The 103,835-nt window shown below is 39.8% G+C and overlaps 1 protein-coding gene across 1 annotated transcript; it reads right to left on the bottom strand.

Annotated features, from left to right (window-relative positions):
• Positions 1 to 35,642: 35,642 nt before the first annotated feature.
• Positions 35,643 to 95,854, bottom strand: CDYL2 (chromodomain Y like 2). The gene is made up of 7 exons (XM_059857404.1): positions 95,547 to 95,854; positions 62,943 to 63,537; positions 54,649 to 54,866; positions 47,707 to 47,879; positions 43,118 to 43,328; positions 42,274 to 42,417; positions 35,643 to 40,162 (listed from the first exon to the last, which is right to left on the bottom strand). The coding sequence occupies exons 1-7, from the start codon at positions 95,568 to 95,570 to the stop codon at positions 40,004 to 40,006; spliced, it is 1,524 nt and encodes a 507-aa protein (XP_059713387.1). The 5' UTR covers positions 95,571 to 95,854; the 3' UTR covers positions 35,643 to 40,003.
• Between the last annotated feature and the right edge of the window lie 7,981 nt (positions 95,855 to 103,835).

Below are 103,835 nucleotides of genomic sequence, written 5' to 3'. Positions count from 1 at the left end.
AATTTAATTTAAACTTAATCCCACTAGTGCTCCAAAAAAACCTCAGAGGAAAACAAATCAAAAATCAAATCCCCAAATGAGTAACTCCGAATGGAATAACAGATCTTTCATAATTGGTCCACAGTGGCTTAATTTAGATGGATGTACATGTGTGTGGTGTGTGGCAGCAAACATTCCAAAACCTGATGGCTGTTCACTGCAAGAGAGGGAACAACTGTGAAGAATGGGTGTCAAAATGCTTTTTTTTTGTTGTTTTCTTTTGTGATAAGATAGTTTATTTTAACTAGGAAAATAGAAAAGTCTAATTCGAGTTACGGTATTTCATGTGAGGAGAAAATATAATGACTAGAAGTTTCTTCAGAAAGCCACTTTGTCCTCATTGTGATGCAGCTGTGCTGCTGTTGGTTCTGTTTGCTGAATGGCCCAGAATAGATGGTGAGGGCTGAAGAGGGGCAGCAACAAGGAAACCTGACACTTTCCTCTGGAGCTGCTTGGTGTTCAAAATGGAGACACTCAAATCATCTGGTTATAACAAGAGCTAGACATTCTCCCTTGGATTTTTTTTTTGTGCTGGGCTTGTGTTCGTGGGCTTCTGTTTCTGTTCTTGGGGCTGTGTTCATAGTGAGGGCAAAAATGATTTAGTTGATCTAAATCTCATGGTTGGGAAATTGTAAATTATTGCAGGGAGTGGTGCATTGAGTGTAAGCCAGTTCCAGTGTCCAGTACCCAGTGGAGATGTTGTAATTTTATCTCTTGCTGTTAATTAGGTCTTAAAATGTTTTAGAAGAGACTGCATACAGAAGTTGTGTACTATATGTATTACAGGAGAACAGAAAGTGAAAATACCTGCAAGGGAAGTGAGAATTCTCCCTTTGAACAGAACAGCAGGAGGGGAACCTGGTTGTATGAAAATATGTCTTTTAGTAGATTGAATATCTGAGGAAGAACTTGGGACATTAATCATCGGGACTTTTATTTGTGGCTTGATGTAGTTACAGATCATCAGGCCAGTTTTAGTGAATTGTGGTGCTGCTAAGATGAAGTTTCCTTGTGTCATTACACCAAAAATGATGCTTAAGAGATGTAGGGCATGCCTGGCCAGGATGGGTCAGGTGAGCCTGGGTGTCTGCTGTGTCTGTTCCTTGGTTGTGTTCCTTCCATTTGCTGCTCCTCCAGAGGGTGCCCAACAACTCATGTCTGTTTTATGCAAGAGAGGTATTAAGGAATGGGAAGAGGAAGAGGAAAAGGCAGAGATGTTGGGTTGTCAAAATTATTAGTAGCATCTAAAACTAGATTTGGAGTAGTGCTCTGTGTGTGTATGTGCACCTATATCTGTGTGTGTAGATATCTATAAATGTATTAAAATTGGTACAGTGGTGAAAGAAAGGAGATGACCCATTTAGCCAACATTTCCAGTTTGGAGGGGTAATGCTCCTTGTTCTCTCAAGCTGTCTGGTGGATCAAAACTCAGCAGTAACACAACAGTACAGCCTTAGTTAGAGTGCTTCTTGAGGATTTTGATTCATCTTATGAAAAGTGAAAAAAAAAATTACCAAAAATCAAGAGTGGAAACAAAATACATTTGTCTTTCTGTTGTCTTTTGAGACACTGCAAATAGGCATTTTAATTTAGGTGTGTTTGACTTGGCTTTGACAGTGAGAGAAGCTAAAATAGCTTAGCAGCAGCAAGAAGTTTTGAATTATCATCTGCCTCTGTGCTAACCTGCATTTTAGAATTATTTCAGCTAAGTGCAGAATTATGTTCTGAGTCTCAGCATTCCCAAACAAATCGGATCACTGATGTAATGACAGATGTGAATAGTGTACAAATACAGCAAATAAGAATTTTGCCATTTTTCAGCCCATGGGAAAGGATGACTGACTAGTAGATTTGCATCTAGACTACACAGACGCTAAGTTTTTTTCCTTAAATAATTACAATAATTTCTTATAACAAATACCTGTATTTCAGTTTGATCAGCAGTGAGAAGTAATGCAAGTTATTTTTGTTGATGCTATAAAATCTTTTAAGTTATTATGGCTTTCTCTTCAAAATTAAATCACCATGTTTCATCTTCATTTGAGCTTTCTACAGAAGTGGGGATGGATAAATACTTGAGCACAGCCCTTTGGGGTCTGTGGTACATTACAAATATCCAGTTTTTAGCAGATAAAGCCAAAATCAGCACAGGGAAGCCTCAAGTCTATTGAGACCTTTAGATTTGAGCTAGTGGAAGGCTCCTCCAAAAGCCAAAGTCTTAAACAGCTGTGAACCTAAATTCAGATTCAGATCTGGTTTTGTTTTACAACTTCCTCTTATCTTTGTAAGCAGAACCGAAACCATGGTTTCAAGTCTCTTTTGTCCTGAGGATTAGATACATGGGCTTGAAGCTTAAATCCAGATTTGGTGGTTTAGGCTTGTGCTAATTTTTTTTCTTTTTAAAATGAAACAAAGTATGAACAACCACCTCAGCAGCTGGCCAGACAAGCAGCCATTTTACCATACCTAAATTTGGATTCTCAGTTTAAGTGTAAAATTGGCCTTTAGGAAAGGGAAGAACACAAGATGCTGCCCTGAGACAGTTGGCAGGTGGCAAGTTGACAGAGCATTTTCCTCCAGACCTGTGCTGGGTCACTCAGTCTTGAAACCGAGTACTGGAATGATTGTGTGTTATTGCTGCTGAGCAGAGAGTGCTTCCAGCATAGAGAGCAGTTGTACACATACAGAGTGGTGAAGGAATCAGAGTACATAAACCAGCCATTTTCTCTTACAAGTGAGTATGTAGACAGGGAATTTGTAATTGCTGTTGGTTTTCTGCAGAAATTGTCCTCTGCTGTTGCCTTCTTTTCACAGCAGTATTAGGGAGTTCTTTCAGTTAAGCATCTTTTGAAATTGGTTTCAAAAATTGTATTCTTCTTAGTTTACAAATAGGCACTGCCACAAGACTAGTGGTTTTGTTTTTTTGCATGGCTGTGGGGAATTGTTTAATTCTCCTTTCTCAGTCCTTTTTCTCTAGGTCAGCAGCCAGCAGTGAGGAACATCAAGTAAAAATAAAACTCCTATTTTTAGTTCAGCTACATAATGTCCTATTTATAATACTGAAATTTCAGCTACTACCTGGCCCCTTTCAATTCAATGAACCATCTCTTCTCTGTTAGCTCACATCTGCCCCTTTTGATTCTGCTGCAATTATTTTTGGAGGTTTGGGGATGCTTTTCCAATGGGGCTTTTAATTCTGCAATTCTGCACAGTGCTGACAGTGATCAGTTCAAGTAATTTAACTAGAAATAAGGGCAAGTAGCAGCTAGCAGGGGATACTCAAAACTTGACAATAGTTCATCCTCAAAATTTTAACAGCATGAAACTCTTGGGGGGGGTGGGGAAAGCTGCTGCAATCATAATGGTATATCAGTTGATCCAGATAAATGTTTTCTTCTGCTTTTAATCTCTCATGACTATGAAAACATGATACTTTAACTTCATTTTTCCTTAGGGTGATTCATGACAGTAATTTTCTTTCCCCCCCCCAATCCCCCCCTTTTGTTTTGTATAAATTTTAACACAGGCTAGTGAGAGAGAAACAAAGAGCACATACACAAACATCTCCTGGCTAGCCAATAAACTGCCTAGGATCTGGAAGTGAAATGGTTAAAAGTGTGTTGAAAACCTCAGAGTGTAGCTGAAGTCTGGGGTTTTGGCAAGTAGAGGATGGCTCTCAACACAGGACCTTAGGAAAAATGCGTTTGTCCGAAGGCAGATTTTACCCTGCCCGCAGTCTTGGAGATAAGGGGGGAATTGTAACAGGAATAGTTCCAAAACATGTTTGTCAGCTCAAAGAGCAAGAAGGAAATGCTGATGTGCCACTAGGCGAGGTTCTGCTGCTATCAGAGAGTGGGCTTCAAAATGGGGATTTCACTCTGGTTAAACCAAAACTAATGTAGAAAAATTTCCAGTTAGAAGCAGCTTATGAAATCAGATAGACCCTATTATCCACTGGGGACCAGGCACTGAAAACATTTTATTTATTTCCTCCATATGATGTATCTCACTTGAAAGAAATGAAATGACTTGTAAACCTACAGCTTTTCAACGGGGTTGAGTCATGCTGGAGACTGATGAGAAGTTGGATGGGGGCGGAGGAGGAGGGAAAGTAATTCTGGTAATGTGGAGACCTTGTCATTGTGTGGCAAAGTTTGAGTTTTAAGAACCATGATTATGCTTGAGCAAAATTTTTGCACGATGTGTATGATACATGGTGCTGAGCTGTGTTGGAAACTGAATAAATAGATTGAGCAAGTACTTAGCCAGGCACGGTCACGTTGTTGTAGCAGAGGTAGCAAAGTCTGATGGCTGGAAACAGCCATTCTTCAGGAAAATGGGGAGCTGCTTTAAAAGAGCCAAAATAATATAAAAGCACAATTTAAAACCCCTGAGCAACAAACCCTGTAACCCACAGCATTCAGTGACAGAGGTACAGAACACTTTATGTAATTAGATTCCAGGTACAAAGAGCTCTGCATTTCACAAAATTTCAGTTATCTTCTGAACAACAACAAAAAGCTATTGTTTCTTCTTGTCCTGTTTCATCTTCTTGTTTGAATATAAATCCAAAGAGAGTTCCTCCTTCTCAGACAGCTCTTTTTTTTCTCCTTCTTTAATATGCAGAATAAACAATATAAAGTAGAAATAAGTGAGGTATAAATAAAGGAAAAATATCTATCTTACGACTGCTCTGTCTCAAAACATTCATCTGTAGTTGGGTAAAAGATTCTTTCTGGAGAGAAAGGTGATGGTTGGAATGAGGTTAGGTGGGATAAACGTGTAATTCTATTGTTATATTTAGTAGTGCAGTATCTGTGAGCCAAGAGAAAGGTAGCAGGGTACAGATGTGCAAAAGAGGAATATTTGAGGGTTGTCGGTCCCTGCTTGAGGAGAGACCATATGAGTGAATGAGGTCAACAGAAGGGTAAAAATAGACAATGTGAAAAAGGGATGGAGTCAGAAGAGCCCCTTGGAGAATGTCCACAGGGTGTGAAGGCCGGGGGAGGAAGAATAGACCACTGAATGGAGCTCTAAAAAGAAGGGCAAGGAGGAAGCCCAGGGTATAAACTGTACCAAACTGAAGTTTTAGAGAGGGATGGGTAATTTGTGATGTCAAAGATATCAGTGGGGGTGTGTAAGAGATTTGGAGAAGGCAGTGTTGGGTCTTGAATTTACAAAGGTCAGCAGTGATGCCTGGGACAGCTGTTCTAGCAGAAGCTTGAAACTACATTTCTGTAGACGTTGGGTGGAGACTCAAAGCAGCTTCCTGAGTGAAGAGATTCCCATTTTTAACCTTCTTTACCTTTAACAAGTTATGATCATTTCATGTCTTGTAACAGACATCCTCCAGCTTTTCATTAAGTGACTAATTCTTGCACTTTATACAGTCATAAATAATGTGTGTTAGATGTGACCATTCCTGGCAGAGCTCCTAGTTCTTTTTCCACAAAGTAACATTTGTTTGCCTTCTACCTAATAACAATCAGAGCAATGAAGACACTGCTAGAGTATTTTTGAGGTATTTGGAGTGTTTACTGCAACGTAATGCATTCACTGCTCATTGCATTCTCCAGATAATTTATTTTAAAGACAAACACCCACCTCTTTCCTGAACTCCCTTCCTCCATTCACCTTTCACTTTGAGAAGAATCCTTTCCAAAGCAATCAGCTGGATCTGACCCAAGTACAAATATGCTAAGTTATGCCATTGTTCTGTTTTCCTGAAGTATTTTTTCCACTCCCTGCCCCCTTGTTTAATGCAAACCCATTTGATCCTGTCCCCTTGGCTTTGTAGTACACAGCACATATATTTAGTGTAGCCTTGCAATTATTTCTGTGTATTTAATTTCAGTATCACTTTTTATAATTTCTTTTCATAAACTTTTAAGCAGTTTCAAACTGGTAAACTTTTCAAAGCTTGTGCTCTCCATGTTTCTGGAGCCTGAAGTGCCACCTTAGTACATCTACATCCACATATGCAATTCAACATCTTCACTTAGAGACTGGTTTAGGACAGGAGAAAAGTAGTTTGGAAAACTTGCTGTTCATAGATCCCGTGGTAATTCTCTCCATTTATGTTAGGGATGAACAGTTCATGAAGGCAGTTATGGCTTTAAATATTTTCTCTTAATTAAATGAAAAGCTACTATTGCTCTAGAACATAGAATGGGACCGCTGGTTGCTTTTGCACACCTGTGCTCTGTCTGCTCTGAATGAAAGAGCCTGAAAAGTAATGAAAAAAGTGTGTGAGAACAGTTTACATCTCTGGATCTTTAATTCTTTAAGGTCACCAGTGCACTGAATGGGATTGAAAATACTCTCCATAAGCAGAGAGTATTTAGGAATGTAGCTGATGAATGATTTCTTATGGTGATGCAACTGTTCAAGCCTGTCTCTTTCTTGGACAGTAATGGAACAGACTGGGTTTGTTCCCTGGGAAAAGGGACCACTGCCTGTCTGTTGGGCTGTATCAACCAGAATTATGAAATACAACTCAAGGTGAAATTCCTCCAGGAAGGCAGCTGATCCTCTTTTTCTGGTATGTGTGAGAATTATGACTGGAACAGTGTTTCATTTTTTGCCTTAAACATCTTGGTTTTTTTTTTTTTATTAATATGCAAAAAATTACTAAGATACATGACAAATACAGATTCTATTTGATATTTGAATATGTATGAGAAAGAGAAGGCTATTGTAGGGGACATCTTCATATAAGAGAGTCTTATTCACAGGAAATTGGGAGCACAGTTCAAAGAATATATTTAAGAATGCAGCATTGAAGCATCCTGAAGAGGGTATGTGATGAGAGAGTACTGCACTCATAATAAATAGAAATACAATGCTACTGTACCCAGTAATGACATGGAAAACAGTATGGAACTATCTTTCACTGAGATGGAGATGATGAAGCAGAGATAAAGTAGGATTTAAGCTTGAGATACAAACTCTGCCTTCAGAATCCAGAGGTTGTTCATTAAGTTTCTTGGATACTGAGAGCCTTCTAGATACTGCCTCTTCCTTGAATGGTTGAGTAAAAATTACTATCAAATTATTGCAGAGAAAACTATTCTTCTTATTTTATCTTTAAATGAGGAATTTCAAAAATTATTTCCTGTCCTAGATGGAAAGCTTCTAATTTATTTTCAATGCTATTCTATAAAGAATAAATAAAGAAGAATGTTGATAGGATTTTATGGTTTGCTAGCACCTAATTTAAAGTACTGTTTTACTGTGCATCCTCCAGGTTTTCAATTCTAAATCTGGTATTCCTGAATAGACCTGTTTTTCTGGAAATTTGAATGATTGCTGGAATTTGGCAAGAGCAATTGTGTAATCACATTTTGCAAACTAGGTGGTAAAATTTCATTTTGTGGAAGACAAAGCAGAGTATGAGTTTGTTTCAGAAAGGCTTTCTTTCTGCCACAGAATATCATGATATTTGTATAAAAATAGCAAAACATCCTGAAGAGAGATGTGCATAAACCTTTGAGCACATATGAGGACCTGGTTTTCATCTGGGGGTCCATATAGAGGACTGGGAATCTCAAGGTCATTAAAATACCATGAGAGCTCTGGCTTTGAGTACCATTTTGGCTCCTCTAGAGCCAGAAGAAGAAGAAAGATGAGCAGGCAGGACTTGCAAAAGTTCCATCCCCAAATCTGTGTGCGATGATTTAAACACCAAGCTCTTCATTGGCCCATTCTTGCCCTTTCAGCTGAAATGAAGCTTGCAAGAGCTGAAAACTGGTCTGGGATTCTTGAGTGCTTTGCTCTCCAGGACCCTTTATCATGTTCCTTTGTTTCCTGGGTTTTTTCTCCCTTTCAGGAGGAAAAAAATCCCCTTAATTCGTATTGTGGATTTCTGCTTCCACATGGAGATTTTGTGTGCTTGAACTCATGTTTCTAAGGGAGTAAACTTGAACAAGAAGGAGGCAAAGACTTATGTACCCCTCTTGTGTCAAAGGCTTAGTCATTAAAATGCACTTAGAACATTTTCTGTGTGAGAATATTGTGATATTGTGAAGCAAGAATATTTCTTACGTGGCTGAAGTGAACTATGGACTTAAAGGGTAGAAACCCAATTAACTTGAAAAACTTCCAGTTGGTTAAAATAGAATATTTTCCCCCTTAAGAGTAGTTCTGAATCTGGTCTGTTCAGCAGATCCTTTTTTTTGGCAATAATTCATGTTTTGCATATGTGTAAGTAGGACTTGTCTGTTCTGGTGTTGGATGTCCCAGGCTCTGAAGGTTCTCACTTCATTGGAGAAACAGAGAAAAGCAATAAAATTATCAGGTATGTCTCTCCTTTAATTCAGCTCTGGAAAAACTGACATGTTCCATCAGTCTGAGTGACAGCTTTGGACAAGAAATTATCATGTTTATTTTACTCACAGTCATCTTCCTCATTGTTAAAGGACAGGCAAGGAGATATTGTTTCGCTGATGGTAATGTTCATGGCAGCATAGAAAATTAGCTTTAAGTAGGTGTATTTCTGAGTTGTATGTTTTTCAGTCCCTGACAGGGATTGGAATGTATTTGCTGTTATGGGCTTAGTTGCTAGTTAACATATTTTTGTGTTTTATTCCTGGGACCTGTTTCACAGATGTCTGTGGCTCATCAACAAGTCCTCTGTGCATGTTTTGCATGGTAAAATTTGGTGCAAAAATTAGGCTTCTATATAAACTCCCATTTGTTGTGGGGTTTTTTTGGTTTGAAATGAGAATGGAGTCATGGTTCTAATAGTTGTTTTCCTATTTGCAAATGGTTAAAATTAATTTATTCTACACAGAAATAGAATTAAAACAGATAGAAATCCTCTTCACTTACTCCTCCTGTTGAGTTGTCTATTAATGATGGCACATTAAGAAAAGGAGGAATGTGCTATTCATTGTTTCTTTCCTGTTAACATAAGGCAGTTATTCTTGACTGGAATTTTGAAAAAGCAGTGACATTTCTAGGGAATTATTCCTGACTTGATTCTTAGTGCCCCTGAAAATCTAATTTTCATGCAATCTCCTGAATTTTCTAAACTCACTTATAGTTTTGGCCTTTTCTGCTGGTTTGTTTTTTTTTTCCTTCCATTACTGTGTATAAACAAAATAAACACAAATTAGGGTAGTAAGTAGTGTTTGGTATGAATATGTACAATAGAAAACTTCCTCTATTGCCTGACCCTTTAAGGATTATATCCCACTCCTGATGTTGTCACTAAAGATTTGTAGAGTAATGTGATCCATTTTGGTTTTCAAGGTGAAAGCAGTGAGCGGTGAGGTTCCCCTCACTGCTTTTCTTCTGACTAGGAACCATTTTTAGACAACCACAATTCCTTGTGAGAGTTTTTACATTCCCCTCCAGTGTGTGCACATTTTACAGTTTATGAACCTTTCAGAACTTCTCCTGAGCAATGGAGTGCACGGTGTAACAGTAGAGCCCAGCCTGTGTAACCTCCCTTTTCTAGGAATGAAACTCTAACGAGTGTTGGGTCTTTTGTCCTGGCTCTTTGTCTTGGTGCTGTTGCCTCTGTCAGTGATCTGGTATTGATTGGAGCAGCCATGGAGGCACATGGAAGTGGTCAGTGTAAGCTGCTGCCACTGCTGAGGGCACAGTGTGTGTGGCTGTGGTTTGCCTCGGTGCCAGGCTCTCCTCTAACACTTCCAGACTCGTGGGACACCAAGCTGGGGAAGCTGTTTTCCTTGGGTAGTTGTGCATCGTACCTAATTTTCTCCCTACTTTTCCCTGAGCTGGCAGTGATTTCAGAGGCAACAAAGCAGCTCATTGGCAATCATCCAGGAAGTATTGCTTTGTTTTCTTTATTAAACTGTGAGTTTAGAAGACAGAGACTGGAGTGGGCTTAGTTGTAGTAAGTTAGAACAGCCTAGAGGGCTTTCTGTGCTACCCCAGCAGTCTCCTGTGTACCACTGGTAATGTCCCTACTGCAGTGTAAATCACTGGGTAACTCAGCACACCTTTTATTTAGCTGAATATAAATAAACAGCAGGATACTTGAAAGAAATAACCCTCCAGAGAAAACACAATCCTAGTGCAATTAGAGCATTTCTATTTAGATAATTGCTCACAGAAATTATATGCTTGGATCTAATCCTCAAAGGATACAGAAAATTGGCAGTTCCAGGATGATCTGCTTCTTTCACTCTTTTGCCCCCCTTAATGCATTAATATCTTTGTTTCTCAAACCCTAAATGCTGAATTTTTTGGCCTTTTTTCCTACTATACTGAGAGTGATACTGCAAATGACAAAATAGCAAGGGATGCCCTAGAGATAATCTAATTTTTGAGAGAATCTGTGTAGTGAGAGGAGTGATAACAAGCATGGTAATTTACTGCTGCTCTAAAGAAAAACATGACCTCATGCAGTTACAGAGGGGCTTGCCCTAATTATGGGTGCAGACAAGTTGGTCCCTGAGGTATTGGTGAGACCAGCAGTAATCTCCACAAACAAGTATTTACCTCAGTGAGACTGCTCTCTCCTATGCTTCCTTTATAGGAGTAGGCTTTTTGTGAATATATTTTTCCATTTCTAAGAGCTGTAGCTTGCTGCTCAGGTGAGGAGGGAGAATTAGGTTTCTGTTCCTGACTGTCCTGTTGACTTGGGCTGTGAGTTTAGGCAGGTTAACTCCATCCCTTTGCTTTACACATGTCTATGGAGTCCAGATTACCAGCTATGGGTAGAGTGCTTGGAGTTACTTCCCAGACTTTAATTTGCTTTCTTTCTTCTCTTCTCTGTTGGTATTTTTTTAATCCTAAATTTTCTGAGACTGAGACCCTTAAAAGCTGGAAAATTTGGAGTACAAAGAGAATTCCCTGTTACACTACTGAGCAGAGTGCTCCAAAAGAATAGATCTTTGGCCAGAAACAAATACTAGCATATATATAAAAATACTGGTGTATAAAAAAAATTACCCCTGTAATCCAGGTCACCCCTTTGTTCAGTTGTGTTTTCTTAAATGTCTCCTCAGTCTTCTGTTTTCAATGCATTCTGTGAGACATATTTGCACTTGCAGTTTATAGAAACGCTTGCTGCTTTGAACACCTGCCAAAAAGTAGAATTCTAAAGGATGAAGCTAGAATAAAGATCTTAGTTTATGTTGCAGTTCATCAGATTAAAATCAGAAATTTTTAGAACTAAAACTTCAACAGATTAATTGCTGAAAAATGATTGAATTCATTGATAAAGCAAAATGTGAAGTTAGTTAAGATGTGATGAAATACTCTTACTGGTATTGAAAACTGGCTCAGTATTTATACGAGAAGGTTCCAGATCAGCAAAATAATATCTTGCCACGTGTATGAGTTGCAAATACTTATTGGCTGGAGAGGTAAAATATGCCTTGAAGTAATTAGTTCTGTATGCCATTTTTTTCCTGCTGATTCCAGAGTTCAGATTTTTTTCACAAATATATGAAAAAAACGGGTAGGTATCCATATGCAGTTTCTGTGCATGAGGCCTCTTCCTCAGCTCTTTAACATTTCAGGGAAGGGAAAAAGGGTGGGTGTGAAAGTACGGGGGCAGTTTGAGAAGGCACTCTCTAAATGGTATGGGATTGTGTCATTCTCCCTCATAATTTACATCCTCAAACCACCATTTACTTCTTAATCCTACTTTGAATAATGAATATTCATCTAATCTGTTCTTGGTTCTCCATGTAACTCCCATTGCTGAAGAACATCTTCCCACAGGCACAGAAAGTCACTCTGGATTTCCCTTCTCAGGACTGCTGTGACTTGGGCTCGCAGGGGCTGCTCTGCTGCGTTTGAGCAGCCTGGCAGGGCTCAGTGCAGGAGGAGGAGATGGAGCTGCTGGAGTGTGCTGGTGTAGATCTGTTCCAGTCCCCAGACTAAATTAAACCCGATACAGGCTGAGCCTCTGCCTCAGTGACTGGGTTTATTGATTCAGAATTGGTAAAATAGAGGGACAGTCTGCTCCCAGTCCTCCCCATTCACTGTTTGTGTGACACTCCCAAATGGGTGCAGAGGAAAAGCCACAACAATTGAGGATTCTTCTGAGCTGAGGAAATGCTTGTTGACAAATTTCCTTGATTTTAATTTTGAATCATGCTGTTAGATCAGGGCAAAACAGACTTAATGGCTGATGAAGTCATCCACATTCTCCTTTGTTTCTTGTGGTCAGCTGAATGTTCACTTGTGTTGCTGCAGGACACAAGTTTATGAAGTTGATGTGTTGTTATCAAAGCCTTTTAGTGTGGCCATTATACACCTCTTTTTCCCCCCTCCTCTTTAGCAGTCAGCCATCTGCAAGAGCTTTTTGTTGTATCCAAATGATTCTGAGAGGATTCAGTGAGGGTATAAACAATGACAGAGCTGGTTTCATTAGCAAAGGCCATGCAGAATCAGTGTCCAGGTCTGATTTCTTCCTTCTTAAACTTGTATCACTGTTATTCTCATTGAAGTGGTTAACTTCTGATTTACTTGAGCTCACATAAAAATAGATAGAGGTCCACACACTGATACTATTCATGTTGATGGGAAACCATTTATATTGCTGCCAAATTGTTGGGGTGTTTTATTACAGTGGCAGTGAATAAAAACCAGGGTAAATTTTGAGTTTCAGTACCTATTATATGAGAGAAACTGAGCTGTCTTGTAGGAGCAGCCCTAAACTAATTCACAGCAATAATTTATCTTCTTTGTTTTCTGCAGAGATTGGCCAAGCTTTTTAATACACATAGTTTTATATGGGCACTGATTATAAAATATTGTTACATTTCTCACTGTTGGAACACTTCTCAATTATTATACAGTGTTTGTCCCAGAGAGGAAAACAGAAGGAGGGCTCCCATGTAAAATTTTTTTCCCTGTCGTTGCTCAAAGAATACTGAAAAAATTCTCCTGTATCTGAGCCTTGGCTGTGAAATTTCCACATTTCTGTGGGGAGTATATCGCAAATGAAGCGGGCATTCTGAGGGGGAATTAGACCTCATTACTTGGGAAAGTTAATTGGTACTGCAGACCTCACAGAAGCATCTACAAGATACCTGAGCTGTCCACAATAACCTCATTTTCTAGCCTTAAAAAGGAAAAAACAGAAAGCCCTGTGCACTTAAATGTTATAAATTTAACTAGGATGAATCTATCAGCTGCTGAAGTGAGTGATCCCACTTGGTGCAGTACTGAATGCTGGCAGGAATCACATTTCTGGTCTCCCCTCATGCTCCATGGATGCTCTGCCATGCACCTTTCAGATGCAGTCTCCTTGGGGCAGGGTCACTGTGCACAGTATTGAGGAGCACGTGCATGGAGCATTGCATGTGGATGTTCAGGGAGGGAGTTTACCACCAAAACCAGCTGCAGGCTTCTTTGTGTCATCAGATTCCTGTGAATTCATGTCCAAGACAGTGGGACTGGAAGACAATGACTTGCCTCTATGGAGCATATTACAGAAGATGTGAGTCAGAGGAGCTCAGACACACCAGCATCCTCTGCCATATCACATAAGAGGCTGCCTAATACTTAAAACAATGTACCTGATTTTCCATTTGCTTAGGCTTTTCTGAAATACTTTTGCTTTGAATCTCCTTTAATGCATATACTGATCTTGTTACAGGAACAAACTGAGGCCTTTTATTTCTGTACGTCTGTGAGGAAGCTCCCCGTGTCTGTTCAGTGTCCCAGCTCAATGGATATTAAAACTGGTGCCGACAATATCATGTCATCACCAGTTCTCTGGAACTCACCACAATGTTGAGTGTTTCTTGCAGTACTGCATTCTAGAGGGCATAAAATTACCAGTGCAAGAAAGGGGCTGGATTCAGTGTGAATATAAAAGCAAGATTGTATTAAAATAACAGAACATTTACAACAGCAGAGGCTTCTCAGCATTCACTGCTGTAGCCATTGTTGCCTCTTAGAGCCAAGTGGCTATTTCACACCTGGAAAGTCTGTATCATCCTTCAAGGTTTTTATGATTTTTCTTACTGCCAGTAGTTAGCACACATCGATACCTAAAACTGTTCTAGAAATACCCTTTCTTGTTCAAACTGTTCAGTGAGGAGAATAACTGCTGTTTTAGATGCTTCAGACAGGTTTTGGGATACAAGAGATGCTTTTGTGTCAAAGCAGTTTCAGGAGAGCGCCATTCTCTGCTCTGAGTCGTGGCTCCAGCACTGCACAGGTGGAGCACTGCTTGCTTTGTGCCTGTGCAAAGTACAGGTAGAATGTCACTAGATCCAAAAGGCTGCTGGGGGGACAGATCCATTGAGGTGGGATTGTTTCTTACCTCCACCTCTAGTTTGCATTGCCTCTTTGTATGCTCTCCATGGTCACATAAGCAGCTGTGTAATTCCTAGATCCACACTGCAGCTGTTTCTGCCTTTATATCATTTCACCTACTTCAGAAGTTTCTGTGCCATTAAATGAAGCTTATTTTTCTGAGCCACAGGGACAGTTTGCTAACCTCAGAAACTTTTCTTTGCCAGAGGTTTCTGTATTGCAGCAGAAACTGTGTGAACATTCCCTGGGAAATTCTTTCTATAGATGTTAATCCACCTTCGCTGGAGGGCACAGTCCTGGTGGATATTGATGAGAAGGTAGAGATGAGTGTAGACTTCAGCTGAATCTGGAAAAGACGTCTGTCTGTGGTTTCCAATAGTTTGTGGACAGGGGGCCATCTTCCAGCCCTGCAACCTATTTCTGTCAAGTTAGAGACCTCTTCTACAGCTTTTTCTTGCACCATGTCAGATTTAGTTGAAACATTTGGGGCAGTGCTTGCTAAGTGTGTCTGGAGATGGTGGTGCTGGCATGGTGTTGAAGGATGCAAATTCCTTTTAGACATTTGTGTGTTTACAAGGTTTGTGATACCAACCCTGTGTATGCAGATGTAGCCTGTGTTGGTTCACACCAACAAAAAATGTAGCCCATAATCCTTGAGGAGCAGGAAAAGCAGATCACAGTGAGGATACAGGGGCTTTCAGAGCCTCCTTTGCACCACTGAGGTCAGGCTCTTTCTTCTCTTCTGATGTCTATTGTTGCTGTTCTTTGAGACAGTAATGTAGAGAGTTTTGGTGTTAAAATATAAGGTTAGGATCATACAGGATAGGAAAGGAGGTAATGTTATATTCCAGCAGTAATAAGGGGGCTGGAAGAGCTAAAGAAATGAAATGCTGTGCCACCTTATCATCTCTCATCTTCCCTCCCCTTAGCTTGAACTGGCACTCACAGCTGTGGTATAAAGGTTCCTGGGCAGGGTTATCCACTGATAAATGTAAAATACCAGCTCAGGAGTAAAGAGGCAATGCAGTAAAGTTGTGCAGGGGTCTCAGTTATGAGGCTTTAATGTTTTGTTTGCCCCAGGACCTAAACCAGCTTGTGGTGGGAGAGGTGAGGTTGAGCTGGAGTTCTGTGCTTTGAGGGGACACAGATAGATATGCGAATGTTGGTAACAAAAGAAGAGCTGACTCTTGGCTGTCACTTCCATCTGGCAGCTGAGGTCAGGGAGGGGTTTCTTGCAGTGGCTGGGAGGGACCGGTTCAGTTCGTTCTGTAGACCCGCAGCACATGGTGCTGCTGGCAGGAGTGCTGATGCTGATTTGAACCGCTGAACTGTTATCTCTTCACAGCCACTCTGAGTCAGATTGGCTTCCTTGTTTCCCTTACTGGCTCTGTGGAGCCCTGGGCTTGCTTTGAAGAACTCGGGAGTGGAGGAGGAAATGCGCACACGCACACGTAAGCATGAACACACACGAGGAAATTAGGAGGAGTCAGCAAAACAAGGAAGAGTCAGCAGCCAGAAGTCAAAGCTGTGAGGAAAGAGTAGCATCTTGAGGAAGTCTTATTAGGGGTCCTTTTTTAGTCAAATATATGTTTTAGTGATGAACCCAGCAAAAGGTTTACTTATCTTAGAACAAAGAAACGGAAAAGGGGAGGATTCTAGATGGTGCTTTTTTTTGACAAAGCAGGCAATATTTGGATGAAGTAGATTTTTATTGTTTTGACAATAAAGTAGTGCTTAAAGCCATATTTGGTTTAGTACTCTTCACTGCAGTATTAAAATGCCCCTACCTTCTGCCCTGAAAAGCTTACAATTATATAGACCAGGCAGAGGACTAAGGAAGTGTGTGAAATGATGAGGATTTATTGTCATTTTTCAAACAGATGGAATAGATCAGTAATTTTCAAGACTGTCTACGGTAGTGATTTTTTGAGGGAGAGTATTGTTTAAAGGGGCTGCTTCCATCAGGGCCAAAGAGTATATTGTTCCAGGACACTATATTTGTGAACTGCCTCAACAGCCAGAGATACCTGTTGTATTTAGTCTTTGTTATTGTCAGTGAGCTCAAGCAGACTGATCCTCAGGGATCTGTTCTTCTGTTGTCCTCTGGATGTTATTGATCCTGCTGCAGTGCTACTTGTACTTGCTGTTTTGAGGTATTGTTTGACTGGCTGAATAATGCACTTCTGGCTTAATACTAATATTTTGGCACTTAAAACATTTTAGCTAGCCAGCTTTCAAGGAAGGAGAATGAACTGATGTTTCTGGAATTGAATACTTGGAGTTAGGATATAGAGTTAAGCTGTTCTGGGTGTATGTCTCAGGAGGAAAGATTAATGTGCTGGAATGAGAAGAGCTTGGACTCCAGGTATGGAGGGAGGGAAGGGACTGTCTTGCACTGTGAGTAACCCCCAATGCTTTATTTGCTGCTTTAATTCACCTCAGCTGTACCTCAGCTGTGTGAGGGGAGACAGAGATGGGCAGTATGGGGGGTTCACCTACACCTGCCATTTCAGTGTGGAAGGGATTAGACATCTCTTCTTGGTTCATGTCAGTATTATGTCCAACCTGGAGTTTTTGCCATGAGTTACAAACATAATTGCTCAGGCCTTAAAAGCAAGAAAAGCTCATCCTGGAGTTCTGTGCAGGGCAGTTTAGTGAATGGGTTAAATTTGTCACTGCAGGATTTTTACATGTTTCTTTAAAACATGTCAGTTATGACCAACACCGCTGATGAGGGTTATCTATGCTGTGGGCAGGAAAAACTGAAGAGTTCAGAAAGTTTTGGTCTGAGCTTGTTGCCATTGTGTTGCAGAAATGCACTTGCCATAGCTGAGGTGTAATTAGCTTTTAGGTTAATAATTTAAGGCTTTTGCATTACCTTCCCTAAAATCCATAACAGTTCTTCCTTTTGTTTTCTCCTTGCCCCAAATTAGACACTGCACATCAAAAAAATGCACTTACTTGCACAACACACATGCACTGTTTTTTCTCTCCTGTTTTTTTTTTTCTTTTAACCAAGCAAACACTTGAACTCAGACATAAAATTAAATTCAGGACAAATGCTGTAGTTATTATTTGCATAAGCAATAAGTATAATTTTGAATATGACAGCATTATCTCCAAAGCAGAAAAACTACATCTTTTCTACTCTGACAGAAGCAACAGTAAAGGTTAAAACATCATTTTTCAGTTCTGTAAGCCAAACTGACTGATGTGCTGTCTGTTGAAATACACATTGCTTCAAAATTGATGTTGCTGTTGGTTTTTATATGTCTAAACTTTTAGTGATTTGTCTTCCTCAAAGACAGAAGAAAAGAGGTGGAGGGAAGAGATTCCTAGCATCTGCCCATAATTTTTATTGTTTTTAATAAAAAGAGGATTCTTTTTATTCTGTATTTCAAATCTTTCTTGATCAAACCCGTGCCATTTTCTGAACTGCTTCTCAAGGAGGAAAAATAGTGTTTAGCTTAAAGGCAAGAATTAAACAGCTTGCCCTAGGGGGCTCTAAAGTAATAGAAAGGGTGAACACTTGTAATTATTCATTCTGTGTTTCAGGTTTGAAAAATGTAAGGTAAACCAATCTGAATAGTCTTTCTAAATGGTGAGCAGTAAAATATTTTCTTGTCATGAGAAGGATAGAAGATTGTGATTCTAAAGGAGAGGAAGACCTAGGATAGTTTAGACCTGACTTGCAGTATACTTAGTTTACACTTTTCTGGCCCATTCTGTGTTTTATCTGCTCAAGAGGAAACATTATGTTTCTCATTAAGTGAAATAAATTAACCTTCCTTCTCCCATTGGTATACTGAAGATGAAGCCACGGCTTGCTGGTTACTTCAGTTCAGAAGACACAAAGCTGGCAACTGAAGAAGGCTTTCCTACTTTCTCCCTTCTGCTTTTTCTCCTGTTCAATAAAAAAAATCATTATTTGTCTGTTTAGCATCCTGTGATGCCTGAAGGGGTCAGTTAAGTGCTGTTGCTTGCATGAGGGAGAGGATGAGTGGATTGGAGGGGGAAGGGCTGGGGATGTATTACCAGCTTTCATTGGCATTTTTCTAACGGTTTTAAGAGGCAGATCTGTGCTAATCTGCTTTGTTTTGGCTGAAGTGGTTTTGGTTCTGGTTAGAGGGGACAGCTGGGAAGTGCTCTGAAGGGGCAGAAACCTCTGCAGCTGATGGTGATGAACATCTGGGGATAAACCTTTTCCACCAATACAGTCTTCACAAGGTGGGTGTTCACACCCCAGATTCTTGTCTGCAGGGCTGAAGGAAGGGTCTGGTCAAAGAGATGGCTGCCTGCAAACCCTTGGGTACTCACTTGGTGTGGGAAGCTCTCCGTGTTCCTTTCCCATTCTCTCTTATTCTTTCCAATACAGTATATTAGTTCATTGGAATACAGAACCCAAGGAAGTCTTGCTATGATATGTCTCAGGAAAACACACTTGAACATACTGTCAGTTAAAGGATTGGCAGAGATCCTTCTGCATGGTTGCAAGAAAATACTGAGAATTTATTGCTTTTTACTTTCTTTTTTTTCCATAAGTTGAATGACATTTCTTCACGAATTAATAGCCCCACTTTCCTTCTCTTCTCATCTCTTGATCAAGGCCTCTGAGGATCTCTAGCAGGGTAAAGCACGGAATAGCTGATGGCAGAAGTTGTGTTTTATGGTATTACCAGTCTGGTGCCCTTAATGAGGCATTGATTAAGAACCTGTGGCATTGGTTTTTTTTAAGAAAATGAGATTATAACAAAGTGTGAACTCTTTATTTCTTTTTTCCAGCTGTACCACCAAAGTTTTGGGGGGATCTTGCCTATAAGTGAGTGTTGGCTCTCACTGTAGTGTAGCTGGTGCTCTCCTCTGCTCTGGAGCAGCAGTTGGGGGACAGCTTTTGTCTGTCCCCAGGAGCACTGGGACACTTTCATGTGTGTCTGCAGAGCAAACCTGTTCCATTTTTAAAGATTGGGAGCAATGTCCTTAAACAGCAATAAATGAAAAATACTCCTTTATGTGGCATCTCCTGTGCATGTATAGAGTGTACTTCTTAAACTTAGAGTTCTTGATCATATCAAAAGATGAACCAGCATCTGTTATGAATATTCTTATTAAGAGAATAATAAGTAATTAATATGAACTCCTCTCATTGCAGGATTTCAGTACACACAATATAAAATACACTTAAGGCAGGTTAAAAAGAAATAGAAATATTTTCTTAGATCATCTTCCCCATCCTCTTGGTTGTTATGTTTTTGTTCTTGATTTTAATGTTTTGAAAGTACTGTAAAATGTAAAGTACTGTAAAACTGTGCTGAGCTTGGAAATTAAAACGTGGATAAGTGATTATCTAGTACAGCAGAAACTGCTGTATTAAAAATTATGGAATCAAATGTCTTTTAATAAAGCAGAGTCTTTGTGCAGATCATAGAAGCTGAAGTTGGTTATTTAGCCTTTCAGAGAGCTGGCTTATATTTTATGGTAGGAGATTAGAAATGTTATTGAAATGTGATAAAAATCAGCTTCATGTTTTGAAATTAGTGACACTATTTCATCTGGATGCCTTTTTTTTTTTTTTACAATTCAGTGCCTTCTGTAGTGTAGTGCTCACTAGAGGACCTGCAAAATGAAAGCATCCTAAATTTGATGTTTGTATCATGACCAAGGGACAAAATATTTTAGGAGACATATGAAATGAACAAGATTCTCCATGGATGTAAATTATGACAGCTCCATATATTTTACTAGATAATGGTATATAATTTAGGACTTAGGGATCTTGTTCTGAAGACTTTCCCTTCCAATATTTGATGCCATGAATATTTATCTTTCTTGCATCCATGATAATCTAAATGATTTGCAAATATCTACATTAAAAACAATGCAAGCAGAAAATATATTATTTGAGAAGTTTGAGAGAAGAAAGAGCCAATCCAAGAACTATCTTTGAGCTTCATGCTTCATTCAGGCTGTGAAAATGACAAAAGTCTTAGCTGGGACCATGTTGCTTTTAAAACTGAGAAACTAAGTTTGAGAAAATGATGTGGTCTCAGCTTCCCGCTGTGTTCACTGACACCTATAAAAGGGTATTGAGTGTTGGTGTGCTTGAATAGATTAGTGTTGTTTTTAGCAGATGATACAAACTAGTAAAAGTCTGATATTGTTTCCTACTGATCAATAAGAAACAAGAACTGGGCTTAGAATTTGTTTTAATATTATATTCTTTAGCTTTGGCTTTCCTTGTATAAAAATACTATGACAAAGTACTGTGGTTACCAGATCAACCAGCTTCTGCAATGTCATTCTCATGTACCCCACTTCTCAATTTCTGAATTAAAACATAAAGAAAGAAATCAGTGAAATATGTACAATGAACTGCATTTGTGATCTTGTAAATGCTGCAAGCAGCTCAGAGTCTCCCCAGCAGGTCTTTATGAGTATTGGTGCTTCCCAGTAGGTCTGATGAAGTGCAGCTGACTGGAACAAGAGACTTTGGGTTCATTCTAATCACTGCTGAAGTCCATGGGATTGGAATGCAGGAAGCTTTAGGGCATGTCGGAAAGGGAAAGTAAAAATCTTACATTACATGAGGAATATCTCTGGGAGGCTGAAAAAAAAACCAGTTTAATTTTATCTGTGGTTGTAGGCTTTGCTGCAGTAATCCTTGCACATGAATGCATGCATTCACAGCTGTTTTTTAACATAATAAGCTGTGCACATGCTTTTTCTGTTCCACATTGTGTTTTTTCCTCTTCTTTTCAGCAGTAGTGGAAACTGTTCTTGCTGATAGCACCCATATACAAGTAAGGAGTAAGGAAGCTGAGGCTTCCAGTAATAAACACATGGTTCTGCAGGAGAGTGTCTGTTTTCTGAAGTAGTTATAGTCAGAGTTCAAAAGGAGCAAGTTATTTTTGGAGGCTTTAGTGTTACTTCATGGTTAATTTCTTCTCTCTAGCAGCAAGAATTCATCTGTACTTCTTGTTCTGTGTAGAGCAGAGTGAGTGCAATAGAAAAATAGGTTCTGTTAAGAAAAGTAGGGATGTTGAGCGAGATCTGTGATGTAAAATACTCTGTAGCCTCCTTTGCATTGCTCAGAAAATAAGGGAATTTCAGTATATGCATGCCCCCATCAAAAAACTGAAGGTTTGATTGCTGCTTTCCAGCTCATTGTAGGTTTATATGTCAGCTGAGTTTAATGATGAGTAGTATCTCTTCTGTAAATGTTCTATGCAAAATGGTGGAAGCACATTGTCAGATTTGCTGGAAAGGTTGTCCTTTCAAGAGTGAAATTTGTGAATGAAGTCCTTGTACATTAAAATGGACAGGAACTTGGTATTTTGATTTTTTTCTGATTTTTTTAGTTGACCTATGTACAACATTCACACTCAACCACATGGACAAGTAGATTAATTCCTTCAGAGGCTTTCTTGCATGTTTGTTCTTTGATTATCATTTTTATTTCAAAACAGTCTGAGACATGTGTGTAGCATCCCCATTTTACTGGTAATAAACTGTAGCAAAGGAAATTAATGACAGTTTGTGACTAGTTCTGATGTCCTAAATTGTGACACCTACAGCTCAAGTCACCTGTTTTCAACCCCCCTTGTGGCCCATCACTCCATGATCAGGGAACATGAATCAGAATCCCTGAAACTGTGGGACATGTTTGAGTCTAAAGATTTTCCAATGATGAGAAAGTAAATCAGAGACAGTGAAGAAATCCCATTCCATTCTGCAATATACAGGTGTCCTACCATGAGACCTGCTTCTTTTTGCTTGCCTTCCTCTGCCCACTCCCTGCCATTTCAAATGTGCTCATGACCTTGGACAGTAGCATGGGAGCCTTTTCCTCCAAAACCAAGCTGCATGTTTCTGTCCTGAGCACCAGAGAGTGTGGAAAAGAATATTACGAAATTACATAATCTAGGGCCATGTGGTACTACATAATGTATGGGATGTTTCTCCAAATACCAGTTCTGCTGGCACCTTGCATAGCACCTCCCAAGTTCTCTGCTTTCCCTTCCCACTGAAAAGTCTTATCCTGCCAAATGTGGTTTAGTTCTCTTCTCTATTTATCTGCTGTTCTCCTCCATCTAGACAAACGACTGGCATGGGTGTGTAAAGTCTGGCAAAGGCATGGGGAGCTGAAAGGAGAACTGCTGAGCTGGGCTTTCCCTTGCTGGGGCTGCCAGGCCAGAGGGTTCCTGTAGCTTGGCTGTGGCTTACTGAGCTGCTGCTGTGCAATTCCCAGGCATGGCACTGTTCAGGAGCCCTTATTAGGCCTCAGGTGTAATGATTTGTTTACTTAAAGAATAAAGCAAATAATCAGGTTGAGTATCATTCTTAAATGCACTCACAGTCACTTTGTGTAACCTCTCACTTTTTGCAATGAAATCTCTTTAATAGACAGGCTTGCTCTGGGAGATCATGCCTTGTACCTGAAACAAGAACATTTAGCTGCTTCAATAAAGGTGCTCTTAGCTTAGAGTGTGCAAGACAAGTTTGATTTTTGTTCCAAATGTGAAAATTCAGTTTTCCCCGCCTAGTAGGTATTCTTATGTGTTGTACATAGTCTCATATGTAAAACGTGCTACTGTTTTGACCCTGCAATTGTGTATAAAATAAGACTGTTTTAGCCTTTCACTATATTAATATCCCTCCACTTTCTTCAGTGCATAAGAATATAGAGGCATCCTAGAATTTTAGTGTTCAACAGCAAATTCTCTACTGATTTAGAGGTTTTACTGTGGGTTATGACTGTAGGAAAAAATACAGTGTATCTTTGGACATTGTATTGCATTGATTGAGGAACTGTATTGAAGCCTTAATCAGTGACACAGAAAAGTGAATTTTTCTATACAAATATCCTTTGGCAATTATTGTTCACAGAGGTAACAATAGAAAATAATTATGTTTTAACCAAAGTTAATATTTCAAATGTATATTGTGGGACTTGTGACTTTCTGCAGTTGTCCACAGAGCATCCCAAAGGCATGGTTAAGGTGCATTAAGCAATTCCTATTTAGTGTTTATTTTAAAACACTTACGAGAGGTACAGCACAATAGAAGAGAACATTGGCCATGATCTGAGGCTTCATTTGCAGTATATTCAATGGAGAGTTTGTAGTTTGTGTTACCCTTTTCTAGTACAAATTGCCTTTGCTTGTGCTAAATGTGCAGGTATGTGCAGTTGAGCATCTGTAGTCCACAGAATTCACAGAATCTCTGGGTTGGAAGAGACCTTCAAGATCATCAAGTCCAACCCATGTCCCAACACCTCAACTAAACCCTGGCATTGAGTGCCACGTCCAGGCTTTTTATAAACACACCCAGGGATGGTGACTCCATCACCTCTCCAGGCAGGCCATTCCAGAACTTTATCACACTTTCTGTAAAAAACTTTTTCTAATATCCAACCTGTATTTCCCTTGACGCAGCTTGGGTCATTATGTTTTAATTTGTGGACATTTTTACTTGTGTGAATGAGTCAGGAGCTGCAGACTAGAACTCAGAGATTCACGTGCCCAGTTTTGAAGACGTGTATCTCCAGTGTTGGTGATTTGAGCACTTGAACATTTTAAAGATAACGGAGGGAAGAGGGATGATTGGGAGTTGTTAAAATGTACTAGTGGAAGGGTAGAAATGTTGAAGGCTGTGAATAGCTTTACTTTCTTTCCCCTGAGTGAATTCTGTACATTGTAATAAAAGACCAAGTGTGTGTTGGGATAATGAGTAATTCAGGGAACTGTCATATCTCTCTCCCACTCACCAGCCTGTGGAATCCACACTCAGGGGCAGTCAGCAGTGGTCTCAGCTGTAGAGCAGGTCATGGGAAGCTCCCAGCTAATCTGGCACACACACAGTGTGTTAAAAATGTTTACTTACTGCTTCAAAGGCATCCCAGTGAACTCTCCCACTGGGCTTCCAGCAGACGTCAGAAAACGTTTCTGCTCGTGAATGTGCAGACACAAAAGGAAAAAGGCTCAGTAAATAAAACACCAGTCTTGCAGGTGATTCTCAATATGGTGTTTGCTTTATGCACTTGAGATTTTCAGGTATGTTCTGCTTGAGTGTAACTTCCTTCATAGGTCATACCAAAGCCCCTGCAACTGTTCAGTTCAAAAGTTAAAATAGGTTGATGCAGCGAGGAGGGAAAGTTTTGAGATCTAGAAAGACAGCCTGGCTGGAGTAAGTAACCAACCTTCCCTGGGTGTGATGTGTTTTAAAGTGTGCTTGGTAGTAAATGCTATGGTTAAATTCAGACTTGGACAGTAAGCCTGATTTACAAACTAATTTATTTTCAGCAGATTTTTTTTTCATCTTGAAGATTTTTTATGATTTTAGGTTTTGAGAAAGATTGCAAAATCTCTCTTTTCCTCTCTTATCCCCGTGCCTCTTATCCACATTCATACCAAAAAATAATTTCTGAGTGCTTTTAATATTCATCAGGTTCACAAGCCAAGCCACATTTCTGATCTTTTTGGACATTTTGTTCCACCAAATCTCCCCATTTCACTCTATGGCTTTCTTCCTTGTCCCTGCTCTCATTTCTCTTTCCCCAGGGTGGCCTCTCTCTGTCTTGGATACATTTCTTCCAAACTGGGAACTGCTATTACCCTTTTGGAAAAAAAAATTGTAGAGAACTTAGAAATTCCTTAGCTCTGTAAAAATGCAAGCCATGGACTGGAATGTCTCCAATGATGTAACTGATGACATTTGAGTCTCTGAAATTTCCTGACAGGGACAGGGAAATGGGGATTCGGTGTGCCATTAATAAAAGAAAATAAAATTTAAAATAAAATAAAAAAAATTAAAAATTAAAAAGTAAAATGAAAATAAAATATTAAAAATAAAAAATAAAATAAATAATAACATAAATAAAATAAAAATAATACAATAAAATTATAAAATAAAAATAATAAAAAATTAAAAATTAAAAAAAAAAATGTCCCTTCTACTTTTAGAGGCATATCCAATATTTCTGAGAAATACCAAAGACCACAAAGAAGCTTATTCTTTATGATTCATCCTGAAAAATGGCATCATTTTTATAATTCATAATGCCTGAAAGTAGAAATTGCACTCAGTGTTCATGGAATCAGAATTAATAAAAAGAAAATATGTAGCTTTGCATATCTCAAATGGGCACATAGCTCATATGTTTAGGGTAGCATTTTCAGAGTACATGTGTATATACACTGAAAAAACCAAAATAGAAATTTATTTGTTAACATGAACAATATTTCATGAAGTTTGATTCATTTAATATTAATATTTTATAATTTCCTGCTCTTCTGAGAATCACTTTTAAACAGGATATTGATTCTGTTTACAAAAAAGAGCAGGTTTATTAATATAAAATTGGAGTTGTGCCTAGATGGAAATATGTACTCCCTTGCAGCTCTCTGCCTTGTATTGGAGCTAAATGCTGAGGTTCACCCCTCCACAAATAGCATCTGTCTTTATAGTAAAGGACTTTTGGGACTTCATTTTCTTTTAAATGTTTCTTTCTTTGTATCCTGGGTAGATTTCCTGTAGAGTACCTGCCTGCTGTCTGCTGAGGGGCTGATCCAGCACAGGTAAATGCCTAGGATGTCATTAGGGGTTCAGGTCTCTCATCCTGACCCGTGGAAATCAGCCTGGACTGCATCACTGATTTCAGTGCTTACAGAGTTGTGCCCTTAACAAAAGAGATTTATGGAGAATGGTAGACACCATTCATGTAATATGCATAATTTATTTACAAATATACTTGTTCAGTGACTAATTTTTTAGTCACTTTATTTTGCATTTGCTTAACTGTGGAGCTGGACATTTGAGTTTATCTCATGGATGGATGAATGGTTAGTCTGTGTGATGTTTGTTTTTCAGAGGAACCTTAGTATTTCAGAAAGAGAGATTTAACTCAAGTGTAGAGTGGTGTGCATGTATAGAACAATAATGTCTCCATTCCCCTCTGATATCTGAGCTTTTAAAAAAGCTTATGGTTTTGCTGTCTCTCTCTTGATTTAAACAGCTGATCACAGTTTTGGAGCTACAATTTGTGATAATTTGGGTACAAGGGAAAACAGCACAAGAAACATGTGGATCTGTTAGAGGGGTCCAGAAGAGAGCATAGAGATGCTCAGAGGGCTGGAGCACATCTGCCCATGGAGACAGGCTGAGAGCTGGGGCTGATCATCCTGGAGAAGAGAAGGCTCCAGGGAGACCTCATTTGTGGCTTTCCAGTGCCCTGAAGGGGGCTTATAAAAAGAAGACAGAGGGAATTTTTGTGTGGGCTGAGAGTGACAGGACGAGGGGCAGTGGTTTTAAACTGAAAGGACAGGTTTAGATAGGAGGAAATTCTTTCCTCAGAAGTTCTTTACTGTGCCTGCACTGGCACAGGTTTCCCAGAGAGGCTGTGGCTGTGCCATCCCTGGAAATGTTGGATGGGGCTTGGAGCAATCAGCTGTAGTGGAAGGTGTCCCTGCCCTTGGCAGGGGGTTGAAATGAGATGATCTTCAAGGACCCTTCCAACCAAAATCATTCTATGGCTCTATGAAACTGTTGATGGACTAGGGTTCTTCATCGATTGTCTGGTTTAGGGGACTTCAGTGAAAAGTGCCTGAATGTTTTTGTAAAAGTAATTGACGTGTCACACCATGTGTGTGGAGCACCTCATGCTGGAGGAGAGGATTGAACCTGGGTTTCATAGAGCTAAACTCATCACCTTGGCCTACTTACTTGTTTCTCTAAGCTGTCTGATTAATTTGAATTAATTTGAGCTTCATTTGAAGTCTTAACTGATTCACTGGAATTATTTGAATGCACTGATTGATTCCGAAATATGACCATGAGAAAAGTAAATAGCAGATTGCAACAACTGTACATTGCAAAGAAAGGGAGAGCAAATTCAGTCTGCTGCGATGAGTCTGAGTTTAGCTGTATTGGCTGGAGTTTAATTTGGGGAAAATATCATAAATATGATGATAGAGCATCTGATATTTTTCTGGGAAATAACTGGTCATGTAGGAAAACCTCTCTGTCTTCCACCCTCACAAATAATTTAAATTCCATCATTCCTTGGGGTTTTAAAATTACTTCCAGTATGTTTAAAAGGGGTTGTTGACTAGAGATGAGTAAGCAACCCTTCTCTGGAGATAAAATAAACTCTTTGGCTGGCAGCCCCTAATTCATTTGTCTTGCTGTCAGTCACAGTGGAAGTATCTTTGTTTTTTGAATCAAATCTTCATAGCAGTGAACCCAAAAATCAATCATGTGATACCCACTAACAGGTCATTTGCTTATTAATGTAATTGTGCACTCTGAGAACACTCAATTTTCAGTATTTTTAAATTTCTGCGGCTTTTTAAACAATTGTTGCTTCAGCCTTCAAAATGCTGTGTAAATCAGTCAGTGCATTACTCTGTCCCTCATGTTCAGACTAGTCCCTACTTCCCTTCACATCACTGAAAGCCCTCTTACCCAATGCCTTTCACTCTGCAGGCTGACAACAAATCCATGGAGTAATTCCAAGTCTCGATTTTGAGAGAAACATTTTATTTTCCCTCATTACTTATATAAAAATGGACTCAACCATCCTCTTTTCTTGGAGTAAAGCCCCATTTTCAGTCTCTTCATTCATTGTGTTTTACCCTGTTAATTTCCAAGCCCTGTGTTCCTGAAGATGGTTCACAGTTCTCTTGGAGTTGTAACGATTTGTATGCCCTGTTAACCTGTGCTATTTCCTCCTTGTCTTTTGTCTCATTGTCTCTTGATCCCCACCTTCAAACCCCATTTTTACATTTCATACAAACCTACTGTGTCTGTTTCTCTTTTGTATTGATCTTAAAGACCTCCCTCTAATGTGATGATTGTAATAAATGAGACTGTGCAAAGGCTAGGTAGAGGCTGATGAGCAAAGCTGGCAGATCTCCCATCTGTGGGCTTGATCCATTCAAGTTGGTGAAAAATCTCTTACTGTTTTTAGTGCAGCAAGGTCAATATCAAATTTCTATGTATTTATAACTGTATTTCTGATGGTGAATTTTCCTCCTCCTTGGACAGGAACTATCTTTGTCTGCTTTACCACAGCATCTTGGCAGCGGAGACAAATCTGGGTTTAGGATCTCATCTCTGTTGTAATAGAATCATAAAATCATTTAGGATGGAAAAGACCTTTAAGATCCATGATTCTAACCATAACACCAAACCTAACATTGCCAAGTCCACCACAGAAGTGTGTCCCTTAATACCATATCTGCCAACCTCAAAGACTGGGAAAGAAAAGGGGAAAAGTATTTGGGTGTTACTGATCACTTTGCTGCCATATTGGAAGCAGTGAATTTGCCCACTGTCTGTTCAATTTTATAATTCTTAATTCTGTAGATCAGTGAGAGAGAGCAAACACAGCATTGGGATTTATGGGTCAGGACACTTGTCTGGGAGTGTGGGAATGAAGTTCCTGTTGTGCTTCAGCAGGGTCACTTTTTGGATTATTACACCTGGAAACCAAACTGCTGTACAAGGGGAGTTCTAAAGAGATTGAGGTGATTGTGTACAAATGGGTCTGAGCAAAAAAAGGTGCAGGATCGAGCAGCAGTAGATGCAACGTGGTCTCTATTTCTTGGCTGGTGCTGCTCAGCAGTTTCCTTGATGACTCAGTTACCTGGTGAAGTCAGCTTTCTGAATCCAAAGAACAGAAATGTCTTTTATAACAAGGGAAGGTTCTTTCTTGGTAATCTGTTCTCAAAGTAGAACATTAACCCACTGAATATCTTACTCCCTTAATACAAATGTCATCTTTCTTAATGTTCAAAGCACAGGTTATACACAGGGAAAACTGGGAGGTCTTGCAGAATAGAAAAGAGAACATTTTAGAGCATTAGCTGACTTACAGGGTGAGAACCTCACCCCAAGCATGTGGGTTCAGCATTTTGTACTTGCTTGGTTATCATTAATTTTATATCAGTTGAAGATGACCTATATTTTCTAGTTGCAAGATTTGAATCTCTAAAAAATGAACCCTTCTTGTCAAATGAACAAGACCTTCTTCCTGTTTTAAAAAGGTAGTTATTTTCATGCATGTCACCTGTGGTCAGCTGCTTTAATTAAATAACAGACCAATGACTTAGTGTTTTTGTAGATCGTCTGCAAGTAATACAGCGGCAAAAACAGTGACTCAGTGACTGAGTGTGTAAGTTTCACAGCTTGCCTGTGCTCTGGCCACTGTACAATGGACATTGGAATCCTTTCTGTTTTCAAATGGATTTGTATTGTGCATGAAAAGTGAACGTCGTCTGTTGCAGAATGGTTTTGGCTCTCTTTTTTACTAATTACATATCATTATACTGCTATTTAAATGCAACCTGCCTAAACATTTTATTAGTATTTTACTACTTAATTACCAACTATTGCTGAAAACAGTCCCCATACTGAGACTTATTCCACTTAAGCATCCATACTAATGAAATGTAACTCCCTTTTTGAAGGAATAGATGGCATTCTGTGGAATGTTTTTTCTTGGTTGGTTCTTGAAAGTGAGCCACTTATTTAGTGCTGAGTATCAGAAATTATTTAAAACGGTATCTGTTAATGCTTTTGGCATAAAAATTGATAATTATATAAATTAAATACTCCACAGTTATTCACATTATCTGGGTGAAAAGCCTTCATACAACAAGCCACCAAGCTCTAAAGTGTTCAGAGTGCTAAATATTTCTAGTGCTAAATCAACAATTGTGTTAGCCTTGTAGTGCCACTACATGTGTCATTTCCTTTGCTCTCTGACTCTTCTGGTGTGTTCCATAGGTTCCAAGCAGTGTAGAATGGAATGATATGGAGATATTGTAATTTCCCAGGGAGGTACACAAAAAAACCCCCAAAGGGTGTTTGGGTTTGGGAGAAAAAAATTAAAGAATTTCCTATTTGTAAATGGATATTTTTAAAAGATTTTTTTTATAGAGGAGTGCTGGCTATATAAAATAGTGCTCTTGAGAGTTCTGGATCTCTGCAGGATTTCTGGGGATTAGTGTTGTTATAATTATGGAAGATTACTTGGAGCCTTCTGCATACAAGAAAGATGTGTCTTGATTTCCTTCCATAAACTGCAAGCTTAATACTGCACACTGACAATCTTTTACGTTTCTCTTTTTTCCAAAATCTCAGATGGAGAAATTTAGCAGCATGCATGGGGAATTTGCTTTCTAAACTGAAGAGCTGCAGGACCTGCTTCTCTTGTCACACTTCTGTAGGTCAAGTGCAACACATGGCAGAATCCTTCACAGTGAGTGAGGTTGGTTTTTAATGAAGTTATTCTTTGGTCATAGTTCTGTATTTCCAGTCTGTAAGATGATGGAGGGGAATGTGGTGTTTGAAGAGAAATCTCCTCCCTGCTGCTGTGTTCTTCTGTGGGACATTGCCATCTTTTCATGTCCTAGATTCTGGTGAACCATTTGAGCTCACAGTCAGCTCAAATTTATCTCCTTTGGCTCAGATGTGTCTGTGTAATCTGCAGGCCCTGCTGCAGTTGTTAACATCTCTCAGAAAGACAGAGATGAAGAATGAGGGGAAAGTCTTTCTGGCTACTCCACTAGGGTTTGTCAGGCCTTGTCTCTTAATGCCATAGGTGATGGTTTTTTCTAAACTTTGAATTAGACTTTATGAGGGCCATTAGATGGGAGAAAAGACTTTCACAGATCTCTGAAGGGACACTTACTGTGTTTCCACCCTGGACATACTAGGTGTCTACACAAACTAATTCTTATCTCTGCCATTTCACAGCCCAGGCTTAATCAGGGCAGGACAAGCTAACAGTAAATGGATGATAGTGGCTGTGAGTTGAGTTCCTGGAGGAGATGGCTCTGGCCATGGAGGTCAGTGGGGCCAGATGTGCAAAAAAATCTGCTTCGTGTAGGCATTTGTAGGCTCAAGCAGCATGAGGACACCAGAGCTGGCTGTTCTCAGCCATAACTGGGAACTGGATCTGTTCCCTAATGGGGGCAAGCTGTAAATTCACAGCTGGTCTATAATTACCCTTAACTAACACTCTGAAGGTAATAACTGGAGTCTTTTCTCCCCACTCCTTTCCCCTCTACCCCAGGTGTCCAACATGGTTATTTACACCTGGGAAGAGTGAGTAAGAAAGTAGGTATAAAATGCTGTCATTCAGGTTTGGCAGTGTTTAACAACCTTGTAAATGAGTGTTCAAATCTTCAGGTGGATGATTGAGTACTCTTTCAAATATATATATTTTAATCATCACTTTTTAATGCTCTTTTTCCATCCTGAATAGAGTACCCAGAGTGATCAAGCACAGTGATAGAATTCAGTGGGGAATTTTTTATGATGGGTTAATTTAAAAATTATTTAGGAAATCTCGTGATTTCATCAACCACTCCACAAGAGCACTGTGAAGCAAAGTCATGTGCACAGATACTCCTTTGGGAATAGGACAGATGAGTTGAACTGTATTTTCATTAGGAAAATGTACTCCCTTTTTATCTGTGCAAGTATTAAATATTACCAATTCTAATACTCTTGTGAAACCCTTTAGCATTCAGTCTTACCAGCGTTATCACTGGGATTTTGTTCAGAGTAAGGATTTTAGGGCAGCACTGACATGTGTTCATGAACCTCTTTCTCATTAGTTTGCTGCTTGCTATTTTTTTAATGTTTGTCCCAATTAAATATTTGAGAAATTCTGTAAAGTTGGAAGAAAATTGAGATAGTTGCCTGTATTAGTGATTTAAAAGTTCCAGTATTTTTTTGCATTTTTATGGTGTACTTTCATTCTGTTAGTAAGAAGAATGTTCTCTGGGTGAGGGTTAAATGCCTCACTCCTGCCTTGATTTCCCTCCTCTGCCTGCTGACTCACCATTTCATTGGCACACAGCCATGGTGCAGTTGTGGAGTGTGTTTACCAAGTGCTTGAATCACAAATGGAGAGCTGTTGGGTTTTCTCATACTTGAAATGGTTGGGAAAACTTTTAGCCTTTCAAATCAGCCACATTGCAGACTGTTCCTTTAAAGCTCAGTTTTAATTTTTGAATATATTTTCAGATGAAAAGCATTTATTTAAAAAGCATCATTTAGAAGGAGACAGTGTCTTTGTGTTCTAACTAGTTACAGCCATATTTGGAAGGTGAGTCCTACCAGGTCTAACTGCTTTGGGATGGATATTCCTTTCCAACTGGCATCACATTAGCATCCAGGAAAATAAGTCTGCTTCATCCTGCTACATGTAAATACATGAAGAAGAAAATTCGCTGCTTTTCTGGTCTGATGAAGGCAGGTGCTGGGAGTGGGGTGGTGTTATCAGTACCATGTCTGGGGCTTTTGTCAGATGTCCTGGCCATGGCCATAAGGAGCTTGTGGGTTGCTTTATAGTTAATAAATTACATGGCTTCAGGCCTCATTCTGGGAGCAGCCCTATGCTAAGGAGTGATAAAAGGTTATTACATGGAAACTGAGGGCTGCACCACTTGATCTCAGTTAGGCTTGCTCTCAGAAATAAAGTGAAGCTCTGGAGCCCACAGTCCAACCAGTGGGATGCTGCTGGAGCCATCAAAGCTGTGCTCATCTGCCCTTTGGAGCCGGAGCATTCCTCAGCAGTGCAGCCATCAGGAGCTTGGAGTTGTTGCTCATTTTGAGTCTAATGGGCAAAAGATAGACTTGAAGGGAATTGTTTATCAGAGTCTGACTCCCTGACAAAGTTGCTGCAGCTGCATATAAAATAAACAAGTGAGAGGCTGAAATAATTAGGCATGGGAAGAGTTTAATATGAATTCCTGTATTCATTTAATGCAAGTGAATACCTCAGAGCTTGGTGGGCAGCATATGGAGTAAGCAGGCATCTGGAAGGACAGCAGTAGGAAACTGTTGATCTTTTTTGGAGTAATAGATAGTGTAGTACTTATTTACATCCACATCAGAAACACATTTCTGGATGACTGTGAATAACTTATTTCTAGATGATAGTAATTAACTCAGCTCTAACGAGTCAAGATTGCTGCTTAGTGTTTAAATAATTTTTCATTCTAGAAACTCCAATGTTAGATGAAACTTTTTTTTCATCTTAGGAAGCGGCAGCAGTTCAGCAGCCCTTGTTTCAAACATGGCTCCTGGTTACAAAGAGCATTTTTCACTTTTCTCTTTACAGTTGTTCACTAATATATTTCTATCTAAGACCAATGTATAAAATCAGTTTCACAGATGTGTTACACAGTCATCCAGATTCCAGTTGATAAATATGACTGAAGAGTTGAGGAAGGTTAAAACACAGCAGGGCATGAACTTCTACTACAGGAGTCAGCAAAAAGATTGAAAATGTTTCTTTAGCAGCAAGTGAAGTCAGGAGGAGGATCTCTATTGATGCTGGTGGCTCTTGACTTGGATCCATGGGGTTTGTTCAAGTGACACCAGTGTCATGAAGTGATAAGGAAAGATAATACAGTCCAACATAGAATTTTTAAAGTTTCTAAATACAAAATGTTTAATTTTCTCAAAATGAAAATTGCCTTTTTTCTCCCATAGTACTCTTAACTGTTCCAGGTGAAAATTACTGACTCACCAGACAGACTTAATAATTACAATTGAACAAAGTTTTTAGCAATTCTATTTTTATTATATATCTGTAATGAGCAAATTTGGAAAACCAAGGAAAGAGAATAAATTAAAGCAAAGTGGTGCTAAAAGAGTTCAAATGGTTTGAATTCTAGAGGGGGTTGTTAGTCTGGCTTTTTTAGTAATCTGAAACTCTCCATGCTATGACTGAAGATTGGTTTTGAGGTTAAGTCAGAGTTGTGAAGAGATGTGTTATGTTTGATTAAATTTTACTTCTGAGGGGGTTTAATGACAAATAAGACACCCAAGGAGAGGTGAATTTCCGAGGGGGTTTCATGACAAACAAGACACCCAAGTTAATATGTCCAGAATCAAACCTGACTTTTTCCTTTGCAACCAAACTGTCCCCTAATCCAACTTCTGAGAATTGTTTTGCTTTGAACTCCTCCAGTGTTTAAAATTGTCTTTCTGGGTTTTTCACATGCTCTCATTTGCTTTCAGAACCTCTCCTTGTTCTTGCCATATGCAATATTGTTTCTGTTATTCTGTTATTCAAAATGAGAAGTGGCACATCTTGGTGTATGCAGAACTTAAACCTGTTTTTATACCTCAGTTGGGATTAATACCTTAGTGTTCTTTTATACATGCAATTACTTCTTTATATCTACTTAACAGATTCCTCTTCCATGTGATTTGTGTATTAATTTCCTGCAACAAGGACTGACATTTGAAAAAGCTTGAAACTCCCCTCCTCCAAATATTTTCATAAAGTTTTTAATTTTAAAGAATTTTGCTTTCTTTTAAAAATGAATAATTTAAAATTAAATTCACATGTTGACAATTTGTGGCAAAACTAAACCAAAATTATCAGTAAAACTGTTAGACAGGAAAGGTCACACCCTGTTCATCATGTGCATGTTGCTCACAGTCCACTGGATGCTGCATTAAGTTAACTCCTGACAAGAGTCGCCGTAATAAATAATTGGATTTGTTGATAGTGAAGCAAGACTAAATTGCTCAATCCTCTACTCCAGATAGCTGACCACGCTTTTTCCTAACAGTGCCTGTCAGTTTAAAGCCAACCAATATAATTGCCAGAACATAATTGTTTCCTTTGAGTGAAGTGTAGGTAATTTTTTCAGACCTTGTTAGATAGCTGGGTTGGCTAACCCTGGCTCTCTGTAAAAATATCCTTCCTTTTCTGCCCCAGGCAGAAGTAATTTAGTTACTCTTCTAATCACAGGAGATACATGATTGCAAATAGCGTTTGTGGATGCTATGGGCAAAGAATCCCCTGGTACACAAGAGCCCCTGGCAAGAGTGTTGTCTGGAGCCATGGTGGGGGGGCCCACAGGCTGATCCACCTTCTCCTGCACCAGGCTGGGGCTGGACTGAATCTCAGCCCCCCTGGCAAACACCACTTCAAAATCAAATTTCCTCATTTGGAGCCAAAATCCTGCCTGGAGCAGCTGGTTCTGGGCAGGAATGCTTTAGGTGCTCTGCACATATCAAGTAGTGGCAGTGATAATGGTGTCCTAGAAGTGCTTTTGTGAGACAGTTCTTGCTGGTTTTCTTGGACTTGATCAAGAAATGGTAATTGAAATGGATCATAATTGATTTCATAGAGATCTTAATGCAGTGTCTCTTAGTGCCCTGGGTTTTGCCATTTGAAAAAAATTCATTTTCTTTTGAAAAGCCCGCTGTGAGCCTGGTCTCTTTGGAAAGGCAGGAGCCTGTGAGTAGTATTAGCATATAGAATGGCTACCACTTATCATGTTCATTCTGATTATGTAAAACTGAAAATCACTGCAGTGCAATGAAGTTTCAATGTTTTTATTCAAAGCAGCTTCTCACAATGTATAAATACTGCATATTAACACACATGAAAAATACAACTTCTAAGGCACCCAGAAATGTGTCCATACACTAGTTACAGGACCATCAACAAATAAATTGTGTACAATTTGATCTAGACAGTCAATATTTGATATATCAGAAGATACAAGTCCCTCAGTACTGTACCAGTTTCAGAAAATATTTACAACACTGTGATATAGGGGTGCCTGTACCCTTATAATATTATAATATGTACTCATCATTACAAATATTAGAAACTGTTTTAGTCTGTTCCATGGCATTCTGACAAAATAACTTAAGGGCCTAATTTGCAAAGTTCTACAATTAATTATTTGTGCAAGTTCTGAAAATAAATTTACATTGACATAACTTGTGATTTTTTGGTTCTTTGCTTCATCTCAGAGGTTTGGTAATAAGCCTTACCAATAGACATGCCATCCCAGCTGAACATCACTCCTTTCCCAATAGCTCAGTGGATACATCTTTCCCCCTTACACCTGACATGGATGAGGATGCAGTGTTTGAAGCAGAAAGAGACTGTTTGATCTTCGGTACAAATGTCAAACTAGTTCACTGGCAAAGGAACTAATGCTTGATTAGAATAATGCAATTCTTTGGTCCTTTGTTTTTTATGGAAGGCATAACATTTTTATTCACTAAAAATCGAAATCCTATCTGTGAGCAAGCAAGCAAGCTAGTGAATGACTTTCAGTGTAGTATTTAAAATAGCAGTAAAGAGATTTAATATGGCTTAAAACATATGGTTAATTGGGCAGACACAGATAACACATCGAGGATAGCAAGTACCCAAATGTACTATGATAAGATTGTCTATAAGTCTCTTATGTAAACTTCTTTAGTGTCTCCTAAAGAGCGCTGGCTTTAGCCAGATTTGACTTTTATAGACCCAGCCACACAAAGCCTGAGATTAAACTACCATGGTTGGGAGCACAAATGCACAGTTTATATATAACAAAGCCCATGCTGACAAGTCTACCTATGTTGTTCAAAAGAAACAACCCGTATTATCCTTTTCACAAGAAAAACTTAAGGCCCTGTACTCTGATTTGCTAACTTTCTTACAGCAATTATTTGGGGAAGTCCTTAGTGCTGCATAAGCAATTATGCAGCTTTAAAGATTTCTTGTACCTAATGGTAAGGCTTATTCACAAATGCAATGCATTTATAAATTATATTTAAAACTGTAAAGGCTGGCAAAATAATTAAAAAACCCAAAACCAAAACTAAAACAAACCCCAACCAAACTTGTTTGTTCATCCCTAACATTAAAAGAGCGTTTTATTCTAATGAAAAACTATTGGCACAAAACCATTATATTATAGATTAAAAGAACAGTTCATAGTAGTGAAAAAGATTGCCTAAAACGCATACCCTAACCTACCACAGAAATATAAAAGTTTATATTTTGAAAATATATACTGTATTAAAGTTTGTAAGCTTATTTATTTAAACAGAAATGTACTGAAATAGTAAACTAAGCAACACTTATCTACAGCAAAAATATACATGCAGGACAACACAAAATAAATCGCTTACCTTTAATATCTACAAATGCAAAACTGTAGAATTTTAAAGATTGTACAAAACAATTTACACAAGAATAAAATAACATACTTAAACAACAAATTGCATTTTTAATCTTAAATACTGTGAATATTAGTAAAGGTACCCAGACTAATATGTACAGTACATCTAGATATCTGAATACCTAGTAAGGATAGAAACACAAGAGAAAATTCAGATTCTGATATTTAAATACTGGAAAAGAAGCTTTCAACATTGTTATTACTCTTTTTTGAAGGGAAAATAGATTCCATGAAAACTAGATTGTAACTGTATAGATATGAATAATTAAAAATGTTAACTATGGTTAGCGCTTGCTTTAATGGAAAAATAATTATAGAAAATGTATTTCAACCATTCCTTTGTCATAAAAAATGCTAAGATACAGATATCTGAAAATTCAGATGAAATGGTGCAGTTTAAAAGATCCAACAATGTAAGATTCTTCTCTGTTTGCAAATCTCTTTCGGAATGCATTCCTTCACATTGCTGAGCAATCTTGCAATATTTATCTACAAAAACTAAGCATAGTATTGAAATAAACTTCCTAAAATCTTATTAACACATGACTAGGAGTTATGGCTCTCAGGACGGGAATAAAGGAAATAAAGGAAATTGAGGAATCGTGGTACTTTCCATTGCCTTTTTTTCTTTTTCTGAAGGTGTATGCTGGAGGCCTGATTGTGCAAACTCGTGTGTGTGTGTGGTTTTCACTTGGGTGATCCCTCTTTTGCCAGGTGACTCCGTGTGCACCTGCCTCGCCGGGGGCCTGGGGCCTTGATCCAACGCGCCCCGCGGCGCTGCTGACAGGTTGTGGACAAAAACAAGGGTTGGTATAAAACAAGTGGTGCATCCATCACTTCAAATAGTTATTGAAAGAGTTCTCTTTCAGTCATTTTAAAATAAGCTAATGGTTTCAATAAGTTTCTTTTTAAACACATTTTAAACAGGCTAATTAGAAGCCAGATTCTGTCTTTTTAATGAAGAATTTCCATGAGAACTTCTGCATTTAGAGTAATGATTTCCTTAAAATTCAGTGGTACAATTAGGGCATAAAAACAGCACTTCTGATTATTTGTGGAAAAAAAAATGTTACATTAATATGTTGAAGGCTACTGTTTACTGTAATCACCTGTTTGTTAACTTTACAAAGGCTTTGTTGAAACTCTTTATGGAAATGCTAAGAGGGAGAAAGCTGAGCAACCTCATTTGCAGAGGTTTAAATCATAATAAGTCACTGAGCTCAAGGGTGGAGAGCAAGTGCACAAATTACAAAGCAAACAAATGTGCAAAGCTTCTGCTTCAAGAGGTTTCAATTTGGGAGTACTATAATGGCAGGTGAAGTCTCAGAGCATGCTCCTGTCCTTTCCACACAAACTGCCCATGGCAGGAAAGAACTGAGAGAGATCCAGTGTTCAGAAGTCAGTCAGTGTCACTGACCAGTACTAGGATCACATTCTAGAAGAGCAGATTGGATTTTCCTTCTTTATTGTGGACTGCTTTTATGGATAGCCATAAGTTCTTGTCACAGGTGGTGGGGTGGCCAGATGTGGAGAGCTGGGAAAAGCAAAACAAAACCTCTGCCTCCACTGAGTTCAATGCCTAGCACCTTGTATAAACTGCTGGCCCACACCCAAAGGCCTCCAGAGCAGAAATTATCTCACACCTGAGGAATCAGGCAACTAGACTAAGGCTCATAAGGATTTGCTTTTAGACTTCAGACCATGAGGGGTGTTTAAACCTGAAAAACAGTATGATGCCACGCAACGGCACCACTCACCCTGTTACTGATAGCCGGCTAACAGGAGTATAGTAAACTCAAATAAAGCATCTGGTTGGCGAGCCCTTCAGTGCTCCTCAAGAAGGCAGAAAGTGAAGAGAGACCTAAGGGAGACTCACTGTGTCAGAACCCACTTTTTTTTTCTCTTGACCCTGGCAAATGAATCTGTTTTCATACGTTTTTTTGTACAGTTTTACACATAGAGGAGCATGCACGTGGCTGTTTCCTTTACTGCCCACAATATTCTGTGGGTTTTGTATATATTCTTTATTTTTCTACTCAGTTTGCTGCTAAAAATGTGTTTGCATTCTCATGTGATACCTTTAATTCAGTCAAAAGGGTAATATGAAAATAAGATCTGTGATCAATAAACAGCTGAATATGAACACAAAATAAATAAGTTAAATAAATTTAACAAAGAAAAAAATTCTAGAAGTTTTTGTAAACTAACTTTACATATTATACATATAAATTATCAGATTTTTCCATTAAACTGTTAGAACTTAGAAAAAAATAATTAACATATTTCTAATGTATGGTTTTTGGGTCTACCAAAGGTCGTGCTGACCCGGATTTTAGACTGAGCCCTCTGTGTCAGCCCAGATGTGATGCAACAGCAAGAATAAGTTAAGAAGGACAGACAAAATAAACCCTTACAGGTGGGTGAGCCTTGCTGGGCCTCAGTGGTGCTTCTCAGCACATGGAATGTAGAGTTGGATGTGGATGAGCAATGTGAAAGATGCAGCCTCTGCACAGGTTTCATGCGCTGAACGCCTGCCCACGTCTTGGTTACACAAAATCAAACCGGCTACAGGCGGCTGTGGAGCTCACACAGCCACAGGCATTGGGATCACTGTCACAAATTCCTCACTGATGCATTGCCTCTGCTTCTCAAACATGGTCATGTCTGACTCTGGTCACAACTGGAGCAATTTCTCTTTAAGTTAGGCCAGGATATCAGACTTCATAAATTTTGTCTTGCAAGTAGCTGAATAATGAATCTAGTCCTTTGGAAGAACTCCACAGCTGTTTTAACATCTGACACTCCTTCTCGTTCACCTCTTCAAGTCCGGATTTCAGGAAGCTCCGCACGAGACACTTGGATTCTTCCAATACCTAAAGCCAAAATACGACTCATTATTTTATTCTGAATCTGAAAATATTACTATGGATAATGGTGTGACCAGCATTTTTATACTGACTCTGTTTTACGATCTAAGTAACTCCTCTGGGCACAGAAATTACATTTGATTTCTAGCCACAACTCCACTTGCTGATAGTCAGCATCTTTAAGAGTTGAGGTTGATGGGTTAGTGCCAGGTTTTTAAAAGAATGAGGGCTTCTAAAGTACCTTAGTTTGTTGAAGGTCTGCCATGAAGCACAAGGAGCTGAACTCCCTCACACTGAAATGGAAACGTGTGAGGGACAGTATACAGGCTACCTGTTTTCTGGAAGGTGGCCTTTAAGGTTAGACATATCGGAAACCCAAATGTGGGTGTCCATTATCTTTGACAATTTTCCCTCATGTATTATTTCCTTTTCAACACAGAAATTAATAGGAAAGGGCCTTTACTGCAAATCCCTTTTTAAGTCTATCTGCTTACATTTTTATATAAGTTAAATATTTTGTAAAAGATTGATGCTAAGCAAAACAAGCACCCTCTGACTGTGTTCTGGAGTTAGATTTACTTGGCAGATAAAACAAATCACCTGAGATCTTTGCAATAGAAAGCCCAACCTCAAGCTCTTACTAATTGTTCCAAGTTCTGAAAGGCACAAAGTGCAGGTCCATGGTTGCTCCCATAGTTCAACTCATTTTTCCAAGAACCATTTTTAAGTGCATTGAGATAGATTCCTTTAAATTAGTTTTTAAAATACACACCACCAGTATGTATCTCACAAGGAAATGAACTGGTCAAACCAACCCAGTAATAATTCCTACATTACTGATTTTCTGAGGACAGGAGATTTAATATAACTAACACAGTGTTCTGTGGGAAGGGAGGTGCATTCTCTTCACTCAGCTTTGTCAAGACCTTCATGTTAAGCCCAGTTCCTATGTGTTGTGGGTTTCAACCCTGCTATTGCAAAGTAGTATTTGTCTTTAACTCAAGTAAATGGTGTAAATAGCAAATCAAGGGCCCCATGCATTTTTTGTGGTCTGTTTGTAAACAACTCTTTGAAGGTTTATCTTTGTCCACAAGTCAGCACCAGTCTTTCCAAGGGGTCTTGAGAAAATTTCATTGACAGCCAATAGCAGTGAGGGAAGGAAGAATTCACAGTAAAGCCCAGATGTTTTCCCAACTCAAATAACACACATTATATCAGCATCATCAAATAAAATTCTGCTACATTTCCAGAGAGTTTCATTCTCAATGTCTTCTGTGAGATCTAATCTACACTTTGTTTAATTAAAAATCTCTTGTGTCTCTACCTCCTTTTACAGCAGATCTTTTCAATGAAACTAAGGGATGCTGAGACAGTTTCAGACATAGGAAATACAGCAGGAAACTAGAACAGTTTTCACTTTAATACTGCAGTTTTATTGCAGCCAGTATCACTTTCTTCACTGCATGTTTTTTAAACAAGGATGTGCCCAGAACAGGAGTGTATCTGCCTGGAGGGAGGAACCTCTAGGAAGATAGGAAAGGATTTTCTTTCAACTTTTGTGTACACAAAAGGAAAGTTATAATACACTGTGACCAGAACGTGTTCAAATCCCTCTTGTCTGGATCTCACCTCTCCTTCACAGCAGAGCTTAGTGGCTCTATCCTACCCTTCTGAGGTGCTGTGTGGAACATTCTGCAGCAGCAGGAACTGTGCAGGCGCAGAAGGAAGGCAGATTCAGGTGAAATCCTGTCCTGGAGGCCAGGACAAAGTGAAGGGCAAATCTGTTTTCTTACAGGTTTCCCAGTACAGTTGTAGAGTTTCAGACTTTTACACCTTCATGAAGGAAACCTGTGCTGAAATCCCCTTTCAAACTCTGGGGCAAGGAGGGTGCCACTCATTGAATAAATGCTAATATTGTGAAAGGAAATAACTCCCCCCCATCCTGATCCCTGAAAAATGAGAAACTCCATGAGCTCACTGATCCCTATCCAGGTTTTCTGATGTCAGCCTTCTTTCACAGGTATGGAAACTGAGGTCCCACACGTGACAAGCCTTGGGAGCACACCTTACCTCTGTGAAATGTCTGTGAAATGTAATGAGGGAGTTTGATTTCTTACCACTGCACTGCAGGATGCCATTTCTTTCACTCGTAGCATCACTTCTTGGCTAAATGTTGTTGGCCAAAATACTTGTGACACCAGTCCTCTGCTGCAGGCTTCCTGTGCTGTCAGCTTTCTCCCACAGAACAACATTTCATTTGCCTGTGAAACCAAAAGACTCTGGTAATCTTGGGTTATAATTCCCTTCAAATTTTTCTCATACTTGCCTGCTATTTTTACGATTAAATTACAAATGTTCTTCTGTATCTTTCCATACTGCAAAATACTTTAAAAGGGGTTTCAGTAGCTATTTAAGGATTGTGCAGGTGGCCAGAGCACAGCATGGGTTTAATTTAAGAGAAATATGCTGGCATGCATGGTGAATCTGTATTGCTGATCTCACAAGAGTAGCTATCAGTGATACTGTGTGGAGAGTCATGGAACCCAGCAGGAAATATTTGTGGGGCAAATTCTGATTTATTACTGGTAAAAGCTAAGCAGTCTTACTGGAATCATTGTGAATTATCTTTAAAGAGCAGAGAGCTGTATCTGGCTGTATTACTGCCCACTCCTAACATGATGCAGACAACTACTCTGCAAGGTTATTCTGCTGATTTCTTCACTTTTCTACCATGATGTTGACAATCTTTTCTTTTTCAATCTTTCTTGTGTACAGCAGGTGTTGTATATTGAATTCCAAGATTATTTCGTGATAAGAAGTTGGCAGCGATTAGATGAACTTTCCACAGATTTCATTTCCATTAAAGACAATTAAGAAAATTGTTTACTTTTTTTAAAAAAAAAGAAAGAAGATCAGGAATTTATGAAAGGTTCTTCAGCAATTTGAGGTGGAAAACCTTACCAGTGCAACACCCAGAATTTGTGGGAATGTGTATGATGAGCAGCCAGCTGGAGTGAGTCGGATTGTTGCATATGGTGTCTGAAACCAAGCCTTCTCACTTGCCCAAACGATATCACAGAGTGGTAAAATAGAAGCTCCTAACCCCAGAGCAGGGCCGTTGATAGCAACCACAATTGGCTTCTTAAATTGAATAAAAGCTTTTACAAAATCCCTAAAATAAAAAAATAAAAGAAAGATCTTGAATACAGAAGTAACACATAAATATCCAAGTTTAAAGTACTTAATCTGAAAACAAATTAGAACCACAGAAGAACACAACAAATGCCCAGTTTTATGAGGTCAGAACTGCAAGATACTTTCTAGTTTGCACATGGAAAAGTCTGCTTTTTGTTTTTTTAGTTATTTAATCTTTCTGAGTACCTGGGTTATTGCATAGTTTTGTGTATGTTGTATATGTCCTGATTAAGTGGATTGCCCTGAGTGTTGTACTTTTTGCAGAAAGGTTTGGTTGGATTAGTTTTACTTCTGGACCAGTAACTCCTGAGTTTGTACACACAGCACTTCTTGGTTTGCTCCACAGTGTCTGGGATGGACCTTGTTTGGCTACTGATGAAATATTATAGCCTGATTGTGTATTTTTGTCAAAAAGTTCTCTTAAGATCCTGTGTCAAAAGTTACTGCAAGTCCTATCAGTGAATTGGGAGATTGTAATGTTTATGGCACCAGCAGAAAGAACAAGATGTGCAAAGAGGAGTCAGAGAAATGTTTGAACAGGACGAGTGATCTTCACTTGGGTCTTCATAGCAAAAATCTTCAGCGAAGCCATTACAAAGCAGATGCCCTTGCATGACTACCCCAGTAATGTGATGAGAAATAACAGGGAAGTTAAATGTCATCAGATTCATCTGGATGAATGAACTAGAATATGTTAAATTCTGTGCAATGAGGAGATCTTTTAAATAAGCTACCTACCAGCAGCTGTGGAAAGACATCTGTTGAATGGAACGGCCTTTACACCAATTAGGAAAAAGCAAAAGTGTAATTGTGGGCAAATTATGGGCTCCAGCAGCTCAGTGCACAGCAGGTATATGGAGGCAAACGAGATGCTCAGTTACTTTAGAAAAAAGACATGGATAAATCAAATTCCAAGCAAAACAGGAAATTCTGTCCCTGCACTGGGTATTTCTTAGATCTAGAGTGCATCTTTGCTGTCAGATTTTAGGAAAGAACATTTTGTCAGATGTGCCCTTTGATGAGTTGCTGCTCTCCCACTGAGGTCAAAAGGATCTGGGCCTCTGTACCTGAGCACAGGTGGGCCTTGCAGGTTAGAGAGCACATGTGGCAACAGGGCTGAAGTGCAGGGGCACTGGCTGTGTTTTAAATGAGGACAAAGAGTCTGAGATGAGCCAGCATCAAATTTTCAATTAATACATTCTGGTTTTGAAGTCCTCTAGTAAGGAGGACCATGGGAAAATAGAGAATTGATGCAGCTCTGTTCACAGTAGTAAACCAGGAGATCACTGTCAAGACAAAGAGAGTGAAATAAGGAACATGGTTTTTGTCTGTTCAAGACCATTTCTGTCTAGAGGAGAGCAGGGTTAAGGAGAGTTGTGATTAGTTTTCGTTGCAGATACAATGCTGTTCCCTTATCTCATTACTTCTTCGGTTGTTTATGACTGAGTAGTGACTGTGGATCACTGCACCTCATTAATTCCAGAATTTTGAGAACCTCAGTAGTTACGTAAGTCTTTCAGACAGGACTGCAGTTGTGAATAGGGATGTGATGAATGATAGGTAAAAAGAAAGCAAACTAAGGATAAATGGTGGCAGTAAATCTGAGGACCCTGTGGAGGCAGATAAAACCAGTGTTGTGGAGAAAAGCAGGAATGATGGTGATAAACGGGATTGGAAGTGAATATGGAAAAGCAATTTGGGATGTGGAAAGGAAACATAATGTGGAGGAAGAACAAAGCAGAACACATTAATGGAGGGGAAGGGTTGAAGGAAGTCTTCATATGAGTGAGCAAGGAAGGGAGGACCTGGAGAGAGTGGAACACAACATTGAGAAGGCACAGTGAGGGAAAAATGGGGAGCACAGAGGATGGTAAAATGGATGGGTATGGAACATGCTACCTCTAGGATGGAGTGGAAGGCTGCAATGTTGGGAGATGATGAGGGAGACCAAATGCCTGCCTTTGGTCTCCAGAAGCTGCAGTGACCAGCACTCCATTTATCTTTGTTTCCTGTTTGGTGCATTGTTTCAGTGGGTTGTGTCTGTACCCTGAACCTGGCACGTTTCCTTGTCTCCAAACCATAAGTTCACACAGGGAGTTTCTGGGCTACAGGATCCATGGAATGTACGCTGGGATGCTCAGACACCTCTGCACTGTTCCAGGCTCTTGCTGCTGGTCAGGGCTTGTAGGCTTTACATCCAGGGCTGTAAAGAAGCTGAGCAAGTAAATTTGTCCTTGTCTGTTTTCTTCTGAGCACACCCAGAATGTTGTGGCTCAGGTCCCAGATGCATCAGCGCTGCCCAGCTGGTGGTGTGAGCCCAGTGCTGGGAATGCCTTCCACGAGTGCGTCAGTCCCAGGGCTCTGCAGGCCACACTGTGCAGCCTGTCTGCCCTTTCCCTGCTCCAGGATGGCGTGTGGATGGTGGCAGCTCACACTGGTGGGTCTGGGATGGATCTGGGAAGGATCTGTGACCAGTGCCTGCAGAGGAGCTGCAGTGCTGCACATCCATTCATTGCCAACCCCAGTGGCTGAGGGCACGGCACCAGTGACTGAACCATTCATGGGAGAGGAGACTTGACAGGGATTGAAAGTTCAGCTGTAACTTGTGACCGGGATAGGAGAGCCATGCTTTGGAAAGTGGAAACACATGGTAACCAAGATTTCAAATTCTCTTTGATACAAGTCTAAGTTGATGTAAAGCAGTGGAGGCAGAGATCCATGGATGTATTTTAGGACATCCAAACCACTGAAAAAAGCAATGGACATTTTTTCTTCTCTTATTACAGTTTATTTTCCATGAGCTGAGTCTTTTGTTCACAGAAAGCACAGAGAGTGCTAAATGGAAAACGTAGGGTATTGTTTCCAGAAGTACAATAAAAATCTATTTTCAGTGGGCCTGAAGCCGACATTCTTGACAAGGTACAAGCAGTGCATTGTACCAGTATTTCAAGAGTGTTCTGTGAGTCCAAGGGTGGAAAAACTGAGTATCACAGTCTGGCTTATACTTATTTAAATGTTGGATTGATAAGTACACCTGTATATTAGATGTGTGCAAATAAATGTAAACTTATAGAACAACACCTAACTGCACAATTTTTACAAGAATAATACTAAATTTGTGTCTTTTGGTGGGCAGTGAGTGTGCCTGGGTTTTCAAATAAGAATATTGATTTTCTACCCTCTCTTTTTTTTTTTTTTGTTTTTTTGGTTCCACATTGTTAAAAACCCCTCACATTTAAAAAATAAACTTAGGCTGTGTCCTTCAAAGGGTTTCTCTTTTAAAAAATATCACTCCATGATATTTGAGCATATTTAGGGTCTTATTAACAGCTTACAACTTACTACATTTAAGAAGTATCTTTTAAAGTCTTTCAAAATAATTGCTACTTTGAGAATTTCAAAAGTTTTTAACCTGGAATCCAAGCTGATCTGCAGTAGTTGTAACCAAGATAATTGGTGGTTAATACACTTTGTGTAATACCTAAACCTGATCTTACGTTATACTAGTAAATCCCAAGTAGAGATATCTTGTAAAAAAAATTCCTTCATTTTCCTTCATAGAATTGTTGCATGAAGTTTTAAAACTCTCAGAAGAATATTTATTTGTAGAAAATCAGGGGGAAAAAAGGACCAAATTGTCTCCTGGTACAGACTGGTAAAATACCATTGGCTTTAGTGGAATAATATTGATTTATACTGGAAAATCTGCCTTGTGGATAATGGAACATTTGGTGATGTGTTGTGCAGATTGATTTGCAGACTGCATGTCATAAACCCTGGAATTCTATTAAGGTGATGAGATATTTATATATATATATATATAAGGAAAGTTGCATTTTTGTTACAAAAATAAAATTACATTTACATATATATTAAGTAATTTAAATTTAAGAAGAAGAGTGGAGACCCTTCTAGTAAGGTTCTGAAATACAGTGGCAGACTGCTATTTCAACAGAATATAAGCCATGGATTCCCTTTTGGACTGAAATTAATTAAAATGATGAACATGAAAACAAGTAAAAGATCTATCTTTCAGGAACCACTTTAGAACATGAAGCAATACTGAATTTGGAAAAACAACAACAAAGTTTTATTTGATTTTGGAGGAATGATTTGAAATATTAAATACAGAGAATTAGAATAAAATAAATCCCTATCAATATTAGCACTGGAATAAATGTGCTTTCTTTTCTAATATGGAAAGTTTCAGGTTTCTTTATACTAAACAAATTTGCAGGACTGTGAATTGGAATGCAATCAACATTTAAATATACAACATTTTTGGACCTGATAAATATCTTTATAATCACACACTGCATTTCATAATTTAGAGATCATAGGTAAGCTTGGGTCACCTTATAGCTTCTGCAATCCTAGTGCTTTCCTTTCTTCTGTCATTGGATAACCTGCCAATTAAATATGAGTAATCTAGGCCACTACAGAATACACTTCCCACTGCGCTGAGAAGTAAGAGTTTACTGTCATCAGCTGATGCATTGCACAATGCTCTCCGAACTTCCTTCATGATCTGTGGATAAAGAAAAGTAAACAATTCGACATGCATGCCGTGGCAATATCATTTCCCTACTTTTACAAACTTATTGATTTTGAGAGACTTAAATTTTGGGCACTACTAATAGTTACATCAATTATATATATAATTTGAATATAGAATGATATTAGAATCATTAGAATGATAACACTGAGAGTTTGCAGAATATTTTCTATTTGGCAGTGCTTTGTTGATGTTTTACTAATTCCAAGAGGTTTTAGGAGTTGGCGGTTCTTTGTTGTATGGGAAATTCTACCCAGCTTATGCTATTTGATTGCAATTTAATAAGTTCAAATATCACTTTTTATTCTCATTGTGTACATCACTGTATCCTCGGGAACATGTTTATCACAGCAAAAGCCTGTTATTAACCTCAACAGCTTGAAAGCAAAATTTGTAAACCCCAGTTTTTAGTTCTTCAACTACTTTGGTTTATATGACTTCAACCAGAGCAAAGCAGAACAAGAGGACATCATATACATCAACATGACAAATATATTATTCATTTTTACAGTTTACAAAAGTTAAATCATAAAAGTCCCTTGAAAAAGAGACATTTTAACTTTGATTTACAACTGGATCAAGCTCTTAATTGCACCATAATACAAACCTAATCAAAATCTGTATAGAATTGAGCTGCTGGTATTGTAGGAAAATGGCCTTTCCCCTGAACAGAAAATTGTTTCCTAGTGATTTTTAAAAGGAAATTTTATTTCATAAGCTTCTGATGGGTAACTTCTTGTATGGTCACAGTTGGGCATGGTTTGTGAGCTGTAACACATTTCAGCCTCCTCTCCTCTCTAATGTGCTCCTCATTACAAATTATTTGCTCCTCACTGCAAGGGCCCTGATTTCATCCAGTGTGACACCTCCTATCCTTAATCATACCCATGTGTCAAAGTATTTCCTATAGACATGGTCCCACTGCCTCAGAGTTTTCTCTTTTGCACCAAAAGATTTGCTGTTGGTGTAAATTTAGGTAAGAGAGAGCTAAATGTGGCTGGGGATTTAAATAGAGTTTCCATGTGAGAGAAACCCAAGATTTTTTAGCCTGTGATTATTTCTGTTCACTACTTTCTGTTACCAAAACTTCTTTAGATCTCTGAAGTGCCTTGTTTAAGAAATGTCCCTAAACACTGAAGTTTTGTTGATGCCACCCCCTGGTTAGCCTTTTAATAGAAATCCTATGGATTGTGCTGCTTTCCCTATGGGTTTGTGTAAAGATGAGTATTACTGGCTGCTGGGACTGGCCATGAGAGAGCAGGTGGTGAACTTTTAGATGCTTCATTTCTACAAGAGCACTTCAGAACTCCTGTAATACTGAGTGTGTGACAGTGGGTGGAAGTGAAGTAATTAAAAGCTGCAGAATTTGGAAGTGTATTTGAAATTCTTATGCAGGTACAAAAATGTCATCAGCAATTTTAGGAGCACTGTTTATTCTGAGAGTCTCAGAGGCTGTCTCAGCCCTCAGCTTGGAGAAACATGGCAACACTACACATATAATGGGGAAACAAAGGGGAAAACCCCCAAAAACCCTTAATCAGTGTTAAAAGAGAAACTTTAGAATGTGGTAGGTATTAAAATTTAAAAAAAAAAGTATTTTGGTTTTCCTAGTTCCATCTGAATGCAATGTTGTCCTCTTAATTCACTGTAAAAGATCTCACAATCTGCTCTTTCTTAGGGTGAATGTACAAATAATATTAGGGAATACATTTTTCTATCCAGTGAGGAATGTTGCATTAAGTATGATGCCATGATGATACCCATTCAGCAAAGTTTTTTATTATTCCCCTTCCTCCAGTGGTATTTGCCTATGTGATGCTACCAGCGCTCTCCTTCACACACATCATTCCTGTTACAAACCTGCCTCTTTTTTATCTTGCCCCTCACTGATCTGGATGACTAAAGCCATCTACAACACATCCAAATTTTTGAGCAGAGGTTACATTTCTTGTGAGAAAAACCAATATTTTGCCATCGCTGTTTCTTCAGTGTTTTAGAGGATGACATTGAGTCTGTTATTAGGAATCAATTTCTCAGACATGGTTAAAAGTGGGAAAGCTTTGGTTTCTATTTTTGAGCAGGAGGGGAAATTTAGTTCCCCTGCTCCACTAGTTTCTATCAAAAGGAAACCATTACGTATCAGCATTATCAGACTCCAAAAAGTATGTTTTTTTCTAAAGAGCCCTAAGTTTGTCATTAACTTTATCATCCAGAGGTGCTTGGAGGCTCACTGGAATCCAGCAATGCCAGCCAAGCCGATGCTCACTCCCTTGGTCAGGAACTTTGCCACTGCTGGTGCAGTCCAAAACTCCCCAAGTCCCTTTGTCACTTAGCCTGGTTGCAGCAGCTGCTGCTCACTGCTGCCTCTGGAGCCTTGGCTTTCCCCAGGGGTTATCTGGGGATGGGCATTTCCCCCCAGCTATTTCTATGATTACAGGGAAGCTACAAACATAATTATAAAAGATCTAGTTTGTCTGAAGGGTTGCAGAACTGTGTGTTGAACTGTACTACTGCAAAGTAAATACAATTTTTGTTTGGAACTGCTCTCTGTTTTTAGGGACAAATTTCTGTTTAATGTGGTAGTGAATTCAGTTCCCAAATACAGAGATACAACCTGTCTTTAGTTCTTTGTCAAATTCCAAATTCTTTTTCTTTCTTTTACAGCCCTTAAACCTTTCTCCATCTTTCTAAAACTATGGCATTTGTCCAATTAAATTTTATTTTCTCTAGTGGACCAGATCTAATACTACTATTTCCAGACCTCCTTAGCAATATTCTCCAGATCCATGCTTTTATTAATTAGCTTTTTAATGGCCTTTTAGGTAGTTTTCAGTTGTGGGGACAGTATTTCTATTTGAATGCATTTGATGAAAGTTTCTGAGGCAGTATTTACAGAACAGTATGGGCCAGGTGTTTAGGTTATGATAGTTGACTGGATTGTAAATTTAGACCAGACCTAGTGCTTCACTTACTGTTTTATTGAAACACAAATATATAATAAAATTATCACCTTCTCAGAAGTTGCTTATATTTTTAATCCTGTCAAGTAAATAATCTCGTTAATTCTTGAACAGGACATCTTATATTGCAAAATAAACATGAACCAGTTAAAAATGTAATTAAACTTCTAAGAGCTTATTTTAATGCCTTTTGCTGGAAGTAGGAAATTTCCAAAGGTATTTGGTGCCCTTTGCTTTCCATCTTGCTTACGTTCTGGGAAAATCAAAGAGCTAGGAATTTATCACCATAATTACACAAAGTATCTTGAACAGAAGTCTCTTGTTCACATAAACAGAAGCACTAGTTAATAAAAGTTAACTTTTCTGAATCTCTGAGGACTCATCGTGATGTTCTTAAAGGTAATTATTCTGTAAATATTACCCTAAACCCAAATTTAAAAGCCATTCCGTTGTTCTTAGAACATCTTCCCCACTTGTGCTTTTTCACATGAATAAATTTTGTGTTACTGATTCCGAGTCCTTTCTGTCCAGCACCTGAAGGACTTGGGAACCTCGAAAGCTGCAGGCACAAGCACGGGCCCAAACCCACAATTTACTTTTGTGTAGAGAGCAGAACTACAGAGAACAGTAAACTTGTACCTGCCTCTTTTTTATTATTTGCAGGTTAGGAAAAGTGAAGGCAAACCAGTGCTCCAAAATGTACCTGGCAGAACTTTAAACCTTCCTATTCATATTTGAAATTTGAAACCTGATTCTTGTGTATGAGAAGGTACTTGAGGTAGTTCTGTCACTCTTGGGTGGAAGCACAGGCTGTTTAGAGAATGTTCACTTTTAATTCAGGGGAATATTAACTCCTAGCTCTGTTAATAGTGTTAAATGAGAAGAGCTGATGGGTCCATTTAGTCTGAAACAGAATTTGGATCCTTGAGATGTGCTGAGTTAAAACAGCAGCAGCATCACTGGAGAAAGAGCTTCAGGAGCAGCAAAAGTCCCACACGGAAAAATGCCCTAATGGAATTCATAATTAAATATTTCACAAATGTATTTAAAAAACAAAAGTAGTAAGCCTAAGCTACTGAAATAAGAACAAGCTGTGCTGTTTTGTGAAGCTGTCTTGGAAGTTTTATAAGCTCTTGTAAAAAATAAGAAGAATCTCTATAGTGCCCTGAACATTTTTGTAGAAAAAACTTAATTACTAAAGAAGCACTAAGCCAACATCAGTCAGGGCAAAGGCTGCTGGAAAGAGCATTGGCACATTTCATGCTAAAATCACCTGCACAAATGGAGTTACCAATAACATAGGATGAAGAGTCAGGTAGACTTCTCTAGACTTTATTTTTTTTTTTGTATAAATAAGTTCTTTGCTATTTAATTAAATTGGCATAAATACCAGGGGCCAATGGTGGAACACAAGTATTAATTTCGTCTGAAGATTCCTATAAAGCCCAAAGGGAAGCAGAGCTGTTGAGGGGTGAATGGGAATTTGTATAAGCTTAGGTTTAAAAGTTTAAAATGACTGTTTGCTGTGCACACCTTTTTTTTCTTTAATATAGATGGCCAAGTATAACCAGGCCACTATTTAAGCACATCAAATAAACCTGCTCTGAATAAATGATTCATTTGCTATTTGGCAAACATAATTTACTGAATGTCTAATAAAGCTTGAAATTAGCACTTCTTTACACAAAGTGAAACACACTTTCTTCATTTTGTAGGAATTGTGTGTTTGTATTTCGTATTCACTTGGGATAAAAGGCATCAAAACTGAAAATGCTCTGAACATCCCTAAAACACTTTGTCAGTTTGCCTCACCTATGGCTATGGGTGACAAACTGCAGGGACAAGTCATTCAACACCTTCCTCCTTTCAGTTCCTGGGGTTTTTGCTGTAATTGCCAGTCCTGGAGGTGCTGGATTTTGTGGTGTGAATGATCATGGGCAGCAGCCTGGACTGAGGCCAAAGAAGCTGTTTCATGTTTACAGCCATGAGTCTTCCAAGGGCAAGAGCCTGCAATTGCTCTTGGCCTGGATAAGGTTTAAACAGACAATGTCCATGTGGAGAACTCAATACCTGATTAATTCCTGACCATCCTGGTCAGTAAAGTGGTTTTCTAAAATATATTTCCTGGTTTTCAAGTGAGCTTCAATAAAGGTTCTAGAAATAGTCTGTGCTGGTGATGCAGGGAGAGGACTATTACATGCTTATCACTTATTCTTCCACAGAGGTGGGTTCCTGGCATATTGAAAACTCTCAAAGGATGAAATGGATTGGTTTGGCAGATCCAAAGAGCCTGAATTAATCCCGTGGTTAGAGCATCTGAACACTGCTGATGTGGAACAGCACAGCCAGCAATGTAAAGGTATGTCTGCTCTGACTGAACACAGAGAGTCCATGATTTCATATTTTTTCAGGCTCTTGAGCTCCTTCATTTAAATTACTGGCAGTGTCAATTAGTGGTAATTAAGACAGAGATGGAGTGATGGATTTGATGCAATCTAATGCATTTTAAGAAATTAGTGTGAAAAGCAAGTGTTGGGTGTTCTGTGGTAATTACCAAGACAGTTCTTCTAAGTATTAGTTTAAAAACTAGGAGTGATAAATGTTGTGTACCATCAGTTTTAGCCATTTAATATCACTCAGTGCATTACTGCCCATGTGTATGTGTGCATTTGAGAAGGGAACTCATCATACCTGCCTGTTGTAAGTAATGAACTTCAAAGTTACTAATTCTCTTACTGAATAACATGATTCCTCAAAGCTACAATCTACTCTTCCCTCAGGTGGTGCTCAAACTGGTATTTCATTCACTCTTGAAGTTGCTGTGTAGTACAGAGAGGGCAGAAAAGGCTGAGATCTCCCCAGTGAGGGCAGCCCTTGGAGGAGCTCTGCCTGCAGAATGCTCAGACAGGCCAGGCTGGTGCTGGGAGGCAGCTCCTGGTGCTCCCTCCCTGCTCCATGGCAGCCCCAGTCCATCCATCAGGCCATTACTGCCTGTGTGGAACAGGGCTCAGGTGTGGAACAGGGCTCTGGTGTGCTCTCTTCTCTCCAGGACATCCATCCTGATGCAAGCACTTATGGACACCCCTTTTCTTCTGACATGGGAATGATATAACAGGGCACTGCAGCCACAGGGAATGGAAGGAAAAGCTCCTCAGCCCTTCCAGTGATCCATGTGTGTACTGGGATAGTACAAACTGCAAGTCTGAGTCTGCTCTTGTGTGTATAATGTTTGGAAGAAGGGAATTCATTTTTATCTTTTATATGTTGTATGACTTTATGCAATTCAGCTGAGGATAGAGGCCCTAATTGGTTAAGATTTCATAAATAAATACAGTGATTCAGAGAAAAAGTAATTAGGGATCAAGATGGAATTTAGAAAGGCTGTCTCAGGATTTAGACTGAAATTCTCTGTATACAACTGGAGCACTATTTAAATTAGTAAAAGGAAAGAGACCAGATTTCTCCTAAGGATAGTAAATATCAGTAACTTCAACGTGTGAAAAAGCTGCTTCACACAATTCCATGCTGGAAATACTGATTCTGCCATTCCTTTAGTTACTTTCATTTTTTTTTCAGCCATGTGAATTAAAATTTAATTTCCATTGCATTCTTTTGGATCGGAATCCCAAGTGTGAAAAAGTTAGATATGTCTGTACTCCAGACTTCTTTTCTATGTTCATCCATTAGGAAAAAAATACATAAAATCGAATTCAAATGCAGTGTTTGCAAGATAACCCACACATTGGGATGGCTTTCTTTGGCTTTTAGGGTTAAACACTTACCTCTGGGGTCAGTGCATTGTTCTCTGAAGTCTGACTTGACAGCAAAATATGTGTGAAACCATCTTCTTTCCGGACTACAATGTCCCTGAAGCGACAGTTACTTTCGTTTTGGCGCACGCTGTATCTCAGTCTCTTATCGAAGACATAATCTTTCTCTCCATCAAGTTTCCTTTTCACAGTGCTGTGTAGATTCAAGCTTCCATTGGCCAGAGAAGAACCTTGCAGATGGAAAGAATTGAAGCATAATTACCTCTATAGCATCAAAGAAATGGAGTGATACTCTCTATTAGCTTCAATGGAAATAGATATATATAAAATAACAGGAAAAAATAAATAAAAAAATGTGCCTGGCTAGTCAGATGTGGCCTCAAGCCATTGTTCTTATTCTGTACTCCAACGTGCAGAACTTTTTGTTCTCTGATCAGACAACCTCTAGACCCAAGGAACTGATGCCATTTTGGAGAGTATCCAGCAGTAGGGAAAAAAGAGAACTATGAGAAGAAAGATTTAATTCCTCTTTAAAAACAAGTAAGAGCAATAGTAAGTCAGTTTTAAAACAGTTTATTCTGACTAACTCTGTGTATGAACTGCAGACCATTCCTTTGCTGATGTCTACAGTGTTTCTGTAATAGGCAATAGATGATGATTGGTAATGGTGCTGAGCGGGGGTGTTGAAGGAGCTTTATAAGGTTTGTATGTAATAATCCTTTTCTAATTACAGATATTTCACACTATTGCCATTAAAAATAAAGCAGAGACAGGTTGTTGAAGGACAGAGATTAAAGTCACTGTTTTTTGTTTATATAGATACCAGCCCACAATGCACCATTTTAAGAAAGGCCAAGAGAGAGCTGAATGAAAACACCTTTGTTTGCTCTGTTCTTTACTCCTGCCAAAGCTGACCTGTTCCAGCTCCTGGTTTCAAATAGCCAGGAATTTTTAAAGGGCAGATGACATGAATATTAGAATACAGGTATAAATTTTATAGTTTAAGTGAACACCATCCAATTAAAAATGCTCTGCTGGAATAGAATTGAACAGTGAATTCATGACAGATGCCTCTCAACCAAAATCACTTACCCTCATTTTGCATTAGCTATGTTTCAGCCTGATGCTTACGTAGGTAACTGATCTGTCTGACACCTCACAGTTGGCAGTGGCCTGTGGAATTGTTCACAGTGTGTGAAATCCTGTATGTGCACTGCAGTTAGGAGATGGGATGTGAAAACACAGCCAGTGCTCAGTGGTGTGTGACAGGGTCTCATGTGGTGTGTGCATGTGGGTACTCACACATCTACACACAGGGATCCACCTTGGTCCAGGAGCCTGTTCAGTCAATCAGGAAACTCTTTTTTGTTGTTGAATTAAGAGATACCATCTGAAGCATTGCCTGGGTTATACTGAATAGAGGATTTGCCTGGTGCAATGCAAACATGGCCAAATTCCATTAAATCATCACTTTAAAAAAATAATTTGAAACTAAAAGAGTTGGAAATTTGTTTTCTTGACAAAAAGTGTCTACAAGTGTAGAAATTACCACGTGCTTGAACTTTTAATGCTATGAATAATTTCCTGTGGCACGTTTCTTCTTTTTCCTAAGGTTGTTTTTTTACAGGTATTCTTACAACAGAAATCAACTTGTGAAATTACTAACAGAACACCAATGTCCTTGGGAATAATGTACTGAAACTAATTAACCCTTTGACTGAGGCAGGCTATTAAATATTGCACTTTTATCTGTTCAGTGCTTAACCAGCAATAAGCTACGGAATTGTGGCAATTTCAAACTCCCAAAAAAGTGTAAGGAGCTTACAAAATCAGAGGCACAAATGCCCACAGAATGGAAGGTGTGTCAGACTAACTGTACTGATTATCTACCTCGTGTGGAAGATTATGCTACGTTTATTTTAAATACAGATGGTAAGAGAATAGTACAAGATTAATTCACTGAGATCATACAGCTCACAGTAATTTTTTTGGTTTGTTTTATTCTTTCTTATGTATTCAGTTTGTAAATGAATGCCTGATGTAAGAAACTACATATCTTATCACAGTATTATGGATGCCAGTTGAAAGAAATTTAATCAGAGGAAGGATCTAAATTCAATATGAGAGAAACATAAATGAAAAAGTACCATTTCCAAAAGTGGATCATTAGCAGAACAATATATAGTGAGTAGCTTGTTGTTTCTGTGTCTCCAGTGCATCCCTGTAATCTGGTTTAATCCGATAAACTGGAGAAAATGATCAGCACACTCTAAAGACAGCACTGATGTGGAACCAGGCCAATTTAGCACATCTGCTGTGTGGAGGTGGTGGAGCTCCTACAGGTCTGCTCTGGAGCCACTGGGATTGTCCCAGCATGAGGGTGAATAGTCAGAACCTGCTCAGTGCACAAAAGGGGAACAGCACCTCAGTATGTCAAGGTGAAAAATGACTGTGACAGGCAAAAAGAGACATTCAGAGACTCAAAGCAATTTACACTGCACGTGAAACAAATTAAGGATGTCACCAATTAACTAAGGAAGCTTTAGATAGATCTAAGTGTGGTTTTCTGGCTTAATAGTGAGTACTTGATGCTCAGTCTAAGTACAAAAAGGAAAAAAAATGGGAGAAAATGCTCTTTACTGGGAGTTTAATCTAATTATTACTTTGTATTTAATCAGCAGTAGAACTTGTGGACATTTATATTGATAAGAAGCTTCAATATTTTTTAAGGAAGCCTAAGATGTTCCCAGACCACTGCTGCATGCAGTAATCCTTCTCCAAGAATGGCAGTAAAAGAGGGCAGTAAAGGAGGCTATTTAAGGAGAAAATTCAAGCTTAGTTGCTTTCTGCAGTCCTTTCCCATAGTATCATCCCTAAGTGTTGTACAGAAATATGAGAGGGCTCATCCCTCCTGTTTCCTTCAGTGTTTGCTTGTGGACCTTTTCATGGATTTCTCTAATCCCCTTCTGAGCCTGTTGATGCTGTCTGTCTCCACAGCTTCCTGTGGTATGAGTTTGAGAAGTTGGGTAGCCACTACACAGAGAAGAATTTTCTTTCATCTGTGCTTTTATCTGATGTTCCACCAGTTTCAGTGAGTGGTCCTTAGTTCTGCTATCAAGAGATTTCAGAAGCAACAGTTCTGCATTTAGTATATCTGAGGCCTTGATGATTTTGTAAACTTTGATTATGCTGCCCCTCAGCCACCCCCTCTCCCAACCTCTTTTATTCCTGTAATCCTCTTCATTTTAGCTGCCCATCCCTGCATCTTCTACAGTACTGCACCACTGCCAGAGGGTCTGAGACTGGGGTTCCATTCTACCAGCATTGCAGAAAACACATTAGAAATTTATATTCTAAAAGGCTGAGGCAGACAGAGAGTGGGAGAAAGTGAGGAAAGATCGCACTGACCCTCATTGCTTTGGGGGACCTGGAGCTCCACATCTCCTTCCACTGCTTCTGCCCACTGCTAGAGGAGACCTCAAGCTCCTGTTATTTTCAGATACATATTTTCTGAGTGTTTCATCAGAGCCAATTTAATGGTGCAGTCCCTGTGCCACCACCCTCCACAGCAAGCCCAGTACTGGTAAGAGCAGCCACACCATGAGCTGGCCTGGTGATCCGCTCTGGCTGAAAACTCACCCTGCAAAACTGGTTAATTTTCAAACAGATGCAGTTCACCTTGTAGCCTCAAAAGTATTAAAACTGGTGCAGAGGGGGGGATGGGAATAACAATCAGGGTGTCATGGGAAGGAGAGCTGGGCTGCTGCTTTTATTAGCAGTATGCATTTATGCTGAATGGAAAGGATGATGGAGCTGAGGCTTTAATTTCTCTAGGTGAAATAAGCCATGCTCCCTCACTCTCCCTGGTAAAGCAGCTTGGCATTCCTCAGTTTTCCCAATAGCCTTTAACTGCCTCTTTTCTGTCTTTCTTGTGGGTAATGGTTAATACTGTACATACTTAAAAGCTGTGCTCTGTTGATAATTTACTAATAATTTCAGACTTCTCCAGCTAAGGGAGCATCTGTAAGGTATCTAAAAGCAATGAGTTTTTTATCCAAACTAAGAGAGCAAGCATGTTTGCTTGTCTTTTACTGCCAGTATTCTTTCAGAAGAAATAAAACAGAATAAGCTGAAAAACCAAGAGGAAGCAGTGACTAAGTCACAGGGAGTATTTAAATCAAGGGCACCATGAGACTACAAAGATTTTCGTAATGGAGAAAAACAGTGGTTAGTGATACATGACAGGCAGAAATTCTTCAGCAGATGGTGCACAGAAAGAGTGATGCAGAAAAAGGAAAGAGAAAATTACAAGGGGATGTTTTTTGATGCTGTCAAGAAACTTGACAAAACAATAACTCTCAATTACAATATCTGGAGAGAAACAGAAATGTGATAACAGAAGACAACAAATATCATCAGAAAGACCAGTATTGTTAGCTCCTGGGAGCATCAATGGATGCTGTTCACAGAGTTTTTCAATATTTTCCAATTTGCAGACCCTTAAATAACTGTCAGTAAAGATGATTCTGCTCTCCTTATGGAAAGATGTATAGAAAGTAGAAGACAGTTTTTGGTACTAAAGATCTGTCCCAAATTCCACAAGGTCCCAGGCCTCCACTGGGACATTTTGTGCACACACCTGTAGGTACACACTCATCCTTCTAGGGTAAAGAGCTTCCTGATGGGAGTTTGTCTAGAGGCAGAAGAAGAAACACTTGCACCCAAGTGGATTTATAGACAAAACCAAAGAGACTGGTGGATGTGCATTTAAGGAGTCATCAAAAGCTGGTTTTCAAATAGCTGTTATTTGTTTGAGTAGAACTAGCATGGACAGACAAACAAAATAACTATTATTTGATTACTTCTAGTTTAAATATTACTGTCTATATTGCTTGGTTCAATGCACTGGTGGTTAAACATTATTATAATATGAAACAATACTAGTTGAGGTTGGTGGGGTTTGGAGACCTTCAAGCATAGGCCCCACACTGGTAGCAGAGCTGGGCTTACAGCCAGGTTTTCAAATTGAAGGGAATTTTTGACTTTTCCAAATCTAGGCTTCATCTCATGACAAACCTTAAATTTCTATACATAATTTCTGTTCAGTCTTTCACTTAGCTGAGAAATGAATCTGACATTCATTTGGGTTCCATACAGGCAGTCTTAAAGCTGACACAAATGTCTGCTTCCTCAGATTCTGAACAGGGCTGCCCAGGAGCCACAGCTTCTGGGAGCCAAACCAGGTCCTCCAGGCTCCCTCTTTGTTCCACATCTAGTGCCTGGGAGCCCTGCAAGCACTGATGGAGCATGCCAGGCTTTCAACTTCCAGACTCAGTGGCAGACTGCCTGAAACCTCTGGCATAGCTGGCTGCCTCCAAGCTAAACGTGGGAGTCCTGCCAAGGAGACTGCCACACTGCTCCTGCTCCCTAGGGACACAGCCTTAGGACCTTGGCTCAGATTTGGAGAAAGTTTTGAAACCCAAGATGTTTGGAACAAAATTTCAGTTATTCAACAAATTGGGCATTTTTCTCTGAAACTTTCTTCATTTGTAATTTGTAAAATTTCAGCCTGGTTTTAGTTGGGTTTCTGTGATAATAATGGGACACAAGGCAGAATCACACTGACATTCTCTGTGTGAGTGTGAATACTGAGGGAGTTCAGGAAATTGTTGGACTTGGTGAAGAGCAGTGCAAGTTACTTCCACTTGATGTTTCAGACCCCTGTATCAGGAAATGTGGCTTCTCTCAAGCTTGCAGGGCAATATTAAGAAAAACCCTAGTGATTTGATTTTGACCCTTCTTCACCAATTTCTGTCTGCTATTACTCAGGCAGTCTCATCTCTCCTCTTTGTAGTCTTCTCCACTCTGCATGTGCTGGGTATCACACAGCAGCACTCGAGGGATTTCTGACCTGTGCAGAGCTGCTGAGTATGGGCTTTTCAGAAAAGAACCAGGCAGAGATTTAAAGATCTCTTTTACCTACAGAATGCAAGGGAACAAAATACAGAACCCAAGTGATGGATTTGGAGAACACAAAAGCTGTCATAAAGAGCTGTTTGAAAGGAGCTGCAGAGGTCAGCTCCTGGGCCAGGAGAGAACACCTGGCTGCTCAGGCAAAGCAGCTTTCCACTGAACGAGAGCTCTCTGCCAGAGATTATTCAATCAGGGGTGATGGAGGCCACTCCTTAGCTCTTGTGGGGACAAAGGAAAGGCTTGTTTGACCTTACAGTACTTTGTGACCCTTCAGTTCTTCATTTAACAAAAATTTCTAAAATATGGGAATTAATGCATTTCAAAGATACATTTTGTATCAGAACTTCTTCACTTGTAACATAAAATAAATTATTAGAAAAACTTAATTAGAAACAGTAATAAAGCCACCGAAACGTTATACACATCTGTAATTAGATATGCAAATTGTCCTAAAGAAGCAGGTAACTTTTAAGCATTCTTTCATGAGCTCAAGCTCCTCAAAATGCAAAAGCCAAAATACACTTTAAAGTGATTTAACTTCAAATTTCATTGGCATCACCAGGAGTACTTACGCATTTAAATCTGACCATGCATTTTGCTGGTTTGGGAGTTTTTAATAGCATGTTTGCTGCCTGGTTTGAAAGATTCCAGTAGCTATCACACATAGCCAGTAAGACTGGGCAAGGTCACTTCTCCTCCTCAAATCAAGGAGCGTTTGCCAGGTTGCTGGCAGGGTGGAAAATGGAAAGCAGGGGGATATAATTTATGTTGACTTCTGAAAAGTTTTTGGCAGGGCAATTCACCAGAAGCTGTTAAGGAAATGAGTACTATCATGGGCTATAGAAAGTAGCTAATAAAAATAAATAATTGGAACAAATGGTTACTTTTCATCATGTCAAGCTGGCTGTCCCAAGGACCTGCAGAGGATTAGTTTATTTAATGTATGTATTAATGAGCTGGGAAGAGAAATATGAGAGGAAAACTTGAAGGCAATACAAAATAAGTAGAGTGAAAACTAGGAAAGATTTTGAAGAGCTTCACTGAATCAAAATAAAAAGGTGAATTGGCAACAGTAAAGCAGATTAAATGCATAGTGAAAGGGATCATACATAAAGCTGTGTTCTAAATTAACTGTAACAAGGTAGGGAAAAAACCCCAAGAGCAACCGTGGATCACTCAATGAAAACCTTTATGCAATGTGTAAGAGCAGAAAAAAACCACTTCTCCAAAGGTTCTATCATCACTGTATCAATAAGCAGTGGGAAATCATTTGGAACAGCTCCTGCTGTTTTTAAAAGGTATTAAAACCACTCCCCACACCAATGGCACAAGAAGATACTCAAAACTCTCAGGAATCAGTAAAGTCTTCCAGGTAGTAGGAAGGCTGAAAAGGCTGGGGCTGCCTACAGACTGACAGGGCATCCTCCACCTCATCCCTTCACAGAGGGACAAGAGGCTACTCAGTGAAAGTAAAGGTCAACTGCCCCCCAACAAAATCCCAAAACCTGATCAAATAAAATGTGCATCTTCTTATTGTTAGCTCCTGGAAATTACTGTCACAAAACACCACTGAGGCTGTAAATTTGGTAGGATTATAAACAAACCCAAAAGATTGGACACATACAGATAATGAGAAGCTATTTAATTTCCATTAAGTTGAATAGTTTTTATAGAGAGTATGAACCTTATTCTTTGAGAACTAAGCCAGTCAGTAACTATGAGGATTAGAGAGAAATTTCTCCTATGTCTTCTTGTTCATTTCAAGACTGTTTGTACCTTCCTTTAAAGTCTGTCTTAAGACTTGTGATGTGTCCAGTCACTGTCAGAAACAAGGACCTGGCTGTTCTGAGTGTTCCTGATTATGACAAGCATTAATACTGGGAACTTGAATCTTATTCAGCCACACTTACCAGGGCACTTTAGCAAGAGTGCTATTAATTCTAAAATAATTCTGGTTTCTCTAGACAACTGGGTTCGAGCACACCTAACTGAGTAGTGATTTCTTACGTGGTGGTACACAAACCCAAAGTTGCAGCATTATACACATCTCAGTTGTCATTCCTACTCCATGCCCTGTCCTCACTTCCCATAGGGATTTACACTGCAAATCTCGTGACAGAGCCCACACTGCTTCGCCATCACTACGTGGGAAAGGGAAAGAGAGAAGCCAACCGATAAAAAAAGTGTATAATATGTAGGGAAAGTGTGGAACTTGTTTGTGTGCTTCTCACCATATCACTTGTGTGACAACAGTTTTTCCACGAGTGGGCCCTACTTGCAGTTGCTGCAATTAACACCCCCTCCCGCACAGAGGAGTTGTTTAAATCACATACCAATTCCATTCACAACAGGGGAATTGTTACTGACTTCCAACACGCTGGGCAAGTTTTGTTCTCCTTCGTGATCATTTAAATCCACGTTTTGCTGCTGTGAGCCATTCCCAAAATGTCTAGAATCTTTCTCATGGCTGCCATCTCCATTTTGCAGACCATTATGTGGCTTTTTCAGTGGCATAATCTGTAAACCGCTGGGAGTAGTTCGGTAAGTCACAGTTTTAGCAGCCCTGTCATTTGCAGCTCCTGGCTTTGCTGCATATCCTCGTTTCTGTTTTTGATGAGATGGATTAATTCTCTTCCTTTTGTGTGTTGATCCTTTAGACTTCCCAGATTCAGAAGGTCTGTGTGTTATTTTCTCAACAGACGAGCCTCGGCTTTCCCGCAGCAGTTTGGGTGCGCTGGCCTGTTTCCCGTGCCTGGATCGCTTCTCTCTGGTAACATGTAGTCTGTTGAACTCATCAATAAATTCCTCACAATGGAGCAGGTGGTGTTCAGGTTCCCAGGTGTCTTCATTGCTCCCGTAGCCTTTCCACCTAATGAGATATTCCCATTTGCCCTTCTTGTTCTTCCTTTTGTCAACAATCCTCTCTACCTAAAAGGAAAAACCAAAACTGTATTAGAAAGAATTCCCATGATCATACCAGGGAATACTGGAGTGAAATGCAGAGCCCCAGTGACATTTTGACAGCAAGACCACTGCCCCTTCTGAAAACTTTGAAAGACACATAAACACATCCTCAGATCTGATCTGGGCACTTGCAATAGCTCCAATGTGAAGAAACAAGAGACAGTCTGAGATCATTAATGACAGCACAATTTCTTTGAAAATCTCGTTGCAAAATGAGACTCTTGCTTTACATTCCTCAGCTACCTCTTGTTTCAAAGAGTCAAATAAAGTGGTTTTTGCTGCTTTGTTACTGGTCATCCTCCTGAATCCACACGTGTATTTTGTCCCTATAAGCTTCCCCAGTCTTCTTTGTGTCTTGAAACTACCTTGAACAGAGAACTGATGACACCAAATTGCAGTATTTTACATCAAAGATCTTGTTTGAAATAGTGTACATCCACTTTGCTGCTTCCAACTTACACAAATTTGGATTTTCAGGAATTCAATATTTGAGTAAATACACAAAATTTTTGAATGCACCAATTAAAAAATAAAATAGCAAACAAAGGGCTTTAAGTCAGGATTCTTACATTGAAGGAATGAAAGGAATGAATTTTATCAGCCTGTGCTGGAGAATGGCATTCTAAGGAACATTTCTGCACCTAGGGCTAATGGACTGTATTGGGACTACACCCTGAATGTGAATTAACATCATTATACTGTGGAACCTGGATGCTGGTCAAGCCTCAAGTAGAGGGAGAATGCAGAGGAAAATCCAAACATATCACACCAGTGGCAGCAAGTTGGGATTAAACTGCATCAAGTGAAATTCAGATCAAGTCACTGGGAAAAATGTTGTAATGGCAGTAGGAATTAAGTTTTGGAATACTACTTGGTAATGTGGGGAAGGTAGGGAGGGTTTTTAGAACAAACAGGTTTTGTTACATATATCTGTAATGAAAAGTCTATGCTGGAAGATCAGTTATGATAAGGAAAATTTCAAGGACTCTCCCAGGTTTTAGTTTTTCATAGTTTAATTTTTAAATTTTGTTTTTAATATGTGGTTTATGAAGGATGAAGATGCTACTAATGAAAAAAAAATCATTATCATTAACCCAAAGCAGTATTGTTAATTTAGAAGAATAAATAAGTGGATAGATCATGTAACAGCTTTCACTGCTCCTCAAAGAAAAATCATCTCATGTGAAGAACAACAGTGGAATCTGTAAGGAGAATTTAACCTTGAAGAAGGGCAATCACAGCAGTGTAAGTAATTGTTCATTTTAGGTCCCTTGTTAGAGCAAACCAATGGATTAATTCTGTCTGTTCACTGGCTGGAACTGTACATTCATAGAAATCTTGGTGGGTTCCCCAAAGGAGTCTAAATGTAATTAGCAACTAAACATTATACTTCTATCTCAGTTCATTTACATGGGAACTGTGCTGAGATATCTGTCTGTGAGTCATAGTGGACACCTTCCTCCATCTCCAGGGCTCCCACTGCAGCATCTCAAACAGCTCCTTCCTGTGCTCTGCCTTATCAAATATCTACACAGAACCACCTCAGAAGCAAAGCAAGGCATCCTCTTTACTCTGAATTTAGCACAGTCCCCTTCAGGATTGCTCAGAGAGGCAAAACAATTAACTGAAGCTCAGGCTGGGCAAATTTGAGATCATTTGTCTAAAAAGAGGGAAAAGGCTTCACAAAATGAATGAACTGGCATTTTTTTGTTCCCTTGTGTGGGAGGTGTGGCTTTCAATTGTCAAACTAATAGTAGACTTATTATCATCTTGTTGACTTTATAGGGAGCAGCTGTCCAAATTAGCCTTGGCTTTAAAACACTTTCATCTTCCTATCAGGGACTAGCCAGAAAAACTGTACATTGAACCAAGGAACTCTGTGTGGGCTGCCTGTGGATTTGTTACCTTAATTACTGAAGCTTGCTAAAGAGCAAGGAGCAAAACACATACATGTGTGTCCTGGGGAAAAAATTAAATTGCTGCTAAACTTGGTAGACCACAGCTATCAGTACTGGAGAGTCTGGGTTACTGCTTTTCTGTCTGTACCAGATAAACAATGTACATGCATTCCCCTCTCTTTTAATTCGGGACTTTGCACTTGGAACACAAACTCTGTGTCAGTTTGGTGCTACCTGAGAGTTACTTGTCTTTGTTTTGAGGGATTGCACCAGCTTTGTTCCCCAACTTGCTCACTGAAGGAAGAACCTCAGAAAGGATGGGCAAATACCTTTTTTGGGATCACATATAAAAACCATCTCTCCACCCTCACCTTTATTCACTTGTGCCCATATCTTTAACTACACAGATTTCTTATTTTCACATTGTTGCTCTATGTGAAGAGGTTTTGTGGAGGGTGTTGTTTAATATGGAACACACTCAAGTATTTTGGTGATGAGGCATCCTGCATTTCAATTAGGAGGATAAAAAGAGAAAATATGAGTAGTCTTTGTTCCTGGGAAATAAAATAATGGCAATGGAGGATGTGATTAACCACTTAAACACATCATGAAGGGAGAATAAAAGCAGTCATGAAATTGGTTCAAATCTAATAAATAGTTTCTGAAAAAATGTTCAGAAAGCAAATATATTTGGGTAAGACTAACCATTTCATTACAGCACTTTTAGAACAAAACTATCAATGTTCAAATTTAACTAACTAAAATGAAGACTAAATAAACTGAAGAGAAAATGTTTTGTTTCTGATCAACTCTCTTTTCAGTTTATTGTTTTGTTGGGGAGAAAATGAAAAAAATGTGGTGTAATCCAAAATTAGTTTGTTTTCCTTGATTTTTTAGTTCAACCATAATACCCAGTGGCTTGTCTAATGATGCATAAAAAGTCTGAGCAGATATTTTCCTGTCCTCATTACTGCCTCATTGTTCACTGAATGCATCTGAGGGTAGCATCAAATATACTTGACCTCTCAACATGGTCCCTTTTCTACCACAGGGCTTTAAGTTCTTCAGTAATATTTATCCCCTTTAGGTGCCACTGGGAAGTGCTTCAGTGGAGGCATAAATATCAGGGTTTTAGCCACACCTGCTACTGTCTGTCTCATTTCCCTTCTATGCACAGTCCACAGTAACAACAAACATCACTACTTTGTTTTTTTAATGATGTGTATTTGTTTTAACAAATTATTATTTGTATTATGTGAAATAATAATCTTTCTGTATTTACTTAAGGTTGCACAAGTCATATCAGTTTTCTTAATGAGAAATAATTCTGTGACAGCTAATGAATAATAGAAACAATACTTTAAATCCTCCCCTAGAATAAGCAATACATGTTTCTGAGAATATGCAGCAAACATCTAGGGCTTCAGTGTCTGATTTTCCATTTTCCCCCTCAGTTCCATCTTTAATCAGAAGTGAGTAACATGTTCCCAAAAGTGACCCTGGTAGTTGCAGTTGCCAAATCCATGATTTCACTTTATTTGCTTTGGAAAACTAAGGAGTTAAATTTAATGAAAGTGCAATGACTACAAACAAACCTTGCTGAGGTATCACAGTTAAAAGATTGCTAGAAATGTCATGTAACATCTCTTCCCTGGATTCTCTCTCTCCCTGCCCCCGCTGGCTAATTCTGGATGAACTGAGGTTCTGATATGTTACCATATAAATACTTTTAAAGAGAACAAATAGAATAAGAACATGGCATCTGTGCAAATGCATTTGCAACACACTTTTTAGCTTCCAAGTAGCCTTAAACCTAGCTCTATACACAACTGCACAAACTAGGATGAAAGTCATAAATAAAAAGCCTTTAAAATATATCTGCATTCTATACTTCATGTGAAATAAAATAATACATAAGTGGATTAAAGCACAAATATCTAGAGCTTCATAAACTTAAGTGTTTTGCTTATATATGCAGAGTACCACAACCCCACCAACCTTCCTTCACAAAAAATTCTGGGTCACAATCATTTAACCACACATTGTTATTGTTTGCTTATCATAAAAATGAAATCTAGGCTAAGTTAAAAAAGGATAATTCCTATGGAATTATTTCTACAGCTGTAATTATAAAGTCAAAGCACAGCATACTCATCTCAGTTCACAGCTCTGAAGAGCATAAATAAAAATCCTTGTGTTCCCAGAAAACACCTTCTGGGAGATCAGTAAACTTCTAGAAACATTTGGAAGGTTGCATATCTACTTAGTGATTTCCAAAAGAAATACATGTCATCTCCTCTTCTTGCCATGCACATCCAAGTAAGCAATTGAAACTGTAATCACTGGTGTTCAGATGGTCTCTGTTAGTGAACTCTTCAGGGCATCAGAGCAACTGCATGACAGACACTAGAAAAACTGCCTTTCATTACTATGATTACAGGACTTGTACTGGTTTATGTGGGTTTTTTCCCATTGGAGGTCTTTGTCCCATGTTGTGCCTGAGGGTGTTGGAAGGGTATTTGAAGAAAATGCCAGAGAAGGAAAGGCAGTAAGATTTCTGAGAGAGATAAAGGCCATCTGATTCAACATGTTTGTCTTTGAAAAATTCAGTATTGCCCTAACTTCCCCCTTTTTGTTACCTTTGCTTTGAGAAATACTCTATCTCATTAGCAGTAAATCTTTTGCCTTCTTGTCTTTGTAACTTATTTTTGTTTTTCTTGTATTTGTGTTTGATTTCACAAAATCTGGTAATTGGAGCATTTGTTCCAGATGTACAAAAAATATGGCAAAATGTCTTCTGAAGCAGCCAGTATTCATGTTAGAAAAATAACAGTGGAATGGCTGCTGGGAGCCTTTTCAGAATCTGACCCATGGAATAGGTCCAGCTATGAAACCCCCTCAGTACTAAATATGTCTTGTTACCTGGAAGGTCACAATGAAATGAAAGGGCTAGATAGTCTTAAAACTAAAAGGGAAGCCATTCTTCATTGGAATTACTCTTAAGCAAAACATCAAATTACATCTTCCCAGGAAAACCAGTGAACACCCCATTAATCTCAGAAGACATTGCTTTTTATTCAGTTCCTTTTTTTTTTTTTTTAAGCATATGGGGGTTTTATTTTCTGTTTTCCAATTTCCTTAGAATCAGAAGAGCTCTTAAAACTTAGTAAGGAACTCCTGGAACTTTTGCATTTTCACTGGGCAAAGCCTATCAGCCTAGTATAGAAATCACTGGGTGATTTCTACACCCAAAGCATTGGATGTATGTGTCCTTCAACACAGACATGGGAAGACTCACAACAGAAAAAAATAAATGCTGTGAGATCTCCAGCTGCTTCCTGTCCTGCACCTTTGATGTTCCCCTCCTGAGAGACAGTAACACTGCAGAGGTGTCCTGCTGTGAGGTTCCATGGTTGGGGTTAGATGGAAAACCAGGAGTGCAATGCCATCAGTTGTATTTGCAGCAGTGGTGCAGCCTTAGAAGTTACTGCTCAATGTGGTGGTCTCACATTCCTCTTTTCTGAACCCAACACTTTGCTGCAGGAGTACACTTTGTAAGTTACCTTCCCTGAGCAACATCTGTCTAAGGGGCCTTCTGGCAGAGGGAGTTTCCCTTCACAACAAGCAGAGATCCAATCAAAGGGCCTGAACCAACCACAGCTTCCAAGAACACTCATATCTTCAGTGACCTTATAGCAGCTTTCTGGGAAGTCTCGTGTCTCTGTGAAATTCAGTCTCATTGAAACTGAAGTTCTGGGCTCGTCTCTGTTGTTCTTTTCTGACTCTCTTCAAAGCTGTCCTAGTGCTGCATCTCCACTCCCACTCTGGGGCTCTGGTTCCCCCTGGGTGCCATCTGTCCCTGCTGCTTACTCTACCAACAGGACCCATTTTCATAATCATGTCCTCTCATGTTTTGTTTCCAAAAGATATTTCCTGGTCAGAACTTAAGAGTGCTCAAATCTCTCAGTCTGATAAAGCCATTTCCATCTCCCACTATAAATTTAAGAACGTAATCTACATCACTTTCTCTTCTTAGGATATTGAAGTTTATGTGTATAAGTTATACCTGTGGGGGAAGTGCCACAATCATTGTGGGTTTTGGAGCAAACAGGAATAAGAATATACACAACAGTCTTGCACTGGAGGGAAGGTGTTTTTGTACAAACTGATACTGTTTTTGTACAAGGAAACTTGACAGGTGACCTAGGGATCAGAAAGAGACTTTTTGGTCAACTGGTGTAGTCCCTGTCACTGCAGACAAGTGCATCATACAAACCCTTTCATATTGGACATGTTTGTGATACAGAACATATTTCTGTCCAGGCTTATTGCTCAGAGGTTGCACAGCAAACAGCTGTTCCTTCCTAAATGAATGCATTTTGTTAAAAATGTTTTAGGCTTTCATTTGGAAAGCAAGTATGTTTTCAAAGTTGCAAAAGAAGTGCATGAAAAAAATCAAGATCTTTTATAGCATCAGGTTAAGGTAATCTTGAATATTCTTTATATAGAGGAAGAACAGGAGTTTTTCCTTTGCTATCCAAGAGTGCATCCATGTCATGAAAACTGTTATGCAATATGGGGGAGACCTCTTTGGATCTGTTCCTCCATAAAAGGTTTAAATCCTTTTGACTTCAAGGCATTATCATCATCTAAAACATTTTAGAAATCCAAAAACCACGGTTCTGTTTATTTTAAAGCAGACTGACACATTTTATCAAATCTCTGTTTTCTTTTGTACAATAAATCAGTTTGCTACTGTATTTCATTGGTAATAGTTGAAAAGAAAGCAAGAAGCAAGACATTCCAAATTCTTGGTGTTCTTTATGCTAAAAAAGTGGTCAGTTCTGAACACATCCACAACAAACTTGCTGGCCCAACTCATTTCTGCCAAATTCAATGGGATTCTTCTGTTTTCTGCTATCTGAGAGAGCGTGTGTGGGAAATGTGTGCATTTATCAGCAAAGAAGGGCTCAGCACAACCTAGTATGGTTCTGATTCTGCCTATACTAAGTACTACAAGTCAACACAGTTACTCCCTATTTACTTACATGCAAGTAAAGTCGAAGTAGGAATCCCTGGGATTTAAACCATAAAGATTTTAGGTTTTTATTTTAAAACAAGTTTATAGGAACAGGAGCATGACTTGAAGAGACTTCTAAGCAAACCAGTGTTTATATGAACAGATCCCTGTTCTCTCGGCAGAACTGCTTGGAATTTGTTAAAAATACTCATGTTTCCAAACAGATTTTGAAATGTGTTAAGTAATGCTTAAAAAATAAAAATATGACTATCACTAAAGGTGCTCTTCAACATTAAAGCAACTTCAGAAATGCAGGAAGCAGTTATTAATTTACATGAAAATTTTACCTGAAATCATTAGAAAAAGATTAATGCTGTTTTCCTTTATATTCATCGGCAGTTTTTTCTTCTCTACCTTGTTTAGTTATGGCTTTTTTGGGTGTATTTTGTACAGTTTACACAGTACTTTTCTCCACCATATGGGCTTCATTCAGATTCAACTCAAGGCCAGGACTTCAGTTCAACACTTTTACATCCATCCCAAAGCTTAGTCAGAAGTGAAGATTCCACATTAAAAAAAACACAAAGGTTTAGCTATAATACAGCATAAACAAATATTTGAACTATTTGCTGTACTGCCACTCAGTGAGTCATTGCTTTCCAAATGCTACTGGTACGACTGTCATAAAACAAACCACATGTTCTTGTGGGGTAGGTAGAAAAATATTTTTTAGCCCTTTTACAGCAAAGTGGTAAACTTGAGCACAGACATGTGAAAGCCTTGGTTTTGGGGAGCCCTGTGTCACAAAATGTGTCTATAGATGCTGAGGATTTTGGGATTTTAGATGTTCAGAGAGGATTTACCAACTGAACAGGGAGGCTTGCTGGCTCTCCATAGGTGACTTGGCAAAAAGGATGAGGGACAAGAGGGGGCTACAGGGGGACAATGGTCAGTCCAAGTGGCCATTGTATTAAAGGACTCAAAGTGGATTTTACAGGGATATCTAAGGCAGGGTAATGCAATAGTTTTGCAGAAATTTTCAAGGATTGAAATGACAGTTTGGTAAAAATCAAGGCTATGGGTTGCAAAACAAGACAAATGGACAATGAGATGTAGTTACTCTAGATCTAGGATATGAAACAGCATTTTTGTGTAAAGGATCTCCAGTGGCAGTATGCATTTTGTAGCTCTTGCACACAGGGAGATATAACTATTTTTTAAATGACTGTCATGGCTTAGAAATTATATTCTCCAATTTAGTACTCCCTTTAAAACCACCCTCTGTTCTCCCTCCTCCTCCAACTGGAGACACAAAAGGGAAAGACCATGAGTTCAGACACGAACAATTTACTGGAAACAGCAATGAGATAAAAATTAACAGTAACAGCAACAAGAGGTATAAGAAAATAACTACTTCACACAGAAAAACTCCCTGTAAGTAAACAATACCAGACAGCTCCCTCTACCTCATCTTCTTGACTGGAAGAAACACCCTCTCCCTGGAAGAGTCCCTTTCCCTGTCCCTGGCAATTATGTGAAGGAGTATAAAAAAACATCAGGGTCCTGGCCATGGCCCTTCTGGCTACCACAAAAAATTAACCCTGTCCTGGCCAGAACCAGAACAGTAATAAATACCTGACAGAGCAAATCAAAAATAATCCCCGGGTCTGAATGTGAAGGAGGACAGTAATCTCTCCCCATCACTGATACAGAAGGGAGAAAAAAATGCAGAACCTTGTCCATGTTACATGAGTGACTGGACAGGGCTAAGGTGATATGAGAAGCATAAATCATATATCCACTTCATCCTTTCTATCCAGACTAAAGTAAGGGGCAGCTGGTTTGGAACAGCCATATAGCAAAAGTAGTAACAGTCAAATTTGTGAATAATGCCATGCAGGGATAGGTTTTAAAGGGAAAGGGCTAAAAATAGATGACTTTGTACAATACAGAAGCTGAGGGGTGATCCTTTGAGTGAAAAGCTGAAGTAGCAGTTTGGAAAGTAGTGGGATAATAAGGGAAGAAAACTCATGAAACACAAAGGTTTCTTTCAGAATTCAGTAGAATTCTTCATTTTTGTGGTTACACAAATGAAGTTAATGTGGTGGCAGAATACAGGAAAGAGCCAAAAAGAAAGGTAGAGCAGAAAAAGGAATAAAGAAACGTGCTTTAGGCAACTATAATGGCGTGACAGGAGCACAGAATATTACAACTAAGTATCCAGGATACCAGAGGAACATCACAGAAAAATGGCACAGAAAATTTCAAAAATTATCTGTGAAGAAGTAATTGTCAAAAAGGAAGAATAATGCATCATTATCCCCATAGAAATAGCATTCAGATGAGCAGGGTCAGTAGGCCAAGTTTTGGCCTCAATTATTGCATTGGTTTTCACTGCAGATTTAATTTGTGTTTGAGATTTGAATTCTGCCCAGTGTAAAACCAACTTCCTACTGGTGCTTGGAAGGAACAAACTATCTTATGGACAGCAGCAAAGGCAGTTATGAAAGCTGTCAGTGTTCATCAGTCAGATGCATTTTAAATCATCTGAGAATGCAGCTAATGAGAAATATCTGCATTTAAAATATGGGGACAGTGCTCTAAACACAGAGACACAGGGTGTGAAAGCATATCCACTGATTTAACAAAGTGTGCTTTAGAGCAGTCAGCTGGGCTCTGAGGAGGATGTTTGCTTCCAGGGTGGGTGAAAGGCACTGACACATCTGGGCCTGTCCCAGTGTCTGCAGTGAGTCAGGCTGAGCACACCACTCTGGCCACACGCTGCCCTGAAACTCCTCTGGCAATGCAGAGTCCCTGGGAGGTGCCATCACAGCCACTGATGGTGCTGCCCAGGAGACAATCACAGGTTACCCTCCTGCTATCCTCAGGCCCTACATCTCTTTAAAGCTGCCTCTGGCAACAGATGGACACCATTCCTCGATGTCAGTGAGTCCTCTGTCAGCCCTGGTAATTCACTCAAGCCAAGGACTTGTTAACTGATGAGTCCTGAGTTCTTTCAGGTCATCATGATTCCTGATGATAAGGTTTCAGCCAAGTTTTGGCAGTACTTCCAGCCAGGCAGTACTTCTAGTAGTAGGGGTTGCTCTAGGTTGGAATCCATTACTCCTTTCAGGGAGGTCCTAAGGAACAACCCTGGAAAGGTTTCTCAGGTGGCAAGGTACAGATCCTGCCACCCTGCTCCAAACGCCTGCCGGATCACTCCAAGGGTTCCTGTGGAGGCATGTGCACATCTCCATGCTGCAGCTACCTTCTGTTTCTGTTCAGAGATGCTGCAGACCCATCAAGCGTCAGGGTGAGACTGGAACTCTGATGAAGCTGAGGAACCATTTAGAAATGTCTATGCTCGAAGCACTATTGAATATGTAAGCACTGAATATATTACCGAGGAAATTTTCCATGTATTTGTTAGTCAGATTCCTAACTTGGCGGCTGTGTGAATATCTCAGCTGCTCCTGGATGCATTTGCAGCAGTGTGGCAAAGGGCTTTGTTCCATGTACCTCCATAGAATAGGGCAATTACAGAATTATATTTTTATAAATGTAGGTTTTTCTAAGATTGATTCCCTATATTTGTCTCACTGGGACTGGGTTAGTGTACATTCTTTCTGTGGCACTATGCCAGTCACAAACTGGAGCTGGGGAAGGCTGCAGCTGTCTGCTTGTTATAAATTGAGGGTTAGTGCAGAGACCAATGCACACTGGTTCTCCAACACCCAAACTGTTTTCCAGATACTTCATGAATGGACGATTAAATTCCCACTTTAGTATAACAAACCTCTGAGTCACTTTTAATACTAAGATCCCACTTGCAAATGGTTTATGAGCTTACAAAAAGGACTTTTAACTTCTAGGACTCTTAAAAATTGGACAGCTAATTAATCTGATTCTAATGAGTCAGTAATAATCTTCTGCTGTCCTCACTATCATGCCTAGCACAAACCATACATGTGGTCGAATACCAGGACAGATGTCCAGAGAAGCTGTGGAATATCCACTCCTAGAGATATTCAGAACTTGACTGAGCAAAACCCTGAGCAACTTAATTAAGTTGGTGCTGCCTTAAGCAAGGGATTGGATCAGATGGTCTCCAAAAGTCCCTTCCAACCTTCATTATTGTATGATTCTGTAATACATTTTGCCTAAAATATTTACTAATAATTTATTAATTCTTTATTAATTCTTTTTCACTTAGAAAAGCATCTCCATTTGGAAAACTGAATTCTGTGCAATCTGTGGAAGTGTGTGTGTATGTGAATTGACTCAGTTAATCTGAGTTTAGATTCACCAGGCAGCTGGAAGGGAGCTTCCTACAAGCAGCTTTGAACTTCTAACTTTCTTTGACCTGGTTCCATTAGGATTTGTTTGCCTTCAGTCATACTGCAAGAGCCATCCACTCTTTGAGATGTACAAAAAGATGGGTTTGAAGACCTAGATCAGCTGCTCATGACGTGCAAAAGATTTACTTAGTCATTAAATGGATGTTTTTTAGTACTGAGATACATTGTGAAGTCATTCCTCAGTGTCTTTTCAGTGTTTAAATGAACATTCAGTATTCATGGTATAAGGAGAAGAAGGAATGTGCTAAGCTGGGGTGTGAACATATAACATGCTCCATGGCAACAGCTGTATATTTGCTCTTTGTTCAATATGATGGAATCAAAGGCAGGGATAAGAGGGATAAGTTGCCAAACCTTTACCACAAAGCTAAGAGGAAATATGCTAATCAAACTATACTTGTGTTTCCTGTACCTGTCCTGGAGGTTTGTGCTGAAGTAGTTATAGTGTTCTGCAGGATAGGATTCTTAGATGGGGCTTCAAGGTCAGAGTTTGTGTTTCTACTCCTTGTGACCCTCTCAACAGTTCTCTTTGCTTTTATGTGCCTCATCCAAAAAGAACATCCACTTTGTGAAGTTATTTCAAAGCTGGTGTGGAAAATGGGAAAGGTGCATTGAAATAATTAGTGTGCAGAGCAGTGTACAAAATAAAAACTTTGGTGAAGCAGATCTGTTTTGAAGTGTAGTGAAAAAAAAAAAAAAAGGGAAAAAATCCCAAGATTAATTTGTGCTGTATATGGGCATTTTGTACTGGTGCTTGCTGCTTTCATCTCACAGTCTGGGGGCAGAATATGCAATACAATGGCCTGATAAGACCAAAAGGTTCCTGGCAAACTTGGGAGGGGTAAGAAACTCACAAGAAAAAGGCTACATCTGGATTATCTGGCTCTGAAATAACATACGGAATTTCTGATCACACTTCAACTGTTGTTTCTCTCCAAAGAGCAGTTGTGTACAAAGGCATACATAGAAAGAATATCACAGAAATAAACAATAAGACCCACAATGGAGAGGTGCTATATTCTTAGTACTTCAGCAGAAGTACTGATAAATACTGGGAAAAGTTTTGCTTTTATTATGCTTATAAACTATTATATGTGCTTATATGCTGTAGTCCAATGCTTATATGCTGTAGTCCAATGAAGGAACATAAACTTCACCCTTTTGGAATATTTTTAGGGCTAATAACTAATGTAAGGTATCTGGAACAAGTAATCTTGCCTTCTAGATAATAAGAAAGTATTTAGTGTTTTGAAGATTTCAAGATGATGTGCACATGTTTAATTTTTTTATTTTAATTCCAAGGAAACAAGAAACTTTTGTGGTCATGCAAGAAGGATTTAAACAAACCAAGTTTGTTTTTAGATAATCAGAGGATTTCCCTAGAGAGTATATATTTCCCCAATTACCACTCTGAAATGTTATTTTCATGGTTACAAAGCACCATGTAAACCGACCCTACTACATGGATACTAATGCTCATTACTGTTATTTAGCAGCATTACAGGTGGAGCTTGGAGCAGTGAGCACTTTCCTTTGATATGGAGAGTGCCATAACGTTTGACTTGTTCTTGAAATGAAATGGTCACAATATGTTAATCACAAAATCTAGTACAGAGTGTCTGTCAGAAAAGTGCTAATGATTGCCCAGTGTGCCCCAAAGACACAGATGTTAGTTTTGCTGTGCAAAAATTCGGTGTTATTCTGGACAAGACCTTGCCCTTGGCTGCTGAGTGTCACAGACTGTGCAGTGCAGGCAAAGGCAGCACAGGCAGCATCCTCTGCTCCAGGATCTTTACAGTTCCTGCCTTGCTGATTCATTAATGCAACAATCATAAATAGTTAGTGCAGGTTTTAAAAGGCAAGTTTGCACCTGTGAATTACTTCTAGAGGGAATCACAGATATTTTATCACATATGTAAGGATAAATACTGGTTGGATGACACTGGGGAAAAATGGATGGAATCATCTCCAGTTTCTCTCTAAATGGCTGGGAAGAGTCTTCTGAAGGTGACAGTAAGAAAAAATTGTCTGAATCACCTGTACATCTCCTACACTTTGCTGGAAATAGTCCTTACTCAGATGAGCACCGTGAGGTGTTTAATAGATTTCTCTGATGGCCACAGAATATAAATTTTTTATTCAAGATAATCTGAATATCTGAAATCTTTCTACTTTCAGTTGTTTGCTGATGTACCTTCTCATTTTTTAAACACTTTGAAATGCTATACATATCAAAATGGACAGTCGTGTCCAAATTAATCAATAAGCCACTTCAATTTTTTTGCAAGGGTCAGAAGCGCAATTTATCTTCAACAAAAAAAATGTATTTGGCCTCATTTTTTTTTTAATAGGGTTTAAAAAATATGATTAAAAAGTTAGATCTTTAAGGAACAAAGATATTTTTCAGGTTCTCTTCACCCCGCAATCTGCATTTTATGATTTTGGTTTGTCTCGGTTTCAAGACAAATTTTAGGAGAAAACTCCCTGGAATGAGTGTTTCCTCTAACGAGAATAGGGCTTCAATAGCTCCCTTTCCTTCTGTCAAAGAGAGAAATGGATATGAGGGGGCGAAAGTGAAAAAACTATGTTTATTTAAAAAAAAAAAATTGAATAAATACTGAATTGTGGAACCTTCCCCCCAGAAACCCAACCAGAGCCTCCCTCGGCCACAGGCACTGTCCCCTCGGTGCAGTTCACGGCACAGCCAGCAGGGGCGCTGCTGGCTCCCGGCGGGCAGGGGATGCGATCATTCCCCCGGGGCTGCAGGGGGCGCTGTGGCTCCAGTCCGGCCGCCTGTGTCTGCACGGTCATGGCGTGGGGTGGAGAAGCGGCTTCCTTCACAAACCCACCGGGGCAGCTGATGCCCGTGTCCCTTCTGGAGAGCAAAAGGAGCTGTGGCAGGAAACCTCAGGAGCAGCAAGCTGGAACGGCAGGGCAGGCTCACCTGGGGCAGCAAGCAAGAGGCAGCGGAAGCTCTGCAGCTGTGGCTGGACCACGGCATTCCCAGACAGCCCCAGGGTAGTGCAAACCCTGGAGCAGCTGTGAAGGCACAGCGAGGACCGGGCAGCAGCAGCCCGGCTCCCAAACACGGCAGAGAGAGAGCCCCTGGGATTGCTCACGGCGCTAAACGAGGGTGTTCCCGGTCCTGGAGGGCACGCACTGGCTCTGGGCTTCCCAATGGCAGAGCAGCAAAAGAAGGCAAGCTGGCAAGCTCAGTCTCAGTGCCAAAGCAAAAAAAAAGAAACAAACCAAAAAGAAGCAGGCAAAACCCACAGAAGTAGCAGGATCTATGGTCAGAGATACCGGCTGCTTATATCCAGTTGAAGGGAAAGTGCTGAAATGAAAGGGCTGCATCCCATCTCACCCCCAACTCCCTCTGGAAACCCCATCTTAGCTCCCAAACATTGTGATAGACAGCCCCAGAGTTGGGGCAGGGACAGCTGCCACTCCAGACACAAACAAAACAGATTTAAAACCCCAAAAATTATATGGGATAATAAACCATCCCCAAGACACGGTTCTTCCCCTTTTCTTGTGCCCATCTATTCACAGACTCCTAAGTCAGCAACATTAAATCTAACTAAGTAATGTAAGATTACTTAGTTAGTAATCTTGTGTAAGTAATTGTGGGCATTGTTCAATGAAGGGCATCCAGTGATAATCTAAATACACTGTGTGAAAGTGAAAATGTGTATAATTCTAAAGAATCAGAGTCTGAGATCACTTCTTATTTGAGACAGGGCAAAATGCTGATAGTTTCTGCTCCATTAGAGTGATCTGCACTTTATTCACACACTAGAACTCATTCTCCAACAGTTGGTCACCATGCCTTTCTTCAAACTATAGATTTTTAACCACTGTTTAACATAAAAAGCTTATAATATCCTGTTCATCAAATGTTCTAAAAATAATGGTGAGACAGACTCTGCATATTTGAGCTTGAGGTTTCTAGCATTTTAGGTGTTTAGTGTATGGTATAATCTAAAATGAAAACCACAAAACTATTAAAATAATAATAGTTGCTGGAGTAGATGACATATGCTATCACAATTTTTCTTCAATGTCACCAAAGTTTTCCTTTTTTGACAAATGTTTATTTTGTGCCCAGGAACCTTTGGGGATATAATGTCTTGATTACACTAAAACCCCACAGAAACATAGATTAAAACTCAAATGCAAATCTAGAACAAGTTTCACATACCAGGGCATCAAAGAAGCCCCAGAGCCACTCTGTTAAGAGGAACCCATGTTTCTTTTCAGTATGAGGGCCCAGATTTGCTTATTTTTGTGTCATGACATTACTTACAGGCTCACAGTTAGAGATTTGAACACCAGAAGGGACAGTTATACCCACTGAACCCATGCTGGGTCGCACAGGAGCATTCTTCATCCATGTTCTGCATGAGGTCCCAAATTCTGATTTACTTAAACCACATTATTACAAAGTCATCATGTCTTAATGTAAAGTGATTCACAGAAAATACACCATTGCTGGTAGTGAATCCAAGCCCTATAAATAGAATGCTATAACCTTAATGTTAAAAAGTGTGTCTCAACTCTGATTTTGAAGGTTAAACTTCCAGCCACTGGCACTTTTTTTATCTCTTAGTTAATTTAATTTTCTAAACATTAAATCCTGCAAAGTGGTTTGCAACTTACTGAACAGATGGTCTCTGTTTCTTTACATTTTTTAAAATTTGGGAGCTAATGTGATGGCTCTGTCTAAAATTTTGTAGCTGCTTTAGAGTCATATTCTGAAGCTTCATCCTAGATGTTAGGGTTCATCACTTGTGTTTTAAGTTCAAATTCATATTATTTTGTATATTATTGGGAGAGAGCACTTTTATGAAGTGTGTAACTACAATAACTGCGTTCACCAAATCAATCTAAGTAACTTCTTTTCTTAGTTTTATTCCTTAGAAAAACATTGCACCTCTTAAAATGGCACAATTTTGATTAACAAAAATGGAAAAATTATTTGCAAGGAAGATGGGCTCAGTTCTGTGCCCCAGTTTTATTTCTGGTAAAAAAAGTTTATTACTTATTGTCTTAAATCTGTAGCCATGTGCTCAGCCACATGGCCAAAGAGAAGTCTTCACTGTGCTATACTGGATCACTGCAAACAACTATATAATTATCCACATCTGTCTTCAAACTGCTTTACATCTGCATAGATCTGTACCCTGCTGGAAACAGGAAAATGGAATAATTACCTGTTTGTTTGCAAAAAGTTTAACTGCTAAATATGTATTTGGATTCATTTAGAGTCATAATACTACCTAACAGCAAAAGCTTAAAAAGAAGTCATCTATGAAAGATGGACAACTATAAAAAATTAACAATTTACCTGAATTTTTTTTTCAGTGTTTGAGTTATTAAAAGTCGTATGCCATGAATTCAAAAATACCATGAATTCAATTCAGAAATGCCATGAATTCAAAAATTAAGCAAACTGAAACAGAACACTCTAGGAGTGTTCTGAAAGCAGACACACGAAACATTCATAAAGTGTAAGGAGTTAAATAATTTGAGTTAGTGTCTCATGTATTTTTTACCATAGTAAAGTACATTCACATTTTTTATCCAAAGAATTAGTGTCTTTTGGATATATGTGCCCAAAAATAAGAAAGGGATTGGTTTTGCTGACCTGACAGACCATTCACTAGGCACAAGTGATTCACCATCAGCTGCATTTGGGAAATGAAGACTTAATAGCATTTTCTTCTCAATCTCAAATTGACCAAATAGTTTGCTGAGCCTGTTGGGGTATGTAAAAGAGCTGCTGTCACTTTAGAGCAGACAGTGAACCAAAAATTACGTGGTTTTCTCAAATGAAATTCATGACTAGTGAATCAATTTCCACTGAAATAATGCAGTTGTGCATCATCAGGGAACTCCACGGGGTAAATGCAGTGAGTGTTTGCATTAGTGGCACATGAGTTCCCTGGTCCAGGCAGCCAAGTGTGAGGAGACAGAAGGAGTACATCAGCAACAGCTTCCTGTCCTTGCAGCACATTTGCAGCCTACATGACATTCAAAAATACACCCTGAGTTGAGTTTTGAGGCCAAGTTCTCTGTGGAGTCAGCTGTGGACAGCCTGTCTCATCCTCCAGCCTCTCCTGTGCATGGGATGGGGGCAGCAGAGAGAGGCAGTGGGATGCCAGGGAGATGGAGATGGGCAGGGGCAGAGCAGGGCTGCCAGGGGACTTCCCAAAGACAAGGCTAGCAACATCCAGGGAAATGCCACCGGCACCACAAAGGGAAGGGATGGGAAGAGCAATGGAGCAGGGCTGAATGGAGAAGAAGTTCCCTACAGAGCCTTCAGAAGAGAACAAGTGGTTTGGGATTAGTAATGATCTTGAAATGGCTGTGTGCATTGCCCAAACTGTACATCCCTGCTGCTGAAGTGACTGCCTTGTCCATGTGCCACATGGGAGATTTACTGCTTGTCTGTGCTACGCTCACACAAAAATGAGCAGCACAGATCTACCATAAGGAAGGATGCAGCAATCCTGTTGTGTTCTAGGATCCTATCCTTTTCCTGGAAGAGAGACACAACCTTTTGCTCCAGAAACATTCTGGAAAATTGTGAATATTTTCACTTAAGGGCCAAATCCTCAGGTATCTTTTGGTTTTGGATACCTGAAAACCTTTTGGTTGAACATTTCCCTAATCACCTCAATCAAAAGCTGCAGATATTTTATTAGTAGAAGTCACAACCTTACACCACTGGCAAATTCTGATAATTCAAACAGTGTTATAGCTGTGCAAAGCTCTCCAGCACTGCAACAACTAAGGTCAACTTAGTTGGTTGAAGTTCTGTTTTTAAGTGACTTTTATAAAAATATTTAGCCCTAGGGCTTTTAATTTTCTTGGTATAGCTCCCATATTTCTCAGCATTTGGTATTAAACCACACTGAAATAATTTTATAAAAGTGATTTTTTAGTTTGACTGTTCCAAAGTAGACTGTCCAAGGATAGATAACTTACAATACACATCCATTAATGAAATTGTAACGTAGCCAGAAAACAACTGTGATAGTACTTTAAAAATAAAAAAATTATACTAGTTCATCACCCTGCTTTGCCAAAAGCGAGATAAATGCTGCTGCAATGAATTTTTCCTTTTGAAGGTCAGTGTCCATACTGTACATGGAATGACTCCTTGCCATTCATGCTTTACAAGAACAGTATTAACATTCATGAACATTACAGATTTAATCATGTGATGAGTTTGGTTAACAAAATTCCAACTCCTTATCTTCTGTACTTCTTTCACAAAGCAAATAATTTTGTTTCTACATGAGTGTGGACCTCCTGGACTTCAGTGAGTGTCTGTGACCATGGTGAGCTGTGGCAGCGGAAGCCCTTTGCAGTACAATGTCTGATCAACTTGATGCTGAGAACAGCTGCTAAAGTGGCTGAGCTACTTCCACTGGGGTTGCTGATGTTGCTGAAATTGGTGCAGCGTAGAACTGGTGCAGTTTTTCAGAGCTCTGCAGTGTACAAGGCTCAAAGGTCAGACTGAGAGCGCTGCTTTGCAGGACTGAGAACTCCAAAGAAACTTTCAGTCCTATATAGGATTTATTAAGCTCATTAAAATAACACCCAGTCCTAGATGAGCCACAGCTTTACTTTCTGTTGTGGCTCTTGAAACTCAGAGTGTGAGTCCCTCACACAATAGCAGTGAGAAGCCACAGATCGAAAGCAGCTGCCACCATGTTTGCAGAGGGGAACGTGCTCTGAGCACTCAGCAGTTTCTGTCCCACAAGTGCTGCAGCCACCGGTTTACCCCGTTCAGAGAGCTCTCTGTTTGAGTCACAGGTTCAAGTAACCTTCTCAGAAATGGAGCTACAGACTAGTCACTTCAAAAGAAAAAAAAAGCCTCAAAACTGGCTGTAAACCAGCCTTGGTTCATCCTCTGCCTCCCTCAGTTAGGCTGTATCTGTCTCTGCAAAGCCTTGCTGCACTACTGTATAATCAGAGGGGGAATGAAACGGTAGGTCTTGCTATCAGTTCTTCTGTGAGATCCACGGCTTATCACACAGCTCCTCTGCTAACCCTGAGGCTTACTTCTCAAGTACTTTCCAAATCTTGAATAAGTGATATATCAACTACTAAATATCTGTAGGCAATCCCCAGATATCCCCTCAATGCCTGAGAAAGTGTATGTATTTAAATGTACATCCAAAACATACCTTGGTGATTTCTCAGCACTAAACATCCTCGGTGTCTAACCCAGCACTTGGAAAGATCAACTGCCATTACACTGCAACTTTTAAGATGCTTGTTATTGTGGAATGGCTGCCTTTTGGTAACAGGAGCAACAGCAGATGGACATGAAGTAAGAAAGATGTTTAGGAAAAGTTATGTTAAAGCTGTTCTGAGCTCCACAAAATCCTAGAATTAATAAGGGAATCTGGACATCTTAGAGAAGTGTTATATTAAAGCAGAATTTATTTCAGTCAACTAAAGGAATTCTGCCTTGTAGCTTGGGGATAAAAAAAAAACTTTAAAAAATATTGTCCTTGGTTTGTCAACTGTCCTTTGGAGACATATCTTCAAATGGACTGCAGAAATTCAAGGGTTGTGTAAGCTAAGATATACCAGCAACCTGCATATCCAAAATAAAAACTATATGTAAACTACATCTCTTATTGATCAATAAGCAAGACCTTTTTCCCCCTGTAAACTAAATAGGCTACAAGAGTAGCAGTTAATAGCAGGGGAGGAAATGGCATCATTCATGGTACAAATAGAAGGTTCAGTTCATGTTAAAAGGAGACCTGCCTTTCTTCTAAACAGAGCAGGTTGTCAGTGGTGTTTGACATGAGTGGATGAAGCACAAAACCTAACAGCAGCACAGTTGCAGAACAATTTGAATCACAGCCCACAGCAGCTTGTCAGTAAGTGACTTTTATTCCTGGTCACCCTGTGCCACTGCAATACCTGATACACTTCCGACAGGCACTCGCTAGAAATACTGAAAGCGATGGCATGTCAGAAAGCCAAAGCACAGCATGGTAAAACAATGCAGGAAAAAGATCTGTCATCCTTTGTGGTGCCCATGACAAATCTGGGGAGATGCTATTCAGCTAGGAGAAAGAACAGTCTTCCATCAATTCTGGCAATTTCTCAATGCTTCCTGAGGCAGCAGGAGGCAGCTCATAGGAGATTATGAACTATAACTGGTAGTCCACATGTTGAGCCATGCTGCTCTTCAATGAAAGCACATTCTCAGTGTAACAAAAGATTGATGAGAATAATAATACAAAACATGGGATGTGTACAATGAAAAAAAAGGGGTGTCTTCCTTGGAGCTTGTAATTTTTATTATCTTGATCCATTTGATAAATGCCATACAACAGACTGTTCACACAAGCCTTAGTCAGCAGGGAGAGATGACAAGGCCACCTTGGCACTCCTGCTTTAACCCATCATCTGATGCAATGCATAGGAAAAGCAATGGAAGTCATTTGCTGCTGGTGAAAAGTCTCCTTCCAATGGCCTCCAAATGCTGAGTGAGGACAGGGGAGGAGCACAGCTCTCTGATGCTCCTGAGTTTCCACCAGGCCACACAAGCAGCCTGCTTGCTGTGTGTTCTGATGGTGTATTTACACTTCAGCTTCCTAAAAGCACTAACACATCACTATTGTGTGCAGAATGCTGCAGAAGGTCCTAAACCAGCAAAAAGTAGAGGAAGGAGCTGATATCACATGGGCTCTGAAGGTGTTGCTCAGCACACTGATACTCAAATATTTTCCTCTGAGAGACCCACATTTCCCACAGTTAATTAATGACCACCATTCCTGACACCATGAGGCAAATAAAATGCAGCACTGGGAAGGCCATAAAAGCTGGCCAAGGGCCTCACCCTTTTCCTTTTCTTAGAAACCTGAGGGTTTCTTTGTGTGTAGGGTGAAAGAGAAGCTATTTCATTGGTACATGTAAAAACAGATTATCAAGCACATCTTTCCCTGGTGTTTCTGTTACACCTACCATGTATCATCAGGGCACAGATGATTAGGACTTCTACTGCATATAAGACATTAACAGACCATAAAGGTAAGTTAGAGGAACATTCACTCTTATTGAATTTTGCTACCTGAACTGTCTATTTAATTACCTACCTCACACTGTTTTTATACACAAAGACAGAAAAGTGATCATTTTGCATTTCCACTTTAAAAAATGAAACAAACAAAATACCCTAAAAACCACACACAAAAACACAACCCCAGAAATAATTTCTTTTTCATTGCTTCTTTCAGTTTCCTGTCGCTTTAATCACTGTTTCCATACCATGATGCATTTTGCTGACTGTACAAACACTGCATACCACCATATATTAATCTGCAGCAAACAGCAGCACAAGGTCTGTAATAGTGACCACATGAATGCAACACTTGTCAAGTTCTTCATCATCTCTACCATGTCCTTTCTCACTGTTGTAGTACAGTACATTGGTTCTGACTTGTCAGCACAGTAGAAAATGATGAACCAGTGCTAGTATTTACTGAACACAATAGCTCAAGTTTTTTCTCAACTTTGATAATTTTCAGATTGTGGAAAGCTTGAGTTTATGCACCTGGACTCTATTACAAACTCTTGCTTCCAGTTACTGCAGACAAATCACAAAGTTCTTGCCCCTCCTCAGCCAGTATTTATCATTCCTTCAAGAACTTTCAGGTTATTTCCCCTGAAATCATGTGAAGTCATTTTTGAACATAAATGTAGTTTTCCCTCTTATTCCTGGTACTTAATTTGGGATCTAAAGTTTCCCTCTTCCTCCCTGTGTAGCTTTTAATATGTGAGTCACATTCCTATTTTGTTTGAAACTTTGCTATGTTGCACCATTGCTGAACCTAAGTTTCCTACTTCCTCTGCTTACGTAGAGATAAATTCAGTCACTTCACATCAACAAAGGTCTTCCCGTGTTGTGTCATCCTAAATTCATGCATTCCCATTTGCAGTCTGCTATTCCTCCCTTGCATTAATCACCAAAACACTTTGTGATCAACATCTTTGCAGTTTCTCTCAGAACCCATTTACAAGCCCTGTAAGCATTACTGTGCCTTTTCCTTCCATGTGAACCCAGCATTTCTCCAGCACCTTTCCTGTCAGATTTCCTATGCTAAAATACCTGAAACTTATCACAAAAGATTTCTGGAAGACAAATTCATTAGGTGCATTAATGTCATTTCATATTTTGCAAAATTGTCCCTTCCCCAAAAGATGAAAAACATGAGAGCAAATTTCAACTGCGTAACATTTAAAGGCAAGTCCATTAGCAGAGTCAAACAAATTTAACAAAGTAGTCTTTTAAAAAATCATGCAACGTCACACTTTATTTTAAGATCTCTCATATTACTAAGAATAATAAGATACATGAGCAATGCTCTTTCCTTTGTTGCAGTGACTGCCAAGTGACGTCATAAAAAAGTTCATTGTATATGTGTGAAAGAATTTGACAGGTCAGGCTGGTCAGTTAGAAATGAGACTGTTTATATATCAGTATATTAATAATCACCATTTCTGGGAAGAACACCCTAACAACAGAATAACCACTTGATGGGTTTGTTAAAAGTTAATTAAAAGTTAGTGGCTTTTTGATGTATATTGAGGTAAGGCAGACTGACAGTTCTGTACAGTATTAAGGAAATCTATGAATCCCATCCAAAACCATAAATGTGGGAAAGCTGTGGATAAACCCTTTTAGATGCTGAAATGCTTTTCTCATAGGAGAAACCTTGTTTTGTTCATCAGAAACATATTATTCCATTAATGTAACTTTCCAGTAACACTGACTCAATCATTTGCCTCATGCCATGCGTTTACTGGAATGTTTTCTAGCTTATCTTTAACCCTTTAGGCCCAGTTATTAAGCAGAGCTACAACAAAGAGCCAAAACTTCATTTTTATTATGTAAGTTTGATTCAATGTTACTTTATCACCTCCTTTCTTCCTCTCTTTTGTTGGCTTGTACCACGCACTGCCACTTGTTAGAAGTCTGGAATAAGCTGCCCTGGGCAGTGGTGGAATCACCATTTTTGGAAGTGTTCAAAAGCTACTTGGGATCACAACTTAGAGGTGAAGATGGTAGTGCCGGGTTAATGGTTGGACTTAATGGTCTTAGAAGACTTTTCCAAACCTAATGGTTCTATGATTCTAAATCTAGACTGTGAGGGCTCTAAAGCAGAAACCAAACCCACTATTCTGTTTTGTCTTTTGCTTTGCAAAGATATTAATTCACAAGGGTTAGGAATTAGAATACTGGGATACAGCTTGTAAGTGTGTTTGTGATCTCTGCAGACCGTATCAACACCTTAGTCAATAACTATGTTTGTTTAATGACTGTAGTAAGTACAAAGCTAAGAACTGCCATACGAGGTCAGACTAAAGGTCCACTTAGCTCAACGTGTTGTATATTCAAACAGAAATTAGTATTGGATGCTTAGGAAACAGCATCTATGAGCAAGTACTGCCCTTGCTCTGCCCTCACAGCTTCTCATGATTAGCAGTTTAAAGATTGGTTTGTGCTGAAAAGTATAAAGGGATCAATCTGCCAAGAACCTGTTTTACCATTCTTTGAAACCTTTTACAATTCTGATTTCCACAACATCCCATGGCAAAGAGTTCCAAGATTTAAATACTGTAAAGTACTTCCCTTGTCTCCATCACTTGTCTAATTATTTCCTTTGCTGCATATCTTTTTCTTGTGCAATGAGAAACAGCATTCATCTCTGACTTAACTGAACATCCCCATCTGTCTTTTCTATACCATTCAATCACTTCTTTACCCAGCCAGAAAGTATTCATAAGGTGTCATTTCAGTGCCAGCCACTCCATGCCCTGGTGGCCCTTCTCCACATCCCTTCTAGTTCTGTGTCTCCTGGCAGTGCGTGCACTACTGCAGAGGTGGAAGCACCATGTTCCCCAGGGACACAAGGATGATCATATTCTCTTTCATTCTCAGTTGCTTTTTTAATAACATGCAAAATTCTGTTTGCCAGAAGTCTGGTCCCAAGGACAGGACACCCATGAGGAGCTGAAACACATTTTCTGGTTTGGTTTCATTGGAAGGGAGTGTGGTCACTGCTCTCCAAGACAGTGCTGTGATGCAAGCAGAGGTATGGTAACTGGGGATCACAGGGAGATTCACTTCAAAAGCATGCACGTGATCCAAATTAAAATACTAATGTGGACACACCCAGAAACCTTCCATGATGATTCCAAGATTTCTCCAGAATAGTAACATCTTCTTCAGGGCTCATTTTTATGCATGTATAGTCAGGATTATTTTTCCTTTGATCATTAGCTTGCATTTGTAAGCACTGAATTTTAGCTGCTGTCATTCAGCTCTTCACTGCCAACTTTTGTCTTGACAATAATAATAATAATAATAATAATAATAATAATAATAATAATAATAATATCAGGAGTAAATGTGATTATTTTCAAGTAATTGATGGCTCTGTTATAAAACACAGGTCCCAATACCAGTGTCTGAAACCTCTATTCATAGACACCTCTCTGTCAACCAGGTGGTCTAAGACATGACTAAACCTTCTGGACCATAGTTTGGTTTTGTTACCAGCTGCTCCTGTGGGATCTTAGAAAAAGGTTTTTTGAAAAACCATTTACACCAGCCAGAGTAATTCTTTTCTAAATATTGACCCTAAGATGTGTGATGAACAAATGTTACCTTTTGTCCAAACCAAGACATGTTCACATGCCTCTGCTAATTCTATTTCTTTTGACAGGTGCTACTAATCTGTATGCAATGGTGATCAGACTTAGCACAGTGCAGTCCCTCGTATTTCTTCTTAATCCATTTGGTATGAGCATATATAAATATGCTCATTAATATAAGATGATTTCACCAAACACCAACAAAATCTAAATAAATGCATTGAAGGAAGAAAATATCCTCATTGTTTCTGGCTTGCTCCTCTGAAGGAATGGGGTGCAAATTTTGTGGATATTCTATGAGACCTGTAGGAAAGCTCAAGTAGGGGAACTGCTATTTTCAGACAGAAGTGTCTTTCTGACAGATGTTTTAAATGATGGTTTCACTGTTTTGCTGTAGTATCCTGCTCATACTACCCTTTACCATTTTGCAAGAGTCAGCCTAATTCCTCTTTTTGGTGAGGCATGGGAAGAATTATTCTTTTCTACACAGGTCAATCATATCAATTTCTTGTTAAAGTCTTTAGAGACTTAGTAGATTTTCAGCAATATTTTATATCAGGACTCGCAAGGAGATAGTATTGAAATAGTACTGTAATCTACATTTGCTCTGTGTAATAGAAGAAAACAAACTCAAGTGTATTTCCTTTTAGTGTTGCAATATTACCAATGTAAAGTTTTAGTAGTAAACAAAGAGTGTGGCATTGTAATTCAACAGGCAGAAAGGATGAATTTCCTTTTGTCAAAACCAAAATATTTATATTTGCATGAATGTACATTACAAACATTTGACTTTAATTATATTGTTCTAATAGTTTGAATACAAGAAACAGTTAACTATGTAATATTTTTTTGCCAGTGCCATAAAATGTGCTGCAAAAACCATATGAAAAATATATGGATTAGAAGGAACAACAAAAAGGGATTGCACTGATGAAAATGTACAGAGCCAAGAAACTGTACTAATGCTAGAAGTCAAATGAATGGACAAAGAAATGCTATTTACAACATAGCTGGCCATCACAATCACTCCATTGATTTTAAGAAAATAATTAGCCCATTTCCTTCAATATTAGACCACATTCAAATTTTGCCATTATTTGAGCTGTCTCTCTCAAAATATTTTAACTTTCAGAAGCAATTACTAAGCAATGAGTTTATTGCTGGATTTTAATATTCAATCAAAGACCAGCCCAAAATAAAGCACTGTATTTGTCATTCAGGAAGTATTATAAAAAATGATTCAATTTTCATCTTTGGATAGTTATGGGCACTGGATAGTTATGGGCCCTGAACCTGGACACTGAAGGGAAGGAAGCCTTCAGTTTGGTGGCTTTGGTGGTACCTTCACTTCAAATATTCAGACTTTTAAGAGTGACAAGGGTGTATTTCAGTGTCCCTCCCAAGCAACAGCACACTTAAGACTTGTACCCTGAAGCACGCACACATGAGCCAGATAAAACACTTTATCAGGATTGTAACAAGAAATCAATTGGTTTTGGGTGTCCCAAAATATGCTCAGCAATTTACAGTGTAATGAGGAAGTTGGGCTTGTGGTAACAGCGATGATGTAGGTAAACAAGACAGTCATGGGCATTGCAATGTTCCATATGCAGCTCTAAACTGGAATTTCTTAGTAAGACAATGAATATTGCCAGAGTTATCCAGGTCTGCTCTTGAACCTTGCTTGGTAACTTTAATTTAGAGAAGTCCCATGACATGGGCAGAGGGGACCTCTGGTTAACTCTTTGTTACCATCTTTCTACCTCAATTTATACCTCAGATGATTGCCCAGTTTAGGATTGAGGAATACAGTCTGCACTGCAAATCACACCATATTTGGAACAGAGTCCTGAAAATTTTCATCAGGCAACAAAATTTATGGATTTCTACCTACTGAAGTTACTACTGCTCAGAGGTTACTTGATTTTGAGGACAGTTGTCTTCTAAACTCTGATTCTGAGAACAGATCAGTGATAACGTATTGATAAATAGCTGATTCTTCAAAATAGTTGTTAGTAAAGCTTTTCCACTAAAAAAATTGAAAAGGTGTTACTTACAGACAACCAAATCTTAGAGCTTGTGAGTGCCAGCTCAGTATTACTGAAATGAGCACTGCATCCACGGCTTGCCAGTGTAGAAGGAGTAGGTGCTTAACTGTTCTATGTTCCCCAAATCCAGTATCAAGCCACTGTTTTCTGCTTGTGAAGTCAGTCCTGTTCCTTCATCACAAAGCAGTTGTATCAATACAGAGGTTGATTTGAGAAATAATAACCTCTACTAAAATTCTTCCATCTTCTTCCAAGTCACCTCTGTCTTAGAAAATACGCATGTGACATACTTAAAAAATAGATTTCTGCTTTTCAGTTCAGTAAGCAGGTTGGAGTATGTATTTCTGCTAAAAAGTGACTCCATTGAAAGAGATGCAAGATGGAAAGAACACTCAAAAACTTGCATTTCCTTGTAAAGCAAAGATGATCTTCTAAACCCTGCATCTCAAGCCAAACCTTCTATCCAAAAGTTCAACCCTGTTCTTTCCCATCTGCATGTCTCCACATGTCACAGGGATTCAGCAGCCCAAACAGTGCCATTATTATCTTCAAGTTTTGACTTAGCTGGTACCTGAGTGAAGGTATAAATGGGAAATGTTGCAATTATCTGGAAGTATGTTATCTTTCTAGTGGATCATGTGAGCTGAAATAAACTGCAGCTCATTCTTACACTGCTGATTAAACAGACTAAGATTGAATTGAAATGTGTCACTGTGGTGGACATGCTCCTAGCCATGGGCACTGCATCATTTCAGTGAGAAGATGCCATTTTAAAAAATGTTATTCTTCCCTTGCAATAACTATTGAGCTTTGAAGACTGGTTTTATTATTGTGATCCAGAAATGTGTAGATGTTAAGTCCCCTTCAGAGAACTGGGTGTAATCTTTAGATCTCTTTCAAAGGTGTAATACAATCTGCCACAATGGTAAAATACCACTTTAGATTTCAGCTTCATCACCCCTGACAGTCTAATGGTGTTCATTGCATACCACCCCCCCCCAAATATTAAATTAAAAAAATCACTGAGACGAATTTAAAGAGCATCTCTGTAACTGATAACTGGTTCACATATCCATCAGTAAAGGAGGTTTTTATTGCAGTAAAAAGGATGCTCTGGACTTGAAAAAAGTTAGGAGCACAGTTCATATGGAATTTTTTTCCCCTCTACAGCCATCTCACAGACTTAAAATACCAGAGTCTGTGAGATAACAGTCTGGGTTCAGGTAATGTACATGATATTGTACATGAAAAGTGAAAAATGTTACTTCAAGTTTCTGAAAACTCTAACGTGAAATCAACAAAGTTGGTATTTAAAAGTAAATACACTTCCCTTTCTGTCTGTTTCTGAAATGAACGAGTATTTCCTTTCCATGCATCCAAGAGTGTATTGTAAAACACAAGGCAAACCAGGGCAGCCTTACTGAAGGCTACTCTGAAGATCCTTTTTGTCAGTTTTTTATTTTCAGATTATTATTTCTAAGGAAACATGCACCATAGCTCTTTAACAGGTTACCTCTTAAGAGGAAAAGGAAGGGAAAAAAAGGAATATTCCATGACACTTTCACCCACTCTTAAAAGCTTGAAACCATAAGCACATGGAAGTCAAGCAAAGGCAATGTTTCATACAGCCTGAGAATTACACTAAAACATACACAACATTCTTCACTGTTAAAGGAAAAAATGTAATTAAAAACATCAAAACGAACACCTACATTTTACCATAAAATGGACTAATTAGCTGTAAAGTGTCTTGGTTCTACCACACAGGTCTAGAACTGACTATCAGGAAACACAGAACTCCTAATGGTTGTTCTTTTGCTTCTAGAATAAATTGGTGCCTGTTTCACACGCCTAACCTAAATGTAATAGGAAGCATTACAGATGATTAAAAGCCATTTCTAACTGGAAAAAGGCACCCACCTAACCAAACACTGAGGTTATTTTGTCTGTGATCTTATTTTGCTTCAATATAAAGGCAGTAATTGAATTTATCTTTAAGTTTAAAAGGTTGAAAAGCCTTTTAAAATAACATGACAGTAGAAAATGAATAAACTGACAGGATAAATATGCACATCTATTTCCAAAACTTCAAAATTTATAAAAGTTTTTTGGGTACCACCAAAGAATGATGAGTTCATACAGGCAATATACACACTGCGCTTTTCTCATGTGCTTTATTAGGGCTTTTATGTCATGACTGGCTTTAAAAGTAATTTTTCAGCCAGTATTACATTCTCCAAATTGCAGAGTTAATTATTGGTCTTCCTTGATGAAGTTCAGTAAGAATCCTTGAAGGATTCGGATATTAGTAACGAGTGAAAGGGGAATCAAGAGTGCACTATACCTTTGGAATGTCACTATAAGATCCAAATTGTTTATTTACACCCACAGTCCCAAATTATTTCAAGGTAAAATCCTGAAACTGTTTAATGGTTATCTTGTGATCCACATAACATTTTCTTCTTCAAGAACTTGGACTGCTCTGAGGGCACAAAGCACTTCATCTCACTTGCAAACTGATGTGGGACATCCCACCTCTAAGAGCTTCTTTCTAATAAATCCCTTGGATGCAGCTGCTTTTTGGGAAGGGGAAAAAGTAGGGAGGCAAAACTGAGTAATCTTTTAAATGAAGCCACTACCATCTACACAGTTGCTACCTATTAGATATTCAAACTCTTCAGCTTTCTAGACATTTCTTCTGACCTCTGTCATGGAGAACTTCCCAGTGAAGATGCAAAATGGAAATGGATTGATAACTGAAGCCCTGCACACATTTTTGCCATGTGTCCAACATGCAGATGAAGATTTTACACTATGACCAGCTGAGGTCATTTTCCAGACACCTCACACAAGAAGAAAGGAACAGCCACACTTCTTCCACCTACCTGTTCTGGTGGAGACAATTCTTCCATATTGTACAACGATAAGCAAAAGTATGTCGAGTGGAGTAACAAAGAAAGGAAGTGATTCAGAGGCTTTGAACCACAGTACCAAAAATTCATTCCTCCATGCAGATCCCTGCAAAGATACTGCCTGCAAACTGGGGTGTTGGTCGGCTCCCTCACAGAGCACACCACGTGACCAGCTGAGCAACCTCACTTGGATGTCACACGGTGACACTGCCCACATCCAACTACCAAATGTCATCATCCTACAACACAAGGATCATAAAACAGCAGAATTTTTTAGTGATGAGTCAGAGCTAAACCAGCATGGCCACCATTAGCCTAAGACATACTAGCTTCATTTCTTTCTAGAACTAATCCAAATGTGTAAAAAAAAACGTAGACAACACCAGGCAAAAGTCTTCTATGCACCCCAGAAACTACTAATCCTAAAATTGTATTGCTAACTTTTTTGGGTCAAAGTTGTTCTTCACAGAACTCCCACTGGCTATTTTGGAGTCACAACAGCAATACAGCTGACTTACAATATCCTTAAAATGACAAATTAAATGACAGATACTGCAAAATGGGGGGGGGGGGAAGTGGAGGTCAGTGACACTATTCAGATCATCATGTACTTCTGATAATTTTTAACACCACGTAGGAGAGTTTAAGTGCTATTCACTTCAGAGGAGGTCTGTGTCACACAGTAAAATACCATCCTAATAGAGCAATGTCATCCCTTAGCTGTGACCTCTGCTAAAGACTTTGAAAGACAATGACAAAGTGAAAACTATCTATGTGAAACCTGTCAGATCCTGCACTTCTTGCACTTGAGACCCTACAGCTGATCATCAAGATCATCAAACAGAGAATAAGTCCAACTATGTCCAACCAACCACAGCAGCAGTTTTACACCCAAGCGCACTGTGATGGTTGAGCAGTACCTATCACTGGCACACAGCTCCAACTGGAAGGTAATGTTTTCTGTACAAGCTACTAAACTGTGCACTCCAGAGAACCTCAATGCAAACGGCCATTTCACCAGGAAATGTGGAGCCTGAGGAGGTGCTCCAGACCACGAAGTGTAGGACATCCAGTCATGTTTGGTGTTTTTAACACTTCCACCCCGGTTCCACTTATTGGAACTGGATATTTCAAACACCCATGTCCGGTCTGTCTTATTTTTCATTTCAGCTTTCTCCCTTCTTCTTCTCTGGCGTGGCAAGAGTGGCTAGACTCGTTCTCAGTTGGGGCATTGGAACTGGGGGCCGGAGGTCAAAATTCGGCTGGGTCTCGCCCACTGCCCGCCGGCTCCTTTTTCCCTGCCTGCTCCCGACCCGGCGGCCGTCGCCCGATGCTGCCCCGCCGCTGTCGCCGCCGCCGCCGCGGCCGGGGGGCAGCGCACGCCGGGCTGCGGGGCCGGGGGCCGCCGCCCGCCCCACCTCGCACCCCGGGCCGCCCGGAGCGGGGCCCCCGCCAAACTTTGCGGCCCGCGGGGAGCCGGGGCCCGGCCCGGCCGTCGCCCCCGCCACCCCCGCAGCACCCCGGGCAGGAGGTGAAGCAACCTGGCGCCGGCTCCTGCACTTTGCACAGCGGGCGCAGAGCCGCCTCCATCCCTGCGCCTCCCGGCAGCGCTAAGGCGCATTTTTTCGCACTAATCTGCACATTCAGCACGTCCAGAGCGCCTATGACTTTACCTGGACTTTCTCCACTCTCCGGGCTCATCACACCGCGATCGCCTCCCCATCCTACCGCTAACTCTCGCTCTCCTTCACTCCTTCCTCCTTCCCTCTTGCAAGGCCTGCTAAGATCAAGCCCGATGGAAAGTAGAGAGAGAAAGAGAAAGAGAGAGGCAGCGGGAAGGGAGGGGAGCCGCTCCATCCCTCCCTGCCCCCCCGGGCACACACGCCAGCCCTTTTCCCCCACCCCAGCCCTTCCCTCGGCGATTTCCTCCGCTCTTCGGCAACTACGAGGGCTCGGCGGAGCGGCTCCGAACGCGCCCCCGCTGCCCTCGGCGGCGCCCCGGCCGGCGCCCCCCCCGCCGCCCGCCCGCCCGCGGCCCCCGGTACCTCGTAAAGGTCCCCCGAAGCCATGCTGGGGTGCGGGACTGGGCTCCTCCGCGCCGTCTCCCTCTCTCCACCTCTCCCGCTCCCCCACTCGCTCTCTCTGTTGAGTAAACTGTGTTTTGCAGAATGACAGGCTTTGGGGCTGGCTGTGCGCAGAATCAGAGGCGAGGAGAGCGGAGAGGCAGGCGGCGGGGCTGGCGTAACCAGCAGCAGCAGCAGCTCGGGCGCACAGCGCCGGGAGCCGCGTCTCCCCCGCGGCGGCGGGGCCGGCGCCCCCCGCCCTCCCCTCACACCCCGCCCGCCGCCGCCGCCTCCCGCCCCGGGCGGGGACCGGGACCGGGACGGGTCCCCTCCGCGCCCTCCCTCCGGGAAAGTCCCCGGGCCGCTCTGACGGCGGCCTCCTCTCCCTCCTCCTCCTCCTCCCTCCCTCCGCCCCCCCACCCCCCCCCCGCCTCAAACTCTTTCCGCGGCCAAAATAAATAAATAAAAAATAATAATTAAAAAAAAAAAAAAAAGAAGAAATACAGGGGCGGGCGGGAGGGGTGGGTGCCGGAGCGGGCGCTCGGCGGGGAGGGCCGCGCCGCCCGCCCAAGGTCACCACGGGGAGAGGCGGGCGCGGGGCCTCGGGCGGCCCTGCTGGCACCTTCCGCCCCCCCGGCGCCGCGTGGCCGCCCCGCCGCCCATGGCCATCGCCGAGGGAGCCGAGCGGGCGGGAGCGCCCGAGGAGCGGCGGCCCGGGCAGCGCGGCGGGGCTCGGGGACACCTCTCGCCCCCGCTCCTCGCCGGGCACGGCGATGCCTCTCCCGCTGTCCCCTAGCCATTTTACAGGTTCGCCAGCCCAGTCGGGGATGTGAAAGCCAGCGACCCCCGCCACCTGCCCTTCACGTGGAGGCGGTGGCCGGAATTTTGAAGCGGCTTGGGGATGCGCGGCGACACGCAGCCATCGGCCATCGCCACTTTTGAGCTGTCCGTGTCGTTTCTTGGAGGAAAAATGCCGCCCCATAGCCGCTGGCGTCCCCGCCATGCTTACCTGAGAGACGGGGAACGTGTGAAGGTGATGCCGAGTGCGCCGGGCGGCGCCTTGACTGACCAGCGGCCTTCGCCAGCCACGGCTGCAGAGCCTGAGGAGCTTCTCCCACAGGAGCCCGGCCCTGAGTCATCCGAGTCCGGACATACTCAAAAACGGCCTGGACGCAATCCCGTGCCACGTGCTGTAGGATGACCCTAGAGCAGGGTGGTTGGACCAGATGACCCTCTCAGGTCCCTTCCACCATGAGTGATGCTGTGAACTGGTGATTCTGTGAAGAGGAATGAGCTCATGGTGACGGGAAGCCGCACTTTGCAGCAGTCATGGACTCCAGGGGACGCAGAAGCCGCGGTGTGTAAAAGAACCCTGAGCAGGATGCCCGGGCCACCAAAAAGGTAAGGGCTGCTCCCTGTGGCGGCTGATGAGCACCGCGTCGTGTTCCTGCGGCTTCGGGCTGTGGAGGATGTGCTTCTCCAGGTAAAGTGTTGAGTGTCCTCTCGGTATTTTATTTATTGGTAGGAAGGAGCACCCAGAGGGCGTTCTCTGAGCAGCTCTTCACACCTTGGCTCTGTAGCCAGCCAGCTCTAGTTGTTACTGAGTTTCAGACTCACTGTTCTCACCTCACAGCAGACCTGTGGCAGCCATTCCCTGTAACCTGGGGTCAGTAGTGGTTGCGTGGTCTGGCTTTGCCACGGTTGTGGCTTTTGTTCATCTTCTTGTGTTAGCTGTTTTTCCCTTCTTGATTTTCCATGTGAATGTGAGAATTGGCACTGCTCAGAGCACAGGTTGCAGAGGATTATTGAATGTGATAATGGTTAATAAAAGTCACTGGTATTGAGCACTGAATTATTTCCAAAATTTTATTTATGACCAAAAATTCTGCTGTGGTTCAAGTGATGTGAAGCCAAGACCCTTCTGGCTGAGAGGATTCCTTTTTAAAATATCAATATTGGGTATTTTGAACATTGTCACTTGTTATGTGAAAGTAGGAAATCACACGTGCACATCCAGCTCTTGCTTGACCCCATCTCCTGAACTGTGAATATTACCTCTGCTGATTATGAACTTGCCAGCTAACCAGTTTAGTATTGACTGAGAGTTCAATAAAAACTATCTAATGGTAGTTTGGAGCTCAAAGACATTTATGGTTTGTGTGGTCTACAGAGGCGTGTGATGATGTTGGACTCCTAAGGACAAGAGATTCTGCTCACATGAAACTATTTTTTTTACCTGACTGTGGTAACTGGAGAGTTGTCCTCTGCTTTCCAGTTTACCAGCAATATTTGGATTGTTGGGATTTGGTATTTGAAGAGTAAAGTGCTGAAAAGATAAAGAAATACTGTAAACTACCCACGTGTAGTAATTCCAATAATTAATGCAGCAAATACTTCTTAATTGCCAAGCAATGCATTACTTAATAATCACACCCCGTGGTTTCTTCTTGATAAATCAATTATTTTGTTTTATTGTAAAGTGACGTTTATTGTTTACTGTAGCAAATCAGTTCATTGAGCTGAATATAAGAATATATCCATCAATAAGTAGGTGTTTTAATACATCTCTTCAATGTCTGCTTTAATACAACTACATTTTCCAGCTTTCCACAACAGTAAACAAAATGGCAGTCAGAGCTGGTGAGTAATTTTTCAGATGCATAATGAAATATTTGTTCTGTGAAACTATTGGCTTCCTTCATAGTATCAACTCTTTCCAAAGGTCTCAAATTCATTTGAAAAAGTCCCTTTCCAAGCTGTAGAAGAGTATAAGCCTTTTGTTTTGAGACAGTTCTAATAATCAAACTGTTCTTTCTGGGCTTTGCTGTTCCTGTGTTCCCAGACAGATGAAATGAGACCAACTCACCCTGTGCCATATTGTAAGAAGTGTCCATGACCTGGTCTATATTTTTGACAATTTAATTTACACTGTGCAGTGTTTACAGTAACATTCTCAATATTGTTACTGTAAGATTTACAACCCAAACAAATAGTAGCTTGGAAGTTTTGAAAGGATGAATGCTTTAGTGGATACTTTGAAGAGGGGAAACATCTTTTTCCTGATTACTCACTCCTCGTTTCAGATGGCACAGTCCCTTGGGATGTCGTGGTTTGTGAGTCAATAGGAGCATAAAGAGAACTTTTGCGATTGTCAAACCCAGGAAAAGTTGGTTATGGTTTTGGTCTATTTCCCTGTGAGTGAGCAGAAGACAAAGTTTTAAGTTTTAAAAAATTCAAGTGACCTTCATTTGCCCAGCAGATCTTTATTTTAACTAGACAGGGCAGGCAGTGTTCCTCCGAGTCTTGTGTAAAAAATAGAAATGCTTGAATTTATGATAATTTCTTAGGGTTTCTGATAATAGATTTTCTGGGGATACATCTTTTCCAGTTTTATTTGCCTTTCAGTGGTACTATCTATGAAATGAAATTGCAGCAAAATCCAGATTGTTGTACAAATTTCAAGCTCTAAACTTAATGGTTTTGCTAAGTATGTGATTATTCATTACCCTTATTGTTTTGCTGCCTTCTCCTATTTCCCATCCCAAGAGAGTAATGCAGGCAAGGGAGGCATTCCAAGCAAGATACATCACATTTGAACACTTCTTTGGATTTGATGGATGCTCTGGTTTCCACTACTTTATTCAAAGGAATTATCTCTTCAGTCTGAATAAACTTAAAAGCAGAATTATTCTATATCAGAAAGCAAAAATACTGCTGTCATAGCTGGGCTATTGATTTGTTATTGACTGCTTAGTCAATCAGTCCAGGGCTATACAAATATGTGGGAACTGTACAGCCACTGACACAGTTCCCCTAAGGAGTGCAGATGAGTATTTGCAAACACCTTGTACAAAAAATTGCCATGAGGGGCTGCACTGGCTCTTGAAGAGGAACAAGAATGATGGGCAAGAGTAATTAATAAATAGAGAAATTGAGAGAATTCCTGTGCTAAGGTATGAAAATTATATGAGAGAATGGGGGAAAACAAGGCATAAGTGAAGAATAAGGAACCAAAGGCAAATGCAAGGAGAAGGCTGTGCAAAGCCTTGGTTGTGTGAAAAAATGGGGGAGGCAAAGGAATATTTTAGCAGCAGTAACTGAAGCAAAAGCAGGGAACAAGGTAGCAAGATGTCTGTCGCCAACCTAAGAAGGGAGGATGATCAGAACATGGAAAAAGTCAGTGAGTGAAAATGAAAAAAGTGTCTCTGTGGGTTCACAGAGTAGCAGATGACAGGAAATGGTGAGCAGCTACTGAGGGAAAAGGAGAATTGCCTATGGCACCGTAGTCCTGGATGGGAGATAGGCAGGATCAGGGATCCCCCAGGGCTTGGGACTGTGGTGCTCCATACTCTCCTGGTAGGTCTGAGGAAGCACTAGGATACCACAGGAAGCTTATCACAAAAAATATCCAAGATGTGAAGTCAAAAAGGAACTCCAAAACAAGAGGAGGGTGTCCTTGGCATACAGAGACTGTCTAAAAATTAGAAATGAGATTAACATGAGAAAATTAGGAAAGCAGCATGGTTTTTTTAATAATTGATTTGCATTGTTTTGTGAGCAGAACTAGGCTTGGGAAAAGCCTCATGTACTTTGCTTTGTACCATGCTGTCTTTGGAAGCAAACAAGTAGTTGTGATCATTTGATTCTGATGCTAAATTAATGTCTTCCTCCAAACCCTTCTTTGGATCTTATAACATGCAATTACTTATCATCAAGAGGAAACGTTTGAAATAGAAGCTGAAATACCACAGTATAATGAAACAAACACTAATATATGGAAAACAAAGTAATGTTTGTTTGTTGCAGTACATCATACACCGTGGATCAGACCTTTTCCTGGGTTGATAGTACATTTTAATGGCTGCTGTTCTGAAAAGTGACTTAACTTCTTTCAACTTTATGAGTCTATTCTGTTCTCTTTAGTATGGCCAATACAATTTTGCCTTAACTGGGGAAGGGGAAAAAAAAACTTTGTCCAAGGATAAAATGACAATAACTTTGTCTTTCTCTGAACACATTGAGTACCTCCCAGTATAGCACAAAAAATAGAATCTTTGCACATTCTTCTCCCTCTTGTTTGCAAATGCCTTTTTTGCCACTTGACATGTTGTCAGAGATAATAAGAAGGTGCCAAAACATTTCTGTTGGACAGTTTGCTGACTTTCCAACTAAGGTGAAAAAAAAAAAAAAAAGACAAAGTGTAGATCATGTATGTAGAAGTCAGTCTCATTTGGGAGCTCTTGTGTGCACAGAACCTTCAAAACTGGAGCTGACTTAGGAAATCATGATGTACATCTAACAGGAGCAAATGGCACACATTGTTTTCCTCTACTCCTGTATATACTGAACATCAGGAAGGGGTCCAGTATTAGAGATTTTGGGTTATGGCCTTATTTTTATGTGGGTTGAAACTGAAGTGTGAAGTGGAGCTCCAGTGGCTTCTTCTGTTAAGCAGCAAATAACAATATGTGAACACCTTAGAATCTTGTAAGTTGTAGTAGAATATGGGATTTGAAACTTGAAATTAAAGGAGGTTGGGATATGTTTTATTAGTTTAATTTGTATTATATTATTTATTTATTAATTTTATTAATATTATTTATTTATTACATCTGGGCAAGATGTATTAGAACTGTTATAAAGAATCCATAAACAGCAAGACAATAGGAAACAGATTAATCTGAGTGATTCTCTTAAGGGAAGACATCTGACATGTTCAGTGTGGTTTACACATAGAGTGCATGTGATATTCAGAGTGATCACAGTGTATTATAGCACATTAGTAAGCTAATTTTTTAAGCTGATTTTTCTCTCTGAATCTTTGCTCTATAAAAATTGCACTGACTAATGATACCCAGCCTACAAATATGCAGGATTTTAGGATCTAGGTGTATAAATTGTATATGTTAAGCAGTGCTGTGTTTTGTGGCTTTTATTCATGGACTCAGCTTGCACCTCTGTATTTGCCTTTCACAAACCCTCTGTGCATAGCAGGCTGCTCATGAGGGTTGTCCAAGAAAAGAAAAGTCACTGCATGATGTAATAATGACTCTGAAACTATGCAAGGACACATAACATTTCAGAAAACTAAAAGAATTATTCCTTACTAATGAGAAAAAGTATGGAGCTGGATCCATCTATGAAAAGGATTCCATAATGTAATTATTTGTGAGGATGGAGAGGCTGAAGCCACAAGGTACCTTCAAGTCCATTTTTCTGGGCTTACAAGCAAAAACTCTGTGATACACTGAAAGTGTTTAAAAATAAATACAATTATGAAAAAATGTAGAATAGTGGTGGCTGGAGACAATCTCTGTTGCTTGTCTACTCCAAGCCTGCAGCTCAGCCCTGAGCCATCTAGAGTGCATTTGCTCATGACTGTCTCCAGTTGGGTTTTGAGTATGGCTGCATAGCCAGGGATGAAATCAGTACCCCAACTCTGAGGCCCTTTCTCCATCAGTTACTTGGCATATCTGTGGTGCTGTTTCTGATGGCATTCTTTAAGGAGAGCCTTCTTTTTGTGCTTATAGGATTCTTGGGCCTTTGTACATTATGTTAGATTTCACTCAGGAAAATGAATACATGTTGTATTTGAATATCATAACACAGCCTAAAATATTAGTATGAGCTACTCAAGGATTAGCTACTCTTTGCCTGGAAAGCTAAAATAAAAGCTTTTTGATCTTGGCAGAATGGGAGAAACCAAATGTAGTCCAGGGAGAAGCAGCACTCATTTTGTCTGCTGGTCATTCAGAAATTCATTCTGTGCCAAGTTAGCTGGAGTTCCTAATGGCACACTTTTTGAAAGATTTATATATTCACAGGAGGTTTTTTTTAAAGAAGTGTGGAAACTAAATTTTAAAGGAATATTTTTCTTTTTTATTTATTTTGCTAAGATGTTTTATGTTTTAAAATAATATATGTTCAATGGTGCCTTGTCATACAGTGTGCACTTTAAAAATGTGTAAATATATCGCACATGTTAATTATTTGTTATTAGAGATGCCTTTAAATACAAGCTAGTGGAAGTCTCCATTTACATACAAGGGCTGCTGGTGGTTTGGTAGTGTCTCTAAGAAGAGAATTATACCCACTGTGAATGAATATGCAACAGGCTCTGCAATACAGTACATACTTAGCTATGCTAATCATTAGGACTGCTTTTTAGGGTAAGGGCTATAAACTTGGTCTTATGGGAATTAGTATTTGCATTATATTTATTAACAGGAAAAGTACCCTTCCAAAGCTTTACTCACACAGTTTTTCATAAAGTGCTTGGAAACTGGTCATATCTTGGTATTAGTCATTATTCTAAGTCTTTATATTCTCTTTTTCATTTTTTAGACATTAAATATTCTCAACTCCAGAATTGTCAAGAATTTAACTCTTTTTAGTTGTTGCTAGAGTGATTTTTAAAAATTGTAAATCCATTTGTAATACCGATTTCCAAATAACAAACATTTTGACTTTTCTTTAGTGCCTCTTCCAGTGTGTCAGTACAGATGAGATGGCAGCCAGCCCACTTGGGAGGGCATGAACTGGTCCACAGCCTCCATAACAGTCTTTCTTAAACCACGATGGACTGTCTTAGACTGAGAGAACTCAATGAAAAAAGCCTGGTTTTTATTTGAAAGACTAATTAATTCATCAGTATGAATTGAGAGTAATTCCTGAAAAATCAGGATTATAACATAGTAACATAATACCTGAGATATTGATATGAGAGTCAGGTCTGTACCGTTATACTCAAGTCCAAATTTCCTGGTGTTCTTGTCAGAACAAAGCAGGCTGGAGCGTATTAAAAACCAAAACCTGAAATCTGAACTTCCAGTGAATTCAAGTAATGATGTCAACGTAGCAAACAGCAATTCACCTTCCCTGAAATTGCCACCTGGACTCTTTAACTGGAGATGATGTTGGTAGGAACCAAGGATTACTCCCAGCTCACCTCTCACACTTTGTCTTACTCCGTGTTATTCTAGTTCTTTAGCAGTGCATTAATTTTGCTTCTTCATTGGCTCTCTTGGCAACAAGTTGCTTCTTACTTTTCAGAGTCCTCTGAAAGCAGAAGTTGGGCCTTTGTTTCAGCCTGGCATTCTGGTCAGTTGTAGTTGTACTTCTCACTAACTTCTATTGCTGTGTGTTCCCTCTGTTGCTAACCAATTACACCAAACCAAACCAGCCTGTCTAAATGCACTGTATGGAAATGAGACCCGAGTTTTGTTTATTTGTGAGTTTGTGCAACTTAGTGTATCTGATACAGATAATTTT

This window comes from Haemorhous mexicanus, chromosome 12, assembly GCF_027477595.1.
Source record: "Haemorhous mexicanus isolate bHaeMex1 chromosome 12, bHaeMex1.pri, whole genome shotgun sequence".
In the NCBI taxonomy this organism is placed as follows: domain Eukaryota; kingdom Metazoa; phylum Chordata; class Aves; order Passeriformes; family Fringillidae; genus Haemorhous; species Haemorhous mexicanus.
The sequence above is the reverse complement of the archived record's forward strand: the minus strand, read 5'-3'. Positions and strand labels throughout refer to the sequence as shown.

What these genes read in the sequence shown, in the direction of transcription:
- CDYL2 (XM_059857404.1), bottom strand. Translation starts at nt 95,570, where the DNA reads ATGGCTTCGGGGGACCTTTACGAG. An exon ending in AGGATTGCAGAAGCTATAAG is followed by an intron (nt 43,329 to 47,706) that starts GTGACCCAAGCT and finishes TTTTTATTTTAG; the next exon opens with GGATTTTGTAAAAGCTTTTA. An exon ending in AAATTCTGGGTGTTGCACTG is followed by an intron (nt 42,418 to 43,117) that starts GTAAGGTTTTCC and finishes TTGGTTTCACAG; the next exon opens with GCAAATGAAATGTTGTTCTG.